Here is a 135486-nt window from a genome sequence, read left to right as displayed (position 1 = left end):
AAAGTATAATTGTATAATACAAGGATAAAGAAGAATATCGAAATATGTTACAGTCCAAGAATCTATACTGCTATGATTAAAATGTTCACTTCAAATAACTGATTCTTTCAACAACAACAACAACAAAAAAAAAAAAAAAAAAAAAAAAAAAATGCGCTTTTCAGTTCTCAAGAAGCTTGAACCTGATGACCATCGAATAGCTTGAGTTGATTAATGAATGCTGTGTTATATGCAAAGTTGTATATGTGAAACTTGCTCTAACTTGTACACAAGGATAACTGATCACACACCCGACGCCAGACTTTCACATACGTTTTGAACCATGTAATTAAGGATAATAACTCCTCAGCTACTACTCACGTATATAGTCGAAACTTTCTATTGGTCCCCAACCGGCTTCCTTTGTACTCAAGCAGAAAATTTACCCTAACCGCCTTCATAAATAACACTCCAAATAAGCCATAAACGGCACGTGTTCGGTGTCGAAGTAATACGTTGTTGCCATCGCCAAACTTTTATTATAAATGGACAATTATATATTAATAATAATAATAATAAACACAACAATCATTAAAGGAATTCAGTATAATAGTATGGACAGGGGCGATCAAGAACGGATTTCTGGGAGTGGCAAAGAAAGATTGTATTTTTTTTCTCATCGGGCTTTTGCGGCACTGCCTTGCGGGGGGGGGGAGGGAAGGACAGGGGGGCGAACTACGTACATGTTTGGTTCGTACAAGCGTTATCGTTATGTAAGTTACATAATATTAACAATATGCTATATTTAAGAGTAACATAAGCACATTTCATGAAACTAATGATTGATTTCTTTTTTCTCTTCATTACAACATATCCAAATTGAATTCAAATTAAATGAAATATTTCAGTTTAACGTCCCACAATTATGCCCTTCAAGCTAAAGGAGACGGAAGGAGGAGGATACAATGAAAACAAAAGTAAAGAAAAAAACTAGATAATCTGCCTTTCTGCGAAGACTATTGAAGAATCAGTAAGCAAGAGGGTGAAAATTGCAACATCGCTTTCTTTTTCAGCAGGTCAACTGGCAGGCCACCCTGAACTGGAAGGACATGTTCAATTATCCCTCTCATGTAACAAAGAAACACGCGGTTTCCTTCAATGGTGTTCCGCTTCCTTTGTAGCCGCCTGGGGACGATTTGAGCGATTTTACTATACATTTAAATTGCCCTAGTGGGGCGGGGTGGCTCTGTGGGAGAGCGTTCACCTCCGGTACTTGTGGTTCCTGGTTCGATCCCAGCTCGCAGTGTGGACTTGATGGTGAACAAACACCGTGCTCATGGCTTTTCTCAGGGTTCTCTCGTTTCCTCCCACTTTAATCCTATCACCATTTCATTCATCATCACAGTCTCCTTTAGCCTAACCGGCATAACCGTGGGATGCTAAACTTTAAAATTTCATTACATTTCATTTTAAATTGCCCTAGCAGAAGGCCGTATAGAAAACCGTCGTGCCACATTATATCCGTATACGAGTACGTCGGGTCAGCATGTGATGATTTGAAATAAACGTGTAAGGTCCTAAATAATAAGTACTTTCTTCACAAAACATTCATGACTTGATAGTAACAATACAATTTACATAGCATATTACATTCATTGATTAATTGGCGTTCGTTCATTAATTTGTTCGATGGTCGTTATCATGCCTGTGAACTAAATTTTGCGTAGGCATTTTCCTGGCAATATGCAATAAATCGTCTTTTTGACTAATATTCAAGGTGTTAACTCGTCAAAATTCGATTGTGATCATATAAACATACTGGAATTTAATTCTGTAGTTTTCTCAAGTAAAGACATGCCGATAATGAGATGGACTAACATTTGTGTTGGATTCGTTTTCACTAGCGAAGTGAAAGTGCTTCAGATTTAATTCGTAAGATTGTAATTTGCTTGCCTTTATAAATGTAGATACCATATTTTACCTAGATATTTCAGTGTATTTTTAACCTGTTTTTTCTTTCTCCTAATGGGGGATATAGATTAGTGTCCGAAATCTACAGATAATATTTTTATTTGTTCGTTGGGAAGCAGTGAAGTAAGATTTCGTCTTAACCTGTTTTATTTACGGGTGTTACCTATGGAGACTTCACAAAGAGTGGTTCCAAGGTGTGGGTCTGAACTTCATACAAAGGATAATCAGCTTTGTAAATCTTTGGACGCTGATTCCAAATTTTAGACGATCCGTTGAAGCGAAAGTGGCTTAATTCAGCTAATGCAAAAAGGTCCAGTGTCGTTTTTTATTATTGTTAGATACTGGCGCCATTATTTATTTATACGTATTTTTGAGCATAGCTTTAAGCTCGTCACACGAGGGATGACGTCTCTTGGTGAGTACACTATCCGGGAAAGGGGAAAGGAAGCGGCTTTGGATTTGAAGGGTTTTTTTAAGATTGGCCCTATTCATCTTTTGGTTGAGGAATTAAATGTGCGACTGGGTAGTCTGTACCACTAATGTGAATATGTACTGACATTTATCAACATGGTGTTCTCTATCCCCTTTAGTTTAAGATCTTCGTGATGCGCTATTGCTCTCAGGACTTTGGAACAGCAAGCGGTTTTATTGCATTGTATGTAGTGCTGGTGTAAGAATGTCGCCGTATAATGTTTGAAGTTCTTCGTAAAACACATATAGCCATCTGTAATAAGTTGTAAAATTTATTTTTTGAACTTAAAATTATTTTCATTGGACATATTTTTTATTAATTAGTTGCACTGTTAGACGTGCTTTGACCACATATTGTCACTGGGGTTGAACGATTCAGCTTAACAGCGCGGCTGTTGACGTAGCAACTGCCAGGTCGTGGTTTGACTTACTAAACAGCTTACCCCTCAAAAGTTAAAATACCGGTACTTTTAAATAATAAACTAATATTCATTAGTTTTCATTTCATATATAATACGCTGTTACATAAAGAGTTAATCACGTACCGTAGGGTGTGTGTGTATTTAGTTGTGGTAATTCCGATATCACACTATCATCATCCAGGCGTGCACCTTGAATCATTTGTTGAGGTGCTCATGTATTATATTTTTGATGTAGTGTCGTCTCCTTCCAAGTAAACTAATTTATACATAAAGAAGAAATTCACTGCGGGTGAGCAGAGATATTCTATTGGAAGAATTAAGTTAAATAAGATACATCATAATATAAAATTCACTGCAGAATTGGAGAACAATCAAATTAATTTCTTAGACATCCCTATACTTAGGAAACAATAAATTTTACACTTGTATTTTTTCTGGAAACCTAGCGCATCAAATTTCTATATCCCTAAAATGTCAGCTCATCCGTTCAAGATTAATGTTTGGGTATTTTTTTTTCCCTTAAAGTGTATTGGTTAGTTTCTTTGGAAGAGAAAAGCAGTACATCCTCTGCTGTACATTACATTAAAAGAAATGTAATACGAGGGGCGCCCAATAAGTTATGTACCTAGACATGAAGGGAGGGGCGGAGCACAACAACGCCAAGGCCACTGTGAGAAACCCTGCTGCACAATTTGAGGTCAGTCGTAGCGACGCAGTGGCCGTAAGCAGTTACGCACGTAGCAAATGTTTGTGACGCCGCGAACAATGATTTGCAGAAGTTGGAGCACCGCTAGGACTTGTTAAGCTTCTTTGAGGAGGACCCGGACAAATTCCAGGTTCAACTGGTGACAGGGGGCGAACCTATCGAACAACGAGGTCCAACAGACTGTTTCCTAGTGGCTTGCAGGTCATGACAAAGACTATTTTTAACTCGGATATTCCTTCGCTGCCCACAAAGTGGCGACGGTGCATAGACCTCTATGGAGACTACATGGAAATAATAATGATAATGACCAGGTAAGCCCATCTGCATTCCTTCTGTCTAGGTAGATAACTTACTGGATGTTTCTCGTATATCAGCAAATCAACAAGTAATTCAAGGTACACGCCTGGATGTGACATCGAAATTATCATGATTAAATAAAACACAAATACACTAAGGTGTGTTATTTTATCAATTTAGACTTCGTGAGTGTTCCTTATGCGTGGATCTTTCAAAGCAAGATCTTGCATAGTTTTCTTATACATGCCTCAATTACTTTTCTACTAAATTCTGACACGTTTTTATAATTTGGAACGAGCTTCTCACTATGCACTTTTACTGCCAAGAACTTCATTTTGGAAATCAGGGTGTCTACTGATACTGGAAGCATACTGGCATTTTGATCCACATACTGGAAAAATCATGAAACTGGTAATTTGTTAACAATACTTTTTTTTTTTTTTTTTTTTTTTTTTTTTGTAATCGTTTTAATACTTAGAAACAATTTTGTATCCATTGCGATTGTAAATTTTTCCAAAGAAAGAATTGTATACATTTTTAAGGCCCTTTAAAAATATTTAAAAAAATTAAGGCCTAACTTTTTTTTCTGGTCTAACAATTTCTGTATAAACCTAAAATCATCAAAAGTGAGAGTATTCCTAAAGAACTTTTTTTTTTTAAAACTGTATTAGGTATTGGAATTTTGCTGGTAGTTATACTGAATATACTGGAAATATACTGGAATTTTAAAAATGAAACTCTGTAGATACCCTGGAAATGCATACACACAATTTGATTTGCAAGCTTGTTTTGGTGAGAGCAACGAGTGACAGGTGAGTTACTATAGAGTGTTTGCATTGCCGCACTTGTGTTCGCGCATGTTGCGCTTTTTTTTAAAAACTATTAGTCTTTGTGTTATTAATGCTCATAGTTCAATTTTCTGCACTTTCCCGCGCTCATAACTCGGAAAGGACACCACTTTCGACTTCAGTGTAGTAAACTTTTTTTTTTTTTTTTTTTTTTTTTTTTTTTTTTTTTTACTTTGCTTATTTTCGTGTCTACTTTCAACTCCTACGCAGTGTGTGTGCAACAAGGAATGGGACATATACCCACCTAAAATATTAGCATTACATCATTGGTTAACAGTGTGTGTGCTATACAGTGTGAGCCATATTGATGGGACACATTTTGAATCCTTTTATGGAGTATGTTAAACACAATCTTCATTACAAACTACAGTATATGAAACACATTGCCAATGGACAGGAATTTTGCTCTGTGTTCAGTGCTTGAAGATTATATCCATTCAGTGTTTGAAGATCATATCCAGTGTGAATTTTTTAACAACCGGTTCTCTATAATATATGTAAATCGTGAGAGAGATAAATAGGTAGATTTAATCCTCCTAGGAAACAAATCATACATGGTAGACAGAAGCTTTATTCATATATATATGTACTGGATACCACAAGTGACAAGTGAAGACCTATACAGCACTCTAATTCATGGTAGTATGACGAAATTATGTAGCACTGCAAATATCTTGGAAACTATTTATCCGGGAAAGATCTTAATCCATCAGTGGATCAAAAATTGTTGATAATGGTATGTATGCGTTTCAAATATAAATACCCCTCATCACTACACTTACGTGATCCGTTCTCGTTCTTCTGAGCAGTGTTTCTTTCAGACTTTTTTTTTTGGGGGGGAGGGGCACTGGCTCCCCGCAACAGACCAAAATACGTCTATAATATAATAATAAATACAATAGTATCAGTAGTGCCCCCCGGAACATTGTTTCTGAAAGAAACACTGCTTCTGAGCATTTGAAGTTGAGAAAAAAACGTTTATATCTTGTTCTGAGAGATCATGGGCCTTATGCAGAGTCGTTTTGACGCGTAATTAGTGACATACTAAAGAGTTCGACTAACATATGTTTCCATTAGTAGTCTGACCTTTAGTATGACGTTAATGATACGGCAAAACGACTCTGCATAAGGCGGCATATGTTTAACTCAGTAGCTGTGAGAATTTCTATAAACAAAGTTAAACTAAAATTTACTGTTTCTGGGTATAACTGGCTAAAATTTACTGTTATGTCTGGGTATAACAAATGGTTCTGCAAACTTTAAATATTTTAACTGGTTCTAGCGAAACTGCTGAATAGCACCACCGTTCATATCCCTTGGATGGACATTCTTTGGCCCTAACAATCATGTTCAGTATGTTTGGCGCAGGGAGCTACTCCTGTCCTTGGATGCTGTCCTTCAGTTCATTGATGGCAATGGGCTTTGTAGTGTACACCTTTAGAAAACACCACAGAAAATAGAAAATAGTCTGCTGAAGTGAGATCGAGGATACGGGGTGGCCAATGGATATCACAATCTGGAGACGAGACGTCCCAGGAAGTGTCATCGAACGGTTATCATTGACACTACTGCAATATGGCTGGTGGCACCATTTTACTTTATCGACATGTCCCTTAGGCCAAGTTGTTTCATTTCGGGAATGAAAAAAGTTCGTAACATTGTGTTGTACCGCTTAGCGGTGACTGTGATGTCATTATGTTAGTTATCAGAAAACAACAACAACAAGAAGAGGACACATCACACAGGCATAACTTGCTGCACACCACACAATTACCTAGGCATTGTGCAATGCCGTTTATGCAACAGTTGTGGATTTGTCTATCCCAGAATCGAGAGTTATGTTAGAGATAACCACTGACAAGTGAGATGGAAATAAGCTTCGTTGGACGTGATGTTACACACAATCATCACCTTTGCTGATTAGCCAATCAGAATGTTCGTTGAACCTTATCTTGGTCGAACAATATATGCACCGCCTGTAGCTTGTATGGATACAGTTGTAAATTCTTTTTGACCATTCGCCACATACTGACACGTAGAATATGCATTTGACGACATAATTGCCAAGTTGACAGGGCCGTATTAAGTAGGGCTATAGCCCCGAGCCTCCACTCGGATCAAAATCTCAACTGGCTATCTAAAAAGAATCATGAATATATTAGGGCGTAGCGTAAGGAAGCGCCGGTATGCCCGACATCCCCTGTTAATAAGAAAAAGTACGTATTTCATTATATACATAAATTGTTTGCAAGCTTATAATTATCACAATTATTTCTACTGTAATCTTCTAGATGCGGTCTGTCGCCTGGTTTTGTCAAGCGGAACCTACGCATGCGCGTCACTCAGATGCACATTTTTCCTCTTGTCGTATTCCATGTTCTTGGGCATCCAGGCCAAGGTTGTTATAGATGATCTGTCCATACGTATCTTCATCATATGAACTTAATGAAGCCTAAAAACAACCGAGCATCGTCTGAGCCGGTACGTCTGATTGGCTACTCTCGTTTCCGCCATGATTGTTGGCTCGAAACATTGCGATCTTAGTGGTTCGGAGAGGGCAGAGTAGGTGTGGCGTATGGCTTCATGATTTTGTTGTATGGGCAGATCCTCTATTTTATAACATCCTTGATCCAGGTTTACTGCAAACATCGGGTTTTTCGTCTGCTTTCTATCGCGCGCATGTCCAACTACTTGTTTTCCTACTCCTCGTCATTCCTTGCAATCCAACTTTTGCCTTAGATATAAGCTGGCGTATCCTCAAGTAATACCAACTCTATCTATTTTGAACTAAGCTATAGTCTCTGTACTGAACGTACGAGTGCTAACGTCAAGGAAATACAACAAAACAGAAATGGTTAGTTCAACGCCTTTTTGAAGCTTGTCGCTTATGTAAATGACAGTACAAAAATAGTTATACTTTATTCGTAATTAAATTCATCGTATCGTAATTAAAGGCAAACTATTAATCTACATCATAAATACATATTATGCCTCAGGGCGTAGCCAGAAACTCTGAGGGGGCCCACATACACAAGCAGATCACAGTTATCAATCTGGTAGGCCAAAAGAGCTAGCACCCATGGGCGTCGGCAGGGTGGTCGAAGGGGCGGTCGGCCCCCTGGAAATTAGTTAATATTACCTTGATCTGGAAGTAGTCAAGTATATATATTGAACTTAGAAGGAGTTTCCGGAGACAGGGTCGTATGTTCTCTCCGTAGCACTTCGCGATAATTCCTGTTTTCAAAACCTCAAACGTTGAAAGAATCAAGCAAGTTATCCTCAATCGTTCCCATAGAAAATGAAGAGCCACATCTTTTAATCCTTTTGCAGTGGTTTAATTTGTAAAGCAGAATAAAAGTGTTTCTCTAATTCATTTGTCTGACCTTTGCAACAATCGGAAAAGTATGAGCATTTAACACATATTGATGTTAAGAATAACCCAAGAATTCTGTTTGTGAAGGCCAATAATGTCACCGACTCCTCTGCACCTGTTTGCCCTCTGGCTGTAGCAAGGTGATTCTGAATGACCCCGCCTCCTTTTAAACCAAAAATCTTGATGGATTACAGAGAGGGGAAGGGGTCGAGAAGACAAAACTGCAAATGGAGCAGCAGGGACAATGATTCTAATGCTGTCAAACATTGTCTTCCTTGTTCTTAGTAGCGTTCTGAGCAGAAAAAAATTTAGCTTTTTTTTTCTATGAGACCCCGCATGTTTAAAAGTACAATGATATTTTTAGCGGGGAGGATGGAGATTGGCCCTTTTCAAGAAGGGAAAGGTTTAGTTTTGCATAGTCGGTTGTGCGCAGTTATTGCAAATCCGGGTTTCTGGTGTGTCATATAGGCGGTTTTCGTTTTGAAAACTTCAAAGTTGCTCGGGAGTGTCGGAAAGTGATAAATGTGTGTGGTTTTCGATCTCTGGTCTCTTTCGAGTTTAGTGGGTGTTTTCCCCTTAGTTTATAATTTATTTAATATCTCACGTGTAGGTGAGTGAATTAGAAAGAATTGCTTTTTAAAAAATAATCATGCATAAGCAAATAAAACTCGATGTTTTTCTATAAAACAGCAAGTGTCCTCAAAATTGGAAAACACCAAACGTGATATTCTGTGTGTTGAAAATCTGAGCGAAGAAAAAGAGTTACCGGATGGCAATATCGTTAGCGTACCTTCTCCCCAAATGTACCCTTGTGCAAGTTTATTAGGTGAGGAGACGTCCTGTGACCCAAAAGACATTGGCAATTATGTAGACTTAAATTTGCAGTCAAGTTTGTCGGACACTGGTCGATTATGAAATATTAATGTCGCCGTGGCACCCGACCAAAACATGATTTAAAACAAGATGTTATGCCAGGAAAACGCCCTTTTTTGTAAAAGTGGTTTGTTGAATTCTAGAAAGTTATTTATACTACCAGAACTGAGGAGGCACATTACCAGAGCCATCGAGAACATCACACCAGAAATGCTTAGAAGGTTTGGCAAAAATCGCATCACCACTTGGACGTCTTGACGTATTACACGTGGGATCCACATCGAGTGCATCTAAAGTCAGAATAGAACTTAAAGCCTCACTTTCCAATGACTATGATCAATGTATTTCCGTACGGTGTCTAGTAATTTGTAACCACCCTATATTTACAATTGACGTTCTAAACGTAAGATTACTTACGCGTATTACTACTTTAAAACTATTAATGCAAATATCGACAGGAACATTGTTTAACATACTCTTCAGTACCATCAAGTTAACAATGTTGCCAACCGAACAAACTTACATACCTAGGTATACAGGGCCGGATTTAGGAGGTGCGAAGGTGCACGTGCACCCCCCTTCGTTGTAAATAAACACTACCTAAAGTGAGAAGCTAACAGTGATTTTCGCAAAATCAATAGTTTAAATCAATCTTCTGAAGATTGAAGGAAAAGAATTCATCGAGAGCAGACATTTAGCATTTCTAAAGGAATTCCTCATTCACATTACAGATGCCTAAAAGCATTTAAAAACTGAAATTTAATTCAAATGTACTGGTAGTTATTGGTCCACCACCCTCAGAAAATCCTGGATCCGGATATATATATATATATATATATATATATATATATATATATATATATATATATATATATATATATATATATATATATATATATATATTCAAATGATACCACCTCAGGTTACTACACATTTCAAATCTACATGTAATGCGAAGGACGCTACAATATCGCAAACAGAAAAGCTACATTTTGGAGGATTCTACAGCAGTAATTATGCAAGAGACACGGACAGGGTAAACCACATTCAAAGTACTTTAGTGTCGAATACTAAGGTCATCATATGGCGTATTTCGAACAAATAGAGCAGTTACAGAAAATTGAAAATTGACTTTTTTATTTCCGAATGACTTTATTTCGAATAAAACTGAACAGGGAAAGAAAAGAAAAGAAAAAAAGAAAGAATCTCCGTAACAAGAGAAAAACAAGGGTGGGAAACCCTGTATCGTGTAAATGAGATGAATGGGATAAGTCGTGAGTGGGAACCCTTCACCCCTGGTGGGGGAATATTCATGAAGCTATCAGCTTATGTCTAATAATAATATATATAATTCATTTCTTACTTTCGAACCTACAAGGTTCGACCAAAATGAAAAGACTTTTATATCGGACTTCCGAAGAAAAATAAAATAAATACATGACCGTGTTTATTATATATGGAATTCCCAGTCACGACCCCCTTTTCTGTTTTATTAAAGTAGAAGAAGTAAAGAAGAGAAGAGGAAGTTGAGATAGAAAGAGAGGAAAAAAGAGGGAAAGTAAGAAGATGAGAAAGGAGGCAAACCGTTATTGGATATTTTTGAGAAATATGGTAAAGTAAAGTGAATAATTACCGAATTGGGATCATTTCCAATAGCTATTGGGTGAATATTTGGTATTAAGGTGATCAAAGGTAGACACATGTTAACCCATACCTCCCAGACCTAGATCCATTTAACCCCAACTACCGAATTATCCCAATCTAGTTCTGAGATAGATGAGAAAGTTTAATTTAACAGTTTATTCAATATTTCCGAAAGTTCTCGACTAGTATCCAATACTTGAAAGATAAATGACGAAGTTGATGGCATGTTAGAATCGACCACAGAAAAAAAAATCAGAGTAACACATATATTTGTCGAAGATTTTGACTCGAAGTTCTCCCATGATGATCATTCGTTCAGGCTATTTCCGTCCTTTTTGCTTCCTTTATAGAGCCAACTTAAATTGAGTTAGTATTGACTTTCAACGACTTTAATTGCCAACTACCATTAATTATAGTAAGTCACACATATATGTCAAAAGAATTGCTGCACTTAATACTAAACCTACATTTCACTCACATTCATACAGGACAATGTATACTTCAGGTTGCATTTAGTTGAATTAAACTAACCTAACTACATTTCTATAGACATTTATTACATTTCAAGAAAACTTAATTCGACAGCACAGGAGAAATTTCGATACATGAAAAAATAATACTAGTAATAACAATATGGATTATAGACATGCATAGAAATTTGTTACTTTTCAATATCTAATAACACATTTCTCTTTGTAGATATATTAAAAGTTGGATTACGTAAAAAAATCGACAAAACGAAAGACGAAGAGAGAAAAAAATCAAAGGTCAACATTGAACATATTTAAGATTCAGTACAAAGAATACATATCAATGTGAAAGAGGAAAAAAATATAATTGGTTAATCATTTTTCCTTTAAAAAACACTTTGGTAGCATTTTTATTGAGTCTCTGTCTCAAGAGGAGAAATTTCGGCAATCTTATGAGTCCTTTTCTCACGTCGATAATAATTCCTTTATCAACTCTCTATATACACTGTGATTGGCGTCCATGAGAGTATTTAATCGTTTGTCTTAACTACAGACGAAAAAAAATAGTTTCTTCATATTATATATATTTTCCATTTCGTCACTTGACGCACTTGGTATAAACATTCAAAATTTATTAAGATTTTAAAAAAATATCGACTCCAGTCCCAGACATTGGGAACGTATTTCCATAATACTATATGATATCTCAATGGAGCTAGTTCTCTGGACCTATCTAGGTCCTGTATTCACATTACTAAATTATTAACCAAAATCAGTTCATCGAATTTTTTCTTGGTCTAGATCGTGTAGTCAAAAGATTCTAGTCACTGAACTGACGTACGACAAATAGTTAGGTTTCCGATCGTAGGGGAAGGATTTGGGGCGCACTGTTTCATAGTTTACTGATTTCACTATTGTTTTACAAAATAACTTTAGATACGGATTAGGGTTTTTTTACGACCTGCTACTTGTTCTATTTACATGCAACATTTAACATAGTATTAAACTTTAATAGTCACGAACATTAATAACAAATCAGTAATGTGTCATTTATCCCCAATTGCGCGGTAATACATTACAATCACAAATAGTTGGTCAAATATCGGGTGTCAAATCTATGGCAACCTACAACAACCAGGGTAAACATCGAGCTCTTTACATACATATTCGCTCATATATATATATATATATATATATATATATATATATATATATCCTCAATATAATAAATTTTATTCTAATATCAATCTTAGTATTTCATCGACACTTAATTCTCTATATAACCAGGGATGTAATGGGACGTATACGGGAGGATACGGCGTATACCCACCTAAAATTTTTATAGTCCGGCGTATACTCACCTTAAAGTTACGAAGGAATGAGCTTATATTAGAGTGCATATACTCCAAGTAGTCTTGCGTATACGCTGTACTTTTGAAAACGATCGAGCGTATTCCTACCAAAAATTATAGCATTACAGCACTGTATATAACCTTTTCATATTTAATAAGTATTCACATTTTCTTGGCTCAAAATAAACAAAAAAACCTGACAAACAAAAGTCTGTTTCTTTTAATAAGGTTGCAACATCGAAATGTATATATAAACCCGATAATCAATAAAAATTCAATTTTATTAAGATCCGCGTATAGAGAAATGGTTGGTATTATTTAATAAGTCGACACAAAAGTTGGAATACAGCAAATAGAGCAGGCACGTGAGTTTCCAAACTATGTAAGCACACATATATAAATGTATATACAGAGAAAAAAAACAAGATTATTTAAAATTAATGGGCCCAAACTACTAATACATACAAACCATATAACCAATCAATAGAAAGAAACCAGAAATCAGTAATCAATGGGTATAGTTTGTACGATCGATGAACAACAATCAAGTTTCTGGGTATCTGAAATCGTAGTGTACCCTCTCGTCAGTTTTTCTCATGGTGGGTTGAGTATCGCGAAAAAACGGTAGTAAGTTGTTCTGAAATACCTCCACGAATTGTATCCCTCGATGTCTCAGTTAGTACATACGATCGAAATAAGTGATATGAACATTGTATGTTTTCATGAGTTTCAGAACCGGGGGGAAGGTTAAAATTTTAAAAAAACTTTAGAGAAAGAGTAGAAGAAAGAATAGGTAAAAAGAGAGGAGACACGAAAGATAAGTGGTCGAATTTATGTATACAACATACTATAACCAAATATTTTCTTTTATGCCAAAAGGGGTTCGGCTTACCAAATAAATAGCCGAAAAACAAATATCTTCAACGACGAGACGAGTCTGTGCCCTCGATGGGATTTTCGGAAAGACAAAGGCTTTAGGGAAATCCCACCACTCACCGTATCCGGTCAACGCCATTGAAGACCCCGGAATCCACCGGAAGGTTAGAGAAGGCTCTAATTTAGAATTTCAAAAAGAAAAAAAATCATCCGACCTCTCAGAAACTAAGAAAGTCCGGAATAGTAATGAAACTAGAGTAAAATAATAGCTAAGATATCCCTAACTAGTAATTTGCCAAAATAAAAAAAATAAATAAACTGAATTTTGGATCGGTGATTTCAGTGACCAAACATCACCGATGGCTACCCTGCGCAGACATGCCAAAGTCTGGGACGTCGTTAATTTCCATCATCTAATAACTAAGAAAAGAAACGAAAATACTTAAGAGGGTCATGGGTCGACGTCCGGGTACGCAATGGACATAAATATTAACTTAGTAGCGGTTGATTTAATCGGATAGCCCGATCTGAGCTGTTAGCTATATGAACACTGCACAGCAAATAAGATAAGCAACGAAAAAAATCTCGGAGAGTCAATGAATGTTAAAGGTACAAATGACCAAACTTGTACTTTTCGATGATCACAGGATATAGCAGTTATTTTTCTTAATTATCATTTCTGTCAACCTTTAAAAGTAATTCCCACATGATGCTACCCTATCTGATGAAAGGCTTAAGATCCGGGGCTGTTAATATGAGGTTCTTAAATGCGAAGTAACATACAATTCCCAACTACACATTACTATTCAATAGCAAACTCGGTTGGATGAATGTATTGGTGTAGAGGTCAAAACGCGAGAGATTTTTAGTAAAACATATTCATATTCTCAATATATAATATACACTGGGCCTATCCATTTAAATATAGGCGTCATATCATCTCATTCATTTCATATTATAATCGTATTATTATTATATCGTTACATTTATTTATTATTTACTCATTTCCACACGAAGTAATATTTTACAGACGCCCTATTACATACACATATTACATTATGCACTAATAAATCTATAATTATCACAATCCGTCACGCTTAAACTACTACACGATAACATTCATCGAACCACGGACTCTTTGTTCCGAAACACCTAATTATATTTACCTCGCAGTTTTTTAAAAAAATCCATATGTGTATTCACTGAAAGTTAAATTGTCAACGATTATTTTATTTCTGATTTGCTGATAAAACTAAAGCAACAATGGAATTTTTGAACAGCCACGGGAAAAGAGAATTTAATATTACATTTTGAAACAAACAGTAACATCATGTAGGCTTATTTATATTAAGAAAATAGGCATTCTTGATTTCAGTGGGTATTTCGGTTTCTAATTGACATAGCAAGCTGTAATTTTCAGAACAGTAAGATCTCATGCTATTCTATATGGATGTATACTCATATGAACCGAAAACCATGTCCACGGGATGTAATTTAAGAATAAGGGGCCTAAATCAAACAAACTAAATCACTAACTCGTGCAATGACGTAATGTCAACAGACAATTGATTACCAAAAACGAACACGATGGCACTGTAGTAAGGAATAATCTACTGTGTACTAAAATATACCCCTTATACTTATTAATCAGAACTATAATATTTACTCTGGTTTAGTATACTTCGAGTTAGACAAATGGTACTAAATTAACGCATATTTATACACTGTCCTAACAGAAAATTCACGCACTCACACAAAACTACTAGCTACATACCACTATAAATACTACACATAAATACTAACTAAACAAGCACCATTTATTATAGGCATGTTAAAGACAAGTACCTTCAAACACATTACTCCTTGTCGGTATATAAAGTTGGCTCTATTGAACTTTAGGGGGGCAAAATGAGAAGGGTAACCCTAGGTCCAATTGACCTGACCAATTACTTAAAACATGTTTACTAGAATTTGAAGCCCTGGGGGCATCTTAACAAAATTTATTGAGGGACCTTTCCCCTGAGAAGGGAAAAGGCCCTAATACAAACAATAACTAACCCATCCCCCGCTAGAAATGGTTCAATTTGGAAACATGAATAGGAGCCCTTTTGTTAGATTAAGCTGCCATTATGATAATTAACATTGCAACTATGAAACTTACTGTGTACATGCAATTACTGAAAAAAATCACATTCACAGTATACACTATAGAATGTACGAAACCAGGTCGTATTTCTCTAATCCCTAAGTGAGTTTTAAAAGATCAAAAATCACTCTCCTTTCTGCCTTTTCTATCTTGGCAGCAAACATGGCTTCCTGCAAACCAAAATCCTGTATTTCACTTAACTATGAACTGTTTATTTAATAAAAAATGCAGACTTTAGGCTCCTAAGTAGTTGTAAGTCTTTAACTATTAAATTAAATTATATGTTACCTTAGTTCTATTAAATATCTGTCCTTTTACAGTCAAAATATGGTGATCACTTCCACAGGTAGTGCTTTGTAAGGTTTCCACGACGATAATAATAACATTGCGCCGAAAACGACAGAGATAGGAGGATTCCTCCAATCAGGGCGAAATCTTTCAGCTGTGGAAATTACAAAGCAAATAGAAATTTGTGAAATCCAGATATAACCGGATCTGCAAGTGACTATGGACTAGTGAGAGGGGGTGAGGGAAGATTTAGTTACCTGGCCAAATTCTACATTGGTTTGAAATTAAGAAAATTTATATCCAATGGCGGAATTATGTTTCGGTATGACGTCAGAATGGTAAACCTTGTAATTATTCAACTTGTATATGCGAAAATGGGATTTACAATTAATCAAAATTTAAATAAATATGTTATTCAGTGAAAATATGATTCCTAATGAGACCTTTCGATTCATTACATTCATTTGAAGTAAAGAGGATAAATAAATCGTGTAATTAAACCGAAATCGAATAAAAAAATTCACCAGGTACAGTGTGAGGGAAAAAAAGTTGCCATTACTCTCAACTGTAATGGTACATTACACGAAAGAGTTGTTTAAATAAGTATCACATCCAATTACATAGATGATTTTCATTAGACATAAAGAGCATAATGCCGTTTACTGCAGTTTGATATATTGCTTAAAATCCACATGCTGTAAGCGTCGCTGGATCACTGATGAGCAACTAGCGACCTCTCGCCAGAAATCGGCTCCCCACAGTGACGATCCACGATGACCCCACTTCCGTTTTGAAAATTATACCACCAGCGGCAGAGACGCGATGAAATGCAAATGAACCACAACACTACTCCCCTCAAATACGTTAAATCTTGCTTGATTTGTTTACATTAAGGTGAGTCTAAAACACTAAGAAAAAGAGCACCAGCAACCTTATGATTATTAGACGCGTGTTCTTCCGGCATTTTTCTTCGTCCCAACCGGGATATCCAATGGTTATCTCTGAAATTCTACTAAATCCAAATTCGACAGGGGCACGAACGCAGAAATATCGAGAACAGTTAAAAATCCCGACCATGCTCTTCAGAGGGATTCGAACCTCAGTGAATTGCGTCTCATGATCCGAATCCGATCGCCTAAGACCACTCGGCTATTGCCACCAGCTGACTAGGCCACAGAGCCGATGAAGAAAACGTCGCATGTAGAGCGATGAATCGTTGAAGTCTTTTTAATTTGGCCAATCAGATTGCTCCCTTAACCATGTATATTCGACAATAACCATTTGGAAACAGATAAAATGCGTTCGCCGTGTAATTTTATAACAAGATGACACGCATCTATTTACTTTATTCCATAATTCTCCCATATTCACTTTCTAATGATCGGCGAAAGTTGCGATCTAAATTCATACAATTATATGCACTCATCTCAAGATTTTCACTTCATGATGTACAGACAGAGATTACTCCTGACCTCTGGAGCTCACTTTAGGAACAATTCATCAGGAAAAAATAATATAATAACCGCATGCATATGACTGGCGATAGTTCGTGTTGGTCCCTTCGCGATTCTCCGCGACGAATCGAAGGAGCGCGGACCAAAATGAAGTCCTCGCTGCTACGCGATTGTAACTTCAACACCCGGGGCCTTATGCAGAGTCATTCTGACGTGTGATTAGTGCCACACTAAAGAGTTCGACTAACGAATGTTTCCTGCAGTATCCAGGTCTTTAGTATGACGCTAATCGTATATCGAAACGACTCTGCATAAGGCGGTCGGGCTCTAGATATCTGTTTCGACTCGACGAAATCCTGCTGTCAGTGGTACACTAGCGGCAATCCTTTAACGTGTCGCTATATCGACGATCGACATTTAGGGCCTTATGCAGATTCGTTCTGACGAGTGATTAGTGCCATACTAAAGAATTCGACTAACATGTATTTCCTGCAGTAGTCAGGCCTTTAGTATGACGCTAATACGTCAAATCGACTCTGCATAAGACCCTTAACGACAAGTGAGCTACTAGGTGTTGGTGACGTTTACGGCATGGAGATGACATACTGGTTGGAACTTTTGAAAACTCTACTTTCTGGTAGGTATAATTGCAAATTATTCTCCAAATTACATAATTTAAGCAATATTGCAAACTTTACCATATCTCCAGAATGGTTTGAGATATCAATTGCTATAATTCGCATTATGATCTTCATGACTATTGAAGGTCATCTATGCAACTAAATGAAGTACTTATTTGAGCAGTTTTTCGAAATAATGGTTTTTGAAAATGTTAAATCCCTTGTATCTTTGTTCCTGTTCATTCGAAATCTATCATATCATGGCCATAGTATTAGACACTAAAATACTATGGATGTGTTTTGCCCCGTCTGTCTCATTTGCGTTATTACTGCTATAGAGAGCATTAAAATGTAAATGTTTGTGATACTGTGGCGTCCTTAGCTTGCAACAACAAAGAACAAATGCGATATTGTAAGTTGTTTTAACATGTGCGTTTGAAATATGCAATAACCTTACTTAGTGTCATGTGAAAAAATTAAATTGTTAAGTTTGCAACAATGTTAACTTGGTGGTATCACAGATGACATTGTCCCCCTGCCGATATTTGCGTGGTACAATATTTGAGCGTTTCTTGTGTGTTAGTTTAAAAGTTACGGGCGTATGAAGATGCATGATCCGAGAGCTTTTTTTTTTCAATCTCCGTTAAGTCACTGAGAAGAACACGTGAGATGTCGGAAGGCGGATTAGTCAAATTCTGTTCATTGGAGATCGCACATCCTCCATACCAAAAGAAAGATTCTGGTGTTCACTTACACTAGTTAACAAAGGTTTTGTTACATAAAAGGAAATACCTGTTCTTAAAGGAACTTTTTGCGCTGAATTCGAATATGCACTCGGTTTTTCTCCATCACGTACGATTTTCCCTAACAGAGGGATTTTCGGGAAAATCCCTCAAAAATTTCCCTTTTCGTTTATTTTACACCCCAAGATCTTGTCCCCTTGCATATACTAACATAGAAATTATACCTAAGTATACTTTGATTCATATTTAACAAACCCTCCAAGTTTCGTAATAATCGCTTTATTCTTTCTAGAGAAATAAATATGTTTGTATGTATACTGTGTGTACTGTTTATTGCACCTTATAGTAATGCTTTCAGATCTCTTAAGTTGAGGTAAAACGTTTTGCTTTATTACCACAAACACATATATAAAATATAATACAATATAATTTACAAGTGTGACAATTTACAATAAACAATAATACAAATGTACCAAAAGGTCATGAAAAGACAATCAAAACTATCACAATATATGAAACTTCCATTGGGTTACAAAAACGTACACTACTTCCTTCTTTTGTAAGAAATGTTGCATTCTCTAACAAGACCCCAACAATAGTCCCCCATCATTGAAGGATCCCATCGTCCCTGGTACCTTTTCTCCATTGCCATTATATCTTGGTGGAATCTTTCCCCCTGTTCGTCGCTGAGAGCACCTAGGTTAGCAGGAAAGAAGCTGAGGTGGGAGTGCAAAAAGTGGATTTTTTAAGACATCCTACAACCCAACTCTTTGTATTTCTGTATCATGTCCTGTACGATTTCTGTGTAACTCTCAGCTTTGTTATTGCCCAGAAAGTTGCGCACAACACACTTAAATGCTGTCCAGGCAGCTAGCTCAGCACTGTTTAACTTGCTGTCAAAGCTATCATCAAGCATTAATTTCCTCATTTGGGGACCAATAAACACTCCCGCTGAAATCTTAGCATCACTCAGGTTAGGGAACTTATCTCGCAAATACTTGAAACCTTCACCAGATGTGTCCATGGCTTTGACAAAGTTTTTCATAAGTCCTAACTTGATATGAAGTGGCGATAGTAATATCTTATTAGGATCTACCAAAGGAGCGTATTTGACGTTGCATTCTCCAGGTACGTAATTCACTCTAGGTTCCCATTCCTTCACTTCATAATGTTTGTCATCAGCTCGGCTATCCCATAAACATAAAATACATTGGTACTTCGTGTAACCGCACTGCAGTCCTAATAAAATACCAACTACCTTGAGATCACAACATATTTGCCAACAATGGTCCTTGTAATTTATAAGATTTAGCAAAGTTGACATGGTGTCATAGGATTCCTTAATCTTCACTGAGTGCGCAAGTGGTATAGAAGGTTTTTTATTTCCATTATGTAAAAGGACAGCTTTAAGGCTGACCTTTGACGCGTCGATAAATAACCTCCATTCTTCTGGAACGTAAGGAATTCCTAGCTCCGCCATCAACCCATTTATATCCGTACATACGCACACATTATCTTGCATTGAGAAATAGCTTGAAAATTGAACATGCCTTTTCCTGTACACTGATATGTTCGTTTCTGCATTCAATAAGTTCCACTGCTGGAGCCTTGATCCCAGAAGTTCCGCCTCTTGTTTTGTCAGGTGCAAATCACGGACTAGGTCATTAAGTTCACATTGCCGGATGAAATGTGGCTCGCGAACACAGTCAGGGATGAACGTTGGATCCTTGGATGTACATGTTGATGTCGATGGTTCATCAAGGTCATGATCATCATCAGAGTCTTTTGGCCATATCTCTTCCCAGTTGGTAGGGGGCTCGGGAAGTGGAAGTTCTTTTGCATTCTGTTACATTTGATAACAAATATTGATAACCATTTCATGAATAAAACGAAAAAACTTGGAGAATTGTATATATATATGTATTAAGATATACATATACTGTACGTTTAAAAAATATATACGTTGGAAGTACATTCTATTTTTATACACGTTTCTAATTTACAGAGAGCAATACAAGTGTGTTGTTGACTATTGTAAATATTCATTTTTATGTCTGTGTTTGTAGTAATAAAGCAAATCGTTTTTACCCCAACTCAGGAGATCTGAAAGCATTACTATCAGGTGCAATATACAGTGCACACAGTATACATATAAATATATTTATTTCTCTAGAAAGAACAAAGCGATTTTTACGAAACTTTTAGGGTTTATTAAATATAAATCAAGGTATACTTAGGTATAATTTCTATGTTACTATATGTAAGGGGACAGGAGCTAGGGGAATAAAATATCTGAAAAAGGGAAATTTTTGAGAGAATTTCCCGAAAATCCCTCTATTACGGGAAAACTGTACGTGATGGAGAGAAACCGAGTGCATATTCGAATTCAGCGCAAAAAGTTCCTTTAAGATCAGGTGATTTTTCTCATGTAACAAACAAAAAGTTTAAATTTGTTAACTAGTGTTATTGCAGAGTATTGAGCGTAAAACCGCATCAAATGCAATCTAAACGTCCGCGAAGTGTAAACTGCATAATGTAATTCGGTTTCTTCAGACTGATGGGCATAATGCAGCCATTGTTCATCGTCGAATGATTAAGGATTATGATGGGAACTTTATAAGCTATTGTTATATGCACAAATGCTAGAGAGAATTTAAAAGAAAGACCGACCTCACGACGAGAGAAGCCAAGGATGGATATCTGTGGTGGAAGACCACTTTGATGCATGCAAGAATCATGTGGTTCGTGAATGGGGTAAAATTTTGCTTCTGAACTGTCTGATCTTCGAACTTAAGAGATATCAGCAGCTGCCCGGAGAAATTGAATTTCATCACGTAGTTCACACTTGGCGGGCGCTTGGATTTTATTTGATGCGGTTTCACGCTCAATACTCTGCAATAAGAAAACACCAGAGTATTTCTTTCGGTATGGAGGATGTGCGATCTCCAATGAATAGATTCAGATAATCCGCGTTTCGTCATCTCTTCCGGTGGCATAACGGAGGTTTAAAGGAATCGCCCTGGTGTATATATATACCGGGTGGGTGAAAAAGAACCAAGTATTTTTAATACCCTACATAAAAGTATAATGCTAGTGATTCCGTAATGAAAGTAGTACCATAATTTAGATTTCCCATTGCGTACTTCACTTAATGCAATCGTCGACCGCTGCAAGCAGCCGCGCAATGTAAACAAACATGGACCGCTTATCCGCTTATGAGCAAGATCACTGCAGCAGCAAGAAATCTTTGTCAGTGTTTTTTTTTCTTTCCTTCTTTCTTATGGGACTAGACAAAGAACAAGGTGTACAAGTCCAAACATCGCACACTGGAAGAATTGGAGGCACGGATTCAGAAGTTGTTGCCAACACCCCAATTGATGTCCTTCATAGTTACGTATATCCCTGGGAGTTTGAAGAAACTAGTAAACACAAGTGTCTATGTTGAGATTAACATATCCTCTTGTTTCCTTATCTAACAAGGAACATTTAAGTGTTTTTTCCTAATAAATAAGAATCGATATTCCAAAACTTATAACAATTTTTTGTACCTAATTATTTTTTACTTATCCTATAATATAGTAATTTAGGATCTTTCGTTCAGGTAAAATTCGGGTGTTAATATTGCATTTCGTTTGGCATGAGAAGTCACATTCGCATTGAACACGGTAAACGCCTGACTTATTTAATGGATCAACAAAATAACTTTTAAATCCGGTGAGATGTTTTTGTAGACTTAGGAAAATACTAAAAGCAGATATTATGCTTTGCAAGAATACGTTGAATTTTTGTCGACAATTGTGGAAAGTAAGGAATTCTTATCCAAGTTTTAGCTTCTTTGGGAATAACTGTTTTAGGGGCTTGCACCGATCTACGTGTTTGATTAAACCCCTTTTGCAAAGTATACAACTTGTAACTTTATTTATTTATTTTACAAGTCTGTGCCACTGAAGACGGAACCAGCTTGGCGTTCTGAATAGTATAAAAAAATATATGTAGGCTTCCCAAAGGAGGATTCATTGGTAAGTAGCCAATTTCTTGTTAATTTGAATAATCCTTTCATGCGGCCATATAATTTTAATTGTAATTACTATTAGAATGCAGTTCATTTGGGCAAATATGCTGTACATAGATGAATTATAAATGTTGAAGTAAACCAATTTTATTTTTTCACGCCATTATTTGAAAGTTATTTCTGGAGCTCTTGGAACATATTTGAAGAAATATGTTTACCACTTCACAATACAGTGAAACGTTTATGTATTTAGAAATAAGAAAATTGTAACATAATGCTGTAACGATTTATTGCACTTGAAATTATTGTACACATTAAAAGCATTAATACATTAATAATAGGACAGTTGAAATGTGTTAAGTGACATTTAAGCGAAGTCTGCCACCACGTTTGGAAACCTCGAAGAATGTATATTCCTGTTGAAAGAAAAAAGAATATAAAGTTTAGCTGTAATTTTCTCAGTACATTAAGATATTTAATGTTCTATTATGTATATGACATGTATGATATTTGATAATGCCTTATTCTGATACCACGAAGTAACTGTTAGTGTAACGAAACAGAACCGTGATAAGAAAAGTTAGCATCCGTTACAAGGTAAACATCAACAAACGGTTGTTTTCTTTCAGTAATGTTAGGGACTGGTTCATTCATATCACGTTTCCAACTGGCAATGTATGGTGTAAGACCACACTTTTACAGCTGGAAAAAAGGCAGAAATAAATGGAGCACAGGAGAAAGGAGATAAAGTAAGGCAGTGGCATAAAATATCGTATTTCGATAATCTGTGTATTCTGCAAATGCAAGCACTCCATATAAAATCACTACAGAAAATTCATTCAACTACCAAACTAACGCTCACAAGCACTCCATATAAAATCACTACAGAAAATTCATTCAACTACCAAACTAACGCTCACAAGCACTCCATATAAAATCACTACAGAAAATTCATTTAACTATCAAACTAACGCTCACAAGCACTCCATATAAAATCACTACAGAAAATTCATTCAACTACCAAACTAACGCTCACAAGCACTCCATATAAAATCACTACAGAAAATTCATTCAATTACCAAACTAACGCTCATAAGCACTCCATATAAAATCATTTCAGAAAATTTATTCAACTACCAAACTAACGATCATCTTCGGCTGTAAAATCAATGACTTGTTAGAAATACCTTTCAAAGTACTTCCCAGCTACTATTGTAACTTTTCTGACAAATACCATGTTGAACTTAAATGCAATTTTGAACTGAAAAATTAAACAATTGGCAATAGAACTTTACATTGCCAAACTTCCCAAATCATTGTTATTATTTACAATATAAAAATCAGTTAAAATGCATCTACCAGTATCTCTACCAATTGTCTAAAAACCCATGCTATTGTAAGCGCCTCTCAATAAATTTAGCTCTACATAAAAAAAAAAAACTGTACTTATAGTTTGAGTAGATATTGCAGGTGTTAGCAGTCATAGACGCTGATGATTTCAGAAAATTTCCGCTGCGGAGGGCTTTCAATATAAACGTAATCCTGCGAAAATATTGGTATGGCTAGGAGTGGAAAGAATTTGCATCTCCCTGAAATCGTCACTGGATATAGATCCACGAGTAGCGTAATGTGCAAAATCGTTTATTTGCCGGTCAACACAAGCATTTTATCAATCCAAAGTTTGTCTTCACTATATTATCTCCGTGTGATTTACTAAGAATATGAGCAGAAACTGTGACGTCAAACAGCATCCAGTTTGAAATGACTAATCTTTTGTGGATATATTGATGACTGAACTAAGCAACCTATGAACAAATTTTAATAAATTTATTTCCAATCACAATGTTCAAATTGCGAACATATTGCAAAGGTAAATATTTTGATTTACAAGACTGAATCGCGAAATATGTTTGTACCTTCTCAATTAAACATGATGTTACAAGAATTTTATGATTTATATGAGTGAGATACCTTAGAAGATCCATTATGAATGTCATTCAAATTGGGTCGAAAACGTACCTCTTCATTCACTCTCAACTGGACGCAGTGAAGTAACTGGCAGTGTGGCTCCTCACTGGATATTGTAAACTCACGCGTTCTTTCTCTATAGTCAGGCTCAATATATAACGAACTAACAGAAATTTTACGCATAATATCCAACATTTCTGACAGTAAGATTATTATTATTATTATTATTTAGGCTATTATTATTATTACATACGCAGCTGCAATGGAAATCTTGCAAAAGAAAAACAAGGCAGACTTACAAATGTTTTATTTCCGACTTTCATGTACTTTGTCATGTTTCTTTTCATTTTCATAACGGTCACTTCCCTTGAAAGCATTAATATTGCCAGTCTTGAAATACGCTTTGTCCATCTACACCCATAACTTACTTAGTTCTTTTGTCAGCTTCTTCAAGCTACTGCGTCGTGATGTTCCATATGTTTTTCCTTAACCACCTTTGTTCTATGAGCAATGACATTGTCATGCATAAACCGCTCACACTTAGTATACCAAAAATTAAAAGATCTGGCAAAACTTTCAGCTATCGATATTTGATGTTCATTTTAACATTCTTGGATCGGGAGTACAATTCTCCTCCCTAAATACTACTGAATGAACCCCATAGTATGTGATATTGTCTTACTATGTATCTTTGGTCATACCTGGACACACTACTTGGTCTCCTGCCTTACTAGTCAAAATGTGCTTTTATTCCTTTTTCCAATCATTTGGGATCCAGTACTGATATCTACGGCAGAAATACATTTTCTTCTTCATCGTTTGCGTTAAAAATGGGTTTTTGCACCACGTCGAGCTAAGATATCCAAATTCTTAATAAGGCGATGCTGAATGATCCGAGTTGGTATGTTCTTCAATAACATAGGATGCTTCTTTTTTTCAGTTCTGTAGCAGTAATCCATGGATTGAGCAATACTTGAAAAAAGTTGTCTTTCCTACGATCATTGTGACCACTTTTCTATTTCATCTCACTTTAGGCAGCAGTTTCAATGCTCCTTTATGAGGTCCTAAATAACCTGTCTTGAAGCACGTATATATCTTCTGCTACACATATCACCGACATGCCTTGCTCTAGTAATGTTAAATCTCTAGCATTTTCTCTAAGTGATAGTTTTTTTTCATAAGAAACACAGAATAAAACACAGTAAAAGAAGCAAAAACACGTTTGAAGTGGAGTACAAAGAACTAAGTTTCTACCACTGCTGAAGATTTGACTGATGACGCCATTCTTAGCGAGAATCTACACGGCCCACTTATGAATCATGTGACAGAAAATTTCCTATGTTTTACCTTATGGTAAGAGAACAACAATGATACTTATTCTAAAATCCTGATAATATGATAATATTCTGTTTAAATATGCATGTAAAGATTTTCATTGTGGCCACTGTACTTAACTCTCTCTAAAATGAATACTCACTATTAGAAAAGCAGCTCCTAGGAGTAAAGCCTTCATTTTTTCGTTGATTTCTGAGGGGAAATTCACACATAGAAGATAACTGCCTGTTCGTGTGCCAGCTATAATCAACTCATCCCATTGGTGTGCGATGGTTGCTATCTGCATCAGTCTATCCTGACTTAGTACCTATCGTATAATTAAGAACTAGTAAAATATACACATACTGAGAAGAAATGTTACTGGATGAAAATAATAACAAATAGAGTAGCATGAGAAAAGTAATTTGTACTACCTGACCTTGTGCATCAGAAAATTGCTTTATTTTAAAAAATACATTTTTCCTCTAAATGCAACACTAAGGCTAGTTTTAGACGGAAGCATTTATCGTAGCATTTCTCGTAGCAAAAATCGTATCATCGATATCCTACCGTGTAAAGTAGCAAATGCTATAGCATTTCCCATCCCATGGCATATCCTATGGCATTTCTTGCCGATGGAACCTGCTCTATTTCGTAGCATTTTCCACAGAATTTCTGCTCCGATTGCAGCGCCGTGGTGTGTTCAAAGGAAGCGAAAGATTGTGTGTCAAATATCCATGCTCTTTGTTTTGTGTGGGAAATTGAATTGTAATAAAGAAAAATGAGGAAGTAGGGATACGATTAATATGTTGTTGATTAAAAAATATGAGGAACATCCTTGTTTGTACAAAGTTAAAAGCATACAGTTTCACTATACGAATCCACACAGAAATTCATTAAAAAAAAAAACCTTTTTGTTTCATTTATTGTACCTTCAGTAAGTAGTAGTAAGAGTAGAAGTAGGAGTACTTAGTAACAGTAGCAGTAAGTGCAGTAATAGTAATAATAGTAGTAGTAGTAGGAATAGGAGTAGGAGTAGGAAGGAGTAGTAGTAGTAGTTGGAGTAGGAGTTGTAGTAGTAGTAGTAGTAGTAGTAGTAGTAGTAGTAGTAGTAGTAGTAGTAGTAGTAGTAGTAGTAGTAGTAGTAGTAGTAGTAGTAGTAGTGGGAACGGGTTAGAAGCCCCGAAGGGGTTGGTTGAGTTCTGTTCTCGATACAAAATGGGGAAATTACAGACTTGCCAAAATTTTATGGCAGCTTATTGAAGATTACGTGCATTTCAGGTTCGGCTTTAATTTCTATATTTTCACGTAAATACGCATTTCAGATGTAAGTGCACACCATATTTCCATTACTTATACACTAGTCTATTAAAATATTAGAAATTTCTTCTGTAAATTTTAAAATCTATGGATCTGTATAGTATAACTGTACCGTTAAAAGTCTTTTGTATCATAATAAGCATATGCGAAAAAGGGCTTTAGAAGAAACAGTGACTGAAATATCTGTTTTTAGTTTTGGAGCCATAATTGCGTTCTTCTGCAATGATTTGTTTCCTACGTCACGACAAAATGCTTCCGTGTAAAAGCACAATATACTTTTGATGCCATAGAATATTATACGAGATTTTTGGCAGCACATCTGCTACGAGAAATGCTACGATAAATGCTTTCGTCTAAAACTAGCCTAATATTGTTTTGCGCTGAATACTTGAATATAAATTAAATATTTTTGAATGAAAATATTCGAACGGAAGGTATCCTGTTTATAAACCATAACATTTGATCATTAATATGTATGTTTCAGCAGTATATATTACGTCGATTTAATTGCAATTTAAACTGTATTGTTTCAATTCAATTCAAAATGAATAATATACTGTTACTAAAAATGAATGTGCTTCGCCGTTTATCATTAGGACACGGATCTGTATATATCCATGTAGTTTGCATTATGCATTACTCATTACCAATTATTTAATTCCACAGAATTTGAATGGTATTATAGGAATTGAACACAGGAAAACCTAGAAGAGAAAAATTAACATTACTTTTATCAGCTTTCCATGACAAAACATGCCTATCTTTCGACAAAAAATCTTCGGTTGTCCGTTGTCTGATTCTACGAAGGTATTTGTAAACGCAGACAAAATTATTTAGGCATGACAAAACGAAACGTACACACTAGAATAAAAGAGTGTTTAGTTTTGTGTTTAAACGATTATGACCACTCGCCTCTCTCTACAGAGCCCTGTATTATTATCCGTAAACTCTGTTAAAATCTCTATATTATCCTGCGTACAGTTGTGGGTGAGCCAGATAGAGAGAAAAGTTTTCGAATTATTTTGTTGGTTAATATAATTTAAATTACACAATGTCTTAATCTGTAAATATACACAAAAAAAAGAGTAGACCCACTGATTCAGTCATCAACAAATGTTCGAAACTGTATTTAACGTAGAACCACATTCTCTTGTACCTTAGGCTGTGGATAAGAAGGGGTTTTGCTAAATACGACCTTTAATGGGGAAGGGGGGGGGGGGTCGTTCTCAGAATTTCTACAACAGAAGCGTACAATCTTTAAAAAAAATGTATAAATGATCTCCTTGCACCATAGGCTGTAGATAAGACAAGGTTTCGCGAAATACAACTGGGGCTTTCGTTTTTATCTCGCGCACCTGATCTCCAAAATTATTGAACGCAGGACTATCGTGTGGGGACGTTAGTTTTGTAGTTTATATATATATATATATATATATATATATATATATATATATATATATATATATATATATATATATATATATGAGAGTTAGTTACTATGTAAGTTTTCTTCGCTTAGCTTGTAGCAATAAAATTCTATTTTTAACCGATATGACTTCTCCCAAGAGCCGCCACAGAAATGCTTCTAATATGGTCCTATCGCATTGCTAGTTATATGTGGACAACCTAAAGAAAATCTTCTCATATTGTGCAATCAGAAGTGAAGTATGTGCTGTATAGCATTACTGTTTCATCAAGCGCTAGGGTAGGATCCATAGGGCTGCCATTCGTCCCCGGAACATCCGGGATCGTCACGGAATCGAGATCTGCGTCGGGGTGTCCCGAAAATATTTCTCGGGATGCTTAAATGTCCCGGATTTCAGCAAAGAAAGAAAGCTTTTCTTTTTTTTTAACAGGATTAGGTATATAATTATTCTCTTTACATTTTGAGTATGGCAATTCGAAAGTTGGAAAAACAATACTTAAGCACATACTTGAATACATAAAACATGGATTTAATTAAGTTCACGACTTAACTACTTTGACATTGAACGAAGCATTCGTTTCATTCGACCAGGAACAAAAGCTTTTACTGCTCAATCTTACTGTTATCTTTATCACACTTTCAATCTACATCTTGCTTCTGAAATATTTTAATCAATAATGACCGATATTTTTGGTAATTTTCCGCTGGCCATTCAAGAAGAAAATTATATTGTTTTAATTAATAAAACTGAACAGACAACAATGGGAAAATCTGGAGTAGAACACAATTGCCAATGTTAACCGTTATTTTTAAAAATGGTTACAACACGAACAAACAAAACATGTGAAAGGAGGAAACGTCATATCTTGAATGAGCTAAAACAGACTCTGAAAGCCGCGAAACATATCAGATCCTGAGAAATTAAAAAAAAATGCTTACCAGGGGGAGGGGGTAAATCATCTCACGTTTGCTTAACTAGGAAGGAGAAGGTCTACTAAAATGACCAAAAATGTGATTATGTACCGTAACACTTAAACAACTCTATCTAATGGAAGAAAGTAAATGAGTATATAACACTTCTTTTTATTTTAAGCATTTCCAAGATTCTCGTAATTTAGTAGCGTCCCGGATTTTCATTTTCGAAATATGGCAACCCTAAGGATCCTAATATGAACTGAAATTTTTCTTGAGGGCGTAAGGTAGTTTTTGGTTACGGTTGGTAACAATAACGCTTATGTGCGATTATATATTGTAATTTTTAGAGCAAAAAGTGTTTCTAAATGTTGCATTAACCAGAAGAAAAACGAAGGTAGTTTAAAAAGGTAGCGATTAATATTGATTTGTTTGAAGATTATTTCAAGTTTTTTATATTGACTTCTGTAATGTACTTCTCGTTATGAAAACGAATCTATATTGATTTCGAGTGCGAAGAAAGGGTACAGTATCTAGGTACTTGTTTATTGAGATAATGATGATATAATAAATTAGAACGACAAACTATGAGGACATATATACATTTCCTGTTATATATAAGGCAAATATCTATAATACAGGATAATACAGGATGGATAATACAGGTAAGTATACAGACCAACATCGATCAAGTATGACATTTTAATTTATTTGTTTTGCTTTGTTCCGAGCTTAAGGCATAAGTGAAAATAAATTAAGAACAAATAAGGATGAAATTAAATCAATATATGTATGGATAACAATAAGTAAATGATATAAAATGTCATGACCGATCAATACGGGACTATATACCTATTTTTGGGCCACCCTGTATATTGAATACTAAAGCTACCCCAGTTAATGCGTACTTATTTATGCAGTGAATAGTGTATGATAGTGTGAACATTAATTATTCCAAGACAAAAAAGTAACGAACTGTGGCAATATATAAGCTTACACGGTGTTCATTATTATAGCGCATTTTATATTTATGATAATAATATTTCCGATCTTTGCAATTTTCCCTATCTTTTTTCGTGTTCTGGTTCGTGATATTCATACTTATTAATTAGTACTATTAGCAATAATAAGATTAACGAATTTTATGTGAACTTTTGATACAATAATTCTTTGTCATGTGATTATACACTATTATTTGTTAATGTCATTTCTAAAATATAGGCCTATATATTTCAATTTTCATTGTTTTATTTAGCCACAATTACCATTCTTAAGTTACAAGTCTTACCCATTAAGTCTAGTCAATTTTGCCCAAGAAGACAAATAGAACCCTTTTGTGGAATTTTCTACGACAATTTTAATGTTGTAATAAGGGAATATAATTTACCTTAAATTCTGCATCTGCGTATGAGTTACAGCAAAAAGCACTGGGACCTTCTATTCTCAAAATAACGTCATTAGCTTCATTCTTCACCATAAAACTTGGTACAAAGAGCGTCCATTCTTGTTGAATAGAGCCTATTTTCCTTCCTGGGGGTGAGTAAATGTCCATAGCCTTTAAAATAAAATAAAAAACATATATAAAATAAAAGTAAAGAAAAATTGGGATTCTAGTTTATGGTATAGTCAAATGAGAAATGTTATCAGTCAAGTTTGTATACTAACTTTCGGTAGTTCAACATTTGAATATTTGCCCTATACTATTTTCTTTTCTTTTCTAGTGCATTTTATAAAAGCATTGTTTGTGCAGGAAGTCCACTATGGATTGTAACTCACCTCTAAACAACAAAAGCAACAGCACATACAGCAACCTAATGGACGATTCAAATGGATGGCTTCTCTACCATGTGGATCCATCAGCTTCATCTCGAAGGGTCGACTGGATCCCCAACATTGGCGATGGAAAGGTGTTGATTGTTCCGCACCTACATATACCGTTTCTCGGTTCTGGTCCTTCACCAAAAATCTATTCGCTGATTCCACAGAAGATAACACTAAAAGAATGAGATAACATTGTTTACAATAATTAATTCGTTACCTTTTGTCGACATGAAAATTAATTTACATTTGTCAATCACAAAATATATATAATTCTTTATGAGTTCACGTAACATTATATGTAGTATTGTGCCATTGTTAGAAGTATGTGTCACTTTTACCAGAAGATAAACAAAATAGATGAAAATCTGCAGTGGTGGATCTAGAAGGTAAAACCTGGGGGACAGCTAGAACCAAGACTATGATATGTATATCATGAGTTCACTATAAATTTTCAAAAATATAGAAATAACAGCTTAAATTATTTTTGTCACTCGGAAAACTGGGGGCCTAGCCCCCCCTGCCCCGAGCGGATAGGTGCTGATTGCCACGGGTGCTGACTGCCACAGCCAATTATTGGTGCTGATTGCTACGACTGTCTCTGATTGCAAATATGAAGGTGCTGACTGCCACGAGCCTGGGAGAAACTGTATTTGGGAAGAGAGGAATTAATCCCTCATACTAAATTTATGATTAATTAATTAATTTAGTAGGGATTAATTTAGTAATCATCACAGCAAATCTATGTGGCATCCTATAAGTTACAAAGTTGCTCACTAAGTGGAACGACATACTCCTACACTTGGATGTTTATAAAGGGATTGTCTTTTCTGTTATATGTACAATTTGCACATTTCGTTGTTTATATTAATTGTTTTATTGTATTATTTAATGGATATGATGGTCTGAAGCCAGCTGACAAGGGAAGTTTGGGAGAAGCACTCGCCTGCAGAGAAATAAGCATGTCATTTGAAGGACCAATTCGTGCTTATTACAACAGGTAATAAAACTCCTGTACGTTGATAACTGTTCGAGATATTCAGCTTGGAAGTTTATATGAGAAAATGAGTGGATGCACGTTTCAATGCGTTAAGTATTCTCTCCCATGGCGAAGCCTGATGGTTTGAACTTGCTATTGCTTGATCACTGGGGTCCATTCACAGACAAATTGTCCATTACAAGTTGCATGAGGATGGCAAAGACCTAATGGTTGAGAAGATACCAAAGAATTGCACACGATTTGTGCAACCATTTAATGTGTTTTGAATCCGATCAATCAAAGATTATGGCAGGAGATTTGTACATAGTATGAAACTTCTTCATCTGGACGTTATAATGTACCAACGAAACAATCAAATAAAGTTCATGTCCATACGAATCACTTCCGATCACCGCGATACATTGGATTGTTTGAGTTTGCGTTCTACAAGGCAGGTTACGAACAAATTATAGGCCTATAACTTTTTAATCACTTGTCGAATTTGCTTTTTGCTTTGGTTCTGCGAACTGTTCCCTTGACGGATGCAACGCAATTGCACATATAAAATGTTCATGGTGCAAGGGAGTATTTTGCCTAACAAACCCGTTAGTTACTGCAACACTTTTTTTTTTTTTTTTTTTTTGTTCCTTCCGATAGCTTTCAATTCGTATGTCAATATTCGTTACTAATTATGTTGTACTTAACGCGTTTAAATGCGTATATCCTCATTTTCTCATATAAACTTCCAAGTTGAATATCTCGAACCGTTCTCAACCGTACAGAAATTTTATTAGCTTGTTGTAATTAGCATGAATTGGGACTTCAAATGGCATGCTTAGTTTCTCTGAAGGCGAGTGCTTTCTCCTTAACTTCCCTTGTGAGGGACAGCCAGCAGTGCTTTTTTTGATGGAACTTTCAAGAGCTGCTCGAAACAATTTGCGCAGCTGTACACAGTTCATGCTGACATAGGGAGTTCAAGTGAGAATACATAAATCGTACCAATTTTGTACGCACCGATCCCTGACAAAACTGAAAGTACACTCATGTCCAAAATTATTGTTGCATATCTATAACTGTCTTCTTGTAAGAATATAATTTGATAATTTTGCAGAATACTTTTAATACTGATATTATGTGTATAATCAGGAAATATACTGTATATTTGTGGTAAATTTCATAGGAAAAGAATTATAAATACGAAAATCATAATGAGTAAAATAAAATGTAACTAAATGGACAAAAAAATTATTTTCGTTTTATTGTTCTTATTTACTGCTCTTTTGACATGAAATTTACCACATACTTGTCTTTACCGATTATACACATACTAACATTATAAGAAATACCGGGCGAATTCGTTATCAAATTATATTACTAGAACAACATATTTATATATGATCTTGAAGCTTTGCTGGCGTCTACTATTAATCCAATGTTCTCGGGATTGCTGCCAGAGTAGGTGTTGCTGTGCTGAGCTTTCGTTACCATACAGCGGCAACATCTTCAGAGCTATGTGTTGGAATGTGCTGGTCGTACAATTTATATTGTGGTCTTTAGGAATTGCTGTGTTTCTATTGGTTGTTTTTGTTGGCCAATGACGTGCTCTGATTTTGCTGGTGGAAACTGCTCTCTGATTGGCTGATGGTTCTTTTCGTACTGAAGAGCTGGAACCAGATGTCAGGTAGATGATAACCTTCGTCTCTGTTGATGGATGGCTTGTATGTACGGATGAATAAAGATTCATGTATTTTCCTGTCCCAGAACTGTTTACTTTTCTTTAGTACTTCAATTTGGTCCCACATGGCCGTATGATTGTATTGTATGCAGTGTTCGGCTATTGCATATTTTTCGGGTTGTTTAAGTCTGGTGTGTCGCTTTTGTTCTTTGATTCTGTCTTCAATGTTCCTTCCTGTTTCACCTATGTAAGTGGCGTTACATTCACAGGTGATCCTATAGATGCCTGGTGTCTTTAATCCCAATGAGTCTTTTGCACTTGGTAGTAAACTCCTGATTTTCGGTGGAGGGCAGTGTACAGTCTTGCTGTTGAATTTCTTCAATAGTCTTGCTAGTTGGTTGGAGGTTTTTCCCATATATGGAATAAGTGCAATATTTTCCTTGTCTGCCGTGTTGTCCTTTTTTGTGGTGCAATCTCTGCTACTGTATTTTCTCATGGCTGTGTTGATCTGTTTCGACGAATATCCGTTAAATTTGAATACTGTTTCCAGGTGAGACAGTTCTGTGCTTATATTATCTGGATCTGCTATTTAGTATGCTCTATGTATTAGAGTATTTAACACCCCCATCTTCTGTGCAGGATGATGAAAACTGGTCGCATCGAGGTAGAGATCAGTGTGTGTGGGTTTCCTGTAGATTGAATGGCATAGACTTCCATCTGGGTTCTTGTATACGAGTACGTCCAGGAACGGGAGTCTTCCTTCTGTTTCTGTTTCCATTGTGAACTGGATGTTGCGGTGTATAGAATTCAGATACTGCAGGAATTCGTCGAGTTTCTGTCTGCCATGGGGCCATATGACGAATGTGTCGTCTACATATCTGTAGAATACTGTAGGTTTGTATGTTGCTGTTTCTAGCGCTTTGTGTTCAAAATACTCCATATAGAAGTTCGCTATTACTGGAGAGAGAGGAGAGCCCATTGCCACACCATCACTTTGTTCAAAGAAATTGTCTTGGTAACTGAAGTAGGTAGACGTTAGGGTGTGTCTGAAGAGATGTACTATATCCTTGCTGAAGTGCAATTCCAGGAGTTTAATAGAATCTTCCAGAGGTACCCTCGTAAAGAGAGAAACCACATCAAAGCTGACGAGTATGTCATCTGCGTTTGTCTTGATGCTGTGTAGCAGTTGTACGAAATGGCTGGAGTTTCTGATATGGTGTGTACACTCTCCTGTTAGTGGCTGTAGCAGTCCTGTTAATTTCTTGGCCAGGTTGTACGTGGGGCCTCCTATGGTGTTAACTATGGGTCGTAATGGAACTTCTTTCTTGTGTATCTTCGGAAGGCCATAAATCCTTGGTGGTATTGAACCGAAAGGTTTAAGCCTCTTCTTTTCTTCTTCATTCAGACTGGAACTTTGTATTAATCTGGAAGTTTTCTTTTCGATGGCCTTGGTTGGATCTCTGTCAATTTTTCTATATGCTGGATCTTCCAGTAGGCTTGTTAATTTGGAGTGGTAGTCTTTCACTTATAGTGGTAGTCTCTTCAATACCACCAAGGATTCATTATTATTATTATTTTATTATTATTATTATTATTATTATTATTATTATTATTATTATTATTATTATTATTATTATTATTATTATTATTATTATAAGTATTTTATCTGTTGGCTGGTCGTGGGACTAATAGGTAATCCTCCACCTGTATGTTAGAGTCTGAAAATGTCTTTTCCACGCTTCTCGATCTTCAGCTTCCTCTTTTAACTCCCAACACTTTCTTCTGTTTTTGATATCATCGATAAGTTCTCTTCTTCTTCTTTCTACTTCTCGCTTTCATTCTATCTTACAATCTATGACAATATGAAGAAGGCAATTTCTTTGTAAAATATATTCAATCCAATTTGCCTTTTTACGAAGAATATTCGATAAGATCGTCTTCTTCTCTCCTACTTCTTTTAAAATATCTTCGTTTGTTACTCTCTGTCTCTCTGTGTCCATTTTAGCTTCATCTTTCTCCAACATGACATTTTGAAGCTCTCTAAATATTTCTTCCCTAGTGAAACATACAAGTGATCTTTTCTTGTTGAATGTTTCTCTTGCTACGTCAATTATTCTTCACCTGATCTCTTTGCTGCGATAAGCTTTTTTTTTTCTTCTTCAAAATGCTTTCCAGATATTTGAAATGATCGACCTCTTCAAGCTCTCTTTGTTCTACTCTGATACTTAAGTGTGTGTTTCCACGGGATATTCTCACGACTCAGGGGCGCCCGAAGAAAATGTTCTAGGGAGGGGCCCATCTCGATGGTTGATATATTACGCCTGGTATTTAATATACGTGCTTTGCTATATTACGTATACATTTTCGTGAGCCAGAGGGGAGCCCGGGCCCCACCCTGCCCTCCCTTCGGGTGCCCATGTCATTACCTTAACCTTTCCGAAGTTGATTTCCATTCCATATTGTTTCCCATTGTGAGCTATTCTGTTTATCATTTCTTATAGTCCTTCCTCGGTGCTTGCTATAATAACTGTGTTGTTTGCATATGTGAGCTTGTTGATGATCTGTCAGCCAATTTTGAAATCTGTAAATTCAGTGAATGCATCCTTCATTAAACATTCACTGTAAACGTTGAATAATTAGGGTGAAATATTACATCCTTTTGTGACTCCTTTACCAACTTCCACACTATTGTTTTCTCCTGGGCTCAGGCGCATATAACCAAGAAAATGAAGGATTTCAAATATCGAGGAACAACATACGATGCGCAAGGGGATGTGCAAAAGAAAGTTGTGCGCAGGATTCACGGGATGGTCAAATCGGAGGGAGGTCTCAAGAGCATTAGGCGACAAGAAAATACAGATTAACCTCAAGAGAAAAATATATACAGATAGCAGTGAAACTGAGATTGATGTACTCATTAGAAACAGTGATACTGAAGAAGACTATAACTAGGATGAAAGTGGCAGAAATAAGTATGCTAGGGTGAATGTGTAGGGTCACAAGGAAGGATCGCATCATATACCAAGGGATCAGAAAAGGTTACAAAACTGGGAATGAAAGTGCAGGAACCGAGATTGAGATGCTGAGGAGGGATGAAGAATATGTGGAGGGAAAGTCATGCAAATGAAGGTGATTGGGCTGCGAGAAGAGGCAGAGCTAACAACTACAACAAAAAGACGTTAGGATTAGTAAAGAGAAACCTGATATATAAGGGACTGACGGTTGAAATGGAATTAGACAGATCATTGTAGCGAACTCTCATCAAAAACAGAAACTCTACTAAAGTGGGAAAAGCTTAGGAGGAGGAAGAAGACTATACTATGTTCCCTATACTATGTTTTCTCACTTTTCTTAATAATAATAATAATAATAATAATAATAATAATAATAATAATAATAATAATAATAATAATAATAAATCTGATATTTTTGGAAAGTAGAACACTTAAGAGTTCCTAAATTAATTAGCATTTGCTTTCAACATCTTTCGTACATGTGGTGCAGAAATTTCGGTCATTCATAATTATGATACTATAAATTGCTTACGGAAATGTCGGTTCATAAATACAGATTTGGAACTGTATTTTAGTAGTTTCCAATAGTATTTTGTACATGTGGGATGTCCTATTTTTTAAAAACTCCTTTATTCTTTCCCCGCCAAGTGAACTTTGTTGTGGACAAACACCATGTGCGTCGGTTTTCTCGGGGTTCTCCCGTTTCCTTCCACTTTCTTCATTCTACCATTTCATTCATCTCTCATCATCGCCGTCTCCTTTAACTAACCGGCATAATCGTGGGACGCAAAACTCAAATATTTCATTTTCATTTTTTCCTGTATTCTTCATCTTTATGTGATCCGTAAAATTTCCAAGAACCCGTGGAAATGACATGCAAGAATCTTAGTATGGGATTCGAACCGTATGGGTTGCTACCGAAAATTGAACTTTGGTGACTCTACTAAAGGCAGGAATTCTAATTATTTAGCAACAAGAATACTTATAACTGTTGAGTATTCTTCTTCTTGCTGTAGCACAGTGTATCTTCCTATTCAAACAAAAATAGGGCGCGTCGCTGAACACTATGACACTGTATTAAACGAAAGATTCAGATCGTATTCGTTTGTAACTGACAAGCAGAACTTTACCCATCGATCTGACTGATCCGCATTTAATTGTATTGCATCTGCAACTTATAGGATGCCAGCTATACAATATCCGGACAAGGGAAGACTAGCTGATATTACTTTCCAGTGAGAGACGACGGTTAATGCGGTTGGGACTCTTCACAAACCATGCTAGAACCGCTGTTCCGTCTCGTCATTTGTGGCAGCTCTTGGTCGCCCAATACATGCTCTATCGTTCATATTGTTAATTTCTCGGAATTTGGTGATCACGTACGTGACCATGCTGTGTGATGCTAGATGTCTGTCTGGATGCTGTCTGTTCTAGTCCTCTACAATGTCTCTGGAACTGTGTTCTCCGGATATTAGTATAATTTCTATCTTCTGTTCCTTTGTCAGAGGCGCCTTAAATAATTTGTAACAAGTGATTCTGTTCAGTCACAATGAGGCTTTTGAAACAATCAGTGTTCATGACGTGCAAATCTAAAAGAAATGATTACATCTTTGGATTCTGAACTCAAACCAATGGTACATGATATATGATATTAACCCTTCCCGTTTGAAATTTCAAACTTGCATTCAAGATAGCGGCCATGGTTTCCATTTACCCTACAAGCTACCTCCCGTATAATATAAGGTAAGAGATTTCCTATTTTCCTGTAAGGTTTCAAAATAAACGGATGCCAAAAGAATTTTCCTGTATAAGGAGAAATGCTGCCGTAAGGTCCAAGCTACTTTAGCCTAAGAGTTAATCCAAGAATTGATATCACAAAACTTTATTAGGGAAGACGGGAGTAATGCACATCACCTAAGGAAAAATTATATCAAACGATTCTTTTTTAATCACGATTAGTTCATATTATTATAGGAATCTTCCTCTATGTCCCATATGCGTAAGACACGATTCAGATTTACCAGTAGGTACTACATTTAAAAAAATAATAAATAAAATAAAAAAATATGAGAACTACATTGATCCCCACTTCCCGCGTCTTGGAGTAATTGGGTTAATTAATAATCCCATATTATGATGATAACGATAAAATAAATAGTCAGCTAATTTTTACTATAAGGATCATCATTCACTCTAATATATTAGATAATATTACGGTTATTAAAACAAATAAAACCAACCACTTGTCTCATTTTAATTCATAAAAAATGTAATCACATGAAAACGTAAAGAAAGATTTTATTGATGTGATCGTTGTGATTTCCATTACCCAACTGAAATTTCTAGAATATTATATATATTATTTGTGCAAATGAAGTGAGAACAACAACGTAACACTTAATAGAAAGTAGGTGAAGCACAATATCGAAAACTAAAACTAAAACTGCGAAACAATAAAGGTTCTATATATAGCAATTAAGAAGAAATCCTACATTTATAGTACACTCAAAAAAAAAGTCAACTCTCTTTAATAACTTCCTTCCATTGACTGACAGAGCTCCCTCATCACTATGTAGTTAACATAAACGTTTTCGTCGCGGAAGACCCGAGTTCGATTCCCGGCGGCACCACATTTCGTTCGGACTCCATGTTAAGTTGTTGGTCCACCTCTTATACAACCTTATACAACCTCTTATACAACCTACAGCGGTTAATGTTATTATGGCTAGAGAGCAAATGTCAGAAACGACTCGGTGCGTATAGTCTCTGGGAAACTTGGATGATCTCCATTCCCCACTGATCCATATTACCAGTGTCTCCCCTAAATCAGCCAATATGAGTCCTATATATACAACTAATCTTTGCTCTTCTTGCTTTCTCTTACTATTTGCTATCTTAGTATGTTAATATTATTTTACCTTCGTTAAGTAATTACTTACAGTCGATGAGCTCAATAGTTTGTTGTATGTAAACTTTCTCAACTGACTGAAGATATTGAAGGCCTGACAATGGGGATGGTGCAGTAAGTCCGATTGGTGTCCATGTTCCAACTGATCAGAAAAGTGAAGAAAAAATACCTTTAAAAACGTACATGTAAATCTAAACAACAGAGAAAATGTGAGACTCTGTTACATACCCTGTGGCTTGTGTATAGCCCTCTCCCCCCCAGTTTTTTTCACCGGAACTGGAAGAGTCACTACTACTACTACTACTACTTATATCGAGAACAGAACTCAACCAACCCCTGCGGGGCTTCTAACCCGTTCCTACTACTACTACTACTACTATTGCTACTAACTATTACTACTACTGCTGCTACTACTACTGCTGCTACTACTACCGCTACTGCTACTACTACTACTACTTATACAGAGGTGCCCACAAGGGGGGGCTATGACGCAAAGTGCGTCATTGAAATATTTGGGGGGGTTAAAATCTGTATAAATATGTTTGAGGGAGTGTAAAAATTAATCGAAAAGAAGTTTTTTTCATGGAAGAACACCTACGGGTAGACAATTGGGGGGGGGGGTGCGTCATGGACATAAGGGGGGTGGGCACCACTGACTTATACTAAAGCTTCCTTACCGCAAGATTTACATCTTAAATCTTTATAACATGCGATTCCGATTCATTATGAACTAGTATGAATCGTTAGAATCACTAGATTCGTTAAAAATCACTGGGGGGAGCGGGCTATACTCAATCCTACACTGTATACATAAGGAAGTAAAGTATAACGTCTTTTTGTTTTTATCAATAGAGAATGTTAGATGAATAGAATTTTTGTAATGCTGCTGAAAACATTCTAAACAAAGTTCAAGTTGTAGACGAATTCTACATCTGTTCAAATTTTATTTTTTCTGTTAAATTAGAATTGTGTGATACTGTGCAACACTGTGAAGTTACTATAAAGTTATTACGACTACATATTCATTGGCCTATTCAAATTACTGTTAAAATCAAATCATTTTAAAGACTTTTTCAAAACTTATTTAATTCATCAATTCAACCTCAAAGAACATTTTATCTCAACTGTATATTGCCAGACAAGTACTTGTGAAATCATTACATTCATTTCTCATTTGTAAAAATAGCCCATGAACGATAGACTAGTATTGCTTCGACCATCACACCACATTACTTGCATTGCACGACTCTGCTGGTTGAATGATTCAAACGTCATTGTCCTGTCCTATTAAAGCTGTCAGAGCACACTTCTCGATAATCATTTAAAATATGAAACTAGATCGTTAGTTCAGTTTGTTTAGTTGCTCTTGTTAGGAAAGGTTCCGAGTTCTAACTTAACCTAACCTACCACCTAAACTAACCTAGCATACTAGTGACACGTTCGATAAATACGAGTGTACAAGTATTGTAATTATTTGATCTTGCTAATTTAAACATAAATATAGTGAACAAAAACTAATTTTTCTGTTTAGAAAAAGTTATGTTATCATTATGTTATCCCGCAACAGAAAATACCACACTAAACTTTGTTGCCTTGTTTTAATAAACCATATTTCTCCTTAGAGTGGGGCAGTTGGTTGAGTGTCAAATGCTCAAATTTAGTATAATTGATCTGATTAAGGGCTCCATTCCGTAGATATTTGCGTCAACGCATCTCAAACTCTGCATATTAGTTTCTGATATAGGCACAGCGGGCAAGTATTGCGTTATCAATAGCTGCGAAGGCTGGAACGAAATAATGCTATTTATCTCAAAATATTTGTATTTCTCATCCGTCCTCTTCTATCTACACATCATAACTTTCAAACCATTAACTTAATATTTTATACCATATAGTTCCAACTTACTTGTTGCTATTGGTGCTGATCTTTCATCCGAACGATAACCTGAAATATGAATAAGGTTTATTTGAAATAAAACAATCTTATTAACAACTATTTTTTAATCTATAATTTAGTCACAACTTAAATAAATAACATATAATTCGTTAAGACAAACTAAAGAATCGTATTTAGATCAGGCCCAAAACAAACCACAGAGGTTTAGGGAGGCCATGAATATGTTACGAGGGCCAAGTCATTAAAAATTCTCGTACAAATATCTAAATTGTGCCTTTTGTATTGAGGTCTCGAGGAGTCAGGCTTTATGTAAGAACTAGTATGTGCCCTATCCAAATATCCATGTTCCAGAATCCTGCTTTACTTCCACAACAATTTTTATAGAGGTAGTTGATGAGTGCTTCAAATTATACCTAGGTATGCCAATAGCCAAACTGTCTCCATAAAAATTGTTGCGCGAGTACCGTAAGATTCTTAAACATGTATTTTTGGATAGCGCACATAGTAGTTCCTAAGTAAAGTCTTGACTCGATTACGGTATGTCCTATAGTTTCGGAGCTATGGACGTTTAAAGTTCATTTTTTCGTGTTTTCCACTGCCTATAACTCCGAAAGGAAGCATTTGTGCACCCAGGTTGGTCTATAGTTTTCGTTTTATCTATGTGTCAGGAATAACCTCCAAAACGTTGTAGGTGTTGTTTTGAAACACCTTGTATAGATATATAAAATTTCAATGTGCCCTCTCAAATATTAAAAATATTAAAATATCATCATCAATGTATCAATATCATATGAAGGAAAATTGACTTCCGTACTCAAACATATAACCATGTATTGGAGTAAAGTCTCATGTAAGAAGATAAATTTGGTGAATAATCAACCACTCCGTAATATGAATATTTCGACATTTTTTAGCCGCAGAAAGGGATAGACAGTACCACCCAAATTTACAAAAAAATTATACATTCGAGTCGTAGAGAACATTTACCATATTTTATTTGTTTGACAATTTTGAAATTTAAGGGATGGGCCTAAGTACCTACTCCGAAATTTTGAAAGGAACTATTATTGTACTCATGTTTCATGAAAGAGAGTTAACCTATATATTCATCTATATACGGTATACTATATACTAAAGCTATACGGTATACTATATACTATACGGTATACATCTATATACTAAACCTTCATCAAAGATTATATAATAGACCAAAAATTTCCAAACTTTGAATTTTTGAACATCTTTCATCTATAGAATGGTTTAAGCTGCACCATTCAAATTTAGAGAAATATTTATTCGAGTTCTAGAGAACATTAACAAAATTTGTTTTTCTCATAATTATTAAATTTAAATATGGTCGAATGTACCCCTCCCAAAAATTAAGAGGACTGCATAATGTATCTGTGTCCTATGAAAGATAATAGACCCTCTACTCAATCATATAACGTGTTAAAGCCTCATCGAAGAAAATAATTTACCTAGGTCAATAACTGATCACGTGGCAATACTTATTTATATTTTTCAGTTTTTTACCCATAGAAAGAGATAATAGGTTGCATCCAAATTTACAGTAGTATATACTTGGGTTCTAAAGAACATTTATCAAAATTTGTTTTTTTGACAACTCCCAAATTTAAAGGATGGGCCAACATTCCCCTTCCAAAATTTAAAAAGGGTGCATCAATATACCCATATCCTATAAAAGAAAATGGGCTCTATACTCAAGTATATAGCCGTGTAACGTGATAAACCCAGATCAAGGTAGATAAGTTAGGTCTAAAGCATCCAAATTTTGAATTTTTGGTAATTTTATACCCATAAAGGGGAACAAGATAAACCACGCAAATTTACAGTGGTATATATTTGGACTCTAGAGAACGTTTTCGCATTTTTTTCTTGACAGTTCTCAAATCGTTCCATGAACCCCTCCCAACGTTTAAGAGGGGAGCATCAATGTAACCATATCTTATGAAAGGGACGGAACCCCTATTCTGACCCATATAACCTCATTAATGGGAATAAAATAGATTTTAAAAACTCCAATAATTGAATTTTTGTCAATTTTTTATCCATAAAAGAGAACAAGATGAACCACCCAATCTTACACAAGTACATACACAGGTTCTATGCTACCACCCTAAATTTTTAAAATTGGCAATTTCCAAAATTTAAGGGAGTAGTCCTATGTTCCGTTCGTAAAATTTAAGGCGTGGGCCCAGGTACCCTGCCAAAATTTAAAGGGATTGGTCATATGTATCTCTAGGTCATTGACCCCGGACTAAGAACTCATTTTTTTTCTGATTTAGTAAGGAATATGTCCGTCCATACTACCCTCACAACAGTCCAAGCAATCTTGTTTTGCTGTAAAATTAAGTTTTGTTGAAAGGGAGAACACTGGCTAAGCTGTCTGAATGGCAGTTCTAGTTATCTAGAATGAACATTGTATCAAAGTGAACTTGTATCTATCGGTATTATTAACATATCTAAAGATAAACAGAAGAAAGCCGAGATTTATCCACCGTTTTTAATAATCATCCATCATTTTTATACATTACAATTACTATACTACATTAAAATTACTATACTACAAAACTATTATTTAATAAAACTCAGTAATGTAAGTAACTGTGACCTAGGTCTCAACTGAGGTTAACATCTCAATTTCACCGTTAACTACAAGGTTTAATTTGAACTTTTCAGAGGGCATAAAATACTCCAGTCCCAGTGTTCCCGTTGCCAAAGAATAGGCTACTCTCTGGCTACAAGCAGGACAAACGTAAGCTGCATGGAGTGTATAGGGCTCTACCTCACTTGGGACCGCTCAAAGAAGACAAGGGACATAGTCTCCTATGTCAACTGCGAAAGCCCACACCGTGTTAATTATATAGGACTATCTACCTCAAGGGAAAGAAATCAAAATAATCAGTCAAGACGGTATTCCCCGAAGAACTATACTCAACAGCAGACACTGCAATCAAGATCACACAAGAGAAATTATTCTCCATGACCACAGTATAACAAACCTCGAACACCTACAAGCTATAACCAATGAAGACAGAAACCAGGACACCACATGCAACCAGACAGACTACAAATGCAGCGAGGAAGCAGACAAAACTACGTCCAAGATAACCACAGAGGTATCAATATCTAACGAAGAAGCACAAGCAGCTACAGGGAACAGTCTAGCACCCACCATTAAAAAGGCATTGAACGCTTCGTAGCCAACAGCTTGCTGATTTTTCCAGCAAATCAATCTCCACAAGGCACAGTAGTAACAATACAATCCCTGAGTGGACCACTGCACATCATTGCCGCCTGCAGAAACCCGGTGAAGTCGTTGAAACCACTAGCCTAGCCAGCCTGCGCCGCCTAGAACAGAAACTTCATCGGAGAGGACATCAATTCCAAGCAGCACATGGAACTCCATGGAGCCAACCAAAATGGTCGAGTGCTCCAATAGCTCTATGTAATCTGGATTAGCTCATATCAGGCCTAGCCAAAGCGACACATTTCTTGTGCAGGAAGTAAGGTTTTTACATCCTAGATATAGTGCTCTTCGTCAACATCACTATTGAAGATGGACCTTACCGCATGTCAGCTTTGCAATCAGGCCATATTGCGGTTATCTTCAACTTGAACTCAAATACCATGTTCTAAGAAAGGACTTGCCCATAGTCATAGGGATGTCTACCAACAGGCCCCGAAAGCCTTTATCGATTCACGACTTTTAGTGGAAATACATGATCAATTCTTCGCATCACTCACAGTGCCTCTGCCGTTACAGAAATCCAAACCACCACACCAGAACTCCAATTTGATCAATAAGACCTTCGTACGACAGCTCCGAATTAAACGCTAAAAACTAAATGCGCTAGGAGAAAGGAGTAAACTACCCGCCTTTCACCATACAAAAGATTGTTGAACACATGAACGGCGTAAAGAAACAACTACAGTGAATACACATACAAAACTAAATCAACAAGATGCAGATATTGAAAATGCCATCACGTGACTTCTGGGGACTCATCAAGTGCTTCAAAGGTAGCCCAGGACCAACTGCCATACAACCATTTAGTAACAACAAGGAATCGCCTACAGGAAATATTTCAAGAGAACGACACCGCTTCCGTTGCAAACATGCTGAAGCACATACCTGGAAGTGCCATTATCCCACTCTGTCGCATAGCCAATCTCATGTTCATCCAAGAACACTTTTTATAGCCTTGCAAGGAGGCATGTACAATCATAATTCAGAAACCAGAGAAGACTGGATCTAATCCGTCAAGCTAACGATCCATCAGTACCCACTCACATGAGGAAGATTGTCTGACATCTTCTCCAGAGATGACTGTAAAACGTCTTGAAACGCAGTCAACACATCAGTACAGCTTCAGGCTAGATTAGTGTTGGCTATAAAATACCACTCAGCAGCTGGTGAGAGTGTTGGAAAAAGTTCAACATCGGGCGACCTATGCTAGGAGATTTTATACACTCGACACTCATACTGAAAAGTCACTCGACAAGGGCCTTTGCACTCAGGAGGCGTCAACAAACTGATCTTGGTTGAACTTCCCACTGTACCTAACAAAGCTCATCCACTCTTTCCTCAGTGACAGATAACATTTAGAATGTCGCACAATAACAACTTAACCGACTCTTGGCTAATCCTAACGGAAATAGCGCAAGAATCTTGCTTCTTATCCTTTCTATATTTCGTCAACACCTCAGATCTCCTAACTACTTATAGTACCACCATCGCCACGTATACAGATGACGCGATAATAATAGCTAGTCACACTATTCTCCTCCCCCGCAACTATCTCCCTGAATCGTTACCTCTGCCTACTAGAGGAGTGGATGAAGCCCTTGAAAATTAAAGTTAATTACAAGATTACACTCATTGATTTCGTGAGAAAGAGGCAAAGAAAAACAACTATACAATACTACATAGCATTATCTTCCAGCCGTGACCCTATGTCAAATACGCATCTAGGCATCGTTGCCTAATTTTAACAGCTCACTTCTCGGGCACCGCTACGGGAACAACTCAGAAATTAAAGGCACTCCTTTTTAATTATGTTTGTAGACAATTCACACATGACACAATAAACACACATACTAGATGTGTATCAGATAGATGTTAGTATATGAACATGCTGCGAGATGACACAGCTTGTTCATCTCACCTCAGACAACTACGGGTGCTTCAGAACCGTGTACCTAGGACGATCACCGGTCATTTGATGGACACTAACATCAAACAATTACACGAGGTCCTGGATGTCTCTACTCTCAGTACTACCCAGGTAACTCACGCCGAAATTCTTGTGACAAATCAAGCATTCTCCTCATACATACTGTTAACCAATAGGAACACTGAAACCGCACAGGAGATGCTACAAAATGGGCCGATCCAGGTCAAATGAAAGGTTAGGGGTTTTCCATGTATCCCGGTACTCACTGACCTGCCAATAACCTTTGACTTTGATCAACATTGAACGCAACGCGTCATGACCCAGAGGCACTGCGACAATAGCGGTTCCACAAAATAAATACGCTCATCAATCATTAACATTCAGTCGAAACGAAGTGATTAAACCTGAAACATCGACAAACCGAAAACCCGCTAATTATAATACGAAGTGAAGTGAAGAAAGAAGACAAGTATAAAAGCAGAACAATACAACAGCTTTTCATATAGGGACAACAATAAATAAAAATAAGCAATAATAATTTCAGGTCTGTAGCATCCGTATTGGAAAATAGGAAATTGCAAAATTAAACAGAGCACACACGAGACGCAAACATGAGGTTGCAAAGATCTTGTTGTTATAAGTTGTAGAACATAACGTAAATAACTGAAGATATTCCTACCTCGATGTCTGCTATGCATAAGTATTGACTGGTTCTCATCACCTGTAAAAGCATGGGGGTTATTTATCAATAAATCTAATTTGAAAAGTAAATGATCTAGAAAGAATTCATAGCAAGAATTATATTGTTGTTGAGGTCTACGTTGTGTAATGATTTGGCGCGGGACAGACAATTACGATTACCATATTCTGGTTTGCCAAAATGCGAACATAAGTCTATCAGACAAACTCATTATGTAAATTTTGGGTTTGAAACCTGACATGTAATTATTGTAACCTATCAACAATTTCACACTTTTGATCTTAGGATTGTGGTTATAGCTCATAATCCAAAGTCATTATTGGAAATGTTGTTTTTGGTGCATCAATGCATTCGTATCTAGTGAAATGGGCTGGGTCCCTATAGTAACCCATATAACCATGTAAAGTAGTAAATCCCCATCAAAGAGGATAAAATAGGTCAAAATCCTACAAAATGTATATTTTTGGTAATTTTTTATCCATGAAAGGAAACGAGATGAATCCCACAAATTTACAGAGACACATATTCCGGTTCTACACGACCACATCAAATTTTTAAATTTTGGAAATTTTTCAAACTTTAAGGAGGATAGTCCTATGAACCTTTCGCAAAATTTATGGGGTGGGCCAACTTACCCATGCCAAAATTTAGAGGAAATAGTCCTAGGTACCCGCAGGTCATTGACCCCGGGTCATCCAAAAATTTTTGCTGACCCAGCGAGTAGTTCAATGAGAACTACTATTATAATGATCTGCTTGATGATCAGAAATCATTTAGAAAAAAAACGGAATGTCGAAATATCGGGAGCCGAGTTTGCGTTATTCTCCTATATTATTATTATTATTATTATTATTATTATTATTATTATTATTATTATTATTATTATTATTATTATTATTATTATTATTATTATTATATTCTTCTTAAGAAACTTCATTCTTTTGAAATCCCTAAATCTTTGATACTTTGGTTCGCTTTCTACATGCTTGATCGTAAATTTGTAGTTAGATATATGGACTGCAAGTCATCTGTGTACAAGATTTCTTCGGATGTTCCTCAAGGATCCAATTTGGGTTCACTATTGTTTATAATATATGTCAATGACATTGGTAAATATTGGAAGTGGCCCTTTTTACTGTACGCGGATGATCTGAAGATATTTTCTGAAATAGTAAGTAATCAGGATCACCTTAAATTACAAGCCGATATTAACTCAGTTTATCAACGGTCCATACAAAATTTACTTCCCTTGAACATGAACAAAATAAGAATGATATCGTTCTCTAGGAAAACGAATATATCCTATTTTTCATACTCAATCAATCAGCATACAAATCAAGCCGTTTCAATCAACAAAGACCTAGGTGTTATGATGGATTACAAGTTATTTTTTGGTCATCATGTTTCTATCATGGTATCTAAAGCTAGAAGGAATCTGGGACTTATCAAATGGGTTGCCAAAGATTTTAAGGACATTTTAACATATAACATCTTATATTGTGCTTACGTTCGATCCCATTTGGAATTTGCTAGTTTAATTTGGAATCGTAATCTTACTAGTATCACTCAAGTTCTTGAGTCTGTCCAGATTTCTTTCTTGGCTTGGTTAAAATATAAATTTAAATTACACGAGATGACTAATAGGGAGATTCTTGCTAAGCTTGGTTTACTAGTTCTTGAAGTTAGGAGAAATTTAAGGCAAATAAAATTTATTCATGATATAATACATGCTAGAATGAATTTAATTGAATATTTATATATTAAAGTTCCCCGTATAATTCTAGGGTTTACCGATCTATACTATGTAACAATCAATTGGTTGGTTCTCCACTATTTATTAGTGTTGACAATATAAATAAAAGAAATCTCTCAGAATTGATCTGTTTGATCCGAATTTTTCTTTACTTAAAAAACAATATTTGAAATGTTTTATTTAGTAAATATATAAATTCAGCATGGTTTGGTATATTGTCTATTGAATTATTATTGCCTTTGTCTTATGTACATCGTTTATATCTATTTATGTGTACTATTATATATTTTCTTTGTAATTTGTTCATTTTTATTATGTTCATTATATTTTATTTCTTAATAATACATCATAGCTATTTAATCGAGCTTATGTTGTAACTTTACTCTACAATTTAGCTTGTATCAAACTCATGTGCTAATCTCTTATTTTGTATTTCGTCGAGATGATTTTATGTATTTTTAATTTATTTATTTTGTTTTATTTGTATTTCTTTTGTAATCCTTCATTGTATATTATTGTACATTATGACCATTTTCGCTTCGGCTGTGGTCTTTATTATCAATAAATTCAAATTCAAATATTATTATTATTATTATTATTATTATTATTATTATTATTATTATTATTATTATTATTATTATTATTATTATTATTATTATTATTATTATTATTGGGGAGATTCTCGTTATACTTGATTTGCTCTCTTGATGTTAGAAGAAACGTGAGGCAAATCAGGCTTATTCACGGTTAGGATGAACCTAATTGAATATCTATATATTAAAATTCCTTTGCATAACCCCAGGGACTATCAATCTATTTTATGTAATAACAAATTAATTGGTACTCCACTATTTATTAGTGTAGAGAATATAAACAAAAAAATCTCTCTGATAATCGATCTATTTAATGTAAATTTTGCTCTACTTAAAAAACAATATTTAGAATGTATTATCAGGTAAATATATACATTCGCCGTTTTTCTCTCTGGTGTCTATGAAATTTCAACTGTCTTTCGTCTGATGTACGTTTATTTTTATATAATTATGTTCTTTTTTATTTATATTATTATGAAATTTTGTTTAAGTTTATTAGTGTTCATTATATTTTACGTTATAATACATTACATCACAGTTTTCAATTTAATAGATACTTGAATGGAAGTAATGTTGAAATTTCACTTTGCAATCTGAGCTTGAATTAAGTTCATGTGCAACATATAATTCTGCATCAGGTTGAAATATTTTGATGCACCATTTCTTTTTAATTTGTTTATTTTGTATTTACTTTGATGTAGTCCTCCATTGTATATTATTTGCATATTTGTGACTATTTGTGGCTTAGGCTGTGGCCACTACTATCAATAAATTCAAATTATTATTATTATTATTATTATTATTATTATTATTATTATTATTATTATTATTATTATTATTATTATTATTATTATTATTATTATTATTATTATTATTATTAAAAATTTCAACATTGCAGGATAAACATGATAATATTATCTTTCATAGTAAAGGCTGTTTATCTTTTCTCCAGATAAGATACAGTGCATACGTCATTGTATCACTTTTCGCTATCGATAACATCATATATATATATATATATATATATATATATATATATATATATATATATATATATATATATATATATATTCCATAAACGTTATCTGGTATCACTTCGCTGTAATCTCGTTTTTCACTGGTACATCAGACAAATAAAACATAATTAATGAAAGCTTTGAGGCATTAAGGAATGAGAATTGCGATTTTATTATTTTCAATACAGGGTATTTACAAAATAACCATGTGTATTTGTAATTAAATAAAATGGCTGATCAGTACGATATCTTACGAGTGTCAATGATGTGAATGTAACATCTTGGTTATGCATACTGATAGATAGTTTAAAGAAAAATTAAGAGCACGATAAAATGAGGTTCTTTCTCTCTCGTGTATCTTTACCTTCCCAAATTCGGGTATTAATTTTTCTTTCGGTTTATTAAGATATCGGAAATTTCTTTATAATTTAAAATAAATAAGTAAAATCTCTTTTTCTTAGAAAGGAAATAGATAAAAATGTCCAAATTGTTCAACAAGTAAGTTTCGTGTCACGTTGAGAAACTATGATATAAAGCTTACTAGAAACTATAATTATTCAATAAAATTTAACTTTCAGTTATAAGCCTAGTTGTAATAGTGGCCTAAGCATCATTTATATCATATATAAACAAAAACAATGGTAGAGCGTTCACCTCTGATGCGTGGAATTCGTGCCTTGGTTCGATCCCAGCTCGCGCCATGTAGGCTTTGTGGTGGACAAACAGCGTGTGAGTGGATTTTCTCGGGGTTCTCCCGTTTCCTCCCTTCATTTCATGATTTCTCGTCATTTAGCCTACACGGTATAACCGCGGGACGTAAAACTGAAGTAATTCACTTCATTTTCATTTTCCAAAACAACGATCCAAACAATTTTTCCGAGTTACTAAAACACATTTTGAATATCAAGACAGATGATTGCAGCAGATACCAATATAATCTCTCAGGTCTTTAATTCTCATGTACTCTACTTTTTTCTGTACCACTACGTTTTGTGGACCAAACTACACAATGTTGAACTTCGAAATAACCGATTTAATATATTATAATGACTGATGAAGATACTAAATGTAAATAAAGTTTAAATATAATCTGTGCTACTAACCCATATTTCTTATGATGTCAGCAGGATCTTGGAGACGAATAGCATGGCTTCTCAGGTCATTCGGAGACTCTGGATCACTCATTTTTTTAGCCGTTTCTTAAAAGAAAAAGAGAAAAACGAGTTAAATGTTAAATCTTTATTCTTAAAACATAATGCGCATTTTCTTTTGTAACAGAATTTTAACATTTGGATTAAATTTAATTCCACTGCATAGAACTAGTATTAAATGTAACATATACCAAAAATCTCACAAGGAATGGACATGAACGTGTCATCCGGACATCCGAATGAAACCTAGTCCATTCGAGAAACATAACAAAGATATATTCACGAAAAAAAAATAGGTGCCATGGACAACTGAGTAAGTCCCTGGGGTCCATTAACCCTATTAGTATAAAGAAAATTGTAGACTCACAGTGAAATAGCTATTACAGCAACACCGTTCATTGGAAAGTCATGGTTTATAGTTCATTCTCTTCAACATGAAACTGACTTTCCACAGGTGCTACGTATTGGCGCCCCATAACGTACTTGAACAAGTAAAATTGGAAGAATGTCCGGAAAATTTCCTCCAGAAATTCCTCCCATCAACTTTGGACCCCTCTGGAGTGGCCCCAGGTAAAAGCACACAATCCAAATGTATCTCGAAAAATACTATAGGGGATAAGAAATGAGTGTACCAAGTTTTGAATTGATAGACAGAAAACGTATGAGGTGAAATCGTGTATTGGTATACTGGCTTTTCCCTCATATCTATTCTGTCGATCAATACAAAACTTGTTACATTCATTTCTTATCTCCTATAGTATTTTTCGAGATACATTTGGATTGTGTGCTTTTACCCGGAGCTACTCCAGAGGAGGTCAAAATTGATGGAAAGCATATTTGGAGGGAATCTTTCCGACATTCTCACAATTTTCCCTATTCATGTACGTTATGAGCCTCAATACATAGCACCTCTGTAAAGCTTCTTTCATTCTGAAAAGAATGAACTATAAACCATGATTTTCCAATGAACGGTGTTGATGCAATAGCTTTTTCACTGCGAGTCTACGATTTTCTTTATACTAACAGAGTTAATGGACCCCAGGGACTTACTCCGTTGTCCATGGCACTTTTTTTTTTTTTTTTTTTTTTTTTTGCATGAACATATCTTTGTTATGTTTCTCGAATGGACTAGGTTTGATTCGGATGTCCGGATGACGAGTTCATGTCCGTTCCATCAAAAAAACATGAAATTTTAAATCAGGGGTATTCATAGGGGCTTTTCTGACGAAGTACATTATTAAAATTTTATGGGGTAGAAAGAAAAAGATAGTTGAAATGTAAAAATTTTAGTTGCTAAACATCTGTAGTAAATTATTTATGCACAAAAGACACATTTTAAGGGTTTAATTCCAAAGTTGGTTGTCCGTTTCTAGCAAAATTTCGAAAATTTACCTGGTAGAAATGGACAATTTGCTCGTTTGTGAGCTTCATAATATGTATTATAAGCAGAGTGAAAGGTGTGTTTATTTATTTATTTCCTTTATTTTTTATGTATTTTATTTATTTACTTATTGTATATAAGCAATTATGAACCTAGAACTGCCTGGATTTGGGGAAGGAACGAGCATATGTATTTGAACTAGTGGTGGGCACAAAAACCGGATTTTCGTTTTTTAGGAAAACCGAAACCGAGTTTTAGAAATTTTCAAAAAACCGTTTGTTTCACCGAAACTAGTTTCGGTTTTCTCCAAAACCGGTTCGGTTTTTCACCGAAACCGGTTATTGGTTTTCTTCAAAACCGGTTCTGTTTTTTCACCGGATCTGGTTTCGGTTTTCTTCAAAACCGGTTCCGGTTTTTTTTTCAAAATTCGCTCTATTTCTGACCAGAATAATATTTCGTTGTTCTCCGGAAATTGATTCCGTTTCCACCGAAATAGTTTTACGTGTTTTCCAAAAGTTTTCACCGAAACCAGTTTCGATGAAAACCGAACCGGTTTTGAAGAAAACCTAAACCGGCTTCGGTGGAAAAAACCGAACCGGATTTTGGAGAAACTGAAACCGGTTTCGGTGAAAAACCGAACCGGTTTTTGAGAAAACCGAAATGTCGGTTTTTCGGATTTCGGTTTTTCTAGAAACCGGTTTCCGGTTTTTATAAAAACTGGTTTTGCCCATATCTTTCCTGAACATGGTTTCAGGTATACAGAGACGCCCTGAATGTGAGTTAAAAATAATACAGTTTGTAAAACAATACAGTGATAATGAGGAAAACCTTTTTAAACTGCGTGAAAGTCATGTATTATTAAATCTAACAACAAATTACTGAAAGTGAGGTAAGCAAGTAACTTCAAAAGAATGTTGACAAAGTGAAAACCTTAATCCTGTCCATACCACTATCCCGCAAGAAAACAGAACGAAACAGAAAATTAGTAAACTTACAGTGAAAATTGATGACTTGTAAATTTTCGTAGCTTTTACTCTGCTTTTGGTCGAAAACGAGGCGGAATACCAACTTGGGAATAAAAGCCCATTTTAAAAAAGACCGTACAGAAAGAGACAATATTGGTGATCAAAACCATTGAGTAAGTTTATAAGTGATATTTTGTGGGGGATACGAATAGGCGTAAAGGGAGAGACATGTCTGGAGAATTATTGATAGAAGGTAAAGGTCTTAAGGAAACTAGTACTACTATTTAACGGTGTTGAGTATGAATTCATTCTTTACCTTTTAGTCTATTGATTTATATGGAGAATTATTGTTACACGCTTCTTAGCTCCTGGCTTAAGCACATAGGAGGCTATACCTTCAGGTATATACAGGGTGTTTCAAAACAAAACCGACGACGTTTGGGGAGGTGATTCCTGACACCAAGATAAGACAAAAAGTATAGACCAATCTAGGTGCACAAATGCTTTTTTTCGGAGTCATAGACTGATGCAGACAAGAAAAAATTAACTTTAAAAGTCCATAGCTCCAAAACTGTGGGACCTACCGTAGTCGGGTCAAGACTTCACTTAGGAATTAATATGTGCGCTATCCAAAAATGCATGTTTCAGAATGCTAAGATACTCACGCAACAACTTTTATAGACAGAGTTTGGCTACGAGCATGTAATTTGAAATAGACCCCTACTCACCAACTACCTCTATAAAAATTGTTGCGGAAGTACTGCAGGATTCTGAAATTTGGATATTTGGATAGGGCACATACTAGTTCCTAAGTGAAATCTTGATAAGACTACGGTAGGTCCCATAGTTTAGGAGCTATGGACCTTTAAAGTTCATTTTTTTCTCGTCTTCAGCAATCTATAATTAGGAAAGGAAGCATTTGTGCACCTAGATTGGTCTATATTTTTGTCTTATCTCGGTGTCAGGAATCACGTTCCAAACGACGTCGGTGTTGTTTTGAAATACCCTGTATAGCCTATGTGTGTGTTACTTCATTTCTTGGTAATTACTGGCTGGATTTGAATCAAATTTGATAGCTCATGGTCTAGGGAATAAAGATATTTGGTATGGAGAGCTCATGGTCTAGGCTTGTCCAAGATTCGGTTCGACAACAGAGGCTGTATTCCACAGCTATGCACACCTAGATCTTCTAAGTTCGATTCACCCAGCCTTGTCTTTAACTTATACAAAGGTTCAACTGTATATTCAAATCTTACAACTTAATTTAACTCATTTCCCGACGTCATTGCACAGCGTCATAAGTCAGGCGACAATTCCATTTTTACATTTATATATTTCTACATATTTTCTAAGTTTGATTATTAATTCTTTTAATTATTTTTTAAAGATCGATATATTTGCTTTCTCCTATGCAACCAGCTTTATTCTTGAGTCAAATGAGATTATCTAGTGCACAGGGGATTAACATTCACAACTTCGAACAAAATTTTTAAGATTTTCGTGATTTTTCATAACTCATTTGAAACAAATGAAACAGAAAAGTCTTTTTTTTTTTTAAAAAAAAAATATATGCTTTCTTACTAAAAACTAACAAGCAAAATAAAACAATTTGTACGTAATCTAACATACCAATCATAAAAAAGGAGCATTATGTTATAACATTATGTGAAATTTGAAGAATTTATCAAGTTACTGTAAACAAGAATGGTTCCCATGCTTTTCTGTTTTAGTCATGTATAAATAGGGGAAGGGTGGGCAAAGTGAAACGTGCAGGCAAAGTGGAATTTGTCATTTTCGAAACATAACGCTATATATCAAAACACAGGTGGTAGCATTGAAGAGAAGCAAGTGTCATGACGATATGATATAATGGAAAATTCCACGTGCTCCGTTGCGCATGAGTAATAGAGGAAAAACGAGTGTGGCGTGAAAAGGCAAGTTTTCAGGAGGCCAGGAAGAAAAGAGTTGTAGTTCCTGAATATTCAACAGAAATACCTATTTTGCAATCAGGTGAGTACAGCATTATTCATAGTAGAAATACTAAATGAAATAGTTTTGTGAATTGATGGAAACCTTGATTTGAAGAGGTATAAAATGTGAATCGTGCTGACACGGGCAAAGAGAAATAACAGACGGCGGGAAAAGTGAAACTGTTTGAATAGACATATAAGCAAAAGCTGCTTCCATTTTTTTAAATTTTTACATTCTTACAAATGTATTGTAAACACAGAGCATTTCAAATCTGTAACTTCATAATTTGTTCTCCGAAGGTAATAGTTGCGGAACTAACGTCTGAACTAAATTCGAAACATTATCTCAACAAACAACAATTTTTGAACTTTCGCATATCGACATTAAATATCTTCTATCATCAACATGTTTAATTGTTTTATTTCTGTTTAGTTGTGTGGCAGAAGGTTCAAGCTTTCCGTACGTGTATAAAACATTCTGTTGTGTTTTATTCCGACAATATTACGCCATTTATAACTTGTGTGCCACTTTGCCCGCCCTTCCACTACAATATGTATCTAAAAGTAATTCTCTTGAAAATATTTTTAAAACTTTTTATGCTATTATTATTATTACTTTATTCGTTATTTTTTAAAAAAGAAATCTGTTCATAAGAAATATTTATTATTTTTATTTACTGTAATCTTCCTTGCAACACTTACTGAAAAGATACTGCTTTCAGAACTATATCGTCAATCTATATATATGTAAAATTGAAAATCACTATGTTTGTGACTCTAAATCTCCTGAACCGTCCGACCAATCTCGATCAAATTTGTAACATGGATGAGGTTCGAGGCTGAGCTGGTTTTAGGCTATTCACTTTGATGGTAGAACAGAGGGACGGGGAAGGGGGAGGGGGGTATAAAAATAAATAAAACTTAATAACTCCTGAACAACTCGACCGATCTTGATCAAATTTTCAACATAGATGAGGTTCAGGCCTGGGATCGTTTTTATGATTTAAATTTGACGGAGCAACGTAGGGGAGGAGAAGGAGGGAGAGATATATAAAAAGCAATTTATATAAAACTGAAAGTGATTATTTTTGTAAGTTAATAACTCTTGAACTATCCAACCGATCTCAATCAAATTTTGAAGATACATGAGGTCCGGATCTGAAAACATTTTTGTAATTTCACTTTAACGGTAGATTCTAGGAGGAGGGAGGGGAGGGGGATCTATAAATAAAAAAATTATAAACCTAATAACTTTTGACCCATCCAACCAATCTCGATCAAATTTTCAACATATATGAGGGTTGATCCTTGGATGCTTTTTATCGTTTTACATTGTCGAGCCAACGTAGGGGAAGGGGAGGGGAGAGGTATATGTTAAAAAAATAAAAATAAAAATGACTGCATTTGTGACTTCATCACTCTTAAACCACCCGACCAATCTCAATCAAATTTTCAACATGCATGAGTTTAGAGGCAGGGATTACTTTAGGCTATTCACTTTAACGATGCAACGGAGGGGAGGGGTAGGGGAGAAAAATTTAAAAATGATCGAAAATGACCGATATTAGTGCTGAATCCACATTTTTGGGGGGTCGCTGAGATGAACGGTGACATTTCTGATGCCATGGGACGCAACATGGGGGAGGGGAAACATACATATATATATGGTCGAAAATGACCGATATTACGATATTAGTGTTGAATCTATAGTTCTTGGGGTTGATGAGATGAACAGTGACACTTCTGATGCTGTTAAAACCAAATTCATCCCCGCATTTTGGGGGAGGGAGAAAGGGAAATACGGTACATAAAACTGATCAGAAATAACCCATATTAGTGTCGAATTCATAGTTTCCGGGGTCGCTGGGATGACCGGTGACACATCCGATGCCGTGCAGTGGAACATGGAAGAGGAGGAGGTATATATATATATATATATATATATATATATATATATATATATATATATATATATATATATATATATATATATACGTATATAAATGGCCGAAATTAGTGTCTGATCCGTAGTTTTAAGAGACGCTAAGATGAAAAGTGACACTTCCAACCCCGTTTAAAATTAAATACAGCTCCGCATTTTGGGAGAGGGAGAGATGTCATCTGATCGAAAAATGATAGAAAATAACCAATATTAGTGTCGAATCCATAGTTTTCGAGGTCGCCGAGATGATCAATGACCTTTCCGATGCCGTTTAAATCGATGCCATTAAAAACGAAATCAGCATATTTCACTGGTACTAAACACTTGAGATACGGAGTTGTGCATTTAAATTTCCATTTCAACTCGGCGAAGTGGGTAATATATGTTAGTAATAATAATAATAATAATAATAATAATAATAATAATTATTATTATTATTATTATTATTATTATTATTATTATTATTATTATTATTATTATTATTATTATTATTATTATTATTATTATTATTATTATTATTACAGTAGAGCATCGATTATCCGAACGTCGGTCAACCGAACGACCGCTTAACCGAACTGTGTACTCGCTCGCACCTGTTACTCTCCCACCCTACCGTCCATCATCCCCCTCACTCCCAAACCAAGTTTCCCACAGTAGTCGCCGCACTGAGCCACCGCTGGCGGAACATTGCTTCTAATGGGGCCTTCATAAGGCGCTGCTGACCGGCCAAGCCGCCAGTCGCTGTGTTTCAACAATCATCACACTTATGTCGGTTTGGCACTGGCTGTAGAAGTACAGTACAGTACAGTACAGTTCGATTATCCGAACAAACCAGTTTTCCGAACACCCATGTCCCCCAATTACTTCGGATAATCGACGCTCTACTGTATTATTATTATTATTATTATTATTATTATTATTATTATTATTATTATTATTATTATTATTATCTTCCAAAACTATTGGACTGAACAAAAGCTGCTCAAGGAATTTCTTATAACCTGTTACACGCTCCACTCATACATCCAATTTCACCATCATACACCGATACAAAGCATTTTATAATAAAATGTATATATAGTTAGGATTATGATATTGAGAAGCAGTCCTAAGTTCAGATAAGACACAATAAGCTTTCTTCGATAGATAACGGGTAAAGGAGTTTTGTTTCTTTAGTTTAGATTTAACAAGTTGCTTAATATACAGGGTGGTTGAAAGATCTGGCACGTATGCTACTAAATGGAGGCCGACATAGTCATTCTGGGTGGGGACGGACAGATACATACACCATCTACTTAAGTAATTGTTCGAGATTTTTTTGACTATCCTTTACAGTTCACTTTCAAATTGTAATGAATTTGTTTTTCACAGCCCTGCAGTCGCACATAACATTTTTCTTTGAGTTGAGTTGATTTTGAGTTTAACGTCCCCTTCAGCAGTGAGACTATATGAGACGGGACCTACTGATTAACTTGGAATCCGAACCACATAAGCTCCCGACGGGAATCGAACCCGGGTCTTTCACGCCAAAGGCGCGTACGCTAACCGCTTAGCCAGGAAGGGGCTCTAATATATATATATATATATATATATATATATATATATATATATATATATATATATATATATATATATATATATATATATATATATATATATATATTACTTTAAAACAGTTTGGTAATTGGACTTCAGTTTCTAGCTTTGTAGATCAATTAATGTTAGTTCATTTAAAAAAAAAGAAAAAAATGAACCAAATCTGACAAGTGATCGCGTCAATTTTCATTGATTATTCCTTTCTGATCAATAAAAACTTATTGAGAGGACTTATTATAGGAGACTGCAATGTTTTTTTTTTTATGACAGCCACCATTAAGCTCTCTAATCACACTCTATGCAAAGATGATGAGCTCCTTCGTGGCTAAGCGGTCAGCGCACGCACCTTTGACGTATGAGTAGGAATCGCACGAGACGAGTCGAGACAGGATTTTCCTGACAAAATTCGAGTCTAGACACGGCTCTTTCAATAGAAAAATATACATTTTTCGAGTCGAGACATCACTTTTACATCACATTTTCGAGACGAGACAGCCATAAATCTTGTCTCGTACGCATCCCTACGTATGAGACCCGGCTTTGATTCCTGGCGGGAGCTCATGTGGTTCGGATCCCATGTTAAGCTGTAATATGAAATGAAATATTTCAGTTTAACGTCCCATGACTATGCCCTTTCATGCTAAGGAAGATTATGATTAAGACAAGTACATAATGATGGAAGAATTGGTGGAATTGGAAAGTGAGAGAAAATGAGATTGCCTCCAGAAAACCCACAAACATGATGTCGTCCACCCCAAACTTCCTTGGCCGGAGATCGAACTAAGGTTCCCTCGCACCAGAGGTAACTGAGCCACTGTGCTTCCATGTTGGCCTGTAGGCTAGGTAGAATATAGTCTAGCTGCTGAAACGAACGCTAAACTCATATCAAACGACGACAAAACCTTACACAAGGACACATAATTGTGCCAAATAGATAACTGGCTAGTTGGATTAGTTTTTCCCATTCCTTTCAGCAGCGACGCTATATGAGACGTGGCCGTACAGCTTAACGTGGGATACGAACCACATGAGTTCCACCAGAAATCGAACCCGGGTCTCCCGAAACAAAAGATATAGAACTAGACGAAATATTTAATACATTATATTGATTATATCTCATCTCATATTTAATAATTATTCATCATTTGCTTTTCTTAGATATATCAGTAATCAAACTTTGATACAGAAAACTGTTTTTATTTTTCTAAACTGTAAATATAACATAGTTTAAACATTTTTAAATTCAAAGAGATTATATTGATAGCCCACTAATATGTTAAGCTTTATTCATAGGGGAAGGGAAACCGTTTTTTTTTTTTTTTTTTTTTTTTTAACAACAACACTTTGTTTCCTTTCTTACTTCACCCAAGTTTACATTGCTTTATTCCAAACACAAAGAAATTCTTTTATTTTTAATTGAGTTGAAAGATTGTCTATGTTTAGATATATTCCGCCTTATGCAGAGTCGTTTTGACAAATGATTAGCCTCATGCTAAACGCTCGACTTCTGCAGGAAGCAAATGTAAGTCGAACGCTTTAGTATGGTACTAATCACACGTCAGAATGTCTCTGCATATGGCCCATTCTTACTAAAACTAATTTGTCAAAATGACAAATCGTGAGTATGCGCTATTTGCTACTTGATTAAGTTAAAGTGTGGCTAGTCAACCTACTGTTGTCAACAGGTTACCACAATATCTTACTACATCAGCCTTCAAAATTCACTAGGTTCCCAGTGGATAAGTATCCCTAATACAAGTCCTAACAAGAAATAACTTTCAGTTATGATATTATTAGGGTTTCGTTTGCCTTTTAAATGTAACTTTAGGGTTTTGTTCTGCATTTAGATTTATACTTACCACATTTTAAAACTAATTACGCCAATATTCCTAGGTAGTTCTCGTAATAGAATTTTTTTTTACAAGATTAACACGCCTAGTGTTTCTTTTAGGCACACTTCCGGGGGCTAAGCCCCCTCGAAATGTTCAATCGCCCTCTACCCTCCTGCAGTTTAGTTAGGTAGGCCTATATTAAATTGCGATGCACATATTACTCTTGAGTAAGGTCCGTCCTTTATGAAATGTTATAACAGTGCTGCCCCTCACATTTTGACTACCCCCCCTCCAACAAAATTTTCAAGAAAAAAGGCAGGACACGTAGTGTTACTATAATATTTTTGCTATAGTCACTGAGCTCCCTTCACATACCGGTGGCTTTTACTTTCGAAAAAATATATTTTATTTAAATAGAGAACATCAAAATGGCGACTAAAGAATTCTTATTTAAGTGTACGCAATTAATCGCCACTTTTCATTAAGATAACATATTATCTGGCACTTGTGGTTACATTTAAGAGATTAAACAACCTATATATTTCACTTTAATAAAGAAGATACCGATATTATTGTTCTTTAGGTTATATTTAAAATAATATTAATATTAATAATATTTACCTGAAGCTCTAGTTTTGTGATGTAGGTGTTCCTATTAGACCAAATGTAAGATTTGTCCCATTCCCTGTGACACTCACACTATGCTCGGCATTCTTGACGTACAGTGAAGTGAATACTAGTATTGATGAAGTGTACTTGTTGCGCCTGCTAATACAGCTGAGCCGATACACTATCTTATCAGTCTTGTGTTTAAAATGGATGGGTGTTCCGGCAATATACAGGTCTCCGACAACAGAGAGAGAGAGAGAGGGGGGGGGAGGGAAAGGGAGTCAATGGAACAAGATGTTTACCGTTACAGTTATTTCCTTGTTTCCAGGGGCGGCATACGATTTTGTAGACGGGACAATTGGCCCCTTAGAATTTTACTATAAATAAATTATCAACATGCAATTTTACACAGGTTCAGTATCTTCCCTTCTGAAATAGCTTATCTGTAGTCCTCTTTTCCTCTTTGGTAATTTTATTATAAGCCTATGACATTCTTTGTTTCAGAAAATTTCATTCAGGGGAAGAGAAGAAAATCGTAATTTGAGGGGACTCCACCGTAACCGTGTTTATTAAAGAACGTATCCTGCACAGGAGTTACACACTGAACTCATTTTTGGCTGTATAGTTAATGTTTACACCTTTGGCGCTTGAGATTAGGTTCGAGACGGCGTTATATTCGAAATCTACCAAACAAGTGACGCCTAATTGCAATTTAATTTGACTTTCTGTCTATGGCGGCTTTGCTTGCTCTCCCCCGGAGTATATCTTGAAGAAACACCACTTACCGGTGCTACTACTGATTGTTTTCAACTGATCTTGTATCACGGGTATCAGTTGTATCATAGGTCTTGAAAAAAATGAAATGAAATCTTTATGTCCCACGCTTATACTGGCTAGGATAAAGGAGACGGTAATGATGAGAAATGAATGAAATGGTGGAATGAAGAAAGTATGAGGAAATGGGAGATCCCCCGAGAAAACCCCCACACACGGTGTTTGTCCACCACAAATCTTACTTGGCGCGAGCATCATAGGGCTTTAGTTGATGTATAAAATAGATTAGCAAATATTCGCCAAGTGTAACTGCGAGGAATATTTTGCATTCCTCCTTCTACGTGTTTCGTATAGCATTTTTCTGTACTTGAAATCACACGGAGCTCAAACACCTCGTATTGGCACATTATTCCCGCTGAGAAGTCCAAATTGCAAATTTCATGTCTTTAAATTTTAAAGAAAATCGAAATACAGGCATTTTGCTATCATACAATAATGACGACCCCTATCTCCTTCCACGTTGCATTATCCCCTCCTCCGAAGTTCTTTCTTAGTGGTACTTTTCATCACAAGTCCTATGCATTGTGCAAATTTTAAGGTTCCAGTAGTTTGGCCTAGACGTGAACAGTCTGCCAGTCAGCATTTCTTTTCCTTTAAATCAGGGATATAAATAATTACACAGGAAAGATATTTAAAAATAGCAAGTAAGTTCACTATACACACTATAATACTACGGTAGACTTCTAAAGTATGCGGATTCAATGCTGAAACCAAAAGTAATAAACCTATGTACAGTTTCCGGTTCCAGTAGAGAGATAGGGTCAGAGACGCTGTTCTTCGGAAGCTGAACCCAGGACCAGATTAAGGGTTCAGCTATAGCTATAGCCCCGGGCCTCCAGGTGGAACGGGGACTCCACTCTGATCAAAATCTCAACTGGCTAAGAAGAATCATGAAGATACAATCATCATTATCAAATAAAATATGATCAAAAATATGAAACATATTTCCTTAACTTTCCTACTGTACTTTCACAGAAATGTACAGGGTCGTCCGGAAGTAGGGGGGTATACCCCCCTTTAGTTTCAACAGTATAGTGTTAGTTATGGTAGAATGTCTGTACACAGTTACCTTAAAGTCTTAAGAGTCATAAACATCGGTATGATCACCATCCATGTCGTAACATAGCTGAATTCTGAGCCAAGTTCTCGCAGATGTTTTGCGGAGATACTCCGGAGTCACGAGGATAAAGGCGTGTTCCACAGCTGCTCGTAATTCCTGCGTTGTGTGATATCGAGTGTTTCTTACTTGTTGCGTTATGAAACCCCAGAGAGCATTGTCTGGTGTCGTCGGATCACGACTTCTTGGAGGCCAGGCGAAGGGAGCTGGTGAAGATGCACAACCTCTTCCAATCCAGCGGCCAGGAAACGTCTGATTCAGGTAATTGGGCACGTGAATCGCGAAGTGCGCTGGTGCTCCATCCTGCTGTATCACAACAGTGTCCTTGCCAAGACAATATCAAGCAATGTTATCAAACAAATGTGGGTAAAACCTAAAACCGTCAGAAAACACCAATTAGGGATACACACACTTCCGGACCACACTGTATTAGGCAAAGTTAGCAGGGGCCACATTTTTTTCTAGCTCCGGGCTTCCAAATGGGTTAATCCAGCCCTGGATGAACCCACGTCAAGAAACGGTTTCTCGCTATATTTGACAGTTACTAGACTTCCATCCTATGTTATGCGTAAGTATTGAAAGTCATAAAACAGCCATGTCCATCCATCCTTTCATCGTTTCTCGACAGGTATCAGAGTATCAGAGTATCAGAGTAATTAAAAATATCAAGAAGCAGTTTCTTTCGAAAAAAACTTAGAGCACAAAGATAGATTCCACCTCCTCCATTAAATTTATATTGAAACCGAAAGGGTAGGAATCAACCTTTTCTAGTTTCAACATTGATTGCCATAGAACTAAACCGAGATAACGACAAACATTTTTTGGATCGATTGAGGATACCATCTCCACCCATAACATTCTATTAAAACCAGAAGTAGTTCAAATTTATTAGTACCTCCGGTTGCAGTGTGGATTTACATAGAACAAAACTGTAATAGATATCAACGAGAGTTTTTTTTAATCGATTCATGTTTCAATCATAGGTTTTGTCTCTTGCATTAACTCTCTATTGAAACTGGAAGTAGTAGAAATCTAGGGGACGCGGCAGAAGTTCTAAATGGCACAAGACCTAAAAATCATTTGGCGGCAGAAGATCTAAACGGCACAAGACCCAAAAATCATTTGGCTGCAGAAGATTTAAATGGCACAAGACCTAAAAGTCATTTGGTGGAAAAAGATCTAAACGGCACAAGACCTAAAAATCATTTGGTGGAAAAAGATCTAAACGGCACAAGACCTAAAAATCATTTGGCGGCAGAAGATCTAACAAAACCTAAAAGTCATTTGGCGGCAGAAGATTTAAACGACACAAGACCTAAAAGTCATTTGGTGGAAGAAGATCTAAACGGCACAACACCTAAAAATCATTTGGCGGCACAATATCTAAACAGCACAAGACCTAAAATCATTTGGCGGCAAAAGATCTAAACGGCACAATACTTAAATTCATTTGGCGGCACAATATCTAAACATCACAAGACCTAAAAATGATTTGGCGGCAGAAGATCTAAACGGCGCAAGACCTTAGAACCATTTGGTGGCACAAGATCTAAAACTCATTTTGCGGCACAAGACAAACGGCAGAATGCCTAAAAGGCATAAGACTTAAAACTCATTTTGTGGCACAAGACCTAAACGGCATAAAACCAAAACGCCACAAGACCTAAAAATCATTTGGCGACACAAGATCTAAACAGCATGAGACCTAAAATTTGGGTCTAGTGCTTTTTTTTAATTTTTTTTTTTAGGTCTTATGCCGTTTTGTTGTTGTAACGATTATGTCTTATGAATATTGCACGAAATCTACAGTTTCTGGTTTCAACGTTGATCACCATACAAGAAAACGCATGTAATAGACATCGTCAAGTAGTTCATTGGAATCTAGGGTTGCCAATTGGCCGAATTTTCACCGGCCTGGCCGGAAATATTGCTGTTATTTTGATTAAAGCCGGAGACCGTTATAAATTTCTTACCAGCCCCTTTATGATTGGCTTGTGGAAATTTGTAACTAGTTGGAGGCAATTTCATCTACAGTGAAACCTGTCTATGTTGGTCACCACCGGTTCCATCGAAAAGTGGCCAACTTAGACAGGTGGCCAACTTACAGAAATAAGTGTGATTTGTGTATTTTTAGAATAGGATTTCTAGTATTACTTGATTGTAAAATTTTAATAAGCAGTGGCACGACAGCTACTTATAAATAATGTATATAGAGTAATTATAAAAATATACAGTACTAGAAACTATCACTATAGCATGCAAGAGCGCCGATTTCTCTGTAAATTTGGAGAGGGAGCCCATTCAGATGCAGAAGGTGTATATATGAAGATTTTAAGACAAATTGCACTCAAATTATACGAAATATTGTATACTCATAAATAAAATAGGGACCACATGAGCTTTGGGGGACCACATGAGCTTTCCCCCTCCACCCAGGATCGGCGCTCTTGATAGTATGTTGAAGATATATGCATACTTTCTCTTCCTGAAAACTAGTCTGATACATTGGATTATTCGGATTGAAAACACAATAATACAACAACCATGAAATAGAAGTGTATGTACGCAGTTTATTGAAATTGATAGTATAGCACACTGAGTTATTCAGATTGTAAACAAGAAAAGCTAAGTTATAAATTGAGAAATTCATATGCAATTTATATGACTTCTTTTCAGTTGTTACTGAATGGTGGTTCATTCTAGACGTATTTGTTTTATTCTTTTTGGCAGATATGCACATTCTAATATTGTAGTTAATTACCTCTTGTTAATGACTTGAGGGAATTCATTTCTCAAAACCTCCGCTACCTTTTGACATTAGTCAGGTGCCAATAAATGACAGTTGAGCTTTAACCTTGAGAATTTTCCGGAATTACTAAAGCTTCCCACTGATGAAAGGAGCCGATATAGCTAATGGGTTTACCAAAACAGACAGGGTAAACAAATACGTACAACCATTTCCTGAATTCCTGTACGTGCTTTTTCTTATTCACATCTTCCTTCACCACCCTTTTATGAGGGTAGTGTTCTGGCCATTGACCTCCAAGAACAAATCGTGCGAATCTATGCTTCTTTGTGTCCAGTCACAAATACAAACAAAACATCTGCCTCTCATATGGGAATTCGAAAGAGTTAAGAAAAATAACAAAACTGTATTTTGCGTGGCCAAGATACGCAGGTAAACTTATCATTATCATCATAGGGTAAACATTGCTTCAGTGTGGCCAACTTCCAAGATAGACAGGTGGCCAACTTATAGAGTAGTAAGTAACGAATGTCTTATGGGAAAATGCAGGTTCAAGACGAACTAGGCCAAGATAAGCAGGTGGCCAACTTAGAGAGGTGGCCAAGTTGACAGGTTTCACTGTAGTTCGAAATATAGATTTAAAAAGTAACTTTCATTCTGTAAATCCAAAACTGACACCTTTCACCATCTATCAACGATTAATATATTTTGTTCGTCTGTTTAGATAATTTTAAAGAGATTACAGAAACTGTATCAGGGAAAATTTGAAATTTACTTGTAAGGAATTTTATACATTTATTGAGAGTGAAAAAGAACTTAAAGCAATTTCCTGTAGACTCCTACTTGAAGTATAAGTTTAAAGATTAATTTTCATTAACCAAATCCAAAATTATCACGTAGAGATTAATATACTTCTGTTCATCTGTTTCAATTATTTTAAAAGAAGTGGCAGTTACTAGTAAATACAATAAAATGATCAATGCCGATTTCAGTTCCTCATTTATAGCACAATATTTCCATTAAGCTTATTAGTGAATGCACTAAGGATATGCAGAATACAGGGTTAATGCACTTTATTCACGATAGTATATATCCTTCCCATGGATGGGTCCGAACAGAGATACTTCACACTTGCACGTATAGAGAATTTTGAGGGGTGCCGGTTATTCTATTTTTCAGATTTGGGAACCCTATTGGAATCGATTCATGTGTTAAGGAAATATATTACTATCCCCAACTAAACCGGAACACATTACTAAACCGGAACTGGTAGAAATTTACTAGTACTTATAGTATTAGAATATTGATCTCATAGAGCATAAACATAAAAGATATCGAGAAGTGGTTCCTGGAATCGATTCAGTAGCTGAACAAATGATACCACCTTTCAATCGTAATACTTTACTAAAGCCAGAAATAATAATTTTTTCTAGTACTTCCGGTTTTAATATTGATGTCCATAGAGCAAAAAACGGTGAGAGATACCGAAAGAAAAATTTTCCGAATCATTTCAGAGTTATGAATCTCCGAATATTCGAAAAATCACGTTTCAAAACACACTGACTTAAAAACTATAGGACCTATCGCAAGCGGTTTAAGGCATTACACAGGAACTAGTATGTGCTCTATCTAAATATCCATATTTCACCATCCTCCATTATCGGTGAAACGAGCTGTAAAATGGAAGTTGAGGTATAGGGATACTCCTTTAAGTACTAATGGTGCGTTCATTTCGCTGATACCAGTGAATTCTGAAACATGGATATTTATATATAGCGCATACCAGTTCCTGTGTAATTCCTTAAACCGCTTGGGATAGGTTCTATAGTATCTAAGTCAGGGTGTTTTGAAACGTGATTTTTCGAATATTCGACAGTTCATAACTCTGAAAGGAGACGGTTTTTTCGACCCATGTTTAGTAGAGCTTTTTTCTTTCATTTCATATAAAGCAGCCTTTCCCAACCTGGGGTCCGCGGACCCCAAGGGATCCACAAGACGATCTGAGGGTGTCCGCAATCCAATCTCAGACAGGCACACACAGTGCTGAGAAATACACCATTTTAAGTTAAACGATCGACTTAATAACGACAAGCCAATATGTGTGAAGAGTGATAGGAATGGACTTGAGGCTGAGGCAGATCTTCGCTTAAAATTTTCTTCGTTTGATCCTGCCATTTCCAATGTAGTGGCTGAAAGACACCACCAACCATGTCATTGACTGAAGTTTTGTACTTCGGTAAGTCATATAATTATTATCATGTTAACTTGTTGAAGATAATACATTTTATCTTTTTTCAGAAAAAAAAATACTTTTTACTATACCTGATGGGTAAGCTATTGTGGTTTTGTTTCGTTTACGTACTGGATGTATTTATATATTTGCAACATCTTAGTCAAGGTGTTCGGCCCTAAGTTTGAAAACCTAAGACCACCCGATTACGGAATAGGTACCATACTACTCTAACATGATTATACCACTGTAAAGAATTTAAAAAAAAAAACGTGTATTGCGTGTATGGTAGGCTCGAAAAAGGGGCGCAGTGTGGAAAAGGTTCGAAAAGGTTTAAAGACATGAGACTTGAAACAAATGTAAGCATGCTCATGCTCTACGTAAATATTTCCAAAGTCATTACCAACGTTGGAATTTTTAACTCTTTTGTGTAGTAACGAAAGAAAGTGCCGAAAATGAAAAATTAAAAAAAAAATGTACAGAATGAAGAAAATCCATATTCAGTTGCAGAAAACTGACTTCCTACTGGTGAATCCCTGTGCACCGTAGACCTGTATGTGCAGTATGCATCAACATTTATCCATTGGTACGATGCAGTGTGACATGTGAAAAGGGTATCTAATGCAAGTCCGTAAAACGCAAGGATGTTATAAAGTAGAGGATCTGCCCATACAACAAAATCGTGAAGCCATACGTCACAGCTTCGCCACACCTACTCTACCCACTCCGCGCCACTAAGATCGCAATGTTTCGAGCCAACAATCATGACGGAAACGAGAGTAGCCAATGAGGCGTGCCGGCTCAGACGAAGCTCGTTTTTTTTTTTTTTTTTTTTTTGCTTCATTGAGTTCATACGATGAAGATACGTATGAGCAGATCCACTATTTTATAACATCCTTGGTAAAACGTATGTTTCTTTTTTCTCTTTTCTTTTTGTTTTACAGAAACGCGGCCCCTGCCAACAGTTATCTTAAAACTACTGCAACAGGTGTGTTTTAGGTCAATTAATGATAAGCAATTTGAATTTGCACATAATTGATACCCTGAATTTTTATGCAAAACTTTTTTAACCACGGAACGTAAAACTCAAAGATTTAATTTAATTTTTTGTGATAAAAATTACTCACCTACAGCTGGCAACTCTGGAATCCTCGTGGAAAGAGAAGGGCACTTTACAGCAAATTCTCGAATTGGCTGCCGCGTTTTTGTAAACACTTATTTACACGCTTCACCATGTTTTTGACACATTTTTTATGAGTGTTGCTGGTGATGGGTTGATTATCTGTTACAATGTTCGTCTTCAATTCCTCAATGGTCTTGGGGTTATTCTTCTACACCATATTTTTTAGGTAACCACCTAAGAAAAAGTCAGGTGATGTTAAGTTCGGAGAACGGAAGGGCCACATATTTTTGGAAAGGATGTGACCACCAAAAAATTTCCCTAACATTTCTATTGTTTCATCGGAAGTATTGCCAGGGTTGCCAGTTGTAGGGGGGAATTTTAATCGCAAAATTTTGAATAAAAACTCAGATTATCAATTATGTGCAAATTCTCAGTGCTTGTCATTAATTAACCTAAAACAACCTGTTATAGTAATTTTACAACAACGGTGTTGGCAGCAGGCGTTCTTCCAGACATGTTTTTGTTCTGAGAGTCCATCTTCCCCGAAGAAGACCAAAATAATACGTATATGATATAATAAATAGAATAGTACCAACAGTGTCCCGTCGGAATACTAAGTCTGCACCCCGGAACAGTGTTTCTAAAAAAAAAATGGTTGGCAAGGGCCGCGTTTCTGTCAAAAAACACCCATTTTACGGACCAGCCTCTGTACATGGCAACACTGCAACAACTGTGTCACATTTTCTCACCAAAGGATAAATGTTGATGCATACCGCATATATACACAGGAATTCACCCCCAAGAAATCAGTTTTCTGCAACTGAATATTGATTCTTTATTTATATATATTATTTTACACTTTCGTTACTGAACAAAATCATTACAAATTCCAACATTGGTCATGATCTCGAAAATATCTACATAGAACACGCTTACATTTGTTTCAACTGTCACGCCTTCATTGTCCTTGGTTCAAAAGATATTCGCAATTATATATTGGGTTTCGTTGGCAGGTCCTGAGACTAATTTTTTTCTTTCTTTAACCTTTGGGCCTGGAAATGTTTCTTCTACGTTTCTCGATCTTCAGCTTCCTCTTTTAACTCACTATATTTTCTTCTATTTTTCAAATCATCGATTAGGTGTTTTTTTCTTCCTATTCCTCTCTCTTACTTGTATGTCGGTATGAAGAACATAATTTCTCCGCAAGATGTGTCCAATTCAATTGGTCTTCTTATGAAGGATGCTCGCTAACGCTTACTATACAATTGTGGTCGTTTACCCAACTTTAACGAAAGGAGAATCGACCAAAATTTCAAGAAGGTTCAGATTACTGTGTTCATTTTGAGGAAAAAAAAAAAAAGACTTACAGTATAAGTTAAGAAAGAAGTATTTTAGCTTTATCAGTAAAAATTTTAATCATTGATTTTTTAACGGATTAATCACAAGCTTATATTACATAGCAAAAATATATGCGAATCTTACCTCTGACATGAGTAATAAGGTAGTAGAAATACATAATGCAAAGTGTTGCTGAAGCACGCATTAGCCCATAAGAAAGGTGTGGCTAAATTGAGTGCTATCTGAAGAGATTATCGGAAGAAATCACGCTAACCATGCAAGTGTTCCAATATTGTCTTACACATAACGTATTCTTTGTATGCGATATAAATTTTTAACCATTATTCTGCTTTATGAGTACACTTAACGTCGCTGACGCGCCTGCCTTTTAGGGATGTGTATACGACCTACCACGCGGACTCCCTGCTGCGCTTCTGTCCTACTCTGTTAGATAGCAATCTCGGTTTTTGTGCCAACTTAGCACAAATCAGTGAGTGGTTTTTAGACTGCAATTTTTATGACTTACCTCCCGATCATTGAGATAATATATAGACCTCGAAGATCTATATAGATAATATAGATAGGGTCGTTATATTATCTCGATGATCCTGATACATATTTATAATACGACATATTTAGCTATTTCTTTTTCCCGGCGGGAGCTCATGTGGTTCGGATTTCACGTTAATCAGTTGGTCCTGTCTCATATAAGAGGGGCTGGAGTTCCAGAAGGAACGAGATGGGCAAATATATGTTGAGTGTGATTAATTCAGCCGTAGATCTCGCTGCTGAAACGGACGTTAAACTCAAAATCAACTCAATCATCTATTTATTTAACGCTTAATTCCTCCTAAGGTGAATCTGCACTCATAAAATACCATTCAACCTCGAAGAAACAATTTCTGAAATAGTATGATTTCATTACATGCTTAACAAGTGCAAAAATAATAAATTTCACTATGCATCCGTAAAATCTGATAGCAGTGAAATTTTAAAAAATATATATATATACTTTACAAAACAATTAAAAGAAAGTGGAGCCAAGGATATGTAGAAGATGGAGTCATTTGTACTAGTATTTGCAAAAATCTGCATAAAACAACGCAAAACACAAAGGCAAAAAGTCATTGTGCCTTATGCGGAGTCACTCTGAAGAGTGATTAGTGATATAGTAAAGAGTTCGATGTTCCCTTCACTAGTCAGCACTTTAGTATCACGTTAATCATACATCAAAACGACTCTGCATAAGATCCATTGTTAGTTCGGATTACGTAAATTGTGCGTTATGTTTACGCAAACTATTACGGAATTTGCCCACTTTTGGCTCGTGATTTTTTCTCCACAGAATAAAATTACAAGAATTCAATTATTAGTGCTATAGATGATAAATCATGAAACAGGAAACAAGTATTATACCCAGCAACATTGAAATAATTGAAATTCTGTGTCCGTGATTTGTGTAAAGGAAAGTTATTTTTTTGGGTCAAAAGGGAAACGACATAAATTAAATAAAGTTTTCTTCACCTATGGAATTATGGAAAACAGTGTTGTTTAACATGTTATGCAAGACAATTTAGCCTTTAGGCCAAATGATATGAAACACATTCATTTCAATATGGTTTATGCAGACTAAGCATTATTAGTTTACGCAACAACTTTGGGACTGTCAAGAGCTTTTTTTGTGTGACGATAAGTCCAGAGGTCTATTTAAAATGTGGCCGTGGACAAATACCAACGATGTTCCACATTTACCTATATCTAAAGGTACACTTTGTAATTATAGTGATTTTCTGTTTTTGACACAATTATTCAATGATTTTAGTTTCGTAAAACAACAAATTCACATCATTGTAGTATCTAAAAGAGAGTATCTGATGAATAAATTTGAAGTTTGTAGTCTGTATACAATATATCAGGTGTTCTTATGTGATCATTTTTTTAGATAAATTTTTGATATCTGTACCTGAGAACATGAAGTGCGTAAGTCCAAATTTGCTAAACATTGGCCTCGTTTTTAACTCAGGCTAATGTTTAGCAGAAAGGGTCCAGCGATTGTTTCTAAAAATATTACACTTTCGGTAATTTCTGTTCATATTAGGGAAGATTAGTTTAGCTGATTTTGGGTTAAGGTAAATTTTTAGTAATGGGGGGCCAGCACTAACAAAGACGGAAAACTACGTACTCTGCGGGGCTCTAACCCGCCTTCACTTGCTAACGCTCGCTCCGCAATACTGTCTGGATTAAATGTTATTAACCTATCCTAATCGAATATAAATAGAAAATCGCAAAAAAAAAAAAAAAAAAAAACTTTAAAAGTCGCCCCACAAAGCTAAACAATAGTCTGCTCGAATTTAGGTTAGGTAGTTTATGATACATTATATTAGTGTAGGGGTCCAGCATAATTTTCCAAAAAATGATAGAATTTCGCTTATTGTCCTTATATTAGGTTAGTTCAGTTAGATTTGGTTACCATATGTTAGGTCTGAGTGCTTGTATGACCCGTTTCTCCTTTAAACTTTGTGCTTCCTTCACGTGCTTCTGGATCCCTTCTGCTAAACATAACCCAAAACCAGTTTTGTACCTATATCTTTCGGAACTCTGAACCGAAGGGTGGGTTGTATTTTGTTGTATACGGATTGATGACGTTATTAGCTAAGAATATAATGTAGTAAACAGGGTTGGCTGGTTTAAACCAGCTGTTTTTTTTAAAAAAAAAAAAAAAAAAAAACTGGTTTAAACAAAAAAATGTAAGTGTTTGTAAAACCTTGATGAACACACATTTGTGGGTTATCACGTTTCACTCCCGTATATTATTCGTATTATATTCAGACCTAAATTCCCCACTCGTTACTCAAAAAGATTATTCTACAAAAGCAACTTTTTTTTTTTTTTTTTTTTTTTACAAGTTTATAAATGTTTATTTTCTGATTTTTTGTAGTTGTTATTATTGTTATGTAATTGCAATCGAAGAAAAATTCTAAATATTGTTTCGTTTCAATGTTTACTATTGATAAAATACATCGAAAATGCCGTACTTTTTGTGTGTGTGGGGGGGGTCATACAGACCCCACGAGAGGCATTTAGTGAAATAAGTACGGTATCTTTGGTATCTATTTATGTATAAATGAGTCTGAGCCAAAGTGGACTCAAATAATTCGTATCTTTATTCACTTTTCTTATTGATATGCAGATTAAGTCGGTGTATTTCTTTAATTTGGACCAATAAAAGTCGTTGTTAACTAACTTGAACTAAATTAGTTCTTCTGTACTCCGTAGGATTTTGAAATTGTTCATATGTAATTCTGTGTAATGGTTTCACTTGTGCAACTGTTTATCTTTTTGTCCTTCTGAAATGACTTGACAGTTATATTAAGAAGCATGTAAAGATCAATACAACGATTTTTTTTTTTTTTTAAATCAGGATTCCTTCGTAAGTGAGTCGGCAGACGTATCGCATTTGTGGCCAATTAGTCCTGGTTCCGAGTTCAAATGGAGGACAATTTCTCTCGGATGTCGAGAAGCGGTTTTTATTCCGCTTTAAGCCGGTTGTTGCATAATAACATCTAGGCAAAACAAACTTATTTCTGTCCATATATGATATGAATATATAGAGCAAATTATTTAAACCATAAAAACCTGGTTTAAACAAAAAAAAAAAAAACTTTTTTTTTTTTGGTTTTTTAAATAAAAACCATGGTTTTTGCCAACCCTGGTAGTAAATCTAATATGTATTTAGTGCTTAAGTAAGTGTTTTTACTGTTTTCTAGGAAACAAGGATTTGTGACTTACACACTTCATTCTCTCAGGTACAGATATACGCTCCATCTGCGCTTTAAAAGAGTACATTAGAGTTGGGTTGGTTAACTTAGGGAACTTTGGATCTATTTTGTTAAAATTAGTGGAGTGTAAATTTTTGTGTCTGCGTAAGGATATCGACTGGAGGGAAGATTCTAGAATATAAGTCCCCATATGGGTTAGTTAGTAGCTAGATTGGTTCCTTTCTGTACTAAAGTTGCCAAGCGAGCGTCAGCGAGTGAAGGCGGGTTAGAGCCCCGCAGTGCACATTGCTTTCTGTCATTATTGCAGCTAAATGAGAAGGGGGACATGTTTTCTAGAACCCTACTGCCTTTGGAGGTCAAAACTAGGTTAAAAAAAAAACAATGTGTGGAGTAGGAATGAGTTTATGTTACGGAATGGTGATCTGTTAAGTAAATAGAATGGAGAGACAGTGTGTGCAATAAAGGAGTGGGAAATGTCGCAGGGAGTATTTGCAGTTAGCGGAAGAGTACTTAAGAGAGTATGAGTACATAGATTGAACTATTTGAAGTTTTGAGTTACGTGAAGGCTAGTTATTATCAACGGAATTTTTTTCTTTGACTCGGACAGTGACTGCAACTGATTCATCTGACCCGGTTCCCGGAGCAGTTTAGAAATGACATTGAAGTTGCTCCATTCGATCGTGACGTAATGTCACGTGATATCATGAGGGTAAAAGAGAAACGAAACTAGTCCTGTGGGGTTAGTAACTCTCTTCACTCGCTCAATGTTTCGTGACATAAGTAAATAACTTTTTTAATCAATAAAGTTGTGTGTGAAAAGTAGACTATATACCACGTCATAGCACCAAAGGCACAAACAGTTCCAGGAAATAAGTGAACCTATAAGAACCGATTGAAGTCATTGTCCGAGTCAAAGCAAAATCTTGCCTTATCGACATAATGCCCGTCCCTACATTCCTATTCTCCTGCTTTGTCAACACTTCAGGTATACCAGCACGTCGTATAATGCGAGTGCAGCTCTTTGTGTGAATTGTGACCAGGGTAGTTATGGGATAGAACCCTGTACAGCGATCAAGCCCTTTTGTATCAACTGCAAAGGCGAGCATTCTGCTTGGTCTCGGGACTTTCCTGCCTTTCAATGTGAGATAGGTATCCAAGAGCTAATGGTATTTGTAAAGATCTCGCCAGCCGATGCTAAGCTTCGTTTAGAAGAAAATATCCCTTCCTCGCTTTCTATGCCATTTGCTACTGTTACAGCTACTTTTTTGTGAATCTGTTTCAACCCAGATGTCCGACGTTTCCACTCAAACTAATCTTCTTCCCCGCAAAAGTCCAGAAATTCAGAGCCCCATCGAAGTGATTTATCTACATCCCCCAACATTCCCCCCCCCCCAAAAAAAAAAAATAAATTCGGACACTCCCAGCTAGGGGGTGCAATATTAAAAAGATTCATTCTCGTTCTGCCTAAAGCCCTCCAGGACTCTGTAGAAAATATGTTAAATGATCTTATTTTTTCTGTTCGGAATTCCGTTCTGCCTAATCTTTGGAGACGGAATTGTATGCCATTGGAAATTTTTAGGAAAATGAAGCACCGGAAAGCTTGACTCCTAGCATGTTTGTATGCAGATCGGAACTCATGTATAAAATGGCTGTAATAACGAGGGCTGGAACTAAATCCAAGCGGTCAAATTGCAAGGAAAATTCCAACAAGGACAAAATCACAGGAGTATATATTGGATGTACCAGTGCACAACCTATATAATTACCTTTTCCCTTCAATTGCCATATATTCTAAAATGTTATCTGTATTTTTTCAACTGAAATAACTTTTTCTTTCTTTTAAAATGCTGAAAACTCAATGAAACGTAAAAATGTTATAATAAGTGGGCAGATTGGCTTTAATTCCTTTCACATATACCCATATGAAAGGTTCTGGGTATTCCTATTTATATACTTTTAATACATTTGAAATACGTTCACCTTATTACAGTAAGACGATTCATTTTAATTACGAAAAGTAATTGTGATGCTATTTGATTTTTTTTTTTAAACAAGTCGTTCTTGTGTGGTAGCATATCTTTTATTGTGAGTAATGTATAAATATTTAATTCTGAAATACTGATCAAAATTTTTTTTAGCAAAGATCAAAATGTGAAATAATATACTTACTATAATAGTCTTACGTCTTTTATTGGTTTTTCAGCATTAAAAAAAAGAAAAGAAAAAAGAAAGAAAGAAAAAATCCGTAAAGTGAAGAATTTCAGATAACATTTTAGATGCATAACTGTTGAAAAAAAAAAGTAATCATCCTTTCATTAATCTGCACCTATAATTCTGTCGCTTGAATTTAGTCCGTTTTGTCTGAATTTTCCGTGGGGTTTGTCCTCTTGAATTTTGTCCTGCATTCGTAATAAGCTGTTTAGTAATTCTAACAAAGGCTGTAAGAAGAATAACTATTTCTTCAAGTTTCATCATAAATTTTAGATGTTATTCTTCTTGTTCTTCTCGGAAAAATGACGAGGATATAGTTTTTAATCAGCAGTGTTATTCACATCTACATTGGTAAAGATTTTTTTTTTCAAATACCTGCGAGCAAATAAAAAATCGATTGACTCAGTTGGAAGAAAGCCGTTTGACATTGTAATTGAAACCAACATAAAATAAAGTTAATTCGGTATAATATCAAATTATTTCACATCAAGATTTTATTCATTTTTTCAGTAGTTCATCTCTAACATGCTAAGAGTCGCGGTATGTAAAAGGTGCCGCAATTCATGTTTGACCATATATTAAGTAAACAATGCTGGTAGGGCCTGGTAGACCGAAGTAAGTTTATTTTATCCTAGTTTCAGCTACAATGTCAAACTGTTTTTTTGCAACTGAGTCAATGAATTTTCCATTTCTCTGCAGGTAGATTTTTTTTTTTAATCACATTCATTTTTACTGAAGTAGATGTGAATAACACTGTTAAAATAACAGAACTGTATGTAGTCACTTTTCCGAGAAGAACAAGTAGAATAACATCTAAAATTTATGATAAAACTTAAAGAAACAGTTATTATTCTTACAGAATCTGTTACAATTACTAAAAAAATTCTCTTGAAGAAGTCTCTCCCTTGACAGAATCCCTCGTCTCAAAAGATTAGGCCACCTCTGGTACTTGGGGTTCCGGGTTCAAACCCTGCTCCCGCCAAGTGAACTTTGTGGTGGACAAACACCGTGTGCGTGGGTTTTCTCGGGGTTCTCCCGTTTCCTCCCACTTTCTTCATTCCACCATTTCATTCATTTCTCATAATCACCGTCTCCTTTAGCCTATCCGGCATAACCGTGGGACGTAAAACTCAAAGATTTCATTTCATTTCATTTTCGAAAGATTAGGCAAAGATAAGATCACTGAAACTATTTTTTACAAAGTGCTTTAGGGCCTTTAGGCAGAACGGGAAGACATAATTAAAAATCTTGCTATTTTGGTTTTTTAAAAAAATTTGAATTCTCGTTTTTAAGTGCCAATAGAATAAAACAACTTACTTTCGACAAGATAAATTTTCAGGCAAAGCACGCAACGCAAGATTGAATGGAAATCAACCTTTACACGGCTGTGATCGTCACAACAACATTTGCCAACGATTTCATCTCGACATCACACCAAGCATGAGAAAGTCGATGCTAATTGGCTCTTTGTGAGGAAGGAAATCCAATGCAGTCGTTCGTTGCAACAAATTTTAAAATTTGAAAAAAAAAAAAAAAAATCTTAATGCAAGATTGCACCCCCTAGATTTTTTGAACGCCCCCGTAAGTTCAAAATTCTGGATAAATCACTGCCAAGTTGCATCGACTAGCTAACCTCCCAAAACCGCACCTGTCTCTGTTAGTGTTAGTCTTCGGCAAACTCCAGGTTTTCGTCGTTTAAATTATATGGCCGACCTAAAACTTGGCCAGCATCTACGCCTGTTCAATAATACGGTCCTTCCCCCGTATTTATCTATACTTTCCATGCTTGTTCATACATTCGATCTCTAGCTTGAAAGTGATAGAAACAGTAGTATTTTGCAATGTTTAATATGCGTAAGATGGTAACACTGAGGGTGTATCAACAGTGCGTGGCCGTCATTGTTGATGTATTAGGTGATCGTCGGTCATGGGTCAGGCGTGTGTGTTGAGGCGGGTAGAGGGTGGTGATATGAAATGAGAGACCTCTTTGAGCTTCAGAAGAGGCTAAATTGTATGTACGTGCTTAGTTGGCGCAAATATATATAGTAGGTGGTCAGTGTGTTAGTTGCGTCGGAAGGAACAATGTCCAAAAGGCGATGACGGGCTACAGGTTTCATGGCGAAAGAACATCTGCGAAGAGTAATAGTGGACGAAACAGAAACCTCACTGACAGGGAGAGGATTGTCTCCGCTAAGAAGTCGCAATGCAATGCAATGTGAACTGTCGAGATCGGAAACGCATAAAGTAGTCAGATGTGTTGTATTTCACCTTATTCCCAACATCAGATGTGTTTATATGTAGCGGAATCCCCAAGAACTTTATGTGTGGAATTGTCTCTTTGTACTGTGAAACATGGGTGACAACTCTGTAATGCTGTGCACCTCAGTTTCCTGGTATTCCGTGGGTCCTGGGTGCTGCGTTTGATGAGGAATAGTACAGTATTGTTCTGGTTGGAAATCATTCATGATTTTTATGATTTTACTCCACGACATGTCGGAACTTTTTTGCAAGCGGGCTCCCTCGTGGCTAAGCGTTTAGTGTGCGCGCCTTTGGCGCGGGAGACTGGGGTTCGATTCCCGGCAGGAGCTCATGTGGTTCGGATTCCACGTTAATCAGTAGGTCCCGTCTCATATAGCCTCGCTGCTGAAAAGGAACGTTAAACTCAAACTCAACATTTCTGCAAACTAACGGTTTCTCACCTTGTCGTACGAATTTGGTACGTTGCAATTTCTTCATGTGTTTCCTATCATTTTTGTAAGACTTGTATGTATTCTTTGCGCACATTAGTGTATTTTGAAATGCACATAAATTTATTAGGTTGAATATCATGACAGTGGGATTAATCGGCACGAGCATAATTTTAAAATTTAGAATTTATGTGTTTCAATCAAATGCTATACATGATATGTGTAAGCCTGAGATTATTGAGGGTTTTTTATTTATTTATTTATTTTAATTGTAGGACCATATGTACCAGGATGCATAGATGTAATGACTGAATATTCCTCATCAGGGACTTTTGTTCGCCTGTTCTACCCGACGTCACTTTCAGATATTAAAGTAAGTTCCAATTTACCGATGAATACTATAAGATGCATGTTTAATACTTAAAAAGATAAAGACAAATAATGTATTGCTTTTACGCACGCGTATGAGGTGTGTTTGAAAAGTAATTAGACTTTTTTTTAAAAAATGATTTATGCTGTTATATTTACAAATGAAGGTTATGCTCTTCGAAATAGTCTCCTCAGGCAGCTACATAGCATGAAGTCGTTTTTTCCGTTATTCGTAGCAGTGCTGGAAGGCATCTGCTGCAATACCTTTCAGCTCGTCTTGTTACGCTCTTCTGGATAATATCCCAAGTACTAAAATTGGACTCTCTTATGTGATTTTTAAGTAAGGGGAATGAAACGAAGTCACAGGGACAGAGATCCAGCGAATAAAGGAACCACAGGAATGCTTTCTTCTGCCAAAAGTTTATTGATGCAGACTGCTTAGTCATGAGGTTATTTCGAACCACCTGTGCACACTTGGACCTTTCTTATGTCCATATATTGGGTTAAAATTTTATAGACCGCAAATCTTTCAAATGTAACTCATTACTGACCATGCTCACGGTCACGGACCCTATAAAAGTTGGTTAGCTATGTTTAACTTTCCTTTCAGCATCGAGGCTATATGAGACGGGTGATTCCATACGATTTTACTCTTTCTACATTGTTTTCCATTTTTGATGTTGAAGTTCTTCCCGCACGTAATTCGTCTTACACTTGCTTTCGGCCTCCTGTAATGATTTGTGCACTGGATAAAAAGATTCTTCATAAGTCTTTTGTAACTTGTTATAGGTCACAGTAGCAGTTTCGCAAAGCTTTACACAAAATCCTCATGAGTGTATGTCTGATGAGGATCTTGGCTAGAAGATCGAAACGTCACGTGTAAATGTGCTTTTATTAAATAAGTACAGTTTTGTTCAGCAGTGTTTTTATTTACCTATTCATACTGTTTGAGTTAACAATGATTGAAGTATTCTCTCGAACGATCTCAAGCTATGAGTTTCTGTGTTACAAATTAGGTAGGTGACACTCAATTGATTATAATTCCCAATAAGAGTTTTGTGTTGCTAACAATTTAATCTCATTAGAGTTTCAAGTAATGTAAACTGTTTACATTTTTCAGGCCCACTCTTCGAAATGGATAAAATGGGTGAGTCATCCTCAATATGTGGATGGTTTTGCAGCCTTCTTCCAGGCGTGGCCACGCATCTTCAAATTTTGTTATTCAATGATTGTAGGTGAGTAGTTGACACATTGTTCATTCATTAACTACGATGCTTATTTAAGTTCAGGAACTGGGATTTCTGAAAAAAAAAAATGGTTCGCTGATTGGATATACTATGCGGCCCATAAGTCACTTGACACTAGTAGGTATTAGACGCTGGTTTGAGTAGCGTAATAGCTACTTGACTGCAGTAGTAGTTCCCGTAATTCAATTGACTTATCAGTGATGATACCGTCATGTGAGGTGAGCCTTACGATTGGTAGTTGTTTTTAACTTATATTAAAAATGCAATGTAACCAACAACTATGAAACCCCTGTATGTCTAATTATCTAAAGAGTTAGACGGTTAGTAGTTAAGGTTATTTTGAACGTCCAAATAGTTTGATCTAACACGGTAGATGGCGCCACCGTCACCAATGTTAACATATACAACTAATAAAATTAAAACTATCAAAAATAAAATGAATAATTCAAAAACTAAGCAAAAACGGATACAGTCTGGTTAATGGACGTTACAAAATCTAGGGAATGATGGTGTCGATTTCACATATTGTCATTAGTTTAATTGTTAGAGGCAACCATTGTTAAATAAACAATCGTTGGAATTCTCCATTGTTAAATAAACATTCAACTTTATCTATCATACTTTCTACCAGAAACTGACCAAAGTTTGCACACCCATTTAAGATTGAAATATCAAGGAAATGGTGCGTGTCAATTTCACATATTGTAAGTTTCATTCTTGGCTACCATCGTTAAATAAACAATCAACTTTATCTGCCACATTTTCTACCACAAATGATCAAATTTGGCATACCCATTTACGATTGAAGTTTTCATGTATCGTATGGTAATGTCGATTTCACATATTGTTATTAGTCTCATTGTTGGGGTAACCATTGTTTAATAAACAATCGTTGGATTTCTCTATTGTTAAATAAACAATCAACTTTATCTGCCAAACTTTCTACCATAAATAACCTCACTTGGCACTCTCATTTACGATTAAGATGTATATATGGAATAGTAAGTGTCGATTTCATATATTGTTGTTAGATTCATTGTTTGAGGCCACCATTGTTAATTTATCTGCTACACTTTCTACCAGAAATAGACCAAACTTGACACACCCATTTACGATTGAATTTTTTTTTATCTATTGTATGGTAGTTTTCGATTTCACATATTGTTGTTAGTTTCATTGTTAGGGGTCACCATTGTTAAATAAACTATGTTGGATTTCTCCATTATTAAATAAACAATTAACTTTATTTGCCATACTTTCTACCACTAACAATACAAACTTTGTACACCCATTTAAGATTGAAATATCTAGGAAATAGTACGTGATCGATTTCACATATTGTTTTTTCATTGACGAGGGCCACCGTTGTTAAATAAACAATCAACTTTATTGCCACACTTCCTACCAGAAACTGACCAAATTTGGCTCACCCATTTACAATTGAATTTTTTATCTATTGTATGATAAATGTCGATTTCACATATTGTTGTTAGTTTCGTTGTTTGAGGACACCATTGTTAAATAAACAATCGTTGGATTTCTCCATTTGTAAATAAACAGTCAAATTTATAAGGCAAACGTACGTTGGTGCCATGGTTCATCCTCAAAAATGGCCATGGGCAGTCAGAGAACTCGCGGATCGGGTAGAGCAAGAAAGAATATTGGAATTAAAAAAAAAAAAAAAAAACATGGCGTAAAGAAGAGGTTAATGATAGTAATAAGAATAAAGAATTTACAAAGAAAAAAGAAAGAAAATTAAAGCGTGAAAAAATTAGACATAGAATAGGGAATTGAATCTGGGTCTCTGACTTTCTTCCAACGAATGTGGTCTTATTGGCAAGCAGATTGAAACCAGGCCCACAGCCACCGAAGAAGAGTACCCGTGGGATGTACGAAATATCAGCAAGAATTTCGTGGTTTGTTTTAAATACTTGGTATACCATATCAGCTAAATAAGGCATTATTGTGAGACTTGTTTTAAAATTACAGATATTTTAAATTTCTTCCAGTCAGATATACGCACTTCACGAACTAAACTTGCGAGTTTACTCTGCAAGCAGTGTCAAGTAGGAACAAATAAAACATGGTTAGTATCATTTACGTTTTCCCTACTTCGTTACGCAATCCAGTGTAATTCATGGATACCTACACCGAATAGTAACAATTTGAATTTCATTGTATGCTTTGTTTTCCTGTTTATCTTGATGTGATTTTTAAGATTGCAGATAAAAAGAACTGTGTTCTTAATAACAGTGATTGTTTCTGTAGGTGATCCGTACATTCCTGCTGTTTGGGGAGAGCCTCCACGTGAAGATATTCAATTCCCGGTCATAATTCTTTCCCATGGCCTGGGAGCATCCAGATTTACCTTTTCTGTAACCTCAATGGAACTGGCTTCGTATGGATTCTTTGTGGCTGTAGTGGAACACAGGTAGGAACATGAGTGTATAATTCAAATACACGTGTTAAACAAGATTATTAAACCCAGTTCTGTTTATGTTATTGTTGTTTTCTGTTATAGCAATTTCCTGAACTTTATCATGTAACACTTAATTCTACGAATTTCTTCTTACATTTTTTTTTTACTTTCTTTGATTTCTATATTATTATTATTAGTAGTATTTCCCAAAAAAATCTCTCATGCCTTATTAGATCCAATGCAACTCTTACTTTTCAATTGGTAAACTTCCTGCTAAAAGCTTTTTCCATTCCATCAACTTCGTTTTTCGTAATGCAACAATATACAACGGTACGTTGTATATTTGTATATTGTTACTACTTGTAAATTTTTATTACTTGTAAATTATGGGCGTAAAGTATTTTATATATGTACTAGACTGGTTAGATTATTCGAAGAAGAAAAAGAAGAAAAAGAACGAAGTTAGATATAATATCGATATATGAAAAAAAGGAGATATTCATATGTTTTAAATAATATGATTGTCGATAGGAGGTTGTCAAGACAACAAATAAATAAATAAATGGAAATAATACAAAAACGGAGTGTGTGTTATTTAATGACTCAATTTATATAAAAAGAACAAGGTGAATCGTTGTAAGTATGCGTCAGATATATACTTTAATTCAGCGTTTCTCAAACTATTTTCAAGTGTGGACCATGTTTATTAGTCAGAATTCCCCCGGATCGCCCTCTTGTCCCGTTCGAAAGCACATTTACTTTATATATAAAGGTTTTGACCCTGTATCAGTATGCTTTATTTAAAGGCTATCAAGAATACACCTATAGCTATCACAGTTTATATTTATTTTATTAAGTGGTGTGATCTATTATTTGTGTAATATATAGATTTTTTTGCGATTCTCAGCTTCAATGTGTGATACGGAATTCAGTTTAATTTTATGTCACCGATCTTTCTTGGCCTAATATTCATTTTAAGAGGACCACAGTTTGAGAAACACTGCTTTAACTTATTTTTATATGTAGTAATATTATTGCTGCTGTAAGCTCGAAACAAATTTATACATGAATCCGTTATAAATATATATATAATGTGTGTTTGTGTGTAAAAGATGGATAAATATCCTTATACATTATCCTGTTCGAATCGAAATTCTTGTCTGAGAATGTGTGTAGAAGGCATATTGGTCTTAATTTGAAGGTACTAGCACACATGCTACCAGAAGGAATACTGGTCTTAGTGTGAAGGTCCCAGGCTACCGAAAGGAATATTGGTCTTAGCATACAATCTGCCGAAAGGAATGCTGGTCTTAGCTTGAAGGTCCTAGCACACAAGGTACTGGAATGAATACTGGTCTTAGTTTGACTATCCTTGCACACAGGCTGCGGAAAGGAATATTGGTCTTAATTTGAAGGTCCCAGCTCACAGGCTACCGAAAGGAGTATTGGTTTTTAAAGTCTTAGCACACAGGGTGCTGGAAGAAATACTGATCTTAGTTTGAAGGTCCTAGCACACAGGCTGACGGAAGGAATATAGATCCTATTTTGAAGGTCCTAGCACCGTAGATTCAGACTGATTGCAGTGGCGAGAAAGTATGCTACTGCTAGCATGAAGTCGTCGGACAACGTGATGAGTATAGTTGTATGTGACTCTGTGAATCACAGTCTGTATGTGGAATAACATGACAGCGCCCATCGAATGGCCATTGAGCAGTTAAGTTACTTCGAAGTGGGCGTATTGGATTTAAGGTTAATGTATGAAGCAACTTTTTATTAAAATAAAAAAAATCTGGGATTAAATTTGGACGGAGGTTAACCGGACCAAGGCTAGAGCACAATTTGGATATATTTTTGGAACGTAGAAGGCGTATTATCAACTGTGAAGCTACGTAATGTGGCAACTATAGAGGAAATAGACAAGTTTCCGGAGTTTTTTTTATCGTCAAGTACGTGGAAAGGATTAATGCAGTTCCTGTTTCTTCTTTATTCCTTCAAAAACATAAAGATAACCCTTTGTAGGTTCGAAATATATTGTTCGCAAAAATGTACGAGTAGTAAGTGCAAGAATAATTCTACATTCAATTTTGAATACTATTCGTAATTCACAATTAATTAGTAAGAATGTCTTTACCTATCTCGAGAAAATATGTCGCAGCTAACGAATATATAATTTTTGTAAAATCGTCGGAACGGTAGGTCAAACAATAATTAAAACATATCTTAACACACAATAATCATATGTATGACAATGGTTCGACTCTTGGCGGGAGCTCATGTGGCTCAGATGTCACGTTAAGCTGTAGTTCCACGTCTTATATAGGCTCCTGCTTAAAGAGATGCTAAAGTCAAATCAAACTACAACAGCCTACATGATATTCATGCCCACCCTGCTGGTCTAGTGGCTAGCGCGTGCGTCTTTTTGATACATGTGGTTCCGAGTGCGATTGCTGGTGGGAAGACATTGAAATTTGAACGTATTTATTCGTATTCCACCTTAAACTGAAGGTCCACGTCTCATATAGCTTAGTGCTGAAAAAAGGCGCTCAACTTTTATAATGAAAAAAAAAAAAAAATGCGTGTTGGTAAATTTCTTGTATTTTATTTGTATTTGAACATTTTATGTTGTACATGGGTACATTTTCAAGATAAAGCAGATTAGGAAGTATGAACTGATAACAGTGTAAAGCAGAAATGAACCTGCGGACATTTTCCATGTTTGAATCAGCTATTGCGCAAAGACGGCATCTGGTGGTAGGATAAGTAAGTTGATTCCTATTTTATTCTTGTAACAGCCGTAACACAAGCAAGACGCATTAAATTTACTAAATTTTAAGTTGTTAGAAATATAGATGTTTTCCATTTGTTTTCCGTCGCATCCATTAAGATGGTACTATTTATTTTCTTTAGAGATGGATCAGCAAGTGCATCATTTTACTATGAATCAGAAGAGAAGCGAAAAAATAATAAGCCAACGTGGGTACAGTATCGAAAAATGTCTGAAGGGAAGAAACAGTATCCGGAGAGAAATAAACAGGTGAGTACACATATTCCTAAGATGCGTTTATGTTGTAATTTTATTCCTATTACGTGATATTAGATTAGGATTAGATGTCCAAGTACTCAACTACAGAAGGTCAATTCACCTAAGATGGCCAATTTTACAGAGATGATGACGAGCACAGTGTAGAAGAAGAAACCAGAAGCCAGTAGCCCGTGAATCCAGTAGTGAGTTACGTACAACGCTGTATGGAAGTTGTTGTGGTGAACAGCTATTATGTCTGTTAAAATGACACCTTATTGGGAAGAGTACATATGTGCATTTTCCGATGCACAATTCAATGCGTCAGTGATTGTGAAAATATGTGCGGCAAGGGGCAACAATATGAGCAAGCATACAGTGCAAGGGTAAGCCAGCGTTGTAAAAGCACCGGCCCTAAATATCAAGATCAAGTCGTGAGAGTGAAAAGAAAATGGTCATGTCCAGCCAGGACACCACGCGTTGTGACAAAAATAAGGGCATCAGTTGTGATGGACAACCCACTCACCAAAAGCAACCTTGCCACCTCATGCAGGATATCACAGAGCACAATGTGTCGTATCATAAAGGACAATTTGGAAGTCAAAAAACATCATAAGGCGATGGGACATAAGTTATCACCAACGTATATTCAAGAGAGATTCACGAACGCAAGAAACTTGTATTAACAGTACCTGTCAAGTGACAAATGGCAGTGAGTTGTCACTGGATGAAGCCTGGATCTACCTTGATGACACCAATAAGCCCATGGTCATCTTTTATTCACCACATGATGCAAAGGGCCGCAGCGAGTTTGTCCGTGAATGTCGCGAGAAGTTTTCGAAAGGCTTCATGGTGGTGGCAGGTTTCTGCGCCCGTGGGAAGTTTCTAATGCATCGTGTGGATTCGAAGACCAAGGTGAATGAAGCCTACTTTCAAACGAACATAATCGAACCTTTATACACAACGCTTAACCCACAGTTGTACGGCAGGGACACCCGGAAGGTGTGAATCTACACGGACAAAGTATCCAGTCACACTGCTTGCAATTCTGTCGCGTATTATCGGCGTATGACCACGGGGACTGGTGTGTCAGTTATACCCATTTTGTCCGCACCTGTGAAGTCGCCGATGGATTTCTGTGCCTTTGGCCTTCTGAAATAAGGCCTCGCGCGAAGGCGTCCCACCACTATAGCTGGGCTCTGGAAAACTTGTCAAGCGGTGTGGTCTACAATTCCCCTCACACACCTTCGACGCTCACTACTTCGGTGGAAATTGCGTTGCAGGGCGATAGTCCAGGCGCATGGCCACCACATCGAGAACAACCATTGATGGAGGAAGGGATTGTCGTGAGCAGGTGAACGCACAAACTTTGGTCATCTTAGGTAAATTGACCTGTATTTGTAGATACCCGAATAACAGAGTATTCGCCAAACTCGAGAATTATCAAAGGGGATTGACAGTGGTTTATTCTGCAAATTATCAAAAGAATAAACTCATCCTAGTAATAAATGGCAAACGCCTCAGTCTGTGTGTCACACTAATTTTCTAATAATAAAGTCTTCATAATAGACGCCGCTACCTATGCTCTCGCCTGCCTGACGCTAATAGGCGTCGTTACCTGTGCTCTCTGGCCTGCCTAACGCTAATAGACGCCGCTACCTTTGCTCTCGCGTGCATGACGCTAGTAGATGCCGCAACCTGTGCTCTCGCCTGTCGGACGCTAATAGGCGTCGTTGCCTGTGCTCTCGCCTTCCTGACGCTAATAGGCGGCGTTACCTGTGCTCTCTGGCCTGCCTGACGCTAATAGGCGTCGTTACCTGTGCTCTGTGGCCCGCCTGACGCTAATAGGCGTCGTTACCTGTGCTCTCTGGCCTGCCTGACGCTAATAGACGTCCTAACTGTGCTCTGGCCTGCCTGACGCTAATAGACTTCGCTAACTGTGCTCTTGCCTGCCTGACGCTAATATGCTTCGTTACCTGTGCTCTCTGTCCTGTCTGACGCTAATAGACGCCGCTACCTGTGCTATCGCATGCCTGACGCTAATAGATGCCGCTACCTGTGCTCTCGCGTGCCTGATGCTAATAGACGTCGGTAACTGCTCTCGTCTGCATAACGCTAATAGGCGTCGTTACCTGTGCTCTCTGGCCTGCTTGACGCTAATTGACGCTGCTACCTGTCCTCTCGCGTGCCTGACGCTAATAGATGCCGCTACTTGTGCTCTCACAATAATCTGTGTGTGTATCCAGTGTGACGAAGTTCCTAATTATTCATAATTATGCATAATATCTCTTTGCTCTGAGACCTTACTCAACACAACACTCGTTCTAGAACCCGATAGTTTATGTAAGCATTGTTGAAAGTTATTGACCTGCATGATTTTCTGCGCTTTTTTATAATTTTCCAGGGCAACAACTTTCAACAATGATAATATAAGAAATGTCAAACTTGTTTCGTTGTTAGTACACCGATCCATACATCGGTTTGAAAACACAATTATATGCAATGTAGTACATTACGAGATAAAATTCTTAAAAGAAATACAAGAAAAAGTGTGTTTTAATAGTTTTTGTACTAACTAAATTATAATATGTTTAAAGCTTTTAATTACTATTTAGATTTTTGTGGTATAATGACATTTACACAACAATGATAATTACTGAACTTAATAACAATTGAGGTAAATTTGTAATTTAAAATGGCTTAAAGGAATAACTTTCAATAACATATTTTACAAAATATTTTGAATATAAATGATTTTTCTTTTTTTGTAAACTATCAGGAGGGGCCGCGGTGGCTGAGAGGTAGGGCGTTCACCTGGTCCTTGGTTCGATCCCACCTCGCGCCAAGTGAGCTTTGTGATGGACAAACATCATGTGCGTGGGTTTTCTCGGGACTTTATCGTTTTCTCCCACTTTCTTCATTCCACCAATTTCATTTTATTTCTCATCACCGTCTCCTTTAGCCCAGCCGGCATAACCATCGGACGTAAAACGTAGATTTCATTTCATTTTCATTTCAAACTATCAAGATCACAATGTTCTAAGGCATGTAAAGAATGGGATATATAAAAATGTATAAACATGGTCTCTTGAAAGAATCAAGATGGAATCTGAAAAGACAATGTGTTTTCACTCATTTTCTCTCGTACAGAATATACAACACCCATAATTTATGTTAATAAGAAGACATGTATATCAGCTATATTTCAAATTCGTGAAAAATGCTCGTCAGTCTTCAAGCAAATCCAGCACCTCTATAACTTCTAATGCATTTTTTTTTTTTTTTTTTTTTTCAAAAGAGAACGTTTACATGGTTTTAGAGGTCATGATTGGATTTACTTATTTCTCGTTAAGAAGTCGGACTCTCCGAAAGGAAGGAACGCAGCTACATATTACCAGTCGAGCAGAGACTGTGGCTTTGAAAAAGTTGCCAGAGAGAAACAAAACTGTGAGGGAAAGTTTTTCTGTCCGTAGACACAATGTAAGGTCTTTATATCTGTAAGTTTTTATTTATTTATTTATTTATTTATTTTACCAAGAGCTAAATTCAATTTAAACGATTTTATCTTGTAAAAATGTATTCCATACATTCTGTTAGTCAATAAATTTAGTTTATTGTCTAGCAAGAAGCAGAGGCTAGTATTGTCGGGAGATGAAACAAAGAGTGAGTGACATTTCAAATAACCCACTGAATTCTTTCCTTCCAAAGTAAGTGACAAAGCCTATGTGGGTGTGAGATTACTACATTAAGTGTTACATAATAATAACGTTTCTTCTTATCACAAAACTACTGATTTTTTTTCTGATTATTTTAGGTTCGCCAGAGGGCACTCGAGTGTCAAAGGGCTTTGGATTTAGTGGAAAAAATCAACAGAGGAGATCCTGTAGTAAATGTCTTACGAAATGGACTTTCGTTAGAATGCTTTAAGGTAACATTTTCCGTTGTGTTTTTATACGTATTTATATGTTTATTGTGGAGATAGATGAGTGGTTACAAAAGGAACTGAAAGCGTATGGTCAACGCCAGATAAGCTTTTGTTTTCATCACATTACTGCAAGTAATAGCAACTTTCTAGTATCCACTATTGTAATGAACTTTAGAGTATTGATTCTTAGGTATACTTTACTTTGTACTGGAAAAAATAACAATGGGAATACATTTAAGATACCAAAGAATTCAAGTAGTATGTGCGTCATGGTTAGGATTATTTGCGTCACTATCAATAGAAGACAAATATCAGTAGATACAATCCGCTAGTTATCATTATTTTTTTTCTACATATACAGTGTGTTACAAAAATTTCTAACAATATTTTGGGAGTAGAGTCCTCACATCAAATTAGAAAAAAAGTACATATGGATGCAGGGGCGGATCCAGAGGGGGGCGATGGCTCCCCTCCAGAAGAGGAAACTTTCTTATTTTTTATATATAAATAAAACCCATCCCAAAGTTTGGAGCCCTTAAAAGTATACATATGACAACCCACCGCCCCTCCCCCCACAAGTCGGTCCTGGATCCGCCCCTGTATGGATGTGGTCGGAAGTGCGTAGTTTCTTAGTTGTAGGATGCCGAAGACATGAAAGAAATGAACTTCAAATCGTAGTCGGATGAAAACATCACTGAGGAACTAGTATGTGAACTATCCAAATATCCATCTTTCAGAACCTCTGGTACTTGCATCATTTTTAGAGAGACTATTTGGAAGTACTTGATCACTTTCCACCTACCTCTCTAAAAATTGGTGTGCAAGTACTGGAGTATTCTTAAACATGGATATTTGGATAGTTCACATACCAATTCCTCAGTGATGTCTTGACCTGACTACGATAAGCCCAATAGTAGTGGAGCTATGAACTAGTAAAGTTCACTTGTTTCACGTTCTCGGCACCCTATAGCTCCGAAACTATCCACTTTTGAACGCAGGTCCATATGAACTTTTTTCATACTATGGTGAGGAATCTGTTCCCAAAATATAGTGACACAGTTTTGTAACACCCTATATCGTCACATGAGAACCGAGGAACGTAAGACCAAAAATGCTGCGTTCGTTTTCTTCATGTTTGGACATAATTTTGAAAGCCGCACTTGGTGTAAATGGAACGTAACGCCATCTGTTCTCCTTGTCGATTATCTGTTGTAATGTAGCTCAATTACCATCTTATTAAAAACACATCTTTCTAAGAAAATAATATTTTTGTCCTCTCGCCTGTAAACCTACCAAAATGGAGTTACTTTTCTCTGGTTCTAATGCGACGATATATAGTACATAAGTAAAGAATCTGTTCCAGTTGAGTAACTGTCAGTTACTATTGTCAACAAATGACATACTTGTAGCGACATGAAATTTACTTCTCCCGAAAACTACGCATTGGAATTTGCACTTAGCCGTATCCTGTTGTTCAGGTCAATGGGATCAATCAATTGATATATTTCTCGTTTTTTTTATACGCAATTTATAAAATATGACGTATGAACGAGATTGGTTTATCAATCATTTATACATTTACTCTGAATGTCCGTCCGTTCAGGAAACAAAGCCATGCCTGCGCGCAGTGGCGTAACTAAAGGCTTAGGGGCCACCCCGCAGACAGCGTGGAGTGGGCCCCTTCTCTACGTCCGATTTCACGATTTGGGGGCCTCATGATGGCTTGGGCCACCTCGCAGACAGCGTGGAGTGGGCCCCTTCTCTACGTCCGATTTCACGATTTGGGGGCCTCGTGACGGCTTGGGCCCTCCGCAATGTGTGGTCTGCGGGGCCCTTATTTACGCCCCTGCCTGCGCGCGTGTCCAGGAGACAACTACTTAATGGATTGCCATCATTGTTGGTCAAGATGTAGAGGATCCAAAGTTAGTAATCGAGTTTATTGTATGAGGTTTTCCTGGGTTTTCCTCATTCACACCAGGCAAATGCCGAGGTGTTACCTAACTTATAGGTTCCAGGCCGCTTCCTTCCTTCCCCAATCCTTTCTTACTTCTCTTTCCCCGGATAGTGTGCTCGCTGAGGGACGTCATCCCTCAAACGTGACGGATTAAATGGCCATAAGATGCCGAGAGCCCAGAAATCTAAATTCTAAATCCCTCGAGTTCATTGATTGAATGATCTATCCACAGGAAGGGATAGAAATCAACCATTTCTACTTTAAACATTGATCACTACAGACCAAAAACGATGATAGATAGCGAGAAGCCGTTTCCTGCAATCAATTTAACCCTCCCAAGGATACATTTCATCTCCATCGTTAATTCTGTACTAAAACCATATAAATCAAGTACTACTTTCGGTTTTAGTATTGATTTACCAGGTCTGACAGCTAAATTCGCGAATTTGTTCCATACAATGTGCTACATAACTTATTTCTGTATACTGGTGTAATCACATGGGGCCGCGGTGGCTCAGTGGTAGAGCGTTCACCTCTGGTGCTTAGGGTCCCGAATTCATTCCCAGCCCCCGCCAAGTGAACTTTGTGGTGGACAAACACCGTGTGCGTGGGTTTCCTTGAGGTTCTCCCGTTTCATCCCACTTTCTTCACTCCACCATTTCATTCATTACTCATCATCACCGTCTCCTTTAGCCTAACCGGCATAATCGTGGGACGTAAAACTCAAAAAGATTTCATTTTTTACTGGTGTAATCACCTTCAAAATACTTCCTTTGGGAAGCTATAGCCTGATGCCAGCGCCTACTCCACCCTTCGGAGCATTTTTGGAACTCTATTTCTGGAATGGCCTTTAGAGTTGCCATGGTATTAGACTTTGTGTCATTAAGATACCTTCCTTTCAACACTGTTTTGATTCTTGTGTAAAGAATAATGTCATTGGGAGCGATATCAGGTAAGTACTGCAAATGGTCTACCCAGTTATGTTTTCTAGTCATAAATTCCCGTGTGGGCAGATGCAGTGTTACGATGGAAAAGCCATAAGTTTCTCTGCGACAAGTTCTGGTCGTTTGCATCTCACGTTTTCGCGCAATATTTGCAGCACTCCCAAATAGTACACTTGGTTGACTGTTTAATCTCGTGAGAGGACTTATTGTATACGATCCCACGGACATGAAAAAGTGTTATCAACACAATTTTGATTGCCGGAACTTTTTCGGTCGTGTTGTGTCAACTCTGTTTCATTGGACACTTTGTCACTTTGTTCCAGGGTCATACGCGAAGATCCAGGTTTCAACATCAGTGATTATTCGGTCCAAAATTTCGTCCTGGCTCTTCAGAAGATCTGTACTCACTTCCACCTTCCCTTGTTTTCTTCATCGATGATGTCTTTTTGAGCCATTTTGGCACTCACTCAGTGCACGCCAAGGTGTTCAGTTGAAATTTTGTGCGGAGTTTCTCTATCAGTGTTCACTTCGTTTGGTATGAATCACACGGTCAGTCACCGATTAGCAGACACAGTTTAACGAACTTTGTCAATGTTTTCGTCTGTTCGATTCGTCACAGGCTGCTCTACCCTTTCATCATCAGCCACTTGTTCCCTCCCCTCCGAAAATCGTTTTAAGCTATTTGTACACTGCTGCTTTCTTCATATCGTTCTCGCTGTACACCTGCTCTAACATTTCATATATTTCACTGCTCTTCTTTTCCAGCGTCACCAAAAATTTCACGTTGGTTCGTTGTTCCTGTTCCAGCTCAGACATTTTCATGACAGAACACATGCACAAGCACAAACAACAATGCACGCCACTCAGCACGAAACAGTCACGCGTCAACGCAAACATTGCTGTGAGACATTGAAATAATACGCTTCTGGAAAAATACAAAATTGCTTGTATAGTGCTGTCTTCAGTCAAATATGGTGGCGAGTTCGCGAACTTAATTGTCAGACCTTGTTCATCAAAAACGATAACAACAAAAGTTTCTTATTCGTTTTAACATTCTAAGAATAGGTAGTATCTTCTCTCTTAAGCGTCTATCAAACCGGAGCTCAATGGTAGAGCGTTCACCTCTAGTGCATGTTGTCCTTGGCCCGATCCCAGCCCGCGCCAAGTGAACTTTGTTGTGGACAAACACCGTGTGCGTGAGGTTTCTCGGTGTTTTTCCGTTTCCTCACCTTTCTTTATTCCACCTTTTCATTCATTTACCATCATAACTGTCTCCTCTAGCTTAGCCGGCATAACTGTGAGACGTAAAACTCAAAGATTTCATTTATTTTTTTCCTCTATTCAAACCGGAAGTAGCAGAAATCAACCGCTTCCGGTTTCAACGTTTGATCGATATAGAGCAGTGGTGTCCAATTATAATGAGCCTAAGGTCCATAACCGTCTTTACTAGTAAAGTGGAGGGCCGCAGCTAATAATAATAATAATAATAATAATAATAATAATAATAATAATAATAATAATAATTATTATTATTATTATTATTATTATTATTATTATTATTATTATTATTATTATTATTATTATTATTACACTACAAAAGAAAAATATAAAAAGGTATTTGAAATATTACCTATTGAATGTGTGACAAATGAGGGCGACTAGCAGCGTTTACAAGGGCTGGGATATCTACATTCATTCCTAATGTTGCGAACCGCAGGTGTAAAAGAGAAGAATCTCCAAGGCAGTTTCTGAAACGATTTTTCACAATTTTCATGGTCGTAAATGCACTTTTACACAAATAAGTACTATCAAACATTGACACACTTTTCCGAACAAACTCTCAGTTTTTAGGGAAAGCTGTTGCCGTGGATGCCCGCGCCCTATTTGTTATACAGAAACGCTAAATGGATGCGTTATTTCGTTAGAAGAGTGGAATAAACGAATGAATAAATATAAATGAAAATACTATCAGTAATAAAAATCGTGAATCATGAAAGCTTTGTGGGCCGCAGAAAATGGTTTGGCGGGCCGCCATTTGGACAGCGCTGATATAGAGTAAAAACTGTAATAGAAAGCGAGAAGCGGTTTCCTGCAATAAATTAAGCGCCCGAAAAATATATTCCATATCTAGGGACGTGAAGTTTTCGCTTTATTTTATCCCTAAAATCGGTGTTATTTTTCGCGATTTAACACAGCCAAATAGGGGTTATTTGCTTTATTCTGTAATGGTTTTGAAAAGGAAGTATATTGTAAACATTCAGAAAGTGGTCTGTGAAAGCTAATTAAAATAAAATATATTTTTAAAATTAAATGAATAGTTTTAAATTTTGACATCTTACATTTAAAAGAATAAATTATATTTTTGAACTTCGCATCTGAGAAAAAAATGGCTCGATATTCCTCCTAAACTTGGATTTATATAATGTATGATTTGAATACATGAACCACACTGCAGTGTTTCTTAGCATTTTCTTCACTTCAAAGAAATAAATTCACAATATACTTATTTAAAACGCAGTTCGTATCATTATCAACACATTCAATAGTGAATTTGTAGTTTCTTCAATGTTTCTTTTTTTTTCAAAGGACAAAATTATCAATATTTCCACATTTTCTTCTTTAAGGTTTTGTCTCCTTACCGTAAATACGGAGTTGTATTCTGAAAAATACCTTTCAGAATCAACGTTGGAAGCTGGTAAAGATATTGCTTCAAGGGCACAGGTAGCAAAATCTCAAGAGCAAACTTTCACTGATCAACTGGTCTAATAATAACAGGACTGATGGTCTTCTGTGAATCACATTTTGTTACAAAGGAAACTTGTGTTATTTTATTAGTATTACCGGCCAGCATGGGGATTTCGTAAATCTATCGCTTTATGCAGTGCATTTCAGTGTTATTTTGGAAAAAGTACCAAATTCGCGTTATTTTGCGATTTAAAAACACCAAAAACGGCCTTCTATCATATATTTAGGTATATCTATATACTTTACTTTGTCTTTTTCAAGTTTTCGATGCTATCGTTAAAATGAAAACTTCACGTCCCTATCCATATTTAATCTCTGTACTAAAATCGGAAGTGGTAGAAGTCTATAACCACTTCCGATTCCAGTATTGAAAAATATCAAGGCATGTAAATCAAATTCTTTCACGTGGTGTACATGCGGCACTGCTGCTTAATTTAATATATATTTTTATAAATTAATGCAACTTTATTATGAATTAACTAATTTACTTTATGATGTAAGAAGTCCGAATGCGTATCTTCACTGAAACAAAAGCTATACTTTGTAAAGCCAAGTCATTCAAGATTATTATTAGCCACTTCATCTTGTTTGTTTACACAAGTCTCTTTCCCACAAGCTCCCCTAGAACTCAATACACCCTTTGCTCATTTTTCATGCGTTTGACTTATTACACTTATCTTTGATGCTTATCTTACTATCTGTATGATATTTGCTGACGTGTGCCCATTGTGAATTTTGTTGTATGTAATTGTCTTCAGTCACCCTTCTGTTGGTCTTCTTTTGCATCAAATATGTATTTTTCAAAGGCGCTTAACCTCGATTTCTTGTTGCGGGTTAGCGTGACGCTTGACATTCATGTAGAACAGGAGGCGAAATTACGTTTTTTCAGAGTTTTAGTTTTTATCATTTGATGTGTACGACGAAAACGCATTTGTGTGCTTTAGTGATTAATTCAATGTTTTTTGTATTTCAGGGCCGACTGAATTTAGAGTCCCCTATCATGTTAGGACATTCATTTGGCGCAGCCACTACCTTATTAACTCTAGCACAAGAGCCACGTTTCAAGTAAGTTCACGGCCTGTTTCTAAATCTTATCTAAAGAGAAGCTACAAGGAGTAATAGTTTTTGATTTCTATTTGTACGTGCATAACAATCAATGCAAGAAGTTCTTAGATCATAAAATTCAACAAGATGGAATAACTTTGATATTTTCAATTTGAGTTTGTGTTCTTGTACAGCATGAAGGGTATGAAAGGCAGAACCTGCTATTAAGGGTCTTCACTACAGCGAAATTAAACTACCGCTAATTTTAAAGTTTTTCTGTAATATCTTCAAAACAAATAAAACTACTCAAAAAGCAGAAACGTAGTGAACTAGATAATACGATTGTGCATGTGATACCGTTATCACAACTCATCTATCTGCTTTCGATTTGCAACTATAGATTTAGCATTTTTTGCGAGTTCTGTAAATAGCGGGATACCAAAAGCGGATAGGTGAATTGTGGTGAAGGTATCACATGCAAAATCGTATTGTCTAGTTCATTACGTTTCTGCTTTTTGAATATTTTTATTTGTTTTGAAGATATTACAGAAAAACTCTAAAATTAGCGGTAGTTTAATTTCGCTGTAGTGAAGACCCTTAACGTTGGATTCGGACCACGATTGGTGCTTGAATTCAGTGTAGTTGGTGGGCGCTCTGAATCAACCCTCACAGTAGAGGGGCCGTATCCCACTACGCTCTCTTGCCTCCAAAAGACTGTATTACAGAACCATCAGCCCCGGCACAAAATGGCGATTCTTTGTTTGCTCTATCGTCGTAGTCTTCTCTTTCTACTCTTCCTCTTCCTCCTCCTCCTCCTCATCACCACCACCAGGCATCATCAATAACCTGAAAATATAGCATAACTCATTTGTCCTAAAAATATAGACAAGAGGTAGTTTTGTCTTGAGGGCGAGTGTTTCTCGGACGGACGATTTTCTCAAGAAACAACCCAAGTGATTTTTTTTTATTTGGTAAATAAATGTTTCATTATTAACCCTACAATCCGGGTTTAATTATTTCTCATGCATAAATCCATAAGGTGCAATTCAGTGTTCGAGATGAGTTTGATTTTGAATGATTTTCTCACACGCTTCTGAAGGAGGGCACGGTGGCTCAGTAGTAGAGTGCTTACCGCTGGTACGTAGGGGTACCTGGTTCGATTCCCGGCCAAGCAAGTTTGTGGTGGACAACATCATGTCCGTGGGTTTTATCAGGGTACGCCTGTTTCCTCCCACAATTTCATTCCACTAATTCTTCAATTATCATCCTCTTGCCGTAATTATCTTCTCCCTTAGTCTGACGGGCATAGTCGTGAGACGTGAAACAAAAAAAAAAATCATTTAATTTAATTGCAAAAACTTCTGAGTTGATTTTAATTATACTTCATCAATAACCCTGTACTGGTATTGTTGCGTAACTCATTTCTCACGAAAATATCCAAAAGGGTAAGGGTATTTTGTTGATATTAAAAAAAGTATTTAATTAATAACCATAATATAGGCGTAGGTACCGTAATTTCTCATGAAAAGTCCACAAACATTAGTTTACTTTTGTTGTTGACTTTTCTTCGAGCAAATATTTGTTCGTATTAAATAATAAATGCTTCAGTAAAAACTACAGCATAACATGATTTAGTTTTAAGAATTTGGAGCGAGAAAGTTTAGTTACAGTGGCCCGTACCTTTTAGTGTGAACCCTGTAAATACTCTTGGAAAGTTGAGAACATGATGAATTCAGGAAGGCATGATGATAGCTCAGTGGTAGAGTATTTACTTCTGGTGTGTGGGGTCCGGTCACCGGCTAAGTTAGTTTGTGGTGGACAACATCATGTCCGTGGGTTTTCTCGGGGTACTCCCGTTTCTTCCAAAATTGTCATTCCATCATCATTCACTTGCTTTAATCATCGTCTCCCTTAGCTCAAAGGGCATAATCATCTGAAGGGGGCAGTGTGACCACCCAAGAAAGCTATTTCAGGGGGCGCGGTGGCTCAGTGGTAGAGCGTTCACCTCCGGTGCTTGGGGTCCCTGGTTCGATCTCAGCTCGCGCTGTGTGGACTTTGTGGTGGACAAATACCGTGCTCGTGGTTTTTCTCGGGTTCTCCCATTTCCTCCCACTTTCTTCATTCCACCATTTCACTCCTCTCTTATTATCACCGTCTCTAACCTAACCGGCATAATCGTGGGACGTTAAACTTATAGATTTCATTTCATTTTCATTTTTCAAAACTATTTCGTACTAACCTATGCAGAAAAAAAGCACTAGATCTGGGTAAAAAGTACTAAAATTTTATCTGCTCCCGTTTCACCCTATTTATGAAATTTTACGACATTAATGTCTTAGAAGGTTTTCTGCGGCTCTCCTTCCCTGTGGGTGGAGGAGTGACCTTACATATTCTTGAAAGAGCCCCTAACTTTAAATTTTTTACAGCCAAAATTCGATACAAACCGTGCAAACCTTACACTTCCCAATTTTGACTTCAAATCCCAAACTAAAAATCCTGGCGGAATCCCTGCTTAATTGTCGTATTAGAACTCACTGTAAAACCAGTAAAGTAACACAAATATGACAAATATAGAGGATGTCGGAAGATAACAAGAAATATCATAAAATGGACTTAATGAGAAAATCGAGTTTTAATTCCTTAATAGCCTACTGTTTAAATGAATCACCAATATGTAATATTGTTTACTGTGGTCATTTATTAGTTTTAACCTTTCGTTCTTTGACACTTTTGTACTTCCTATTTTTCCAATAGAATGAACTAGAAGTTGTCAGATTTCCTTCTCGTTGGAGGAAGAGACTGGAAGGCACCTATGTCTTACCTCCGCTCTTGTAAATACCACTGTTGAAAAAAAGAAAACAGGCAGAAAAAAGTTAACAGGAACAGTGAAATTTTTGTACATTGCCAAATTTTCATGAGATTCCTTTTTCTCTCCCAAATGTATTTAAGAGAAAAGAAGAGGAGGAGAATAGTATTAGATTTGTTGGTGAACGTACTAGAACACTAAAATATAAAAGGTATTAGAACAAGTACGAAAGTACTAGCGGTGGTCACACTGATCATGGGTTGTTAAACTGAAAGATTTAATTTTATTTTTCCCATGATGAATTCAGTTTCTCTGCTAATTGTTGGTCTGATTTGTTTTGAATCTGATTCAACGAAACTCTTCAGGGCATCGTCATCTACCGGCTGAGGTCTTTCCATCCAGATTGAGTAGAATCCGAGAGATCAAATTTTTTGTCTGCACATCTCCTAGTCGCTGTCGCTGATACTTGTTAATCTTCAATTGATTGCTTGATTGGTTGTTATAGTTTAATTATTAACCTTCAACACATCTTCATGGCCGTTCACCTCTGGTGCTTGGGGTCCCGGGTTCGATCCCAGCCTCCGCCAAGTGAACTTTGTGGTGGACAAACACCGTGCTCGTGGGTTTTCTCGGGGTTCTCCCGTTTCCTCCCACTTTCTTCATTCCACCATTTCACTCATCTCTCATCATCACCGTCTCCTTTAGCCTAACCGGCATAACCGTGGGACGTAAAACTTACAGATTTCATTTCATTTCACATCTTCATGCCTGGAACAAATTATTTTTTTTTAAATCGGTAACATTTTTCTTTAGTGAAATAAAAATAGCTTTCAATGACGTAGATGTTACTCTTGAACGTCAAGATTCGCCATCTTGGAATGAATAATCTGAAATTAAAATTAACAAAATATTAAGTAGTATAGAATGTCTCCTTCATAAAGAACAATCATATTAATCAGGTCTACTTTATTTTCCCGGCAACAGTTGGCTAAAATGAACACTATAAAACAATTTGCCATTCTACCATCAAAAGGTACGTTGTTAATTAATATATCGTTCCTCGAGGTTCTGTCATACTTTTGCAGCTACATTACAGAAGTGTAAGGCATCGGATTCAAGACACAGGTAAGGAGATGGTATTTAGGTGATAGGATTTTATACATGAGAGGAGAGATGTTGAAGCAACAACTTAATATTTCTTTAACATTCAAATACTTAAATGAGACCATATTTCAAAATCTTCAATAGAGCTCCCTTGTGGCTAAGCGGTTAGCGAACGCGCCTATGGCGTGGGAGACCCGGGTTCGATTCCCGGCGGGAGCTCATGTGTTTCGGATTCCACGTTAATCAGTAGGTCCACGTCTCATATAGCCTCGCTGCTGAACGGGACGCTAAACTAAAATCAACTCAACAACTCAACTCAAAATCTTCAAATCATTTTATTATAATACTCAAACAAATTGAATAAACCTTTACGCTTATATTGAAGCTGTGGATAACTTCACCAGGTTAACGAGCAAACGTATTGTGCATTACTAGTCGATTATTCTTAATGCTTCATTAAACTTCTATGCAATTATTTATACAAAATATAATAAATTAATTATGTTTGCTCCATTAATTATTTACAGCAACGCTTAGGCTTATAACATTAGCCGTGTATTATACTTCACAATCCATTGGGTACTACTGCCTTGCACTACACATCAGCTTGAGTATTTATAAATTTTACCCTGGTATTCGAATGTCCAGTTGAGCATGATCTGTTAAAGAAATTAACAATACTTAGTTCATCAAGGGAAGCGGGCTAAAGAAACCTAGCTTGAACTGCACATAATATTTAACTAGCAAGTTAAATTAGACTTAGCACTAATGTCTTTAAATAAATAATAAACTAAGCATATTTATATATACTAATGAAAGCAGGAAACAACCAATTTTTTATTTTACACACCAAATCCTCTATAGATGCGAATTCTGACGCAAAGAGTGAAAAAATGACTGACTGAATCAGAACTCGAACCCAGAACCTCCGGTATACCGTGGCAGTGCGTTAACCACGTGACTAGTCCTCTTTGCTTAAATATATTTAATTACTACTTTGCGGTGTTCTGTGTGCTAAATAACTCAAATCAACAATTATAATTATTCTGAAACAAAATATTTTGGGGAATTTCACTGTTTGATAAAAGTTTTGTACTCTTTACGTACAAACTCATGGTTAAAAGAAGAAAAAAATCGCACTAAATTCAAGAGTCTATAGCGTCCAGTTCCTGTTATGTGGTGCAGACAGAGGAACTGTCGGCACACTAGAAACATTCTGAAAATTATGTAACATTGCAAAATTATAAAGTATAACTCCATTTAACTAACTTAGGCACTGTAATCTTTCAACATGACGAAGCTCTAATACATTTTGCTTCGCAAGTGCGTCGTTTCCTGAATCTGACGTTTCCACAACAGTAGACTGGTAGGGAATCTGACGAGCGTCTCGCTCCTTTATCTTGACGTCGGCGCAGCCTCAACCGTAGAACACTTGATAATTCTGTCTGAGGTTTCATCAAAGAGCGAATACGAAAGCACCACTCTGACACAATGAAGACGTTGCAATAAACTTTCTGACTTCGAGGACGTGACACTGGAATATTCCTGCAAAACATGGCCATGCCAGGGCATGACGCAGAATTCACCTGTGCTACGATAATGATGCTCTCCATACCCATATCTTGAACAAGTGAACTATCACAACAATGACTGTAGTGTCAAAGGGGAAGGGAGGAACTTATTGGTCACCCTGTACCATAAAATTCCGAACTATTAAGATGTAATATTAAAACCACAACTGGTGCATCTAACACTTTCAGTACGATTTTTGTCCTGATACCTGTCAACAGACAGAGTTGTTTTAAAAGACTTGCCGAAATTATTCTTATCATAGTTTAGAAGCCTGATAATTGTTATGTCAGTCTGTGAAGGATTCTGACTGGCTGCATAAATTAGTCATGGTCAACACACCGACTCCCCCCCCATAAATCATTGTTTCTGGCAATCCTTTGCTACAACCTGTTTAGTCATCGTTGAAATATTCTCCAGTTGCCTCGTTATTCTAGATCCGAATTTTAAATTCCGCACCTTTAGGGGGGCGTGGTGGCTCAGTGGTAAAGCGCTTTCCTCTGGTGCGTGGAGTCCTTGGTTCGATCCCCGGTCAAGTAAGCTTGTGGTGGACACTATTGTGTCCGTGGGATTTCTCGGGATACTCCCGTTTTAACCCACTTTCTCATTCTACCAAGTATTCCATCATTTACTTGCCTTAATCATTGTCTCCCTTAGCTTAAGTGCATATAGGTGGGACGTTAAACTGAAAAATTGCATTTCATATTTCTCTCACCTTTATCAGAAATTGAATTTGTGACCAGACGTGGTAACCATGCTTCAGAAAACATAAGACACTTCGTATTAGATTAGATGTACCGTATTGAAATTATTTCTCGATAATTGGAACAAGATAGTATTTATTCGAAATATTATCGTCTAAATCTTCTAATCTGCTGTTGGGAGATTTGCAAGTTATAGATTATTTTGGTAAGATTTTGAAAAGGTGGTTTGACTTTATTAAACTATGCATGTGCTCTGATTTTGGCTCTTACTGAGCTTTTGTGTTGTTCGTCAGGTTTAGAATGATTAAACTGTGAAATAATTGTATTTTAATCTTGGTATTTATTTGTTAATAAGGTTGGGAATTGGGCTGGACGTTTGGATGTTTCCCATAAAAGATGAAGAAGATTTGCCTAGTAAAATTAAACAACCGCTACTTCTCATCAACACTGATACTTTCCATTCAGCGACCAATTTGAAAGCAATGGAACCGTTTCTCACTGGTCCAGATGGTGCCTATAGAAGGCTGGTAACAGTCAAGTAAGTGAAATACTATTTTTTTAAAATCAATGTGTTCTGTTAGAAAACAATTCGTTCTGTTCGCTCCGTCCACAGACCCCCGCATTTCCTTAGACTACAGTCTCGCATCTCTTAAACCTACAATTTCACCGAATATCTAGTATCTTTTCCTATTTCAACTATCTAAAAGATAAGATTTTGTATTCCAAGAAAACACCCATTTAAATAACATGGAAATTTCTTCATCCCCCTTTAGACCCCTTAAAAACTTTTTAAAAAAATCACTTTTGGTAATTTTCCTGTGGGTTAGTCCCGGAAAGCTACAATAATGCCAAATTTAATCATTGTAGCCCAACAAGAAGTGCCTAAACATTTTAGGGTGTAGATGTCCTATGTAAATAACATGGGAAAGATTGTTCAGTTCCACATAAAACCAAGTTGAAAATTTTTATTTTTGGTGATTTACTTGGGTAACGCTAGTGAAAACGTACAAGCATACCGAATTTCAATTTTTATTCCAATACCAAGTACCTAAAATATGAGATTATAAGTAAAAAAAAAAGCCCATTTAAATAACATGAGGAATTTCTTCACTCCCCCCTTCCCATACATCTTAAAAACTAAAAAAATATTCACTTTTGGCAATTTTCCTGTGAATTAGTGCCGAAAAGCTACAAGTATGCCAAATTTCGACCTTCTATGTCAACAGGAAGTACCCGTTATTTTATGTCAGTTCATGTAGTTTTATATATAGTTAGGATATTATTAACTCCCGTTAAGTACTGGTATTATTTATAATCAAACGACCAAGCTCAGTAATTATACATGAATGTACGAATACCCAAGTAAGTAACATTCAGTACGTACTCAATATTTATTTATTCTTGCTTTAAATATTATTTTACATTTTTAGACATTTAATGAGCAAGTTTCCATTATAGGTCTGAAATTTATCATATTCAAAAGGCTATGCTGCATATTGTTACGTGCACATTAACATGAGGTTAAGGTTGCCAGCTGTACCAAATTCGGCGAAGAAGGTATTTCTATAATATCAGACTTTCCAATGCTCCTATATTTCCTATATATTTTCGTCTCTTCCTATAAACTGCTATATTTCCTATATTTTAACAAAACCTCCTATATTTTTGTGGCATTGCTACTTCCACTTGTGAAAATAACATAAGTTATTTGCCCAGACGTTAGTGTTGCCCAGGCAATGATCCAGACCGCGTCCTTGGAGATGAATGAACTACAGAAAATTCAAGACGAGCAGAACAAAGAGAAACAGATGATGGCAAATTAGCATATTCAGGCACTGAAGAAAATAAAAGTGTAACTGATACCATTTACTGTTGTATATACAAGTTGTTTCAAAACAACACGGACAACGTTTGTGAGGTGATTCCTGACACCAAGACAAGACAAAAAGTATAGACCAACCTGGGTGCACAAATGCTTCCTTTTGGAGTTATAGGCTGCCGAAAACACGAAAAAAACTATTTTTTAAAGGTCCATAGCTCTAAAACTAAGGAACCTACTATTTTTTAAAGGTCCATAGCTCTAAAACTAAGGGACCTACCGTAGTCGGATCAAGACTTCACTTAGGAGCTAGTAAGTACCCAATCCAAATATCCATGTTTCAGAATCCTGCGGCACTTCCACAACAATTTTTATAGTGGTGGTTGGTGAGTACTTCAGATTATATGCCCGTAGCCAAACTGCCTTTATAAAAATTGTTGTGTGAGTACCTTAGGATTCTGAAACACGGATTTTTGGATAGGGCACATATTAGTTCCTAAGTGAAGTCTTGATCCGACTACGGCAGATCCCATAATTTTTGAGTTATGGGCCTTTAAAGTTTGTTTTTTCATGTTTTCGGGAACCTATAGCTCCGAAGGGAAGCATTTGTGCAGCCAGGTTGGTCTATACTTTTTGTCTTGTCTTGGTGTCAGGAATCACCTCCCAAACGTTGTCCGTGTTGTTTTGAAGCACCGTGTTTTTCATTAGATGCACAAAGTTCTGAGTGCAATTGTGTATTTAGATACTTAACAAACCAACTCTTTGTATCATGCGTTTTGTGATTTTTTTAAATGAATTTTTATTGATTTTTACAACTTACGTATATTATTTGCAAAAGAAGAATTAACATACGCGTAGAAATGATAGGATCTTGCAAATGATGAAATTATTCACATCTTGGAGACGCATACGTACAAACACTGATTTTCTGATGCAGGTTCTTTTTACACTTTCCTTGTGGTCATTGCTTAGTACTGGTGAGCTACGTACGAAAGCAGTAAGACACTCGTATAAAAGTTTACAACAAGATAATTACCCAATATTGGTAATTACCCAATTTTAGTTATATTTAGAGTAGAATGTATGTTCATATAACAATTGGTGTAATTTCTGTGTGTTTGTTTTTCTTCTGCCCATTGGATAATTGAAATGTTCCTTTTTCACAACTTCACGAAACCTCCTATATTTTTTCGTCGTGATTTTGCTTTTTTTTTTTTTTTTCCATTAGCATAGGAAAGCCTGTAATACTTAGTATGTGAGTTTTATATGGAGATAATCTTGTCCGTGAATGTTCCTGAGGTTTTTCTGATCCCACCTTGTTCCTTAATCCAACTACTCTTACATCATCTTTCACTTCTATCAATTATTCGTCTTCTGTATGACTATCGTCAGGACATAAGCGACAGATACTTAGTTGAAAATCTAATCTATTGTACTACTTAAGACATACTTTTTTTTTTTTTTTTTTTTTAAGTATTCAAAAGCGTACTATCCTACACCAATATTACCTAATACTCATATTTTAGTCTTGATGAAACTGCTAAAACCTTAAGAATTAAAGTAACCTATAAAATAACTGATTGTATGCATAAATACGAGAAGTCCGAAAATAAGTTTCCCGTCTCGTTTTCCCCAAGAAAGCGAACGGTAACGGAGGAAACAAGCCAGCGGTTGCACGCGCAACACACCCAGATACAAGTAGGTATTGTGCGCCCGCGATTCTGTAGATAACGCCGACGCAGAGTCTGCGCAAAGCGGAGACAAGTCTCTCAGGCTGAGCCTGGTATCTGTGGATAGAAGGTGCGTTTTCTGACCTCATGGTCAAATGAGGAAGCGCGAGAGGTTGTCCGCTATGAATGGGCACATGGTATATCGGGAGTAGAAATCCATAACCGCCTAGTAAAAGTCTACGGGACTGATGTGGTGTCGAAACAAATGGTGCGGAGATGGTGTCGCCAATTCAGTGAGGGTCAGCAGCAAGTGCTGGACACACCAAGACCTGGAAGGACGTGCACGGCTACTACAAATGAAAATATCAGGATAATGAATGACACGATTAAAGCAAACCGACATATCCCAATCGAAAGCACAGAAGCTGCTCGATGCTTCTTCCGTATGCAAAGCCCTGATATTTTCCTGGAAGGGTTTTTGAAGCTTATAGACTGATGTGACAGATGTCTCAGTGTACGTGATACTTATATGAAAAATTAAAGGTACGTCAGATCTTTGTCACGTGCTATTTTTGGTCTTGCGTCCCCACCTCTGTTTACAGTCGCCTGGGGAAACTTATTTTCGGACTCCCCCTCGTACTACGAAATACAAATATAAAGTTAAAATTTTACGTAGTTTTGTAGAAAAAAGAATGGTTTTTGATAATTTCGAACAGCTAAATACAGCTGCTATTTTTCAACGATGAAAGAACAGTGAAAGTAGTTCAAAGAGGATAACATGTACAAACAATCAGATACAAGAGTGTTCTTATCTACAGATATATTAATCGTTGTCTTTTGTACAAATTTGTAATTGTATACCAATTTTTTAAACCACTTTCTCTTAATTCTTGAAAATGTCGAACGCATATATCTATCGGAAGAAGTTAATCTCTTTTCTGTGAAACAATATATTTTTATTGAGTTTTCATAACTTCGTTTGAATTACATAAAAATTTCTACTTTAATTATTATTTATTTATTTTTAAAAATGTTTCTTTTCAGAGGAACTAGCCATGACAATCAATCAGATGTTTCGATTGTAACAAACAACAAATTCGCTTGGTGGTTTGGAGCAACTCTTGATCCTTATGTTGCAATGGATATTAACAATAATTTAGTTTTTGATTTTATTCAGAATTATGTTGGTAAGTTAAAACTCAAGTTATACATGAATATTAACGATTATCAAAATGAAAAGGTTTCACTTATCTCATACTTTTTTTTTGGGGGGGGGGGGATAATTTCTCGATGACTAGTTTAACAGCCACAGTCGTCTTTGTCGAATGGATAAATCTTCTTGGTATTAGGTGTTTCGGTCTACATATTTAACACGTTCCCATCCATAGTAAACCTATAGATCGTGTAATACATAAAGATTGAAAAAGTGCATGACTGAACCGGGACTCGAACCCATGATTTTTAGTGTACTGTGTCGATACGTTAACCACTACGCCATCCAGTCCATCCTTAAAACAGCCATACACTTTCTCACTCTTCGATGTGCATCCATTCAGACCATATGGCTTATACCACAACCTAGCTGTTGTGCTTGGACAATCCAGAGCCCATATTCAGAACACCGCTAACGGTTGTATTATCATTAAATTAATGAAAGAAGGAAACAACCCAATTTTACACACCAAATCCTGTGTAGGTGCGAATTCAATAATGCACAAAGAGTGAAAAAGTGCATGAGTGGACCAAGACTCGAACCCGGGATTTTCGGCGTGTCATGCCGATGCGTTACCACAACTCCACCCAGTCAGTTCGTAGAACAGCAGTATGTTCTCACTCTTCGGTGTTCATCCACTCAGACCACGTGGCTTGTAGTACAATCTAGCTGTTGTACTTGATCAGTTCATTGTCCATATTCAGAACACCGCTAACATAACTCTAGGACACCTGGAGCAATTTTAACCAAACTTGGTTGACATATGACTTACAATCTGAAAAGAAACTGGGTGTAAAAGGTTGGAAGGGGTAACAAGTAAAAATAATCCAAAACGACCGATATGAACGTGTAATCCGGGGTTTTTGAATAAATAATTACGCTCCCATAGCTGAAATGAATAACGACACTTCCAGTATTATTTAAATCTAAGTTCAGCCTCATCAGCAGAAGGGGAAGTGAAGAGGGGTGAAAAATAAAATGTAAAAAAAAATGACTTAGACTAATGTCAAATTCATGGTTTTCGGAGTCGAGAAAATGGCTGACCTATTCGAAATGACTTTTGGAACAAAGTTAGAATCCACCTCAACAGGGTTGGCAAAAACCATGGTTTTTATTGAAAAAACAAAAAATCTGTTTTTTTTTTTTGGGTTTTTTTTTTGTTTAAACCAGTTTTTTTTTTTGGGGGAGGGGATTAAATAATTTGCTCTATGTATTTGTATTACATATGGACAGAAATAAGTTTGTTTCTCCTTGGTGTTACTATGCGGGAACGGGGTTATGCTGGAAGGGGTCACATAAGCTTAAAGTGGAATCCAAACCGCTTCTCGGCTTACATCCGAAAGAATTTGTCCTCCATTTGGACTCGAAACCGGGACTAATTGGCCACAAATGCGATGAATCTGCCGACTCACTTACGAAGGACTCCTGATAAAAATACATCGTACTGATCTTTACATACTTGATAATATAATTATCAAGAGTCATTTCAGAAGGATAAAAATTAAACAGTTGCGCAAGTGAAACCATTATACAGAATTATAATTCCTTGATATGTATCAGTAGCAGTTTAAACTTTATTCCTGGGACAAAACAATAAATTAGTGTTTGAGAAAAATAATTGTAAATGAGTGAGAAGCAACTGTAATGTGAAAGAATTTGTAAACTTCTTAGAAAAAATATACAAAATTTTATATATAAATCGGGAAACTACCGCCTTAGCCATCGGGAAAATCTTATTACTTTAAATGCAAAAAAAAATAATGGGAAAATTCCGTTATTGCTTGGTATGTAAAATTTTACGGTCAACGTATCATAATCAGTACGTTGAAACTGATGTATTAAATAACAAATTTAGTATGTAGAGCTAGATATCATTCAATAAAATTGAAACTGAAAGTCCAATCAAAGCTTAATGTTGGAAGCTTCATAGGCAGTCGATAAATTTTGCCAATTTCTATCAATATATTTAAGTAACCTTGGCTTCTTTAAAAAAAACAACAGGCATTCAGGCAAGCAGAAATATACAATTTGGTGTCGTTCTGTATGTTTAGGCCTAACATCCTTATGTAATACAGAGGTAAGAAGACGACTTTCGCTTAAAGTGACACCGGAACCGGTACTTGTTTCACACTTGAAAGAAGGGTTGTGGTTTGACCGAGAATTGAACATGAGACGCCTTGATTAAAAAGTGAAAAGGAGATAGAAGATGGTTTGATATGTGAAAACGTCACCATGAAGTTCACACGATTTAAAGCAGTTTTCGTTTTTTTTTTAAACATTTTTTTTATTTAACAGTTGGTTTAAACCAGCCAACTTTGCACCTCAATCTTTGCTTTTTAATCACATCAGTTTGATTAGAGGGAGTATTTGTGGGGATAGGGTTTTTCAAAATTTATGCCAACAGTAGAGATTATCTTCTGTAATTCTATCATTGCACTTTCATGGAGGGAAGGGGTTTCAAATATTTTCCATAAATCTATCGTCCCCGTGTTAAAGAACAGATATTTCAGCTAATAAATAAATAAACAAACGTAAAAATAGTTGCGGGATTTCTAGTGCTATAGTGACGAACCAAGGAGTGAGAGATCAGGATACGAGTCCAGCTAGAATTAAATCTTTCAACTTAAACGTGTCGCACTTCTATAGAACTACAGTTCTGGGGTCTACGTTCTTGCTTATCGTTGTACTGTAAAATTAATTAAGTTATTGTGTGACGTCTTCCTCTGTACTATTTTTAGATGGAATAACAATTTGTTAATGTTAAAGAGGCTATGCGAGGACACTCTGTACTCATAGTGGGAGTATTTATTTAGAAAGCGTAAGGCTCAAACAATGTGTTTATAATAAAAGGAGCCATGAAGTCTATATATAATATAAAATAAAATATCAAATTTTAAATCTAGACTGCGCGGAGAAAAAATATAAATAAAAAAACACAGGTTTTCAGGGAGCGATTTTTTTATTTTATTTTACCAAGCATAAATACCTTGTACTAACAGTACCAAGACGCGATTATTCAACTCACGTTTAGAATTGCTTTATTCCAAGTTAACCAGAGGTGGAACATGACACATAGATCTCCAATTTTAACGTATCTCATTTTGGCCAATTTCTGACATACTGTTTCTCCCGTCCACTCTAGAAATGTATTAGTATGTTTAGTAGAGAAAAACAAGAAATATACTCTACACCAAAAATGAATATTTATTTGAGATATCTGATAAACCAAATAAATTATGTATTGACGGTAGAGAAATCATAAATTAAATTTCAGTATATGACATTTGAAGGTGGCCTGTCCGGGAGACCATCCTTGATATTGGACATAACCATCTTTGTCCCCGTAAATGTAATGTTAAACCTTTATGAGTAGTAGAGCTCCTCCGTCGCTAAGCGGTTAGCGTACGCGCCTTTGGCGTGGGAGACCCGGGTTCGATTCCCGGTGGGAGCTCATGTGGTTCGGATTCCACGTTAATCAGTACGTCCAAGTCTCATATAGCCTCACTGCTGAACGGGACGTTAAACTCAAAATCAACTCAATTTTATGCGTAGTGAAGTTTTCTTATACTTACACACATTCTTCCATTTTCAGAGAGTACCGTCATATTCTAAATTGACAACTTTATATGGTACTGGATGTTGCGCACCAGAAGCCTAGATACCAGCAAGAAGTGTCAAATCCAAGTCACCCAAACAAATATGAGATCACCCGTTTGAAAAATCTTAGCTTATATACTGTTCCTCACTGTGTTACTATGACTTTCTTTTTATGCTAGGCTTGAATCCAAAATAAAACATCCGTCTTTCTCTTCTAAATATAGCCCTTCTGTTTTCATGAAAGCTAAATATACATTTTCTACCAAATATAAAAAATTAGAAGAGAGAGAGAGAGAGAGAGAGAGAAAAGTTTTCCTACTATTATATGAAATAACATCACAATCGCAAATATATTTCGATCGCGTATGTGGTAGACAACGTGAGTATTGTTTTACTGTAAAATTAAGTTATTACAAGTGTATTTCGATTGCGTATTTGGATAGACAACGTGAATTAAGCGTTACTTCAGTACATGGGAGAGTGGTTAAGTGCTTAATGTAGCGCTTTTAATGTATAATTAAAAACTATTGCCTTCGACAAGTATGGCTTCAATTACTTACACGTTGAAATCATGTAGTACAAGCTCCATTCTATAAATAACCAGAGAAGTTGTATAAAAATTATAAAATTTCGATAAAAGTTTGTGCTTTGTGATTTTTTGGTGATGTCCTAGAACTATTATCAAATGGGCCTGGCACCCCTGCCTCGCTAACGGGTGATAAGTTAATACGGGAAAATACTTTCTTGAACATCAGTACATCATGAACAATATGATAGGATGATCCGATACTAATACTCATCTTTGCTGCCACATCACTCACCGTAATATGCCTGTTTTTTCCGTATCAGCTCTCGCAATGTTATTCTCCGTGACTGCACAGACAGAGCGTCCTAGGCGTGGCAAATCTTCAACCCTTGTTACATTTCGTTTGAATTTATCTGCCCACTCGTACACTTATGTTCGACTCAAAAACAACTTTCACCATATGACACTGCTATCCGACGGTGAATTTCAATTGGTCTCAACCCTTCAGCTAACAGGAAACTAATGACACTTCGCTGCTCCATGTTGGTGCAACCTGCAAAGGTGTTGCCATCTTGTGTCACTGATTTCCAGCATCCTGTTCGCGAGACAGGCGTGCCAGGTGCATTTGAAACTAGTTCTAGAACACCAACAAGAAATAACAAAGAAAGCACAAACTTTGTCGTAGTTTTGTATTTTTTATACAACTTTCGCAATTATTTATTGAACGGACCTTCTACAGTATATTCAAGTTAAAGAAATTAAGACTAAAAAATTGATTGTAGGATTCTGAATAAAGACTAAAAAGTAAATGATAACAGCAAATCAAAAACAAATTTAAATAAAAGCAATGCTTGTGTAAAATACACTTTTCTTTGGGAGGGGAGGGGGATTAAATTTAGAAATAGAACTGAGACTTAAAAGCATTGGACGCTATTTTTTCCCCAAAGCTTTAATATTTTCGTATTAATTTAATGATAAATAAAATATTATTTGATATTTTTATCCTCATTCCAGATTTTCCTCAAGAGCCTTCGTCTGATAGTATTCTTGAAGAACATAAACACCATCTTATCGAAGAAATGGTTTTATGTGCAAGAACGTCTTCTTGAATTGCTGTTTAAAACACAGAAGAATTTAGGTATGCCATAAAAAGAATTAACGTTGTTAAGTATAGTTGAAAGCAAAACAGAAAACGAATTAATTCTTCACGCTTCCTCACTTTCGTGAATAATGTGAAACAAATTTCGAGAAATATAGTTTTTGTGTTACTTATAACAAGCAAGAAATATGAAGAAGGGTATTCAGTTCTAATTACAAAGGTATACAAGAACCTTAACCTAGTGGTTGTTCCTTAAGTCGCGTCGGTCTTCTCTGATATCCCCTACATTGTTCTCTTTTCCTTTTTCCATTTTTCTTTTCTTTAATAATACAATAGTAATTACCAATATTATAATTTTCGCAAGTGGACCGTTTAGTACTTAGAAATAAATTAACATTATAATGAAACGGATAAAGATTTTTCGTTCATGTATTTTAACTGCTGATATTTCAAAGGTGATTGATTTTTTTGGTCTTCGTATAAATATCTTCGCGAGAGCTACGTTGAATAGCTAATAAATTCCCAAAAGATTTCGTATGCTGTGGTAGTTGGATTGCATGACAATTATAACTTACGAACTAAACCTACATATTATTGGACTGTAAGAAAGGACTGGACATTATTTATTAGTTTAGAGTACCTTTTAGATAGTAGATGGCTTTTCGAAAATCGAAAATTTCTGATCTTTTCCCATTTGTTTCTTACGTTTCCAATAGACTGGAAAAATGGGAATGTAGCGAAAGTCTGAATAAGCTATTTCGTCTTCCCCCACAGTTCCCCTATAAAATGAAGCAAATAACTGATATAGGGTTTCTACACAGCATAGATTCTTTTTATGGGCTGCAAAATAAGGGAATAACACACATGATCTCCGAGGATATCAATATTTTCTTAGGCAAAAAACTGGCATCTCCGGTACAATTCAATGTATTTAAGGTTTGTAACGGAAGTACTTGTTTTGAAATTTCTATATAAAGTTTTGCTCCATGTTACTAGACCCATGTTTTGCTCCATGTTACTAAGATTAAAGAAAAAGTAAAACTATTACTGGAAATTCGAAAACATATTTCACTGTTTTCAACAATTCCTGTACATGTAAGTATGTTTCTATGGCTTTAAAACTTAAGACGTTAACTTACATCGTGCTAGCTTACTTCATTTTCTTTCTTGCTTGCTTTCGTTCGTTTGTTTATTTGCTTAATCATCGTGCATCTAGCATAGTTGGTATGCTATAATTTTACCAATACTTTTTTTTCTTGGTTTTGTATATATAGGAAAGGAAAATAGTTACCCATTTATTGTATCCAGTAACGAAGATATATATATGAAAAATAAATACGTAATATTTAGTCAAACATAATAAACTGTAAATATAATACGTATATAAGTTGTGACCATTCTTGAGATGAAGTGAATTTGTAATATTAACTAATTTGTAATTAGTGTGTATTTTTTTTATAACTCCATTGTTGATTTGTTTTTGGATTATATGTAAAATAGACTATTAATTATAATTACCAAGATATTAGGAAACCAAACTAACTGTCCATATGGTTGTGGTTGATACATACGTTATTTGGGAATCAACTTTTGGTAGGCATTTAAAGGAACAAAAATGAAGAAACTTGTATTTGTTATACAGAGAGTACGTAAATGTATTTTTATAACAGTTTTTCCATGAATTTAGGTGTTTGTCATAGTGTCGTACCATATTCAATATGCCTTCGTCATTCCCGAATACCATTTGTCAGTTTTATCTACAATTTTCTAGTGTGTTCAGAAATTTCAGGAACATTTCCAAGACATTACCAATGTTGTGACGTAACAATGCTCGTGTCTTGTTAATGGTAACGAAACCGAAAGTATTTGTTTTCCAGTCCCCTGAATCTTAATCAGCGTTCTAATTTGATGTGCTCCGCGAAGAGAACCGAAATACATTTCGACATATCGGTTCTGTTCACAGAACCGAAACCATAATTCGGTGTGGTTCGGGAAGAAACCCGAAAAACATTTTGATGTATCGGTTCTGCTCAGAAAACCAAAATCATATTAAATTATACTTTGAATAGCTTTGGGCACAAAAACCGATTTTTCGGTTTTTAGAATAATCTTAAATAGGTTTCTGAAAACTTTCAAAAACCGATTTCTCAAAAACAGCTCAGATTTCTTTCTGAAATTGGTTTTCCGTATTTTATATATATATATATATATATATATATATATATATATATATATATAAAACAAAAAAACTTTCACTTCGTTAACTTGTTTGAAAATGAGTATTCCAGGAACAAGAATACTAGCATCGGTGAAAATCACGCTGGTGTCTGTAAAAAGACCGAAACACTTTTGGAAAAAATGGAAAGTGGTTGAATAATAGAGCCTGTGTTTAATAAAATGAAACCGTTTTCGGTGAAAAACAGTTCCTTTTTAGAGAAAACCATCTCGGTTTTCCTAGAAACTGGTTTCCTTTTTTCTTTAAATAAAAAAGTTATGTTGTCCATCTCTAGTTTTGAATGTATTTCATTATCATCGTTTTCAGACGTCATGACAAGCTACAAGTGAAATTCCGGTAACGAACACCATAAACGTTTTCCCTGAAAAATCAGTTTCATTTCCGGACCCGGAAAGAATTTTCTGAGAAAACTGATTTCAATACCGGGTTCACATACCCTTAAAAAAAAAAAAAATCGGAAACTATCTTTCAGTTGTGCGCCCAAACCGAAACCCATTTGAACTCATGGCTGGCGGTTTCGTCACCATTAACAATCCTTGGCACCTGCACATTACAATATTCATCTTTTAGTCCATCTGTAAATATCCGACAACACTCTCTCTCACTTTACATAATACTCATCCCTCAGCGAATTATAGTAGTGAATGTAATGTGTTGTAGCTGCATTGTGTTGTTCAGTGTCACCACGAACCTTACATTTGGCGGGAACTGCGATGACGTGACTATGCTTGCGCATTCGCTTCTCGATAGCCGATAGGCGCTGAACAAAATGATCGACCGCATTTAAACAAATAGAGCATTTAGCTTGCCAGCGTAGGGAGATAAATTTCCAGACAGTCCTCGTAAATCAAGTTAATAATTCTCACGTTTTGTTCGTGAAAAATCTGTTCTCTCAAGTCAGATTAATGATTTCTAACTCATTCTGCGTTGTCACTGGATTCAATGCTATTTTGTGGGAATAGAACCTATTTTTTAATCCTAAAACTGATATTAATATTGCTCTCCTGAGTATTTGTATAACAGACAGTAGAGAAACATACAACTTTCTTGAATATTCGAGAATTTCAACGTGTTCAACTCGAATGTTCAATTAAGTTTTAAATAAAAATGTTATATATTATGTTTAGTTTTTGTGATTAGATGTACTAGATTATATTCAGGGTAATGTTGTAACCTTAAAATGCAACCGCGGAAGTATTCTTCCAGAAAGACCAAAAGTATAGTGTAAAGTTCTAATAGGAAATTGAATTGTTTTTCTGTAGATATTCGTCATGCTTTCTTAAATATCACCAAACAAAAAAAGTGCCTAAGATAAATACAGTACAAAAGTTGCATTTATTTTTGCAGTGTGTGTAAATATTTTTTGTGAAAGTTCATATAGAATTGATATTGTAAATCAAGATTTTTATAGACTCCTCTATAGTTATGTAGGAAACAATAATAATAAAAATAAATTGAAAAAGAGGTTGACAATCAGTTCCGTAAAGACTATTATTTTTAAGAAATAGTTAATATAGTCGAATTTAAGTTGGTAGCCATTTTTGATTCCACAAGAAAAGTTCAATTTATATAATTAGTCAGTTTACGGAGTAATTATACCACTCATTTACATGGTTCGGGTAAAAGCATCCGTGGATATGGTATATCATTTCATTACATTCTTGATTACGTGGATGAATCAGGAAAAAGGTTGCAAATTTGATTATAAGAAAGAAATCACGCCAGCGTAAGTTATGCACGTAAGAAATGTTAGAGGGATAACATACAATATTTTTTCAATGTTCAAAGGAACTTGATTGTTCCGACTCCATAAAAGTCATTCCCATCCTGCTGTGACTATCTTGTTAAAGCTGTTCTAACGTTGTTCGACAGTGCCGTAGCTCAGTTTTAATTCGGATGCAGTTTTGCGGAAAGTTGTTCTTTCAGCACTAATCTACTCATACTTGACACTTGAACTATTTCAAACATGCAGCAATTTTGATTTGTTATGATGCCTCTTCGGCCAATACGAGACACATTTACATGAAGAATTAGCACTCCTATTGATCTATGTTTGTTAGATTTGTAATAGATGCATTTTAAACTTTTCTCTTGATTCGTCCACGTATTTTTAAGAACGATGTTTAGGGTTGCCAATCCTGGAAGATAAAATTACCGGCACCCCTCAAAATTCCCTATGATATAGGCCGAAGTGTGTAGTATCTCTGTTCGAACCCATCCACGGAAAGGAAATGTACCATCGTGAACAAAAGTACGTTAGTACCTGTATTCTCCATATCCTTAGTACATTCACTAATAAGCTTAACAGGTACACTGGTAGCTTAATAGAAACAAACTACAATTGTACTCGTAGCCGCCAGTGTTGGAAAGAGGAAGTGCCGGCGCCAGGTCACACAATGTTTCGCAATAAAATCTAATTGTTATCAAATGTCTTACGTTAAATAAATGAAACAAACTGCCATAAATTGAATATATATATATATATATATATATATATATATATATATATATCGTCCAATGTATAATACAAAGGAAATTTGTATTTGTAAAGGCACTGTAGAAGAATTTCAGTGTTCGATGTTTTATTCTGGATTACAGATTTCGAAATACCGGTCATAAAGGGGCTGATAAGAAGTTTGTACCGGGCGCTGGCCTTAATCAAAATAATAGCAATATTTCCGACCAGACCGGTGAAGTACCGGCCAGTTGGCAACCCTAACGATGTTACAAGGGACAATAGTACAATAGAACTGATCTAGCATATTCATAGAAAACAGCATATTCTAGCATATAGATCTAGCATGTTTGTAGTTAGACACTTACTATGATTATGTAAGTTAACAAGGAGTGCAGAGTTGATTAAAATGGTATTAGCTATGTAAGGTGAACGTTAGCTTCTGTATAAAAATGTTTGAATTGTTTACTCTTCCTTTTCACAATACATGTGTCAAACTAATTAAGATAACTTATCAAATAATGTCAGTAATTTTAAAAAGAAACTGAGTATATTGTACTATTTATTCGATTATAAGCTGACACTCATACCAAGCCAACTCTGAAAATGAAAACACACACACACACATATATATATATATATATATATATATATATATATATATATATATATATATATATATATATATATATATATATATAAGTTGTCACGGGAAAGCAGAAAGGTGCTAAGCGCCAAACTGCAAATTTCTCAGGAGAGCATAAAAACAAATGAAATGCTAATTAATTCCGATTTTTTCATTCTTCTTTAGAATTCAGTTTTCACTGCAGACCTTTCATATTGTCTGCTGCCACTTCGTCTCCTTTCTGCCAACAATAAACATGAAATGGGAAGTCAGGATATGCACTTAGTTGGAAATCAAGGAGAATGGCACTTAGCACCTTTCTGCTTTCCGGGGGCGAAATGAATTATACGAAGGATATAGCATAATTTTTCTTACTAAATGCTTATGAATTCTGCTAAATTAACGTACTCATTTTGCAAAGAAGTTAAAATATTTGTTAAATTCAAACTCGAGCAATATAAAATTTGCATTTTCTTTGTTGATAAAAACTAAAAATCCACTACATTTAAAAGAAATTGCTTACTTGGCAACACTGTACACAATAACAAACACTTACTCGTGCTGCGGCTTTTGGCAATATTTTTCGAATCTTTTTTTCTATGACATCGATAAAGGGTGTCATTTACTTTATTGGCCTGTTAACGATACAAATTTTAAACCAGGGGCTTTTTTGAACCAAAGAAATAAGTAGAAAATGTCGGCTTGTGATCGGGTAAATATGGTATTCGTAATAATGTTTCTTAATATTTATTCTTTGACGAAGTAAATATATATGTTTTATACCTTCGTTTTTGTAATGAGCTCTGTTTAGTGCACTTGCCTTATTTCCTAATAGGGCCAAATTAAAAAGAATTATACACAATAAATAATTAGTGATATTTTTACTATAGGGAAAATTTACTTTGTTGTAGGGAATCATTTTATGGCCTCTCTTATGAATGAAAAAAAGTCATTCTATTTGAACATTTTTCTTTCGGACGTTCATAGGTTTTTAAATGTGCCATTAGAAAATTTACATTATTTACTACGTTTTCATCCAACATTGTGTATTGACGTGGTTACTGTTTAATTTGGAAGAAAGAATTTGTCAAATGTAATCTCATTGGCTGAGACTCAAATCAGTTTTTGTACAAATGATTTATGAGAGAAATATATTTCTAAAAGTGTGTTAAAGACTGACTTAGTAATGTACAGTTATGTTTAAATAAATTTGGTTGCCACCCATTTCTTCAGAAGTTCTGTATTTTCGTGCGTAGGGAGGTAGTTCTACCTCGTATCTCTGTCGAACTATATCAAACGTCTTCTTAAAATAATAGTATGTCAGAGGCTGTGAGTAGAAAGCCTTTAAAGGAATTGTAGATAGCCAGTACTTTGTTCATAACTAACGCTATACATAATGCACTAAAAGAGTTGTAGATGGCCAGTATTTTGTTCATAACCAGCGGTATACAACAAACTTTAAAAAAAATAACACCATTCACTTGAAAAATTTCTGCTTGCATATGTGATTAAGTTTTTCGCTTGCAATAAAGACTTCAAAGGAACGAATGGGCCTCCTGTGGGTGAATAGTTAGACCTTCCATCTTTGGTAATGAAGTCTCGGATTCGATTCCCAGTGCAGTTCATGTAGTTCTGATCCTCCACACGTAGTGGCACTTACCTTAATTTATTGAGAAAGTCGAAGGTAGGACACGATCTTTTGACGGAGAGTTTTTTAATCATTGAAATGAATACATAATAGCAAGCCTGTAGCCAGCCCAAAAATATAGGGAAAACCGGCAGCAGTTAGGGGGCCCGATCCAACCATATTATAGTTCATTTGCAAGTCCACTGTGAAAATTTTAGAGGTGTCAGTCAAAATTTAGAGGGAACCCCGGCTGCCATGCCCCCCGTGGATACGGGCCTGCGTAATAATATTAGTGCAAAAAACTTTTGGTGTTTTGCGTAATAGCTGTCGATAATGTACGATACGAAATTGTATATTCTAAGCTAACCGATTGTCATTATTAGTTTTGGTTCTTCTTTGTGCTTAATTTTAAAATTCTGTAAGTCTTTGAAGGTAATCCAAAACAGCAGACATAAGAAGAAAGAACTTCGCACCTCCTGCATCCAAGCACGATACCGGTGTCACGTTAAGCTGCATATTCACTTCTCAAATAATCCCAGTGTTGCAGATGGACGTTATATTCCCAGTAATCAAATTCATTCCAATGCCTACATTTCCTGTGATCCTATCTAAGCATAATTCTAATATAGAGCTGCTTGAAGATAATTGAGCATGAAGATTTTATTTGAACATAACTGTCATTTTGTTTTGTAGTGCGTTGATCGCAGATCATTATATTACAATGGTTGTAATAAGATTGAAAAGTTATATTCTGTATAAAGATTTAACTAAAAACTGTTGTATCTATTTTTCTGTAAGGTATAGGGAACGTATTTAGAAATCTTGATGATGTGTTGTTCCAGCGAACAAATTACTTGTTGAAAATTTTTGCTTTTTGTTATTATATTATTTTATATTATTATTATTTTTCTTCTCAACTTTCTACCAGTAAGATTTGTTATTCCAGGCAACAACGACAAACACTAATACTGTAATTAAAACGCCTTTATATTCATATATAAGTAATCATACAGCCATGTTTTGTTATTTCTTGTGTGAAGGTTCATAATGAATTAATCTTTGAGGCTAAAATGTTACGTAATTAGAGATATGTTTTGATTAAAGGTAGGCAGTTGTGACAAAATGTCAGGTTTTGCCATTTTTATGGTTGTTTCTTAAGTTTTGCTCAACTTTCTACCGGAAATACAAGTCACATTGTTAGCAGTTATTGTCGAATGCAGATCAAGAATGACATAAGGAATTTTTAACGCTCTGTACCAGAGAGAATAAATCGTTGTTGACTATCCAAATAGCACCATTTCTTGGAAACAAAATCAATTGTAGTGGGTGACAGCTGAAGTATGATAATAAAATTCTTCTGTCAAGTCTTGTTCATCTATAGTGTCGCCTTGTGTGTTATATCGCCATGACAAATTTATCAAGCACGAAGGTAGGATTTACCTAATATGAACTTCATATATATATATATATATACAAGGTGTTACAAAAATTTGTCATTATTTTGGAAACAGATACCTCACATGAAAATAAGAGAAAAGTTAATATGGACCTATGCTCAGAAATGGATAGTTTCGGAGTTATAGGGTGCCAAAAATGTGAAACAAGTAAACTTTAAAAATTCATAGCTCCACTACTATGGGACCTATCGTAGTCGGGTCAAGACATCATTGAGGAACTGGTATGTGAACTATCCAAATATCCATGATTTAAAGTGCTCTATCTAGTACCTGCACACTAATTTTTAGAGAGGTAGGTGGAGATTGATCAAATACTCCCAAACAGCCTCTCTAAAAATGATTGTGCAAGTACAGTAGGTTCTCAAAGATGGATATTTGGATAATTCACATACTAGTTCCTCAGTGATGTCTTGACCTGGTAGGCCCTATAGTAGTGGAGCTATGAACTTCTAAATTTCACTTTTTGGCACCCTATAACTCCGCAAGTGTCCACTTTAGAGCACAGGTTCATGTGAACTTTTTTCTTATTTTGATGTGAGGACTCTATACCCAAAATATTGAAACAGTTTTTTTTGTAAAACTCTGTATATATAAGTAGTTTCTGCTTACGGTATTCATTACCTTATATTTCCTGCAGTTTCATGTTTATGGTGCAAATATTTCCATGAGTTATAATTTCCTTTATTTTTCTTCGTTTTGATGTGTTCTAGTTATTTGATACTTTTAGAGTTATACGTATTAATTAGTGCTATTTACGATTCTTAATGTAAATTAACGCAGTAAATGTAAGCATTTGGTTATTTAATGACATAAACATGCACGAATATAATATTTTTTTACAATATAAGCCTTCATTTTTAATACAATCTTAAATTAATTTTGCGTGTCATTTTCTGTATTTTATTTTGATACAGCTGCCGGCCCTAAGTTATGATATATCTTATTCTTTGATTTAAAATTATGTAGTTCGGTATTGAAAATAGCTTCTAGTGATATAATCGTTAAACACAAGTTTAATCTACTTTCTTGAAATATTTTATACTGTAATTTGCAAAAACGCTGGTTAAAACTTAACAGTGCTGTTAGTTATTTTGAAAATGCAGTTATCTAAAAGAGGCTGAAAACCAAATACAAAAGCATTACACTCACGAAAATTCACTACTAAAAAGAGAACTCTTTCTTCTTCCTGGTCTTTTCTTCTAGCTCAGTTTAAATATTCTGTGTACATTGTATAAATCAGCGATTATATGTACTGGAAATTATTTGTATTGATATTGTTGATTATATTGAATCTGAACGGGAGATGGTTAAATATCATATATTTTTATACTCTCAATACTATTAAAGATTTATATTTTGCTATTTTCCATTTTTGGGACCTGGAATATATATATTGTAATTGTTTTGGAAAATATAATTACTTTTGTTGCAAGATTATGCATGTACTTTTATTTTCCTTGTCTTTCAGTAAAACACATTCATTGGTAGAGCGTTCATCTCTGGGGCATGCAGTCCTTGGTTCGATCCACCAACTTGTGCCAAGTGAGCTTTGTGGTGGACAAACACCGTGTGCGTGGATTATCTCGGGGTTCTCCCGTTTCCTCCCGCTTTCTTCATTCCACCATTATATTCATTTATTATCATTACCGTCTCGTTTAGCTGAGCCGACATAATTGTGGGACGTAAAACTTAAGGGAATAAGAACGTGTAACATTAGTACTAAATATCGAAAATTTATTGTGTACGGAGAAAGGGGAAAAACATAACTTGAGCTCTCAACTGGGACTCACCAAGTAGTTGGGTTATGATAAAGACATTTTGTGGGTAAAGGATTTTGTCTAATGTAATGTAATGCTTGGATTTCCCTTATATACGGTACATTTCCTTTTAGTTTAAATACTGAATTTCACACCTCCAATTTAAGCATATCCTTCCATTGCACATATTCTGAGTAAATAGTGGAATGATTAAATATTACTAAAATTATCCTTTTTCTTCGTTAGGAGCAGAATTTTCGAAAATACTGAAACAGGGATTCCCTCATTTTAAATCAACAGTTTATATACTGAATTTTGCACCACCAACTTAAGCGAATCCTCGCATTGAACATTTTCTGACTATATAGTAAAATTTTTAATCTAGAAATTGCCCTCTCTTTTCTTCTTCAAAACTTACTCATGCCTAAGCGGTTAGCGTGCGCGCCTTTCCCGAGTTCGACTTCCACGTTAAGCTGTAGGCCCATGTCTCATATAGCCTTACTGCTGAAAGAGACACTAAAATCAAATTAGACCTTTCTCCCTTCAGGAACGGAATTTTCAAACTCGTTAAAACGCATATTTCCTTATTTTTAGTTTAAGAATTTAAATAACTATATTTCAGTCGTCCAGCTTAAGAGCGTGCCTTACTAAAAATAGTGGAAAGTTTACCCTTTTTCTTTTGCTTGTTTTTCATAAGTGAAAGGTGATAATGCAATACAAGTTACCACAATCATAAATAATGTTATTCTACAAGAGAAAATATGTATCTGAAGAATGCTTAGTGTCACCATCCATAGAAATTATCGTGTTGCCAGAAAAACAACGCCCCTAAAATCTAAATTAAGGCAGCAACTAGAGGAACGAACTCAACTGCATTTGGGTACGTATCATGTTTTGGTTTCCTGTGAACTACTTTTTAAATAATAGTTGTATTTAGTTTGTAATAAATAAAATAGTTTTAACATACGTTATTAAAACTAAATAACAATGTTATTTAAAAAGTAGTTCACCAAAAACCAAACAACATGATACGAAACCAAATGTAGTTGAGATCGTTCCTCTAGTCGCTGTCTTAACTTAAATTTTAGAGGCATTGTTTTTCCTGGTAACACTGAAAATCCTTCAGCTTCATATTTTCTGTTGTAGATTAACATTATCTATGATTGTGGTAACTTGCATTTCATTATCTTCTTTCACTTACGAATAAACAAACAAAAGAAAAATGGTATTTTTTTAATTATTTTTAGTAAGTCAGGTTCTTAACCGAATCCATACTACCGGCATTTTCTGAATAATTAGTGGAAAATTTGAATTTTTTGAGTGTACATTATGATTATTTTTCTATATTAAAGAATAGTCTATTTCATTGTTTAAATCTTAGGATACAAGAACTAGTCCATGTACTCTAAAAATAAAATAATAATAATAATAATAATAATAAACCATTCATTTGATTTATTAATTTAAAATGTGTTAATATTTGTGCTATCCGAAAACTTTATTAGATAATTTCAATATCTCATTAAAAGATTTTATAACAGAATCCAAAAACAAAGTGAAATGATGAGAAATTTTAATGTACCAAACAGTCATAAGATTTTATAAAAGAATTTAAATATTATGTGCAATGGAGCAAAATTTCAATAATCTAATATTATCAGATCTTAGAAGTAGGGATGGGCAAAACCGGTTTCCAGAAAAATCCGAAAAACCGACATTTCGATTTTCTCCAAAACCCGGTTCAGTTTTCACTGAAACCAGTTTGGGTTTTCTCCAAAAACCGGTTCGTTTTTCACTGAAACCAGTTTCGTTTTTTTTCAAAACCGGTTCGGTTTCCATCGAAACTGGTTTCGGTGAAAACTTTTGGAAAACAAAAAACTATTTCTGGGGAAACTAAATCGATTTCCGAAGAACAACGAAACACTATTCTGGTCAGAAATATAACCAATTTTGAAAAAAACCGGAACCGGTTTTGAAGAAAACCGGTTTCGGCGAAAACAACCGGTTTTGAAGACCCAAATTTTCAAAACCCGGTTTTTGTGCCCACCACTACTTATAAGAGCTTAAAGACGAAATGGATTGATGTGGTATACCTTAGAAGCAATACATTTCAGATGAATTTATTTTTGAGCTTTATGATAAATTTGAGAATCTAAATTTATCTTTAGAATTAAAACGTGAACTAAGATTTTATAAAGAATCACAAAAAAACTCAAAATGTTCTATTATAAAATCGAATGAACAGAAACTAAAAGCAGTATGTGATCATATATTTTGTTTGGTTGAATGGTTAAGGGGTAATGATAATTACCTGATATGTAGAAGAGTAATAAAAATTAATGTATGTCTGTATGATAAACGTAATAATGAAATTGTTAATGAACTTGAAATGTATGAAATTGACAGTAATTCCTATGCAATTGGTGGTGATGATGAATATGATCGAGAGCTTGAAGGCGCGTTTTCAGAAGCAATTAATGTAAAAACATAAAAAGAGCAGAAATAAGGAACGAGTAATTTTCTTTATTTGCGTAGAGCGTTAGTAGGTTTTTAGATTATTCTATAAGAGTGAAATTATCAACGAAGACATTATGAAATTGAAATTGTGAATTTTCTATACAGAATAATAAATATGGAAAGACATTGTGATTTAATACATGCTCGACTTAAACTAATTCGTACGATCTTAAACTATTAGCAGCAATAATAGAAAAATAAATATTTAAAAGAAAAAATAATATTTAAAAAATTGAGTTAAAAGAAAAGAAAGAAAATTAAATACAAATTATATATCAACGAAATTGGAATATTGAAAGCGAAGACAGTGGTTATGATGAAGTAAAAGAAATAGGTTTTTATAATATATTTATGACTGATGGGTTATTCCTATTAAAGTTGTATTGCTAATACAACACGCCCGTTACGATAATCATTTGTCTTCATAATAATAATTATATATATAATTCTTTATGATATTCTTATGTTCTAGTTTTATATATTAGTTCAATACAAATGTCTGTGGGATTAAAATTCAGTTCTTGTAATAAATAAAAGATTGTAACCGACCGCTTATCGGTTACATTTCTGTTTAAATTGGCTCCCGTATTTTAATGTTTACCGGTTGGAGTTGAAGTTGGTTCCGTATAGTATTACTGTGCCCATTTTTGTCATGGGTAGGTTTATAGTAATTTTTAATGTTAATTCGTTATTACTGTTAGCAAAAAGACATGGCACAGAAGGATAAATGTACTCAATTTTTAATATGAGATACGCACGTAAACACATCCGAAAAGTTAATTCGAAAATTCTACTATTTTCTTTAAACCAGTTATTACCAATTTATTTCAAATCATGCAACAGTTTCTTTGCAGTCTGTACATTATTCTTAGAACAATTAGCATAAATAACACTAAATACTACTAAATCTTAGATTAAAAAGTTTACCTAATATCTGGTGTGTTGAGATTTTGCAATTTGTTTACATTATATACACTGTCATTTGTTAATCATTCTGGCGTTCATTTGTTACTCATTTTGGCTATCACTACAAGAGGGCATTCGAATCGCTATCAAGCAATCGCTACCAAGTAAGATGGCGATCGTAGGCGGGTTGAAAATTATCGGTCGCCTTGGAAACCGTATCAATAATACCGGGCGGATATAGGTGAGTCAAAAATTTTTATCATATTTAATATCTCTCGGATCAGAATATTAAATTCAATACCTAAAATAGTTTGTTTTGTAGGCTAAGTGTCGATACTGATGTGTAATGACTATAAATATTATTTCAATCATAGTCAAATATCTTATATCGAAAACACGTTTATAAAGGTCTTGTATTGTGAGAGAAATGACGTAGTTCACCACCATGATATAAGGGATACAGAAGGCGGTCTGAGTTAGGCTCCTCTAAATTTGGAAATTCGATAACTAAAGTAAACGTTTGGTAGTCAACCTTGTCTAAATTTTAATCTTTTGGTCAACCTTAACAATTAGAAAGAGAAGAAAGAACCGAGGAGCCTGATTTCGAAATTAATATTAAATACCTCTAGGCCCAAGGCCGCCAAGTATCATCTCCGCCATCACTGGTGATATAGAGTGATGGGAAGGGGATATAGTTTTCAAAGTTGACGGCAACGGGTTACAAGGACGATATCCTACAACAGTAAGAGATCGAACTGGTGCTCCGGTGACATCAATTTTGGATTTTAAGAAGCAGGTAGATGAAACCCACCTTGTGGACTGAAAGGTTGGACTTACATAACCTGTGGAAACTTTAAACCGGTAATATCTATTACTTGTTTTTCTTGTTCAGTCATGGAGTTCTTCAAGATTAATATGTGTAGTTAAATCAGAAAGCGTTACGCGTCTTCATACTCATCATCGTCATTTGCCGGGGAGAATTTTACTTTGCTTTTGTCGGGGAGAACTTTACTCTGAACGCACCTTCGATAATTTGACGGTTTATGGTAGAAATTTTTTTAAGTGCTCCGTAACGTATGTCATTTGTAAGTGTTAATGATGAAATTTCTTAGTTAGTGCCTCTATATCTATATATATCAATGTGTCCTTCTGAAATCATATTTATAATACATTTGTATAGGTTAGGGAAAAGTATGTCGTATGTGTAGAGCCGGTAAAAAAATTGTATTTTGAACGTGTTTTCCCACATTTTGTCGTGTGCCCCTCTGATATTATTTTGTGATATATTTTTGTATACGTGCTTTCCATATTTTATCATGTGCTCTTTGATACTATTTCGCGATACATTTCTATATGCTCAATACGTGTAAAGTCGGGAAAATTGTACTTTGAACGTGTTTCTACTATTTAGTTATGTGCCCTTTCGTAGTGTTTAGTAATATATTAGTAATTTGAAATCTTCTTTCGTGTGTCTTGTCACATTGTTTTGCACCATATATTTAGCTTTATAGATTAGGGAAAAATCAAAAATAACGTGTTCTTTGATATTGATATCGTATCATGATGTAAGTGCGAATAATAGGTCTGTGCTGATCCGGTGAAACTTTATTTTGAACATACCTTCGGATTTTAATATCATTATTTCTAAAAATTACCACTTCGTGCAATTTTTTTTTAGTTTAGGTAGATGTTTACTTTGAACGTGCCATGATTGTACTATGAAATCAAATCTTCGTGCCTATTCATTAAATATATATTTGCCTCATCGGAAACCGATGAAGTTAGAATATTTATCAACTTGCTTCGCTCGAGCAGAATATGATTTCTTATGCGTATCCATCCCTCTTTAAGCTTAACTAGTTATGAACGAAAGCAATAATAAATTAAAGTGATAATATTTTGAAAGGCGTTCTAATATTTGGACCTGTCGAGTAGATGTAGATTTTTTTTTTCTTCGCTCGCTATCCATTTGTAGATATTTCATTTTTCATTGACAGTAGTGCTTTTCACGTTATATGTATTATGAGAATGAAGAATAGGCTAATGTAAAATAATGATGCTACTTATTTACTTTAGATTAAAAAGAATGATGTTGTAGTAGCAATGATATAGCCTATGTTCGTATTTCATTTGATAAATGACAGGGATATCATAAGGAACGAACGCCCAATTAAGAATGTTTTTTTTTTTATAAATACATAAGTAGAGAGGATGGATCGCCAATTTTGTTTTAGTATTAAGGACTTTCTATATGTACTAACGAAATATGTTTGAGAATATATATATATATATATATATATATATATATATATATATACAGTGAAACCTGTCTTTAGCGGAATCGAGCGGGACTTGCAAAAGTTTCCGTTAAAGTCAGGTTTCCGCTTAGTGGAGGTAGACCTTTCCTTTCTTAAAAAAAAAATACATGCTTATAAAGGGGCATACTGAGAAAATATATTGCTGTATGTGCATTGTTCGATTACAGTACTTCTTTCCTCTACGAATAAATACACACACACACACACACACGCAAATTAAAATGAATACAAAGTATGCTATGCACACGTTTTCTTTATTTTTCTAATAGCTAAGCAGGGTTTTCTGTGTACATTGCTGCTTGGCTGCTTGACTTTCCGCATACACTTTAGCCTGAGAAATTATACTAAGTGAATTAGAATCATTTTTTCGCAAGGCAAATTTTTGCAGTTCCTTTAAACTTCTGAGAAAATCTTGATATGTATTTATTCTATACTCTTCTTGGAACTCGGTATCGTATTCCTCTTCTTCCTCTATCTCGTTATCTTCTTTCCGACATTCCGTATTATTCTTGATTAAGTTGCGGAGATTAAGGACAATTTGTGGGGATGAATATGAGTAGTAGTTGGGGAAGGTCAACACTGTCCAGAAATATTTAATAAAAGAACGAACATTTTATCGCAGACAGTGTAATGTATATGTCTCACAGAATGTCTAAACATCTACTAAACACTGTAGTCCGTAACTCAGAATTTTCCGTTAAATGTTTATTTTTCTTTCCGTTGTCCGCGTAACACAGTTTCCGCTTAATGAAGGGAGTTTTACACGTTTTGTTCTCCAAAATTCATGGGACCGTGAAATATTTCCGTTTAAGACAGTTTTCCGTTTAATAAAGGGTCCGTTGAAGACAGGTTTCACTGTATATATATATATATATATGTTAAACCACTGTGTTAACATCGTTTAATAAGATGTCGATAAAGTGTCTTTGACATACAACGATGGAGGCAAATGTTTAATAACGAATTTTTTTTAATAATCTGTTATGATGTATTTTGTTTAACGATCGCACGAATAAACAGTCATAAAAATTTGACTCTATGATTTCGAATATAACTCATAAATTTAAACGTATATAGTTCCTTTTTTTTTTTTTTTTTTTTTTGTAATATACTATTTAAGCTGAACAATGTTGACTTTTCCATTCTTGGTTGGCCACAAAACAAGAATTTGGAAATCTTCTGATAATAGATAATAACTTCATTTTTTTTTCCTTTTCTTTTCTAAAGTTAACGCAACCTGAACATTAAGTTTAAATAATTGTGCAAACTATAGGTTTGTTGTAAGTGGCTAATCTCAGCCAGCGTTAAGACATAATGAATAAAAAAAAAAAAGATTTGTTATAAGTGACGACTTCAGTTTCAAGATTTTTTTTTTCATTTATTTTGATATTCTCTCATTCCTGAAAAGAGGAATGTTATATGTGGCGATCCAATCCAGGATTTGCCTGATATGTATTCATTAATTTTCAATACCCTAAAAACGAATTGTTATAAGATGAATTTTGTACTAACGAAGTTAAGAAATATATGAAAAAAGGCAATTATAGCAATTTATCAAGATGTAAAACAGTAATGTGTAATGTTGAAGTAAACAAGCCGTAATTGAATTTATAAAACTTTTTTAAATTAAGAAACAGGATAAGAGGTTATTTCTGATTAAGGAACTTTTTGACTATATTAAATACCATCAAGAGGAACAGAAGAGAGTAACATTTAACAAACATTTGTAAAAAATATCCCCATTTAAAGAAGATATTTAAAAAGAACCTAAAGCAACACGTAGCCTATTTTATTAAAGTTGAGTTAAAATCGTTGAAGAGTAGATTACAGACATTTATAATACAAAACGTTTCAGGATTTAAAGATACTAGCAAATTTTTAAGTGGGGCCGCGGTGGCTCAGTGGTAGAGCGTTCACCTCTGGCGCTTGGGGTCCCGAGTTCGATCCCAGCCCCCGACAAACACCGTGTGCGTGGGTTTTCTCGGGGTTCTCCCGTTTCCTCCCACTTTCTGCATTCCACCATTTCTTTCATTACTCATCATCACCGTCTCCTTTAGCCTTACCGGCATAATCGTGGGACGTAAAACTCAAAGATTTCATTTCAAATTTTTAAGTGCAAGTGGTAGAATTGTTAAAAATAAAATTAAAGACAATTTTAAACTTTCTATTGAACTTAAATTGAATATGTGATTTATTTGTAAATTTTGAAAAAATAAAATAAAATACAAGAATATAAGTTAAAAACAACAAATAAAATTGAATTTTCAGAGTTAATTTACACAATCGGTGCGAATAACTCAAATAGAAATGGAAGAATTTCAAAGAAAAGGATGGGGTGGAAGATGGATGCTATAGATTTTTTAGAATTAAGAATTAATCAATATGGTCCAATGAATGGTTCTTCTTACATAGAACTTTCAGAATGATTAAGAAAAGAAGAGCATGTGTTAATATTAAGAATAAAGATCAGCCGCCTTATGCAGAGTCGTTTCGACGTATGATTAGCGTCATACTAAACTACTGACTACTGCAGGAGACTTATGTTAGTCAAACTCTTTAGTATGGCACTAATCGCGCCTCGAAACGACTCTGCATAAGGCCCCAGAAGTTTTTCTTGTGGTCAACCTTATCCGCATTATTCTCTGTTAATAACAATGGGCAAAGAGTTTCTAAATATAAAACACATAAAGGCGAGTTTAAAGACGTCTTTAAAAGCATTTGTTTTCCTGTTCATATTACGGATATATCTAAGTTTAAAAGTAGAACGAATATCTCCATTAGCGTATTGGGAAATGTGAGAACGCGTGAGAAAGAAAAGGCTCCTCTTGTAGAAAAACAATGAATGGATTGTCCATCACGACAATGCTTCTTCGGTATTGCCTTGACTGTTTAACAGTGTCTGGCAGCCAAGAAAACTTCAGTGTTTGAATAGCTACCTTATTCTCAGGACTTGGTACCATGTGATTTTTCCTCAGAGAATTTATTTTCAGAAAACGGCAGCGGTACTCAACACAGTGACGCCTGAAGTTTTCCACAACTGTTTCCAAAAAACGGAAACTTCATATGCAAATACGTATAGAGAGGGGATGGGAATACGTTGAAGGGGATCATCTTTAATTTGTAAATTTGTGACATTAATAGCCGTGTGCACCAACGAAGTTTAAACGAGCGTTCACTCAAACGCGTTCAACATTAAACTTTGAAGTTTAAACGTGGTTCCAGGACTTTTTGTTGCATCATTGAAAGTTGAAGTTCAGTGCATCTCGTTTAAGTAAACTTCGGTCACTTTGTAAAATCGAATCTGATTGGTTGTCGTCTTTTGTCTCTAATCTTCGTTTAACAAAGTAACAAATGACGAAAGCATACCGTGTGCCTTTTCGACTTTCGAGATTGTGTGCATAGAGTTGTGAGTAGTCTAATTTCAGTGATCGTAATTGTGATGGAAAAAATAACGAAACCACGAGCAAAAAGTTTTTCCGAACACGAGAAATGTATTGTAATTTCATTAGTGGAAAAATACAAAGACATTATTGAATGTAAACAAACTGACTTGGAGCAACGAAGTTTAAAACCCAAAATTCGGCCGTTCTAGCTAAAACCAAGTTTATCCACCATTTGACCGAGACTTAACTTTGAACGTTGTTGGTACAACAGACATTTTCACCGAGCTTGGTTATGACTCTTGTTCAAAAGTTGAACTTCGTTGGTGCACACGGCTGTAAACCGTACTTTTGACACCAGTCCCGTTCTTTTTAGCCACACTTTGTACTCTGGAAATCTTATAATTATTCATAAGTTAATCTAATTTAATATTAGAAAAATTGGCGCTCTATTTTTCGTAAAATATGTAATTTTTGGGTATAAATACTTTAAAGTGGTATGCGCTGAAACTGATTTTATTTATACTACTGGCATCGACCAGCATCATGTTCGTATGAGCTTCTCAGGAACACCATGCAAAATTGACTTTGAAAAAATGTTAGTGCCATTGAAGATGAGCTAGATATGCGCTATACTACCGCCGTTAAAGTGAAAAGGTTGGACTCATTGGTACCACATAAGTTCACAGTGGCCAACAATAATCACTGCCAGGAGATGTGCAGTTGTATGAGTTGTATTATCACAGGTTTTAAGGTCGATATGACATGAATAACATTTTATTCTTGTGGGACGAGGAAAGTGATAATACAGTACATTTAATGTTTTATTTACAGAAATCGAACATTTTCTCGACACTAAGGATTTGAGTTACTGTTGTTCTTTGCAAGCTGGCTTTGCCTATTTCACGCTTTGTTGTGCCTCCTACTCCATCGCAGACATTCTTCCCATGTCAAGAGGCAAAAAATACTTCTAGTTCAAAATCTGTATTTTCGTCACAAATGTTTATTTTTTCTAAGCTTATATGGGCTGCCATTTCAACCGGAAAAGTAAATAATGAGCGTGCAGATATATATATGGCTCTACCTACTGTACTGAGCTTCTTCGTGGCTAAGTGGTTAGGCCACACACCTTTGGCTTGGGAGACCCGGGTTTGATTCCCGGCGGATGTGGTTCGGATTCCACGTTAATCAGTAAATCTCTCCTCATAGCCTCGCTGCTGAAAGGGATGTTAAAATCAACTCAACTCAATACCTACTGTACTTATTCTTAATTCAATTATTATAATCAGTCATGTTTTCCAATGCTATATTAATTTCTTACTTCTTTAACTACTATATTTTATTTTTATTCGTTACTGGTAATCAATTTGATTTAATTTTCAACATTAACTTTTTTATTTGAATGTTGTAAGATTATTCTAAGGTATAGCCTACGTCGTTCAACATTAAAATAAAAATAATAATTTAAAACAATGTGTTGTATGATTCTAGTGGGTTAAGTATTTAATTCAGAGACAAGTGCTTGAGAGTAGCATAAATATGCGTTTTCAGTGCAATTTTTGAAAATTCAGAACTTCGATCACAATCAATATCAAAATTGAAATTTCAACTATAGTTTTCTCTTACATATATGGCTGTTTATTTCATGCCCCCACCAGTGGTATCATATAACACACATTGCAAAAATATACAAAATTTCAATTTTAAAACAATCATAAAAATTGTTGGAAAATTCTATGTTTTTTTTTAATTTTAGTTATAGTAACTATAGTACCATATGAGGCTATAATAAAAGCAATTGTGATATTTCACCCCTTCATTACAAACTTCAGCTTAAAATGTAGAATTTATTAAATTTCGATACTAAACTTAGGGAGTAACTTTCACC

At 35.6% G+C, this 135486-nt stretch overlaps 2 protein-coding genes across 5 annotated transcripts; one reads left to right on the top strand and one right to left on the bottom strand.

Moving 5' to 3' along the window:
- Positions 1–22817: 22817 nt before the first annotated feature.
- Positions 22818–70865, bottom strand: LOC145684168 (phospholipid scramblase 2-like). 4 transcript variants are annotated; one of them, XM_081756155.1, is made up of 9 exons: positions 70537–70865; positions 52140–52235; positions 47654–47695; positions 41786–41824; positions 39911–40021; positions 31262–31479; positions 30873–31040; positions 25991–26155; positions 22818–22961 (listed from the first exon to the last, which is right to left on the bottom strand). In XM_081756155.1, exons 2-9 carry the CDS (start codon positions 52219–52221, stop codon positions 22902–22904), a joined length of 885 nt encoding a protein of 294 aa, XP_081612281.1. In that variant the 5' UTR covers positions 52222–52235; positions 70537–70865; the 3' UTR covers positions 22818–22901. The 4 variants fall into 4 exon arrangements, with proteins under 4 accessions (XP_081612281.1, XP_081612279.1, XP_081612283.1 ...); XM_081756153.1 differs by lacking the exon at positions 70537–70865 and adding an exon at positions 62495–62656; XM_081756157.1 differs by lacking the exon at positions 47654–47695.
- Positions 70866–73129: 2264 nt separating this feature from the next.
- On the top strand, positions 73130–124157 carry LOC145684167 (platelet-activating factor acetylhydrolase-like). Its single transcript, XM_081756152.1, has 10 exons — positions 73130–73634; positions 80823–80920; positions 82037–82151; positions 84432–84594; positions 87490–87616; positions 91416–91529; positions 98143–98234; positions 104752–104934; positions 108930–109072; positions 114236–124157. Exons 1-10 carry the CDS (start codon positions 73583–73585, stop codon positions 114328–114330), a joined length of 1182 nt encoding a protein of 393 aa, XP_081612278.1. The 5' UTR covers positions 73130–73582; the 3' UTR covers positions 114331–124157.
- The last annotated feature ends 11329 nt before the right edge of the window (positions 124158–135486 follow it).

The sequence above is a fragment of the Thermobia domestica genome, chromosome 4, assembly GCF_964235325.1.
Source record: "Thermobia domestica chromosome 4, izTheDome1.hap1.1, whole genome shotgun sequence".
NCBI classification, from domain to species: domain Eukaryota; kingdom Metazoa; phylum Arthropoda; class Insecta; order Zygentoma; family Lepismatidae; genus Thermobia; species Thermobia domestica.
The sequence above is the reverse complement of the archived record's forward strand: the minus strand, read 5'-3'. Positions and strand labels throughout refer to the sequence as shown.

Excerpts from the sequence above, each read along its gene's own strand:
- LOC145684167 (XM_081756152.1), top strand. The coding sequence starts at position 73,583 with ATGTGGCCGTGGACAAATACCAACGATGTTCCACATTTACCTATATCT. Across the intron at positions 73,635-80,822 it reads ACATTTACCTATATCTAAAG|GACCATATGTACCAGGATGC; the intron begins GTACACTTTGTA and ends TTTTAATTGTAG. Across the intron at positions 91,530-98,142 it reads TTTCGTTAGAATGCTTTAAG|GGCCGACTGAATTTAGAGTC; the intron begins GTAACATTTTCC and ends TTTGTATTTCAG.
- LOC145684168 (XM_081756155.1), bottom strand. The coding sequence starts at position 52,221 with ATGAGTGATCCAGAGTCTCCGAATGACCTGAGAAGCCATGCTATTCGT. Across the intron at positions 41,825-47,653 it reads TATGCATAGCAGACATCGAG|GTTATCGTTCGGATGAAAGA; the intron begins GTAGGAATATCT and ends TTCATATTTCAG. Across the intron at positions 31,480-39,910 it reads AACTATTGAGCTCATCGACT|TGTTATCTTCTGTGGAATCA; the intron begins GTAAGTAATTAC and ends TCATTCTTTTAG.